Raw genomic sequence first — 144179 nt, forward strand, 5'->3', positions numbered from 1 at the left:
ACGTTTTACTTACTCGGAAATGACTACTTCTACCTTATTTTAAAGGATACCTCGTTCGAAGCGAAATTTATGTGGTTTTGGATAATATCCAAGATGTAGGCTCACTTTGAAGGGTACTTCCTAAAACTCAAATATTGCGCAAAAGTACAAAAGTAACTAATATAGATGGTTATTTTTGTAGAATACTTACCCTCTACTCAAGAGGTTTTTCAGGTGGAACTACCTACTTTTAGGACTGTGTATGTCAAAGTAGTTTGAGCTTACGTTTATATCACCTGGACAAGTGACATTATCACACATGAAAATGATATTATCGCGTAATACCAGAAGTTAACACACGTTAATGTGTTTCGGAATTCACTAGAAATTGGTTACTAAGAGAAGTATATCCTTGTGTACACAATAGCGGAGAGAATATTTAAAACGTAGTAAGCAGGCCGATGGGTATTCATTGAGTTGTATAAGCATAAAAAACATTCCCGCGCGCGTCTTAGGATTAGGTGGTAGGGTTAGGCAGGGTTGGGTTTAGGAGCGCGCGGGAATGTTTTTTATGCTTATACAACTCAATGAATACCCATCGGCCTGCTTACTACGTTTTAAATATTCTCTCCGCTATTGTGTACACAAGGATATACTTCTCTTAGTAACCAATTTCTAGTGAATTCCGAAACACATTAACGTGTGTTAACTTCTGGTATTACGCGATAATATCATTTTCATGTGTGATAATGTCACTTGTCCAGGTGATATAAACGTAAGCTCAAACTACTTTGACATACACAGTCCTAAAAGTAGGTAGTTCCACCTGAAAAACCTCTTGAGTAGAGGGTAAGTATTCTACAAAAATAACCATCTATATTAGTTACTTTTGTACTTTTGCGCAATATTTGAGTTTTAGGAAGTACCCTTCAAAGTGAGCCTACATCTTGGATATTATCCAAAACCACATAAATTTCGCTTCGAACGAGGTATCCTTTAAAATAAGGTAGAAGTAGTCATTTCCGAGTAAGTAAAACGTTAGTACTCTAGGTCTATTTCTGTTCAATACTCTAGCTATCATGAAGTTGATGTACTCCAATATCATAAGGACTTGAGAGTATTTGGTGCATGTAGGCAAAAAAGCTACTTGGGTATTCTCACAAAGTGCGAGTACTATACTTAACAATTCTGAAAGTTAGCGCAGTGGTATGTTCCATTGCCATAATGTCCTACACCTGTGAACCAATCTTCAAGTTGCGCATTCAATGTTAAGCTCGGTAATTCCGTTATTAAAGTTGAGTATGCATAGGTACGTGCTACGCCCCCCGCAAAAGTCGGCATGGAACTGCATGGATTAGTTTTAAAGCTGTTCAATCATGAAATGCGTAACAAAATTTGACATGGTGCATTGTCATAATGTCTTACAACGCTGTAGCGAGTTTCAAGGTTGGAAGTCGAATATTAACATGGTAATTCCGTTAATAAAGTTGACTATGCATAGGTACGTGCTACGCTACGGAAAAACAGACTTAGCCAAAAGTCTGTATAGAACTGCATTGGTTTTAAAGGTGTTACATCATGAAATGTCTGACGAAATTTGGTATGGTGCATTCTTATTATGTCCTACAACTGCGTACCAACGTTCAAGGTGAGAATTTAATGTTTAGCATACTAATTCTGGTATTAAAATTGACTATGTATTGGTATAGGCTGTGTTCACGAAAAACAGATATGCGTAAAAGTCGGTATTCGACTGCGATAGTTTCAAAGGTGTTCCATCCTTAGATGTGTGATGAAATCTAGCATGGTGCATTGCCATAATGTCCTACAACTACGTATCAAGTTTAGAGTTGGGATTCAATGTTAAGCATGGTAATTCCGTTATTAAAGTTGGTTATGTATGGGTACGTACTATACGCCCCCACAAAACAGATGTACGCAAAATGTCGATGTAGAGCCGCGTTAGTTTTAAAGTTGTTCCATTATGAAACGCGTAAGAAAATTTCGTATGCTGCATAATCACAATGTCCTACAACTACGTACCAAGTTTAAAGGGGAGGAGTCACATATTAGCATGGTAATTCTGTTATTAAAGCTGACTATGTATATGTACATGTACACGCTACCGAAAACAGATGTAGGCAAAAGTTGCTATAGAACTGGGTTAGTTTTACAGTTATTCCATCATGAAGTGTAAATGTGTGATGCAATTTGGTATGCTGCATAATCACAATGCCCTGGAGCTCATTTAGATACGTTTTTAATGTAGTTACACATTCTAGTTGTTTTGATGTAAGGAAAAAATCATTCGATAACTCGACACAACTAGTTAACACGCGTTGATGTAACTTTCCTCATTTGTATGCATAGCCTACGCGAAATTGGTTACCGAATTTTTCGATTAGTTTATATTCTGTATTTTATTTAAAACTGAAACTGTTAAGTACTACTTAAAGTGTTATAAAATGTGAAAAAGTATACCAGTAGAATTATTATTATGTCATGAATAAGTAGTTTACAAATTCATACGATTTTTTCTTGTTGCGTTCCGGGGATTTGCATAAGTTTCATCTATATCGTACAATGTGTTTACGCGGTCCAGAATGACTTATGGCGATGAAAAATAGCAAAAATGGTCTATTAAGCATTGAGCACGGTTCAAGAACTATGATATTCCTGTACTTGCACAAGTTACAAACGCGGTATCCTAAATTGGTATATACTACTAAAATACAAACTCGGACGAAATCATGAATGCGTAGGACTTACCTTAAACATGTATTGTGTACAAATAACTTTTTACAAGAACTATAAAATTCCACTCCAGGCGCTGCGGCCTAGCTCAAGCGAACAAGTATTTCGGACTTTGGGAGTCAATTTGTCTTTCTTATGGTAAATTAACATAGGGGAATTAATCAGAAAATTTTGTAGAGTACCGTAGGCATCGATACATTGAGTGAAATGGGCTTCCTTAAATTAAAACGAGCAGAATAAATCGAAACAATTTGCAGACTACCGTAGGCTTCAAGACATGGCTCAGGCTGAGATCATAGTCTAATAACGAGGGCTTCAAGTGGGATGTTATAGGAAGCAAGAAGAATCGTTGTAAAAGTGTTGAAACCAGGGGTATGCTCGTATAACCTTGACGAGTGCTATTCGGTATGGAACAATATCAAAATTAGCATACTGAAAAAGATCTGCTTGACAAAATTTTCATTTCGTTATGTCCATTAGAGTCGTGTTCATGCGACGAATTTGTCCGACTTACTTGCCTGAGTTACAAGCTACATAATAATGAATACTCCGCAATGTAAAATTAGTATACACCATACAAAATCCGGATTGTCAAAGTCTTTAATGTAGCGGAATGGTGTAGTTTTCTAACTACTTTACAAATTCATACGGTTTTTCTTGGTGCGTTCCAGGATAAACGCAATTTTTCGCGCTTTTTTATTTTTATTTTTTCATTAAAATTGGAGCTATACTGTATATTATTTATCGCCTATATTTAAATTCGGTGTGGTAATGCGTTGAGGTTGAAGCTAAAACATCCTATTTCATGCGGCCAAGAAGACTAGCACCGCGTAGCCGAATTTAGCATACCGAAAAATATCTACTTTACAAAATTTTCATTTCTTTATGTCCATTAGAGTCGTTTTCAAGCGACGAATTTGTTCGACTTACTTGCATGAATTACAAGCTACATAATACAAGTAGTTAACACGCGTTGATGTAACGTTCCTCATTTGTATGCATAGCCTACGCGAAATTGATTACCGAATTTTTCGATTAGTTTATATTCTGAATTTTATTTAAAACTGAAACTCTTAAGTACTACTAAAAGTGTTATAAAATGTGAAAAAGTGTACAAGTAGAATTAATATTATGTCATGAATAAGTAGTTTACAAATTCATACGATTTTTCTTGTTGTGTTCCGGAATAAAATGTAATTTTTCGCTCTTTTTTTCTTATTTTTTATTAAAATTAGTATTCATTTTACAGTAATTCCGTTATTAAAGTTTGCTATGTATGGGTACGTACTATACGCCCCCGCAAAACAAGCTCCCACAAAACAGATGTACGCAAAAAGTCGATGTAGAGCCGCGTTAGTTTTAAAGTTGTTCCATCATGAAATGTGTGATGGGATTTGGTATGGCGCATTGTTATAGTCTCCTATAACCGCGTACCAACTTTCACGATGAGAATTCAATGTTTAACACGGCAATTCTGCTATTAAAATTGACTATGTTTAGGTATATGCTATGTTCACGCAAAACAGATATGCGTAAAAGTCGGTATTCGACTGCGTTAGTTTTAAAGGTGTTCCATCATTGGATATGTGATGAAATTTAGCATGGTGCATTGCCATAATGTCCCACAACTACGTATCAAGTTTAGAGTTGGGATTCAATGTTAAGCACGGTAATTCCGTTATTAAAGTTGACTATGTATAGGTACGTGCTATACGCCCCCCGCAAAACAGCTGTAGGCAAAAAGTCGATGTAGAGCCGCGTTAGTTTTAAAGTTGTTCCATTATGAAATGCGTGAGGAAATTTGGTATGCCGCATCATCACAATGTCCTACAACTACGTATCAAGTTTCAAGGTGGGGAGTCACATATTAGCATGGTAATTCTGTTATTAAAGCTGACTATGTATATTTACACTCTACCGAAGACAGATTTAGGTAAAAGTTGCTATAGAACTGCGTTAATACTTTAAAAACTTCTACTTGATAAGTAGTTATGTTTCTAGACTACTTTTAGTTCTATTTAACGAGTTCTCATACAAACCTGCTTACTTCATTAACTTTATATTTTTTGAAGTAAAGAGTAGTTTAGGGTTATGCTTGTATAACCTTGACGAGTGCTATTCGGTATGGAACAACATCAAATTTAGCATACCGAAAACGATCTACTTGACAAAATTTTCATTTCGTTATGTCCATTAGAGTCGTGTTCATGCGACGAAGCGTTTTCGCGATTGAGAATGACTTATGGCAATGAAAAATAGCAAATTTGCTCTCTCAAGCATTGACCATCGTTTTGTTTTTGAAAGATGTCGCGATGTGGGTATAATATTTTCTAAAACTCAAACTAGGACGAAATCATGAATGTGTGGGACTTATGATAAACATATATTGTGCGCATACAAATTTGTTACAAGAACTATGATATTACTGTATTTGCACGAATTACAAATGCGCTATCGTAAATTAGTATATGCTACACAATTTCGCGGTCCAGAATGACTTATGGCCATGAAAAAATAGCGAAAAATTTGAATCCAAAAAATCCTGATCCCCATAAGACGTACTGAGTGTGGGGTTCGAACCCACGTGAACACCCGTTCATTGAAGCTTAAGTTCAACGCCTTAACCACTCGGCCAACCCAGTTCCATTGTAACGATATCTGAGAAACGTTTTAAATTAGGGTAGAAGTAACTATTTCAAAGTAAGTTTCATGAAGTCTCGATACGCTATACTTGACTCTAAAAATATTAATCCCCATGAAAAGTACTGAGTGTGGGGTTCGTTTTTATTTTTTATTTTTTAATAAAATTACAACTCTAAACTTGATACGTAGTTGTAGAGCCTTATGGCAATGCACCATATTAAATTTCATCACACATCTAATGATGGAACACCTTTGAAACTATCGCAGTCGATTACCGACTTTTACGCATATCTGATTTTCGTGAACATAGCATATACCCATACATAGTCAATTTCAATAACAGAATTAGCATGCTAAACATTAAATTCTCACCTTGAACGTTAGTACACAGTTGTAGGACATAATAACAATGCACCATACCGAATTTCGTCAGACATTTCATGATGTAACACCTTTAAAACCAAAGCAGTTCGATACAGACTTTTGTTGCACCATGCTAAATTTCATCACACATCTAATGAAGGAACACCTTTGAAACTAACGCAGTCGAATACCGACTTTTACGCATATCTGTTTTGCGTGAACATAGCATATACCTATACATAGTCAATTTCAATAGCAGAATTATCGTGTTAAACATTTAGTTTTTTCGTTTCTATATGCTTTAAAAGACTCATTTAGACCTCGAACCTACGTGAACACTTGTTCATTTGAACTTAAGTCCAACGCCAAAAGCTCTACTTTACAAAATTTTCGGAGTACCGACTTTTTTGGGTAAATTCTGTGATGCGCTTAATTACTAACTATGAAAGCAAGCAGTGTTTGGGGTATTTGATCAACATGGAAATTCGTCCACTTTGCTTTTAGGTTATGCTGAAAACATGAGTTACTTAACAACATTTCGACTCATAAGTGTGGATAATTTAAAGTACATAGTATTAAAGTCATTAATGCATCGATCGCATACCGAAAAACAGATTTACGCAAAAGTCTGTAGAGAACTGCGTTAGTTTTAAAGGTGTTACATCATGAAATGTCTGATGAAGTTTGGTATGGTGTATTTTCATAATGTCCTACGACTGCGTACCAAGTTTCAGACTGGGGATTTGATTATTAGCATGGTAATTCCGTTATTAAAATTGACTATGTTTAGGTATACGCTATGTTCATGCAAAACAGATATGCGTAAAAGTCGGTATTCGACTGCGTTAGTTTTGAAGGTGCTCCATCATTAGATGTGTGATGAAATTTCTTTAAATCAGGGCTATCTCAATGCTGTTGAGTAAATTTACGGCTTCAGAACGCGCAAATTGTCGCTTGCGTGAGCTGGACTAACTTTTTACGTAGTTCGAAATCGCTACTTTTATACATTAATTCAAAGTATTTGTCAGTCATCGCAGCACCGCTCATATTGCGCACCATCTATTTATTTCACGGATAACAAATATACTCCTGCTTTTATCAGAGGATACTTTCCTAGGGTTTGCCTACTAACAGTAACTTAGTTTATATTAATGAAAAATATAGTGATTGAAAATCGATCACTGGATTATAGTTTACAGAAAACTCCACAATTCTATGTGACGCCCTTGCATGCCAAAAACCTTCGAACTATTCGCCACCTCATAAACACTTGAGTAGGCCTACATTTGATGCGTGTGGGGAAAACCTAGGTAAATTTTCATATGCATTTAGTTTCCAGCTCTGAAAGCAAGCTTGGTCTATGATCAATAGCAACTTCTGCGTAAACTCCGTTCTATTTCACTTCATACCTACACAATGTAGATAGTCTATTCGAATAATTCGATGTATAATTGAACTTTCTCTGCATGATCATTAGGGCTTCTATTTTTTGTTGCAGGGCAACTTTGTTGTAGTCGAAAGCGGTATTATCTAGCAACAAGGTTTAAATGACTCGCCTCCGGCAATTATTGACCGTATTACCCGTATTCTCGTCATGCAAAAATTATGCATGTATTAGTATGAAGCTCGGATGCAGCAAAGTGTCTGAGACTACCTGTAAAATGGTGCGAAGCAGCGACTCTAATTTCCCGGCTTATAGCAAACAACGGGCTTCATAATTGTGCGGGGGATCCCATTGTTGAATTTGAATTGATCAGCGTGTCGCTGTACATGATGCACTATATCGAAAGCATTATTGCTGGTTGAATATTGTCGAATGGTTGTCTATAATGTTAGTTGCATACAAGAATCTCGGAGATCTAAGCTCAAGATTTACGTACTCATGCTTGATTTGTTTCCATAGCCTCGACCTTGGGAATCGCTTGTATGCGTCCAAAGAAAAATAAGTCGTGAAATGTGGAAACTGTAGAAACCGTTAGGAATCGCGTACCTGCCGCGAAAAGTTTGTTTAATTGTAACGCCGAGAATTGTGCGCCTACGGCTAGTCCGTTGGCGTTTAGCGCTGATTAAATTATCCTTATACTCGACATGCAAAGTAAATTTGCAGGTATTGGAATGAATTCAGTTGTAGTGTGCGTTCATATTAGGTCATGGTTCGAACCTAGAACCTAGAGCAAGATAGTTGGCTGATTCCTCTGTGATGACGTTATGAAATCTAGTTCAACGTTTAGTGTAGCGAGAATTCATATTCTCAAAAGCAGCTCAGTAAGCATAATCATGATGGTGTGGCAATGGGCGTTATATAGATGTGACGCTTGATGATGTGGCACTGATGACGTAGCAGATGATGTGCCAATGGATGCTGATGATGTGGCAATGGGTGTGCTATAGGTGCGGCAATGGGCGGATGATGTGGCAATGTAGGCGTGGCAATTAAGGCGACGTGGCCTTCTGGGATTGGCGGGCAATAAACGATTCCAACTATACTACTCGTGTCCAAACTATCAGTCTCGTTGTGCATCCTTTAAGCTCTTTTAAATGCATATCGAGCTGAAAAACGTATTAGGCATTGGTTTCATTTCTCCGTTTTTTTAAAGAATCCTACCAATTCCTTGAACAAGCGCAATCCGACAACTTCTCGCACATTCTGTACAGCAGGGGTTCTCAACTTCCCTCAACTTCCCTGAGAACCCCTGCTGTACAGTGTACATCCTATGCCAATTCTATATTGTACAATCAATTCAAACTTGAACTTGTTGTAGTGCTTACTCAAGAATTCATTGATGTCATGCGCTGGTTTCATCAGAAAAGAGCTTTAGTCTATGCGTTGGTTATACACAGTATATTGGTTGGCTGTGTTGTATGCGTCTTCCATCAGTACCGAAGTAGTTATGCAGTTCCTTAATGATTAAGCATGAGCTGAAAGAACTACTTCTGCAGTGTACTTTGGTTCTCCTCGCGTTTGGTGAAATTGGGCAGAGAAACGGGCTTTGTTCGAGTTCATCAATTGTACCCTTCAATAGTCGTGGGTAAGGGCACACAACGTATCCAAAATGTGATACTGTTCCGTAAAAAATTAATTGCAGCTGCGCTGTACTGCACTGCGGTAATCAGCACAGATCGCATAAAACGCACATTATAGTCTTACCTTCAGGTTATTTCTATTGTACACTATTTTTGATACTAAACCATTCAATTAATGCTGTATACTGTATTACTGTGTAACACACGCACATGTAGTCCAAATAGTATTTTTTGATATCCCCCAACGCAACTAAATGCCGAACAGTCGAGGAAGGGTCTTTACATTTTTCGCATACTTTAGTAAGAAGATTCACTTTTTCCGCAAAACTTTTCTGCACCAATCGGTCCTACAAGATAGGCTGTTGTACCCAATTTAAAGCGACGATGAAGCCGGCACGAATTTGTATGAGTTCATTGTAATTGTTACTGCACGGATACTCAGAGGGATATACTGCTGAGCCGGCTATCAAAGCAGCAGAATTGCTACTCCTGTTACTGGAAATCGGACCTCTTAATCGAGAGCTAGTTTCACATTGATTCCGAAAATATAATTTGAAATCTGATCAGGCAATGGAACCACTCCGAAAGAGCCGTGAAAACCGATTGTGGACCGCCGCAACATGATGACCACAACGATGGACAATTGCGTCAAGCGATTTTTCGGAACAATGCTGATTTGCAGACTTTCACGGTTATTTCAGGGTGGTTCCATTGCTCTGACTAGATTGTAAATTATATTTACGGAATCAGTGCGACACTAGCTTTCCATTACGACGGACATTATCAAATTTAGGCTCCCAGGTCGACAGCTAGAGGACTACCAATTATGCTGCTTTTAACCGATTCAGCAGTATACATCTCTGGGTATTCAAGTGTGACGACTGAGTTGCGCGTCAGTAGGTTCATAATAAACTATAGCAGGGGTGAGTAAACTGCGACTCGCGAGCCGCATGCATCTCCTTAATGCAGGGGTGAGCAATCTTTTTAGCTCGCTGGCTGCACTACATAAAATTTGGATACTAAGCCTATTTCAATATTGGTATTTGATTCTATATTGACTGACAACATGAACATGGACATGTATTTGTATATTTAAAACAAACCAAACATTGATTTGATGATAACGTACACGCGTCAGAAACATTGACGAGAATATATAAGCTGGTCGTCCTCATTGTCAAAATAAGGGATGAAAGTCGGCGTACCGATTCTTAGAACTGGATGTCCATTTCTAATAAAGTTTGTGAGAAGCGATCTAGCTTGGCTGATGGTATCGGAGGAGTTAGGAATATAACTTATAACTCAATATAACTTATCATTATCATGATGAAACATACTAAGCACAGTACGCACAGTGATTAGATTTTTAGTACGCATTTTATTAATATTTTTACGTTTCTTGAGGCTTGCGCGGGCCGCACAACACGGCGTTGCGGCCCGCATGCGGCCGTGGGCCGTAGTTTGCCCACCCCTGCCTTAATGACTGCACAATGCACATGCATTTCACCATTTTGTCAGAGATGTGTAACCTGATTATAAATGGATGTATTTTATCGCGTATCGTGTTGTTTCTTTCCTTACGGTTTGCGTAAAACTCGTAAAATTTAGGAGAGGTGACACTAAACGCTTAGAAATTGTCAATTAAACTCTCGAATCTAGTTCACATAAACGTTTAGCCCGTACCAATGGATGCATGATCATCAATCAATGATGAGTCATTCTGTTCAACGATGAACTTGATAATAATTACGCCAACGCGGGTCACAATTATTTCCGGATGGTGAAATTTACTCTTCCATTTGTATTGTAAAGGTAGCAATAAGCGGTGATTTAAAGCCCTGCAGCGCAGGTTGAGACTCAACTTATCACCACACAATGATAAACGTCATTCGACAGCCTTCATTTCATTGTGACGTCATAGAATCGTAGTTTTGCATTTTTGTGTTGTGGCTCTTTTAAAGTTATAATAATTCCGATATGCGACTAGTGCATGAAGCAGGTCTGCCCACCCCTGATCTATATTGAGAATGACCGATATTCCAATATATAAACTCTAATAATTATAAATCATTTCGGCATGATTAAAGTTTAAATTGATTGTTTATGAAATCCATATTCGATCCAAAGTTGGAAACAATCTTCACATTTGTTTATTTCTAATCGCAGTACATCCCAATCTAAGGTATCTATACATAGCCTACAGCTTAACAACAGAATCTTCGATAAATAATCGTCGTGAGTTGGCCAGACAAATCAACTGCACCAACTGCAAGTAGTGGTACCGCCACAGAGAGTATACGCGTATCAAGGAATATCCTCAAGCGCGCAGTACTCCGGCGCGCAATATGTACCGCATGTTTAGGTGATCAAGTGTCCACAGCAACTATTCTTACAGAGTACCCACCTGCACGACCACGGACAAATCGAGTCCGGTAGCAAACAATTGCCTGAGATGCAGGTATCATTTACCATCTGACAAATGCGCATCTTGCAGATCTCGAATCCAGCACAATCGATTGACCCAAAAATGTTTGGGACGGCCTGACTCAATCTAATGTTGCGAATTTAACTTACTCATTTAATGTTCCAAATAAATCGTCCCGAAAAGACACGTTTGCAGCAGTGATGAGCATCGGACGGACTCGGATAGCATTCGGACCGGATATTAGACAATTTTTTGGCAGTCGGATAGGATTCGGATATTGTCGCAGATTTTTTTCCGGATATTGTCGGATAGCTGTAACTTTTGATACGGATATTTCCGGATAGTTGTAACCAGATGTGAGATTTGATTACAGGCCCATAGAAAGAAGTCATCGATTCAATAACCAAATACAGACAGCTGACACCTTGCGATATTAATGGTAGCAGTCTAAAAATGTCTGTCAAGAGTCCAAGAAAATACAAATAAATTATCGCCACTACCATTCTTACCATTCAAGAGTAGACCATACTATAAGATCAGCCATGTTATCACATTTATTTGCTAAAATACATCAAGTATACCATACTTGCCAGTCTAACGGATATATAGGCTAATATAAGAACTGATAAAAGATGGTATGATTAGACATGAGCTCTCCTGACATAGTTATCATCAGTACAGTATTCTCGCATAGCAGTTTCTGAAGTTCACAAAATTGAAGGTTTTGTTTCAACATCGGTCGCAGAACTGCATTTGCTTTTCACCTTGACATGTAGTTTTTGAACCCATAGCTGACGAATGTCACAATAGGGCATACAATATCCAGAATTCTCAAAGTAGTTGTTGCGGCAGTCTTCTGTAGATAAATATAAGACTAATCCCTCTTTGCGTACTTTGTTGCATGACTGATTTTCATGCTACCACAGTAGTTGTATGATACCCTTTCAATCAGCACTATACAGCGGTGCTTGTGCTATGGCACAATCTTTAGCTACCATGAGTCTGCCGGCAGTTCATGATCATAACGGAATATATCCCAATGATGTTCAACAATGTAATAACTCCATTTTGTGAGAAGGTATTCCCAGTGTGGACTTGGACTTTGCGTCAGCTTGCACGTCGAGTTGACAGCTACCGTACCCACACACTTGTAGCCCGACCAATCAAATAAGAATATGCATACAAACATATACAAGTAACTTTCTGCAGTCAGAAAATTATATAGAAAGTTATATAAAAAGATATGAACAGAGATAAAATGTATGATAATTATTATAACGATGCCTCGACTATACAGTAGCCTATCGTCCTCTTTGAAATCATACAAGATACATGCATGCCTTACTAAGGTAAACTAATAACATATAACAAGGCTATGAAATCCAGAATTCCTATATACAGTTACAACGAAACCAAAACCTTTTCAACTCCTGCTTAAATTTCCCTTCCTTCAGCAGCTATATTTTCTCCAATATGATTGACGGAATCAATCATCTAGAACCACTGAGCCATATAAACAAAAGCTGTTAGTTTTTTTTTCAACCAATGGTCTGTTCATGTAGATTTGATTTCAGTTTAAGAATTGTGAAAAAAACTTTGGCGTTATTATGGTGCTTTTCTATATGATTTAAACGAGAGACCATGTAAACAGTTTGAAAGTCAACACCAAGGAGTGGTGATCAGTGCGTTAGGGATGCGTCATTTCTCTTGAGTGGAGCTCCATCAACTGTTCGAAGTGTACTCCGTACCGTACAGTTTACATTGCATTATTTGAAGACCTCGAATGTTGTCAAGCTGCTCGTGCTGTCTGAGTTTCGTTTCTCCGTAATAATGGATCAATGAGGAAAGTTGACGTCTTGAGAGATAGCACAGCAAGAGTGAAGTATGGAGAGATTGCATCCTGATTTATGGGACACTGCCTGTATGCAATAATTGCTATGTTCATGTGAAACACCACAACTTTTCAAGTGGTCCAATGCACCTTACAAATCATATCCGAAAGGCCAAGGATACAGCACAGTTGGAGATAAGTTTCTTCTCTTCCAATATACAAGTCGGCAAGACAACTACTGACCTGCTATTGGTCAATGGAGAGGAAATTTGGACAGCTACTGAGGGACATTCAGGATGGTGCTATTATTGACATTTTGTGTGACTCGACTATAAGCGTCGTGCTCAAAAGTTTGAACTGATTGACCAAAGGTATTATAAGCATCAGCAAGTTTCTACTGAACAGGCCTTCACACATTCCAGCATTTGTGGGCAAAATGCGGATTATCTGCATCCAATATTGACCATCTGAGATCGTAAAATTCCATGGTTACAACTTGGTACTATCACTTCTTGATATTGGGTAATATGTTTAAATGCCTGATTGTTATATATGGCCATGGCCTAATAATCTGTCATTTTCAATTTTTTTTTTGATCCGAGATACCACTTTCATTTGCACACTTACTTTAAATTAGTAGCGTTGTTTCTTCGCGTTAACGTTCCTATAATTAAAATTCCAATTTTTGTTCTGTTTGTTTTTGTTCATTCCATAGATACAATTTGTGATCTTTTAGTGCAGAACTGTATCTAAGCTCAGCTGTAGCCTACAATTGATATTCTGCGATATCATTATTCGATAAGGATTTTTCGGATTCTTGTACGAGATTTTCGGATAAAGTCGGATAGTTGGATGAGATTCTTCGGAGTCGGACGGATAGTTGCGCAGACACAAAAACTGTCGGATGGATTCGGATTCTCAAAAATCAACATCCGCTCATCACTGGTTTGCAGCTGCAAAATTTGCAATCGATATGCCTGCAAGATGTTCCACTGTTCATACTAAAGTGCCGCATGCTCAAATGTCTGGCAACGGTAATTTATACGGAAAGTCGTGGTCACAACTCCGTAGAAAATACTGATCAGGCTCACTCAGCTAATTAAATAATGCGAGACGCTTTGTGTTAGAAAGTCATCCTCCGGTGGTAATTAATGTAGGTTAGAAATCAATAATTTAGCAGACAACGCGACACATCGATTAGCTTACGCATCAAATATCTTTCACCAGTTAAACTAGGCTACTGTATAGGCCCTATGTATACCTTTTTGCGTAAGACTGTACAAACAAGGTACAGAGATTTACATTATATAGATTTGATGCAATTGTCAGGATTGAAGCTCAAACATATTGGAGATTAATAAAGGATAAAAACCGGGCAAGTGCTATAATGGTTTTACAACAGGGTGGCCAACCTGTGGCCTGCGGGTCAAATATGGCCCGCGAGAGTGTTCTGAGTGAAGTAATTCTCGAAATTAGTTATAATATCAAGAAAATAAATTTCCCAGGTAATTTATTGTGAGCATGAAAGACCAGCCTAAAATTTCATGATCCTGACCTCATATTTTAGGGATGTTGATGTCTAAAATATCAGTTCCGACGCATTGGCGTAGTCAGGGGCCATCCATAATTTTCGTAGATCTTCCTATATGACTATGAAGTAGAATATTTCGTGGCAGATTTATTTGACTTGATACTTTTTCTTAGCATTTCTTAGCATTTCTATGCACAAAATGATACACGAATGTGCAATTAAATCTTCGATATTGAAATGTCTAAGCGTTGATTGATAATGTCCTGGCAAAATGAACCCAGCGTTATACAGAGGCGACCCACACAATATAAGCAACTAACAATAATATTGAACGAATTCATTCATTACCTATCGAAAAATTTCGCGCCTAGCGCCGCTAGCGCATGTACCTGTACACAGACTTTTCAATTTGTTAGCGATTTTGGTGCGTGGTAACATAAGTACCATTTTTACCGTTACCTTAGCCGGTTCACTCCTATCGCGCGACTTAAAAAGGGACATCAACATACAAGTGGCACGCGCAATGTTTCTTAAGTCGCATGTGGCCCTTTGGCCGAAAAGGTTGGCCCCCCTGCTTTACAATCAGTGTAGTAAAATAATCTATCCAATGGAGATATTCCGCACCGATGACGAATTTTTGTTACTGTTTTCTACCATTCGTTGTGGTTCGCTACTGTAAATACTCCACCCAAAACATCAATGATCCAATATATATTTCCAGCTCCATTCTAAAGTGAATGGATAGTATTCTCGTCTGCGAAAGTGCATCGGTATAGAAGTGCACACAAAAAGTGTTTTCCTGTCAAATGGCGTCATGTTATATTATCGCTTGGCATTTCTGGATGTCCTGGACAAGCGGTTCTCAACCTTTTTGACCTAGCGGACCGGTAAAACATATAAACAAATCTTGCGGACCGGTGAACCTTCAAAAATCAAAATTCACCCCAAATTTAATTGTGACAGATGTATGCAATATTGGAATCTTCATTTATTACTGTTTTTATATCAGATATTTATACTTGGTTCTATTGAAGGTTTGCAAGGCGAAGATTACTAAGGTAGCTGTTAAACAGCACTAACTTGATTGTGATTATTCGGTATCCTTTGAAAGAAACGCTGCTTTGCGTAGCAATGTTGAATGTCATTCCGTGGTCAGGGGTCATCATTTGATAGGGTGAACATGAACATGGCCAATGCATATCACAGTACTAAACTTATTCCATCTTCGGCTTGATTTGCCATGGCTCTCGATAGAGAGGAAATCTATAGTAGTAAGTATTTCCTACATCGCAATTTATCACATTCGAGAATGGTGACATTATTTCCTATTGTCGATAACAACTGTCGCCATGTGTGCAAAAATGAAAGAAAGCTACTAGACACCTGCGTTTGACAGGGATGTATGCAGTTGCAGATACACACATCGGATGAGTATGTATGTGATGTATTTGACACGTCTAACGTACCACGCTCGGAACTAACCGATCTATTTCGCGTTTAATGTCACCGAAGAAGTGCCACTGTTTTTGGAATTATGACAGATGGCGGGTTTCATGTTTGCTGGTCCAATTCCTACCGGAATTAAAATTCATTCACAGAAATAAGTCCAATTGTAATCGCAATTACAAGATAAGAGATAAGAGTCGGTTTTAGGCCGTTTGGATGCTATTGGGCAAATTCAAAATTCTCAAACTATACGAAACCCGCGAATATTGGTTGGAATGAATTCAAATTTGGTGTGCGTCGTTTTTTAAGGCAGCCTAACGATTTAATCACGTAGCCAGCAAGATTCAGGAAAAAGGGTTATTTTTGAACAGCCCTATTCTTCATATAAGCATGATGTCAACTTTAGCCTGCCAAAAAGGAAATGTACAATGTACATGTACATACAACTGATACAAGTATACATACATTGTACAAACAAGTATACGCTGCATGTATACTGCATTTATGAAAGCATTGTAGATGTAGAGTATATAAGGCCTACAGCCCTATACCCTGCCTACACTTTCCTGCAGCAAGATCGGATGCATACCTTGCGTACATTTTGAATACATATATTTATATTTCATACTGTTCACAAAAGTTGCAATCTTATTGGTTCGAAACAACCATAATTTACTAAAATAAATCAACGTCTCCGTTCAAGTTTGCCGCTGGCTAATATCATCCGGTTTCTGTCTACGAAGGCCTACGTCGCCACGTCTGTTCTATGATGCCGGGCTCAAATTTACCAGATCATCATCATGGTCACCGATATCAGTGATGTGATGGGAAATAGGCTGTCGGACCAGACACCAGTTCTGGAATAAGGATTTGCATCTGTGGGAGTGTGATTGATAATATTATAATGTACTTGAAATTAATTACTGCCTCGCAAAGACAGGCGGCTTCAGAACCTGATAGAACAGGAACAAGACATGCTAAATCGTGTTTTACCTCACATCGAACGAACGGATATGTGTAACAGCTACGTGGTACTTGGAACAATGTACAGTAGAGCAGCAATATGTAAAAAAAGCTGATAATATGAATATCTCTAGTAGCTCACACTCTATCCGCGTAATATGTTCGAGTATGTTGAAAATTGTTAACCCTGCATATCACGATCATTGTCTTGCCTAGATGCTCGAATTCAAGACTGTGTGACGCAACATTGCTCAACTATCGATCAGTAGTTGGCGTTACGAGCCAACGCAGAGGTATATTTAATATTTATGTTGGTGATCGAGATGTTTTGGTCGCTTGGCCTAATCATATTAGTGTAATTTCAGGCCGCATTGTTATTACTACTTACTACTGATAGATTACGAGCGGGTGCTCGTACAGTTCCTTCAGTTTTATGCCGATAGATTGTTTGCAAGTGCTCGCGCACAACGTTCGGTTTGGTATGAGTTCTTTTCATTGATACTAGCAACTAGCAAGTTTAATGAAGGCTATGCTCTATGCGTCTATCACCATAACTGTTGCAGTGTTGGTATGTCAATCAATTATTTACCATCTCCTTGGCTCCTGCGCGTATTATGTTATTTGTACGCGACATGCAAATTTGTTGAAGCCAACGGGCGAGGTTAAATCTAACTTTGATTGACCTCTTCTATTTCTGTCTCCACGAAATTTTACTGCAGTGAACATTTTTACATTCGGCTGTGCAGGACCAATCACTTCTGACGTCATGAATATAATGAATTCATATGGCCACAGTACAATATTACTGATAATACTATGATTATAACTCAGCGCGATATTTTAGTTTAGTGTGTACTATTATCTTCAGAAGGTTGGTTGTGTACTACTGTTGTATAATACGCTGCGTATTTAGTGAGTATTGATCATTGATCATCATACATATACATAGATAGCAATTCCACACTCATTTTATTGCTTAACGTCGCCACGAAATATTGCGTTCATTAAACGATCATGAGGTTACTAGAATTGATATTCCGATGGGCCGGAAATTGTTCGACAATTGTGGAACAGTGCTGTACCTTATGTCAGAAATCGGACTTGGAAGTACCTGCCCAGCACTAAATGTACAAGATGGAGGACCATGCGGCCCGCGGGCCAAATGTGATCGGCTTTATATTTTGATGTAGCCCGCGACGTCGTTGTTATTTGGGCAATGGACCGGACATTCATGGCGTTTCGACTACTATGATCAGTATGATCATTTTATCCAAGACCGATATTTCTTATTATGATTAAATATTAGCTGCCGACTTCAGCAGACTAGACCACACAAATTTGAAATTCGGTAAAATTCATGTGGCCCGCCGATATATATTATACAATTCATGTGTCCCACGATACTCAAAAGGCCCCCCACTATGAGACAGTGTTGGGATCAAGTCACTACCTTCGAGTCACGAGTCATCTCGAGTCATTGCAGATTTTGACTCGAGTCAAGTCAAGTCAATCGATTTTCAAAGGTGACTCGAGTCAAGTCAAGTCACTCGTTTTTTGGAGGTGACTCGAATCAAGTCGATTCAAGTCAAGTCAAGTCACGAGTCAAGTCACAATTCAAGTCAAATTGAGTTTTTGAAGTAGGAGTGATGATTCAAAGTCATTACATTTTGCTAGCTGTATGAAAGACAGAGTAATTGATCATTTATCTAGAACAGGGGTTCTCAACTTCTCTTGTGTAACGGGCCGCATTTTAACAGCAAAAGACGCTGCGGGCCGCAGAACAATATCACCGTGTATTTGTGGGCTACAATTAAATTTAGGCTAATGTAGCCTGTTTACCACTCGTATACGGGCATTTAGTACATTTTTATGCATTATAAAGCATCAATGGACAGCGTTCGTAAGTTTGCAGCTGCTGCTTATTGTGAGAATGTGTATCTTCTAGCGGCGCAATTAAATCCCTTCATGCAGCGTGCATTGCATTCATTGCCAAGTCGGTATATGTAACTTAAAACCCTTCCACCAGAGAACCGAACTCTCTGTTTCAATGCTTGAGTGAGCAATTATAAAATTACGGTAACTTTTGCGTTACAGAGGTCATTATCACACTGAGCTCTGAGTGATGTGAGAGGAAGTCTGGCGTTCGGGGCCATTTCTGAGCAAACCAATCAACCATTCTCTTTTCCTTCCATGCCTGGGGCCCTACATCAACACTACAGTTACAGAGTTAACTTTGGCAAGTTAATATTTTTGGCTGGCCCCCTCACCACGTTTGCCCAGCCAGCATTTCCTCTGCATATATGTCCACTCTGATAAAATTCAACCAGAGAATTAGTTATGCAATGTCGGTGGATTTGTCCGAGGTTGGGTTAAAGCAGTCTACGCGGCAACGTGTTTCAGAACATGCGACCGACTGACATTGACGTAACTCGTCAGGACACGATTGAATCAGACGACTGTATCTTCGAAATTTGTGAGGTGATATTGTCTTTGCTGCTAAGTTCCGGAAACAGCAAATATTCGCACAGTATGTTAAGGTCTTATTGAAATCGCACCTTCTGTAGCAGATTTCTAGGATTTAGCGATATTCCAAGTAATTTTGAACGATGCGTCTGTAACGTTGTCGGCAATCTCAACAACCGTTCGCAGTGAGTCAAACACTCTTTAAAATTGCAGGCCAACTACGAAGCGGGATTCTCTTGAACCAGAGTCCAGCAGAATTCCGATTCAAAACAATAACAATCTGAAGTCGAGCATATACAAGAAACGAGAGCACATTAAAGCAGTGGTTCTCAAACTTTTTCAGACACGCCCCCTTTTTGATAGAGAATAATTTCGTGCCCGCTTATCGTCATATAACAAAATGCAACCAGAATGCTACAAACGGCTAGTTTGATGGCATGGCTAAGGGGAGCGCCTCCCAGTTTGAGAACCACTGCGTTCAAAAATTAGTAATCAAAGGGAACAGGGACGGTGCGATAATAAAGCAAAGTATCTAAATTAATTTTTTACAATACCGTGTCAGCAATAATTGTGTTTATAATGAAAGATGTCGCGGGCCGCAAAATAATCGTCTGCGGGCCGCATACGGCCCGCGGGCCGCGGGTTGAGAACCCCTGATCTAGAATCAAATAACGAATATCTAGCTAAATACACATGCAAAAAGACGCTGCATCCCTCACGCACACGTAGAACTGCTAATAAAATACGGGAGTAACTGTACAGCTGCATGATACAGTCAGTTATTATCATCCAAAATATAGGACCTAATGCGAAGCTTCGGGAAGTTGAAACAAATTGATATGGTACAATAGCCTACACTACCCGTCTACATATCCGTGAGAATATAAACGCACAAACTATATTTTTTCGATTTAAATCATACAAGAGGGTTGGTAAATATGAGCACTGCGCAACGTAACCATTGAGTCGTCTAAGAAACAAGGCACACTTCTATTTAGATTAATCTTCTTCTACTACTACTTCGACAACGTAAGCTGTGATCGTTTAGTTTGCGGTCAATTTATTTGTGATGTAACAATGGAGGATCAGTGTAACATAGAATCAGTAAATGACTGGTTACTCTCACAAGTGACACCGGCGTATCTCGAACAATCCGAATATACACAAGATACAGTGATTTATTTGACAGCATTTACTTGATGACTTGAAATTGACTCGTAAATTTTACTCCGAGTCACGAGTCAATGCCCATTTTTGAAGCTCCGAGTCAAGTCAAGTCAAGTCATTTTCCCAAAGTGACTCGAGTCAAGTCAAGTCATACGAAAAAGTTGACTCGAGTCATCCCAACACTGCTATGAGACAAGGTTTCGGGTTCAGCAAAATAATCGAGCGTTGTTTCAGATTAGAAGTTGCGTGTAAAATTTAGTGCCTCCGCTAGTTATAGCTATATCGGTTCTGTTTTACATCACAAAACTTTGCGAAATATCCGAGAGAAAGGACAGTGCTCAAAACTTACCCGACATGTATTCCCCAATTCAAGTCCTGCAAACAGGAACCACGTCATCGAGGGACGTGCACAAAACGACGTTATACGGACTGGGAATCGCCGAATGCGTCCTTGGAGGAGTAGCCCTTATTCTTGGTATCGCGACTGTTTCCTATTTTCCTCAAAGTTACGCAACTGAACGATATATATTCGCTATATTGTTTACATTTACCTCGCAGGGAATATGGGCCGGCGGACTTATCGTCATATCTGGTATCTTGGGTGTAATTGCCAAGTTTAATTCATCAGTATGCATCTACAATTCCAATATGACTTTGAGTATTGTTTCAGCCGTGATCTGCGCTCCTGGTATGGTCCTGTCGGCTTTCGCGACTACTTTTACGTTCAGTTTGTATATCCTTTTCGCAATGCATGTCATAATCACATTGTGCCTACTCGCTGGTTTTGTAATCTGCATTGTCCATTCGGCGTACTGCTGCTGCGGCGTGTGTAGCAAGCAGAATACGCAGGGAGGAACTGTTCTGTACATTCAACCCTAACATACTTGCGGATAGTTGAAGGATTACGCCTTTTCCACGCGATAATACTTCATTGGATCGCTGTATGTGACCATTACTCTCCAACATCGCTCTTTTAACTTTGCAGGGGGTTCGAATTCTGACTTCGAATACCGTCGATGCAAAACTCTGAATTTGGTATATGTGGGTGATTCGTATCCAAACCACCAGTTTTTTCGGGCATTCTTCAAAGTCTTGTATATACATATCACGCGACTAGACGTATTATGCATTGATTTCATTTCGCCGTGTTTTTGAAGAATCTTTACGGTTTTGTTGAATGAGTTAATCCGATATTTTCAAACATATTCAGTACGCCCTTATATACCAATTCGATATTGTACAATAAATTAAAACTTGAACGCGTTGTTATGCTTACTCCAGTGCATTTAATTATTGTAACGGCGTTGTTGAAATTTCCCCCTCCAAATTCTTCTCCTGGCTACGCTTATAAATATTCAATGATCAGTGAGTTTGTGCTGTAATTGCGGTGTCTTAAGCACCAGGTTATCTATGAAGAATTGGCTGTTTAGTGAATGGTTATATTCGGATATGAAATTTAAGAAAATCGTTTATGCAAGAAAATTCGATGGCTTACCCAAGATGTCCGATTTTGAAATCGTTGAAGACGACGTACCTGACGACCTAGAAGACGACGAGTTTTTATATAAAGCCTTATATATCAGCTGTGATCCGTACCTGAGAGTACGCGCGCACATATATGTACGGGGAAACTTTATCGAAGGATATCAACTTTCGAAGGTTATCAAGAGCAACAATGAGAAGTACCCAGTCGGATCCATTTTGGTTATGAATGCCGGCTGGAGAAGTGGAGGAGTCAGCAATGGAATTGGAGTTTTGCATAGACGAGATGATCTGTCAAGCAAACTACCCGTGTCTGCTGGAATTAGAATATTTGGAATAACCGGGTTTGGCTGCCTACTATGGGGTAAAACGTATCCTAAAGCCTAAGGCTGGAGATACCATTCTCGTCAGCGGCACAGCTGGGGGGGTCGATACTGTTGTGGGACAGATTGGAAAAATTCTGCAATGCCGCGTCATTGGCTCGTGCGGTTCAGAAGAAAAGATCAAGTTTGTAAAGTCAGTTGGGTATGACGACGCTTTTAACTACAAAACGGAAACAGTAAATCAAGCGCTGCAACGACTTGCACCGGATTGTGTTGATGGCTACTTTGACAATGTTGGAGGCGATTTTTCATCCAAGTACTATCGCACATGAAGAGAAGGGTAAAGTAGCGGTTTGCGGTGCTATTTCGTCGTATAATGCTACGTAGCCTGTCATAGCTTTGATCATGCAGCCGGTGCTGTATTCAAAGTCAATCATCATGGTAGGGTTCAACATGGTTGATTGCACTATTTCCCCGAGCGATGATGAGATATTTGCGATGCTCAGGAAATGGGTAGACGAAGGCAAATTGAAGCAATATGAGTACCTGACAGATGGGTTTGAGTCACTGCCTTCAGCATTCATTGGCATGCTGCAGGGAAAAAATCTTGGGAAAACTGTCGTGAAGATTTGAATGTTTGCATGCTATATGCAGTTTCAGTTTTCAGTCATGCTGAAAATATCCTTTACTAACATTCTCCGACGCGAAATAATGTTGAGACACTCACGTAAATTTGATCGGTTGCCGGGAACCCCGATTTTCACGGATTTACGTACCTGCGTGAGTTGAAATATGATCGTTACAATAAATGAGTGTACTGCGGTGGAATGCAAGGTTACTAGGTCTGGCTGAAGTGATTAGGTACCCAACCAATATTGTCGGTTGGGGCATTGAGCTGTTCGTTCTAGTTCTGCTTTCCTCTGATTGAATTGAATCAATCCAAAGATTGCCCTGTACCGATATGAAGTCGACTCCGCTTAATACGAACGGTTTGGTTCCACTCACGTTCGGTCGAATCAGGCCAAGAAACGGCTTTGTCTGAATTAGCGGAAAAGCAATTGTTCCCTTGATGGTGTGCGTAAAGGCACACAACGCATTCAAAATGCGGTACTCTGACGTATAAATTAATTACAGCTGCGGTATATCGCAAAACGAACATTAGTCATACCTCCAGGTTGTAGTTCTGTGGTATTTGACTTTCGATAACGAACCATTCAACATATGCTGTTTACTGTATTACTGTGTAGTTCAAATAGCACCTTTCTATATCGTAACCAACGCAACTAACTGCCGAACGGTCAAGGAAGCGTCTTCACTTTTCTCGCATACTTTAGTGAGCAAGTTCACTTTTTCTGCTAAACCGTTATGTACCAATCTGTCCAACACGATATGCAATTGCACCCAATTAAAACCGACGATAAAGCTGGCACGACTTTGTATGAGTTCATTGTCGATTGTTACTGTACGGATCGTCACTGTTCCACCAATCACTTATCTTGTGTTAAAACCACCGAAGTATTGTTTGTTGCGCCATAACCTACCGTATTTGAGTTGCGGGCCTGTGTCCGAATTATGCGGAGCGTTCTACGTGCTATTTTTATATTTGTTCAGTTCCCTAGCATTCTGGACGAACGAAGCGATTTGACCGGGTTATCCGGTGTCCGAATTTCCTGGAGTCGACTGTATTTCGGATATACGTACGTCAGTAGGTTTGCGTTGAATAAGTATCTGAAACCATGACGAGATAGAACGTTTATATAGCCAAGCGATACTAAAGGGATATTTTAATAATTGTGCGAATATTATTTGCTTACTATGATATGATATAATATGCAGAAAACACTGCATAATGACCAATAAAATCTGTACTGTATACTTTTTATATACAACGGTCTTACCTAGATGGCCAGTAGGTATAGTAACAGAGGTACATGCAGTATACATAGTGCATGCTAGTTAGTGTGTTGTTGTGTGTTCACCGAACATTGCCATTAATTCTCAGTTATAAAATTGGCAGACACGACCTATGCTTTTTTCTAGTTGCTGTGGGTCATGACTCGTGATATTATCGACATAATTAGGCTACGCATTTTAGTGGGGTGACGACGTATATGAAGTGCGAGTTAGCCGACAACGCCATATATCGATTAGCTTGCGGAACACATATCATTTAATCAGTTACATTATGCTAACGTAGTTTCTTTTTGGCGTAAAACTGCAAGGCCTTTTAGTGGAAGGCAACATGGGGGCCTCGGCCCCAAGTAGCCTCGCCTTAATGTTTTCTGGGTTCGTCACAGGCATATATTCAATTTATTATTGTGTCAATTTATTAGCTATCTGTGTCTATGTTTTGGAGTAGAGTAGAGTAGAGCTTGCTGCAGTGTAGCAATTAAACCATTGTTGTGCGACAATCAAAAGTCGATTAGCCGTGACGAGGCGCAATACTTTACTGTCGCAATTTACAGCGTAGCTACGTTGCGGCACTGCATCACTTGTCTTTCGGTCCCTGATTCAAGGATTCTAAGATCATTTTGTCCTGCTTGAATTTTGAGCAGTGTTGTCAGTTTAGGCTCATTTCTGAAGTGGCTTACTATGAGAATACATTGTCGACAGGCATGTGTCTATGTAATATACCATGAATGGACAGTATGGACAGTTTGGACACCTTTAATAGCTTAGCAAAAAGTTTTACCACTAAAATTGAGACATCTTGTCGCCAACAAGGAAATAAGACTGGATTATTGATATTTGTAAGTTACATACTTGTAGGAATAGGAACTGCCACTCCGTGTTGCTGAAGAATTTACATAAAATTTACATAACGAAAGCCGCATGCCGCAAACCGCATTTCTTTGAACTTGTTCAAAACAAAACACCTGAAAGACATCAGAAAACATTTACTGATGTGCAAATCAAATGGTGAAACAAATTCATAATTTATGTTCGTAAAATCAACTTCATCTGTTATTGAAGCTTATTACGAACAATCATCTTGGAATTCATCTGTGTGGCCACGTTTCCCTGTGATTGTGAATACTACTAGACTTTAGTTTCAGCATTACTGGAAACATTTTCTCCGTATACCAGAATGCAATATGGTGTCACGAGTGAATGCTGATTGAGTTTTGCTCTTATTTGGAATCGATTTTCAAAAAGGTCACCGAACACTGGTAGGGATGTACACAGAGGTAGTCAAGGAAGATACTCAAATACAGAAGTCATATTTTGTGATACGATTGTTGATATACAATGTTCTTTCCAATTCTCTACTAGTTGCTGACGATTACCCCTGACGAGTGTCAGCCGAAAATATTCGGGTTCATTTCAATATGAATATACTATTTAATTGTATATTGAAGTTCTGTACCTCCAAGAAGCTCTTCAAATACAGAAGTAGCGACGCAGAATTCTATTCACAAGACGAGAATGACTAATATTCCAATATATATATATTCTAATTTCGGCATAAATTGCCATGACTAGCGATACGGGAGAATGAACACTGAACAGTTGTAAGTATGGGCTATTACCTTCGTCATTATTTACGGTAATCCAGAACGGTGGCATCATTTCATATTATGTCATCATGAGCTCGATTAAACCTGTCGTCGTATGCGCAAAAATAAGAAAGCTGCTGTGCGCCTGCGTTTGACAGAAATGTATGCAGATACACACGTCAGAGAAGAATATGTTCGTGACATGTCTTACGTTCCAAGGTCGTAAATAACCGATTCATGTCGCGGCTAATGTCACCGGAGAAGCGCCATTGCCTTTGTATTATCAATGAGAGAAAAGGATCAGGTTTGCTGTTTTCGAATCGAAATCCATCGATGATTAAAGTTTATCTAAAAGACGCACGAAAATTGATTTTTTACGAATTCCATATCCGATCCAAAGTAGGCCAAGACATCCGTTTATTTCAAATCCGTAACCATCCTGATTTCTGGTATCTATATATAGCCTACAGCAGGGGTAGGCAAACTACGGCCCGCGGGCCGCATGCGGCCGTCCACACCGTTCTGTGCGGCCCGCGAGAGTCTGAAGAAACTTATTAAAAATTTTGATAAAATGTGTACTAAAAATTGAATTAATGCTGGGACTTGATTAGACTTTTTCTTAGTATATTTCACCATGATAATTCCAAGTCAGTGGTTCTCAGACTGGGGACGCATCCCCCTTGGGGGCGTGAAATCATCTGAAAGGGGGCGCAAAGCTGAGCTCAACTGAAAAAATTATTCGCGCTTCGCGCGATATATATCACATTCGTACTTATTGCTCCGTATTTAGTCTGAATTTTAAGAGTCTTAACCTCCCATGCCATCTAAATATCCGTTAGGTCTGCTAGCATCCTTGTTGCGTTTTGTGATATGACGATAAGGGGGGACTCCTACCATCAAGAGGGGGGTGTGTCTAAAAAGTTTGAGAACCACTGTTCTAGGGTAAATACTTCCTACATTATTTTCTATGTGGCATTTCTGGCGTAACAGCCCGATCTCAAGGCCCATGCAGTTTGAAAAGTTTTAACTGCTAAACATCACAGGAATCCTAAAGGAGATTGACATAATTCGGATCACGAGTGTGATTTCAGATTGGCCGCAGTTTTAATTATTACGGTGATGTGCTTATAAAAAACGATTCGTGCGTGTCTTAGGTAGATTCTTTCTCTGTATGCGTAGAATTAGGGTACTTACATTTTATCTACACCCAGTAGAAGCGTGTTTGAAAAGCTAACATGGTTATGATGCTGTCAGCATTGTGTGTCCTGGAACTGATCCTAAAGTGAAATTCGTAAACCTATGAACAGATCGCTGCTCACATATTTAAATTTCAATCCTATTCTAAGAATTGGGACAACAGACTTTCATCTCTATAGTTTTGACAAATTGGTTATTGAGGTCGACTTGCCTATTAAATCTCGCCACTGTTTCTGACGCGTGTAGCCTACGATATCATCAAAGCGATGTTCGGATTGTTTTAAATACGCATACCTATTATATCCATGTCCTCACTATATAATCAAACATCAATATTGCGTTTGGGTTTATAATCCCAATGTTTTATAGTGCGGCCCGCGAATGGATTCAGACGTTGGATGCGGCCCGCGAGCTCAAAAGTTTGCACACCCCTGGCCTACAGCCTCGCGACAGAATTTTCGATAAATTGGCACACAATAATTTACATATGTTGGATTGATCTGTGATTGTGTGAAAGAGCAGAAGTATAGTCGTATCATTCACGATCACGAGGTTGGCCAGACAACTCAACAATTTGGTCACGTTTATGCGGATATCACATGTCGTCTCAGTAGTAGCTTCTAGCTTTGTATTTCTTTTCTATGGAGAGCAATAAATGTCGATTACTGTGGTAAAGGGGAGTTTATCAGATTGGGCAGTGCAGTAATGAGAATTATGGTCGAGAGGGTGAGGGGAGAAGTCATCTCACATCGTAAGGTTGAGCCGTATTCAGTCATTGTGCCAGTTAAATCTAACAAATTCGCATCGAAGTAGGAAGGTTTGCTTGTACACCATCCTATATTGACATCTCAGACTGGATTGTCTACTGATGTCGGGTGCTCCTCATTTTGCACCAACTACTGTGAGACAATAATTGTTATTGAAAGTATCATACAGAAAAGTCCCTATTTCGTATATCAACATTGCCCAACGAAGAGTATCTCCTACAATGCGATGTTTCGTAGCAGTATCGTCATTTCTAGCTAGCTGTCGCTATAAGTATCAGGGAATACCCATATTATTCGATGTAACCGTGGCGTAAAGAATGACTGACGGCATTTTTAGTCATCACAGCAGTGGTTACCTTCCACGGGATGGGAATACCTCACTACAGAGAATCTATTATTTTCTTTAGTAGAGGGCGGTGCAGCTGATCTCACTCAATTTTGCATTGCTTTATCTCATACCTGTTAAGTATGAACAAGTTCTATCCAGACGTGCATTTCTCTTGCCTGATTTATAGTCCTCTTGCCTGATTTATAGTAAGAAGTACGTGCAATTGATATTCGATATCTTCCTTTTTCGCACTACCCCTTGTAGTGAAACTTTAGCCGATACCTTTTGTTCAGGCCAACATTTGCCCGATCGTGAAAAAACCTCCTACCTAATTCGTCAATTTACCTAGAAGTCGTCTAAGGCAAATGTGATGATGCATTTTTAGTCAACAGAAACATGCCGAATTTACCGCAATTTTGTCGCAACCGAACGTGACAGCGTATTTTCTTCTGATTCATATATTTACTTAGCAATAGTACAGAGCGTATTAAATAATTGAGGAAAAAGTGGCCAGCGGTACCTTACCAAAATCTAATTGAATTAGTTAGAGCATCTCTGCTCTAGACCTTTATAGCCTGGACACAGGGTTTATGTTTTTAGTCAACAAGTGCTAATGTCACAGGTTTTCGTTTTCATATGGGGAATTTCGGCTCAAATATCAACCGACGGGGTTCACGAGATGTTTGTTTGTTTTATTAGCACAATTGGCGCTTATCAACACTTGGGTCACTTGTGCCCGTACAGTAATTTCATAGTTCGTGTCTTTTAAGGTCGTTTTCCGCTTCCTCACGAACCTTTTTCTGGTATCTGCTGCCATCTTTCTTGAGTTCGGCTCTCTCTTCCTTCTTGGCTTTTGAAGGCGCCGTATTTACAGCGGGATCGGCGATGAGTAGCCCACATTAACCTCCGACACATTGAAACATTGCAAAGCCGAGACTCGAACCAGAAACCATTGGTGTCGTGACGGTGTCGCTTAGCACACTGTGCCACTCGCTTCCACGTTCACGAGATGTAAAAGGTTGGGAACCACTGCACTAGAGCATACTACTGGCCCCATAAAGAGGGCCTACTTTTATATAAGATAACGTGTATTGCAGGGGAAGAAAGTGAGGCAGTGCCTCGTCTGTCGCCAGGGTCTGTAAAGGAACATTCTGAAAACCTCGAACGGTTATTATTGATATTTACCGTCGATGCTCATGAATAACTAAATTTGAACCTTTTTTTCATCCAACGTCACCAAATTTCATATCTTTTGTTGAATCATACTGCACGAAAAGAGACGTGAGGCACGGGTGAGGCACAGGCGGGTCTTGCCTCACCTGCGACAACATAATTCATCACAAACCGCTCAGAATGCATCATAACTGGTATCAATCAAATACTATTGTCGCATCGATTCCGAAAATCCAAATATTAACAATCTCAGAGCACTGGAATACCCTCAAAAGCGTCTAAGAATGTGAAATTCGGCTCTATTATACGTACGATGACAGCTCAGAGAAACAGTAGTGGCCAGGTGAGGCACAGATGAATCTACTGCACTCACTATTCGCTAGCAATCGGTCAATCGCAGCACAGTGAAACGCACTATCGGTTTCTGTGTTGTATGGATCGTGGACTTGATATGGCTAGTACGTAATGCAGAGCAAATACGTTCCCTTACTGATGTAGCTTTTATGTATTTTTCATCCATACCTACTTTTCATTGCGGTATAAAAGCTACTTACTTGGCCTACGTTGTTGTTGTTGTTTCAATTTTAGCATTTCAAAATGCTTTACTTCACGTTCTTCCGAAATCACAAATCAGATCGCCGGGCGCCTGTGGCCCGCATCTTTGGTGACCCCTGGTGAGTGCGAAACGAGCCAAGCCTGGGGTACAGAAGTTATACCCGTTCTCATGCTTATGGGAACGCACTGGAATTTGATATGAACTGAACTTGATTTTTGCTGTATTTATTTCTCAATAACAATTTCATTCAATTTCCAAGTTTTTGACGAATCATTAATTCTAATTCTAATATAATTTGGAAAAAACCGTGTAGCTCTAATTCCGATTCTAATCTAATTTGGAAAAAGCTAGGTAGCACTGATTTTAACCTAATTTGAAAAAACAAAACAAATAAATGCTGTATACCTATATTTTATGTTAATTGGGCCAATTTCTGACTTGACCGCAGAACTTAAGTGGGGTGGGGTGCGGCTGTCACGGCCCTGCTCTAAGTATCACCGTTACTGCTGCGACAATAAACTCACTGGAAAGTGAGACGAAACTGTTCGCCGAGGCTGGAGTGTTAGAAGTATCGCCGGTATTCCGTTAGACATGCCTCGACAGTGCTTTGACTGACGAGAGGTACTTCTTTATCATGTTATTAAAGTGTAGGCTATGTTCTGTTCCGAAGACGTTTTATATATGTAGGCTATTTAAATATATATGTTTTATATTATGTATTTAAATCGTTGTTCTACTTAATTCCTCGTCATCCCCGTCACCACGACCGTTCGAATCGTGTAATATTGTCATAACCCTATGAACTATTCTACAGGTGTTTCCAATGTATTCGCGCTTTAGTTCTCCTCTCATTACAGAGACTATACAGACTCTGATGACCGGGGTTGTAACCAAGTCACAAGGCTCCGAGTCACAAGTCAAGCTCAGTTTCATAGTTTTGACTCGAGTCAAGTCGAGTCATTTTCAATTCACCACCGAGTGAAGTCCGAGTCCAAGTCATCGAGTAGAGGATCGAGTTCGAGTCATGGTAATATGACTCTAGTCCGGGTCCAAGTCATTGTGTTGACTGCTCAGCTCCCAGTTAAAATCTTGTTAAATCCACTTTTTATACTCTGTTTGGTGATGTTGAATGGTTTGAATTTGTAATATACTAATTTTCCTCACCTTTAGCAGTTTTTTGGTCGCATTTTCAAGTACCAGGACTAATAGACAAAATCCCAATAGTGTGATTACTTTACTATTCTCCGAAATTATGTCGGTCTTCGACATCTGACTCTCGAGTCATATGACTTGGTTCGAGTCATGCGCAATCACTTGAGTCCAAGCCGAGTCAATACACAGATTGACTCGAGTCGAGTCAATTGCGTATTTTGAGAAAATGACTCGAGTCAAGTCGAGTCAACTGCAGAAAATCATGATTCGAGTCATTACAACCCTGCTGATGACATTGACTCCTTGGCATGCATGTTCTATAGTTGTGGTACATACCAGAATCATCCCATGCTTTTAATAAATGCAATCATTCTCTAGGTAGTTTGTATTGCAAATATATAAATTGGTAATGTCAGAAAATCAGAAACAATACCAAAAGCTAAGTACCGACTCACCCGCAGAAGAGCGTACTGCCCCAGAGTCAACGACCACACCCGTGCTACCGTCGGCACCGGCGATCAAGGCACGTGACAAACACAAGAACGTTCTGTTCTGCCTGGGAATTACCGAGTGCGTCATGGGCGGACTTTCAATTGTGTTTGCAATAGCGACACTCTCCAACGAGATATCACCAAGGATCACTCTTAGTTCGCTGTTCACGTACACGTCGCAAGGATTATGGTCTGGGATTTACATACTCGTCACCGGAATTCTAGGAATATGTGTTAAGAAGAATCCTTCCGTTTGCATGTACAAGGCCAACATGGTACTAAGCATACTCACAGCTATATTCACCCCTATTGGCGTTGTGGTATCGGGATTCGCAGCCTATTTCTCGTATTGGTTACCTTATCTGGCCGCTCTTCACGCATTGATAACTCTGATGCTATTTGGCGGTTTTATAATATCGATCATTCACTCGGCGTTTTGCTGCGCCGGTCTTAACGGGCAGAGAAACCATCCGGGTACCGTTGTGTACATTCCACAGGCTCCTAACTCGCAGCAAATCGGTGGAATTCCAAACGTTCAATACGTTGTGCCCGGAGGCTCCCCTACAATACAGCAACATCACAACGCTCAGTTGATGCAACCAGTGGTGCATCACCAGGTCCAAGCAGCGGTTCCGCCGCGGCCAGTATTCACGAATCACGGAATATCTCCGAACCCGCAGTACTCCGGCGCGTCATATGTACCGCATATTTAGGCGATGAGGTGGACACATCAACTATTCGAACAGATGACCCATTGCATGGACCTGAAATTTTGACAAATCGAATCCGGTAGCAAGAAATTGCCTGAGATGCACGTATCATTTATCATCCAAAGAAGGTGAATCTTGCATTCCTCGAATCCAGCACAATCGATTGACCAACAAAATCCTGGGACGGCTTGACTCGATCTATTACTGCAAACTATTATACTTACTCCAGTAATGTGACAAATAAATCGTCCCGAAAAGACACGCTTACTGCTGCAGAATTTTCAATCGATATTTCTCTAAGATGCTTCAGTGTCGCATGCTCAAATGTCGGGCTATGGTCATTTATTTGAAAGGTTCATCATACGCCAAGTCGTGGTCATAACTCCGTAGAAAATACTGGGCAGACTCACTCAGCTAATAAAATCATACGAGACCCTTTCTCTCAGAAATTAATCATCTGGCGGTAATTAATGTAGCTTAGTAATCAATAATTTGGCAGACAACGCGACACTCGATTAGCTTACGCATCACATATCTTTCACCATATAAATGAGGATACAGTATTTAGCGTCAGACTGTAGAACAGGGGTCGCCAACTCAAAACGGGTCGCGGGCCACTTTTCAAATTTCGTAGAGGCCGCGGGCCGCATGAATCAATATGGATGAAAAATAGGCAACAATGTTCTAAAACTCTACGTCAGTACAATGGTGAGCTACCTAACATAGGCGATGGGCATATTGACCACAAAAGAAATAATATTTAATTAAAGGAATACAAATACAACAAAAATCATTATCATCAACATTATTTTATTTTGAACTGTGAGCTGTGCACGATACCTGGAAACGATTTTCAGCGACAAAGGAATCGATATTGGGACTAGCGAGATACGTGACTAGCTGAAAGGTAATCTCCACGTAAAGCTTGTTCTTATGGCGAAGCCAGTGGCTCGCAAACATATTTAGACACGGCCCCCTTTATGATACTGAAAAATCGTCATATCACGAAATACAACCAGAATGCTAGCAATCCAAATGGCTAGTTTGATGGCATGGAAGGTTATGACTGAGAATTCTATAAGATGAATTCCGGACTATACACAGAGCAATAACTATGAATTGAAGGTAAATCGCACGGAGCGCGAAGAATTTTTCAGTTGAGCGCATCCCCGCCTCCCCATCAGATGCTTTCGCGCCCCCATACGGGGCGCGCGCTCCCTAGTTTGGGAACCACTGCCCCGAGCTGTTTTCTAAGCGTCTCGGTCTTGGCAGTGTTTGGGCCAGCATTGCAAGTCAAGACAATATGCCCATTCATATCAGTTGATTCTCCCTCGATGGAATGTTGTTGCCATGTTTTAGCTAGTTACGAATAGTGATATTGGGCACATGAGAATAGCTTATTTTGAAACAACAACAACGACATGTTGAAACTGTACTCAATTTCAGCATTTCAAATTGGATTTCTTAGCTTTCCTCCGAAATCTCAAATCAGGTCGCGGGCCGCAGAACAAGACTTGGCGGGCCGCATGCGGCCCGCGTGTTGGTGACCCCTGCTGTAGAAGGTACAGAGATTTACATTATAGAGATTTAAAGTGATTGTCAGGTTTGGTGCACAAGCACAACCATATTAGAGATTAATGAAGGATGAAAACCGGGCAGGTTCTGTCATGGTTTTACAATCAGTGCAGTAAAATTTATATGATATCGTAATCTATCCAATGGATATATTCAGCGCCGATAACGTATTTTTGTTGCTGTTTTCCACCATTCGTCGTGGTTCCCTACTGTAAATACTCCACCCAGAATATCAATAATCCAATATAGCCTATATTTCCAGCTCCATTCTAAAATGAATGGATAGTAGACTCGTTTGCTAAAATGCACTGGGGTAGAAACGCACACAAAAAGTATTTTAAGGTCAAATGGCGTCATGTTATGATATCACTTGGCATTTCCTGATGTCCTATAAGTCTATACTTCTTCGATACTTCAATATCTGCGCCGAAACATTGTATCTCTTGGTCTCCGCCTCAAAGACAAAGCTCCTCTATAACCCGTACCTCCGAAACAGTGCCCCATATTCATATCCCTCAAATCTTACCAGATGATCCGATGCGCATCTAATGCGGTCACGGGGAGCAGTGTTAAATGGCATGTCGCGGTCGTAGAGTCATCATCTGATAGGGTGAAAATGGCTAACATGTATCACAGTACTAAACATATTGCATCTTCGGCTTGATTTGCCATGGCTCTCGATAGAGACGAATTAACAGTAGTATTTCCTTCGCAATTTATCATAATCCAGAATAATGGCATTATTTCCTATTGTCATGAGCTCGATCAAAACTTTCGCCGTGTGTGCAAAAATGAAAGAAAGTTACAAGGCGTCTGCGTTTGACAGGGATGTAAGCAGATTCATCGGATGAGTGGAGTATGTTAGTGACATGCCTAACGTACCAAGCTAGGAAATAACCGATCCATTTCGCGTTTAATGTCATCGAAGAAGTACCATTGTTTTCGGAACTATAACAGATGGTGGGTTCGATGCTTGCTGGTCCAACTCCTGTCGGAATCAAAATTTATTGATAAGTCGATTAAAAATGGGTTAAGCTTATGAAATTCATATCAGAATCCAAATCCAGGTTAAAAAAAATCGCAAGCCCATATACGATCAAAAGCCATAACATCTACATCCGTTTATTCAAAATCGAATCCATCCTGATCTCCACTATCTGATCATAGCAGGATTGTTCACTGACCGAGGATTCGCTGATTAAATTGTCAGGTTACCCTAAAATCGCTGCACACCAAATTGATTATAAAAATTTGGAAAATAAAATTTCAAATTTTACCGTCAACCCGATGAAGTTGTTGAGTTGTCTACAAAAGCGATGCGAAACAAATTCCAAGCAATTCGAACCTATAGAAGGGAAGGTATTTGAGTTTTTCAATAATAATTGTTGAAAATCCAAAACTTTCAACTCCAATAATTCGCTTCTTCCGGTTGGAATCAAGCATAAATTATTATTCATTCTTTTGGGCAAGTTAACAATCTGTTGAGGTTGAGATTAATACTTTAATTTTTTTTATGACAAAATCATAAATTTCAATTTGCTCAGCGTCGGCTTCTACCGGTTTGAATTTAGCCAGATTTGGTGTAGAGCGTTTTCTGTAGGAAACCTAACAATTTGATCAATGACAGGGTTACCATATCTTGGAAATCTGAAGAGGACACTCTTTAAAAATTTTCAGACCTACAATACCGGAGAAAAATCAAGAAAAATTGGTGAATTTACTCCGAGTTCGTAGTTAAAAAAAGGTCATCTTTCCTGTTCGACTCCTGAAATACCCACTTTCAATGAGGTTTTACGTTGGTTGACTAAAAAAACGTCGGCATTCTGGCTCAACTCCCGAAAGGCCGCCACAAACATTCAACCAAAATTTTCAAAAAAAGAGGACAGCTTCCTAAAATGAGGACATTTGGGCGTCCTCCGAGGACACTTTCAAAAAGTAAAAAAAAGAGGACGTATGGTAACCCTAATCCGTGAATCCCCAGAATCCGAAAAAAGTTATTTTGGAACAACCGTGATGCATGGCCTATATCTTTGCGACAGAAGAATCATTAAATTGGCACACAAAACTGTACATTCGATGGATTGATTCTTAATGGCGCGAAAGAGCAGAAGTTGGCAAATCATGTATACGCAGGCTGGTTGGAGAAATCAACAATTCTCTCGCGTAACGTGGAAATATAATAATCAAGAATAATGAATAATCGTCAAGACATACACAATGTACAATGCGAGGTAATGAACAGATGGAGAGAGAGATCGCGATGCTTTGACGATGGAGATGCGATACGACGGCAAAGTCACGTTGTCCGCACCCCCGTTTTTCTCATCCATGCTATCCGTGGATGCTAAGCATAAGCACCTGGCAGTATAGCTGCGGATACCGGTTTTCGAGTCTGACCCGGCCGAGGATCGAACCCGCGAATTACCGGTCAACAAGTCTGACGGATCACCATTGAATCTCGCTCGGTATAGGAGGATGCCGAACGACCAGTTGCAGTTGCAGTTACGGTCTCTTAAACTGACATCCACCTCGTCCTATAGTGCCCGATGTCACAGTTCCTTTTTCGAAATTAGCTGGTATTCCGCGCCTCTTTCTTGCTCTTTTCATTCATTGTGAGTACGCTCTTTCACCGGGTATTTTTCTGGGCCTTCTGTCGCCGTAACAACAGCGACGAGAGGAAGAGGAGCCCAGAATAACCTCCGACGCGGAATCGAACCCAGGCCGCCCGGGCGGAAGGCGCTGTCGTCACTACGACGCGATCTCACCCGCAGAGCGTAGTTTCAGCGGTAACATCCTAGCCGGGATTTCTAGAATCCCCGGCATTCGGATTTTTGATTTGAAACAGTAGGCAGAAGTCAGACGCTGTTCTTTTCCAATGATCGCGTTGCCCATGGTGTCGACAGTGGATTGTTTGTAGTCGTATCAATATGGATAATAGTTTTTTAATAAATATTGCAAGTCGTCTAAAACAGTGGTTCTCAACCGACCGTGCCGCGACGACATTCCTGCCGGTCCGCGAGGAATATTACAATTTTATACTTTAATTTTAAGATGCAATGTTGAAGGCTTGTCCTTTGATAAAATAAATAAAACATCTAATTTTAAACTGAATCAAAACTTCGTGAGGTAACATTAGGGCTAGAAACATGTTCGATTTGACTTAAAGTACAAGACGTTTCATTTGAGGACATGCGAGCGACAAATACAGAACAGATACGAGCTCACTCATCGCTAAGCAGCGCAGTTTGATCATTGGATTTCGATTCATTTATTTTGTGCAGGACCGTAACTGGGGCACCCCAAACCGCCCAATTGGAGAGGGGCCGAGCTTGAAAACGGCCCCAAATTATTTCACAAATGAATATAAATGATAGCGTTTTATTTGAAACTTTTCCCAACATTTTTCAATTTCTTTTCTGGCTTTGCACGATTTACTGTCCCTAAATGTCTTGCTTATTAGGTGCCCTTCTCCGAGAAATACGCATGATTTATAGGCATTTCGGCGTCAGTCATTGCCGCACCACGACGTATCCACACATAATGAAGTTTAGGTTGACATATAGGACTCCAAAATTTAGGCCTAAAATTCGACCGCGAGAAAAGCGCTTTAGTCGTGAATGATCGAAAATTGTCGCCATTGTCGCGATAAGCTACGTAAACTATCTGCTTACGCTGAGTAGAATGGATGTGATCACAAGTACAGGTGAAAACATCCACCCAAGTGTAGGGTCTTGGGGCGAAGCCTCCGGAAGTTTGGCTTATCGCCCTGTGGGGGCCCCAAGACCAACGTTTTTTGGGGTGGGCTGACGAAGTGCTTTTTCGGCCTGGATTTGTGGATGGCCGGTATAGCTGCTGTAATGTGTTTTCTTGCGACACGCACTGTAGTCGCAGTTGCCGAAGTAGCCTGAGTCTGGTGGCAGTGGGCAATGAGCAAGGTAGCACGACAAGGTGCTTGGTTCGACTCCGATACGCTTCTATTCTTGATATTGTCGGTCGGTATTGAGTTGGCATGGCCGTTTAAACCCACGACCTTTGGCGCGAAAGAATGTAAACGACTCTCAGCGGTAGCACGTTTACCTGGACAAGGCAATTTTACCTCGACTTGGCAGACTCACTACCATAAAATCACATAGATGTCATCATCAATATCATTAAATACGATCAAAACCCTCCAAATGTCACTATCTAGCATCATATAATTGCCAAAAACGGTTGCATACTTTACATTTTGGCTTCATTTCAATTTTGACAGTTCACCGGTCCGCCAGACATTTTTTGAAATTTTACCGGTCCGCGAGGCGAAAAAGGTTGAGAACCACTGGTCTAAACGTCGGGAAAATAAAAAGTGTCTCGTGGTACGGAGCAAAATTTAGGAATAAATTTCAAGTAATCACGCAAGTAATAATGATCGGTGTCGACAAAATCGCCGTATCTTGCATATGTTCGGATTGTTCTCGATGCGCGAGTGTGACCAGTGATAGAGACCAATTTCATTCATTCAATGATTTTGCGGTTTGCTGAACGTCCATCGTTCTATCACAAATAGATTGAACGCAAACGAAGTGATTGGAGCTCACAGCGTATGTTGTCGTTAGTAAAGTAAATGGAAAAGTAGGCCTGTTATATAGAATGGTTGTTGTTGTTGTTAGTATTGTACATATGGTGTTCGGCTACTATGGCCTTTTACACCAGGTCTCAAGAGTCTGAAGGATCCATAAGCGTCACAACTGTCTGCCGGTGAGGATAACGAATTCAGCCACTGGTAGTAAAATCCGTGGATCTGATAACAGTTTTGTGAGCTGAAACGGTATGCCTAAATTCGCCGCTGTCGTCTTCAAGTGATCGCGGTGGTTCGAGTAGCGTTCGCAATGAATTAAAAAGTGGTCGACCGTCTCGTCGATATCGCACGTATCGCATAAACCCGTGTTGTGACATCCGATTCTGCGAAGATGCCAGTGGAGTCTGCAGTGGCCCGTTTGCAATCTTATCAGAATTGATGAGATTTTTCGTGAGGATATGCTGCTTGTTTGCGAAGCAAATATTTCGCGATATTGCGAATAATCATCTGATTCCTCGAATTCATCATTCCATCTTTCCTGACAGTGTTTGGCGATTTGCGATCGTACTTCCTTGATTGACAGCGAGATTTGTTCGATCTCACGAGCTGGGGTTCGGCACGCAGCGCTTCTGGCTAGCTGATCAGCCTGCTCGTTTTGTCCCACTCCTCTGTGCCCAGGAATCCATATAATATGCGTCATTATGTTGCTCCGCGACAGATTTCTGCAAGACAGAATAATTTGAGTAATTAAAAAATTCTCATACTGACGATTGGCTATGGTCCAAATGGCACTCAAACTGTCTGAAAAAATAGCTAATTCACACTGTGGGCGAAGATTGTTTTAAGCCCATAAAAGACCCTTTAATATCCCGACAAGCTCCGCAGTAAATACGGACACTTGTGGGAGAGCGTCATTAAAAGAATACTTAACACTCTAGACCAGTGGTTCCCAACGTGGGCGATATCGCCCCCCAGGGGGCGATTTGGCGATCTAGGGGGGCGAAAATTACGAAGGGGGCGATAGGGGGGCGAAAATGGACAAAGGGGGCGACGGGGGGCGAAAATAGCGAAGGGGGCGATAGGGGGGCGATGACGCGTCAAAACGGCTGACCTTTTTTTTTTAGTCATCCACCTAGCAATACGGAGAGAAAAAACGTTATTTGCAGCCCTGAGCGGAGAAAGATGACCTTTTTTTTTTTTTTTTTTTTTAGTCAACCCGCCGGTGATTACAGTCTGTATGCCCAATTATCGGTGCACAAAATTTTGGGGGGCGATGATTGGTGTTGACCTTGAAAAGGGGGCGATGGGTCGAAAAAGGTTGGGAACCACTGCTCTAGACGAAGAATCCTGCGCCACATCCGTGGTCGTTTTTGAAGCCGTCACTGCAGATCCTTGAGTGGTTCCTATATTTTTCATTAATGTACTTGCTACAAGTTAGTTCAATGACAGTAGGGTGGTGTAAATTGACAATGTTGGAATACAAACTGTCGTCCACACATATATAAATATCATCCCACGGGGGATTAGGCGGGGATTGTATGCGATGAGCATGTAGCTCATCCAGCCACCGAAGTCTACTCAACATGTTGAATGTAATGAATCGTTGAGAGTCCGGAAAAATTTCATGCCATGATTGTATTATCAAGTTACGGCAGGGGTGATTGTCTCTTGCTCTAATGTTACACCGATATTTTAGGCAGGAATACAAGTGTCTAATTTTACGGGTGGTTCCCTGCAGGAGTGCTGAAGCGCATAGATAGGGGTACTACGCATAGCACCGCTGCAAATCCTTAGCGCAGCATTCTGGATCGTTTGTATAGACTCCATTACGTAATTTGGCGAGAACAAATAAGCTTCCTGTCCGTATTCAATAACTGATCTAATCAAGGACCTGTAAAGAGCTAACAGGCACTGTTTTGAAGCACCCCAGGACGTACCTGCTAAGGAACGAAGAAGGTTTAGACGCTTAGTGCATTTTTCAACCACAATTCGGGAATGGCTTCGGTAATTATGTTTGGAGTCAAAGATTACCCCCAAGTATTTATATTCCACTTTAACTTGTACGGGAGAGTCGCATAGCCGTACATTTATTTCAGGGGTTTTTCTCCGCCGGGTGAAAAGGACTGCCGCTGATTTCTTAATGGTGACTGGTGCTTGGTGCTCACTTGAACCAAACCTCTTGTATGATTTAAATTGAATTCGAATATAGTTTATATTACTCGATAACCATTTGTGCAGGCCTAAATTGTATCCCATGGATGTTTAATTGGGTAGTGCATCATATCAATTCTTTTGAACTATCTGAGTGAGGTTTCGTATTATATTCTCTATTGTGGCGTATAATAAATATAGACTGAGGGTATATAGGGCCTTATTACATTTATATTCACCAAGGGTTACCATATACGTCCTCTTTCAAGAGGATCTGTTCTTTTTTCGATGAATTGATAGTGTCGTCGGAGGACGCCTAGATGTCTTTTTTTATGATTTTGTCGTCTTTTTCTCCAAAATTTATTAAAATGCGATCAAAAAGCCGACTCCGACGAACCTATCGTCAGAGTTCCGTAACAAATCGTAGAGACCGGGAGCCGAGACAAAGTGATGACCTTTTTTAGTCAATATGGTAACCCTGATTTATTCGTTTCTCGATTTAAAATAAGTGGCGACTCAATCTTTCAAACAGCTATCAATCAATCAAGGTTTATTAATATTTTCATCGTTTCAAAACATCTCAAGACTGCGATGCAATGAAAAGATAGGAAGGTGTCGAAACAACTTGCAGTAGCCTTCAAGATCATACACCCAAGTTAGCCTAGGCGAAGTAAAGAAGAGGCATGCACAATGAATGAAAAGTAATGCAGAGAATATATAATACGCAAGCGACAAAATGAGGTGGCATGTGGCGGAAGGCGAGGTCTATTTTAGGTCGTGGTCCGGTAATCCTGAAGACTGGCTAGTATTCATTTAGAAGAAATTGCTTGTATTTCGACTTGAATGCTGTCATGCTCGACGACTGTCGGATAGCCGGCGAGATGCTGTTCCACAATTAGGGTCCGGCATACTTGATAGAGCAATGCGTTTTCTTGTATTCAGTCCTGATCATCTGGCAGTTGTTCGTCGTTTACGCGCGTGTGCTGTACTTGTGCGCTTTTGTCTCCGCGGTGAAGTAGTCGTTGAAATTTGAGGGACATTGACCGAAATGGAACTGATACAGCTAACAGAATGCAATGACTTAATCATGCCCCGTGCTTGGAATTGTGACTCGACTAGTGACTTGACTTGACTTGAGTCAGAAAGTGCAATGACTCGAGATGACTTTTGAATCGAAGGTAAAGTGAATTGTTCCCAACACTGCAGAAACGGTGGTAAGTAATTGAAAAGTTACTTCTTGTGACGCTTCGATTTCGATTTCAACTTGGATAAGGGTTGAGGATTTCGTGAAATAAGACAACATTGAAATTAGGCCAGGGCCTGCAATTGAATAGAAGCTCTAACTGCAATACGAGGCAAGAAATTAAAAGATACATCAGTACCCGTATTATACATTAGCGTCCAGTCCGAAACATACAATGTGCCAATTGATTGTCATTCGTTTGTGGCGTGTCGAGTTATTTTACTGCGTGTGCCTATCTTCAGCCTGATGTTGTGGAATTGTATTCTTACGAGTTTCAAGTTCCGGAAACCATCACAATATACAACGTTATAGTATACGCCGCCGTAGAGCCGATTGACTGCAATGGGTCGAATAACTAACAAAACTATGACAAGCTTTAGGCCGAAGAGCGCGTGGTGTGCAGACATGCCACTACTGGGTTTTTCCACCCAGATCTGGGTTTCTCGAGCATCACCTGGGTTTCTGGGTTTTTTTCCTTGAAATCTGGGTTTTCTCAACATCATGTTCGCCAAGTTAATTTTATGTTCGAAAATCAATTATATTGGATTAGCAAGATCATAATGTCGAAAAATGCACGAGCTTCAGTTGTCGATTGACTGCTTGATTGCTGCATTTTCGAGGAATTTTGTTATATTGTAACGGCAGAGTCTTGAGGAACGGTTTCACTACTAAAATGAAAGGCCGTGATGTGATAGAGCTTTATTGTATACCAGCTTCCAGCTCGCAGAAAGTCATGTTCATAGGGCAGCTCCTTCGAATTCGGAACCGTTTTCTTACAATTTATGTCGATTCAAGACTTGACTGCTAGTATCAATAAATAAAATAAGATCTTGGTTGCTTTCACAGCTTATTTAACGTCCACTTGCAAAGTAATAATTTTATTTATCACACGAGCTTTCGGAGCAATGCGTCAAAAGGAAAACAACATATATTTTTATATTTGCATTGTTAACCGACCAAAATGTATAGTATGAACTGATGCAGTTTAAATATCAAGGGCTAAAACTTGGTTCTGTGTCAGGGGTCGCCAACTCAAAATTGGTCGCGGGCCACTTTTCAAAATTCCTAGAGGCCACGGGTCGCATGACTTCAATATCGAGATTAACATAACCAATGCAGCTTACCAATCACGTGTGATAACTCTACGTAAGTACAATGCTGTGCTCTCTTACATGGGCGATGGGCATAGTCACTTCAAAATGAATAATATTTTATTGAAGAAACACAAATAATAAAAATATCATGCTCATCAATTTCATTATATTTTGAACTATGAGCTGCGCACGATACCTGACAACACTCTGTAGCAACCAAAACAGGGGTGGCCATCCTTTTTGCTATTCACGGTCGCATTTCGATTACTCATGTAGCCCGCGGCCGCATTCCGGTGCATAGTAGTAATAAACGAGCTGGGGCCAAATATCTACGTTAAAATCACCATGTCCATTGCTGGTACACTCCGGACAAATCTATTTACTCATATCGGCTTGCTTACGAATCCCTGTTGCTCATCTTCACAACATGACTATATTCACGATCTCGGTGCACTCTAAGTTTTGAAGTGTTGCTCAACACGGAAAATTGAACACGAAACGTGATCCAAAAATTGAACGCCTAGAAGTGTTGCGAAGTGTTTAAATTAAAAGTGTTTACCTAAAAAGTGTTCAGTCTCAAAGTGGCTGGTTGACTAGTCACCAGAACGCAGGGCTCAAAATAAAATCAGATTTTATTGATTCATAAATAAATGACGCTTATAATACCCAACCTGGGTGATTAAATACGTGCAAACATTGAAATTTCCAATAGCTGCTGTGACAGGGTTTCATAAATTCAGATCAGCAGTTGAAACCGTTTCCGGAATAGTCCATGAAATCACGAAAATCACAAATGATTAAGAGCAAACTCACTACAAATATCATGCAACTCGCTCAATCATGAAAATGAATGCATAGGGACAGTGATAACAAAATATCATTTAGTATCTTAAACTTTCGTGACAGGGGCATGGAATCAAATTCATTGGCTACGTCCATTAGCGGAAAACATGATCAACACAATTCATTACAACTTATTTAAAACTGATCAAATTATGGCTTGTAAATTTCTAATTTTATTATAAACAAACAAACAATGTATGTATCAGTATCACTACCACGATAAACAACCATAAGTATTTTTTTACTCTAAATAAAATTTGGCCTGCTAACCAGGTATCAAAAATATTCTAGGGCTTGCATTACAAGTATTTATATCAGGTTAATGCCAATCACTTTTGTTTAAATAACAAAGAAATCGTTTCTTTCAGTCCATACAAATTTTGCAGATTTACAGAAAAGATTTTGTTGTTATTTACCGGTCTGCTGCAAAATATGAAATCTGGAAGTCATTAGGGCAGTGGTTCTTAAACATTTTTGGACACTAACCCTTATGATAGCAAAAAATTTCACACACTCATCGTGGTATCATAAAATTGAAAAAAGCAACCAGAACGCTAGAAATCCCATCGGATAGTTGGATGGCAGTGAGGGTAATGGTTGTTGATGAGAGAATATTCAAATATTAAATTCTGACCATACACAGAGAAATAACTACAAGCTGCCATGTGCGAAAAAGAGATTAGTTGACAGCGGCTTCACACCCATTCAAATGCTTTCTCCTTTAGGGTATGACAATCCAATGCATAGCAGCTCAAAACGTCAACAATGTTTCTGAATACTCCATTTTCACTGAAGCAATTTTATATTCTTGCCATCAGCTGCAATCCAGGCTCGGTCAATCTCTGATTCGTGGCGTGCCATGGCGTTTGCTTCTTTTCTACTGGTCGACTCCAAGTTGCGCTCCTTGAAAATGTGATTAAATTTCAAAGTTTTGAATATGTCAATGAAAATTCAAAATATTATGCAGAAATAAATATAAATATTTCACACATGCAGGTTACACAAGCGCAGGAAAGGCGCTCGGATACATGTGAAATCCTATCACTGAGAAGGACTAAAATTAGCATAACGACTAATAAAAATATCTTGAATCAGGTCTGCGTTTTTTTCAATTCGGCCATTTTGACATTTACGTTGACGTTAAGACGCACAGGCAAGAGTGAGAATGCAGAACTGCAACTCAGAATGAAATTTATAGCAGAACGTCGCAGGTCTATGTAAATTTGTATGATCCACAAAACAGAAAGATCACGGTACCTGTTTCAATAAGACATGCGCTTGGGTCTTGGATTATATTCGTTTGTCTCTCAATTTGGCTTGGAGAAGAAGACAGTTGACTTCATCAACCTCGTTTTGCTGAAAATGTAATTGATTGCAAACAAGATCCGACAATAAATATAGTAGAATCGTTATTCCTATAGGTTCGGATTTCCATTATAATAATTGACATACGGTAGGCTTTACATATAACTTTGATTCCAAGATTTTATAGCTGCTTTGAATTGAGACGAGAAAATATATCAGACAAAGGACACATTGATTGTCTTTAGTACAAAAACTTTGTGACATCTTATCGAAGGTGTTGAATACTTTTCCTTCATTGCAGTAATTGTAACTGTTCTCAATCTTTCAAAATCCTTCCTTCCTGATTAAATTTAATTAACGAAATTAATTGGAATTAGCACAACATGGGAAATGATCTCAATTTGATGTTCACCTAGTCCAAGTATAGTTCAGTAAGCAATAGTTTAAATACAAGTCACACCAGCTCTTTACATTCAACAACACCTCTGTTCAATGTACACAGATCACGCCTTTCTTCAGCTCATATCACATATATGTATAGTTTATGAGAAAATTAGGACTGCAAAAACCAGCACATTACATAATCAATGGTGATATATGGACTGAATAAATAGACTTACATAATCACATCTTTCCATGGGTTCTTGAGGGAAAAGTATGTATCGTAAAAGATGACTACACCAGCACAAAATCCGTTCAGATGACTCCTCACGTCACTATTAACATTGTCTGTTAGCACAGGCACGGTAGAACCAGCGGGTCTTTTCGAAGAGTCGACATCAGTTGGATGACTTTGAGGATCAATCCAAGACTGTTGAAAAAAAAATACTTGTTTTAAAAATTTGCAATACAAGGGAACTATTTAATATTCGAACAGCTTCTTCGAGGTAAAAAACTTCAATATAAAAGTGAATAGTATATGCATATTGAAATGAGCCCGAATATTTTCGGCTGAGACTCGTCAGGGGTAATTGTCATTCGTCAGCAACTAGTAGAGTACTCAGAAGAACGTTGTACATCAACAATCGTATCACAAAATATGACGTCACCAGCATTCAGTATTCACGCAGATATCAGACTGGATACAATTGTATGTGACAAAAGAACTTCTTTCATAGAACAATTATTTATTGTAATGGAAAGTTGCATGTAACCTTACCACCAATTTTACTCCAGCACGAGTAACATACTTTCCTGGATTGGTAATCATTTTAGTGACATTTTACCAGCAAACATTCACAAAAATAACCGAATGCAGCAGAATCGAATTCATTATCTAAGGATATACCAGTTTACTTACGAAACACTGCGATGCTTACCAGTATTTTAAACAACAAATGCATTTCAAAAAGGTGCCAATCGCAGTACATACTACCTGCACATTAGGGCATTTTTCATATTCATTACATCAGCCACGACCCAAGCTTGATGAGTCCCTGATTCGTGGCGTGCCATGGCGGCTCTTTTTTTTAAAGGTCAAATCCAAATGCTGCTCCTATAAAATTCAATAAATACCAAAGAAAAATTGCAAATTTTATGCAGAAGTAAATATAAATATTTCACACAGGTAGGTTACAGAAACGCAGGAGAGGTGCTCAGCCCCCAGGTTGAGAACCAGTGACCTAGCCCATTATAGTTCAGTGAGCAATAGTTAAAGTACAAGTTACACGAGCTCATTACGTTCAACTACATCTCTGTTCAGTGTTCAGTGTACACAGTTGAGTGTACACTGTATAGTGTACACAGATGAAGCCTTTTTCAGCTCATATCGAATAGTCCGTAAGCTACTCTGCGAGATAGTTCGTGTCAAAAGTAGGACTGCAAAAACCAGCAAATTACATAATAAATGGTGATATATAAAATCAATGAATAGGCTTACATAATCACAAGTATCCATGGGTTCTTGAGACAAAGGTCTGTATCGCATAAGATGACTGTGCCGGCACAAAACCCGTTATGAACGACTCTTCACGTCACTGTCAACATTATCTATTAGCGCAGGCACGATAGACCCAGGGGGATCTTTTCAAATAGTCGACATCAGTTGGATGAATTTAAGGATCAATCCAAGACTATTGAAAAGAAAATATTTGCTGCAAAAATTTGCAAAACAAATGAACTACTCAGTCATCACGCAGATATCATACTGGATACAGTTGTTGTTTTCTGCAATAAGTTGTGCATGACAGAAGGGTGTCTTTCATAGAATATTTGGGTAATGGAATGGAAAGTTGCACATGACGTTAACACCAATTTTACTCTGGCACAGGTAGTATACTTCCTGGATTGTTTACAATTTTAGTGAAATTTTATCAGCAAACATTCATAAAAATCTTTATCACAAAGATAACCGAATGCAACAGAATCAAATTCATTCTCTAAGGATATACCAGTTCACTTACAAAACACGGTGATGCTTACCAGTATTCCATACAGCAAATGCATTTCAAAAAGGTGCCAATTTCAATACATACTACCTGCAAAATAGAGTTTAGTTCAGTTACCATATCATAATAAACTCAGAAAAGTCAAATTTGGGGATTGGGCAAAACAAATACTAGGCCTACTCCTTGTAATCGATGGTTTGTTGAAAAGATTGTTTGTTTGGCTGTGCTATTATTAGGGCGATTTTATGAACCTAAAAAGGGAAGATTTTGACTAAAAAATCCAAATTCACACATATTTTGACCATGAAAAACTTAATTTTGACCCCGTGTACTTAAATTAGGTGTTTCTCACATAATGTTAGAATTGTACTACCGGTACTTATCTTTATTTCTGGCTCGATCTGTCTGTACTTCGGAAGTAGTTTGACCTGAAAAAATCTTTAAGCATGAAAACTGACATATTTTTACATGAAAAAACGTTATTTTATCGGAATCTGGACCCGTGAAGAATTCCAGTATTAGTTACATCTCGTATTATGGTAGAAATAATTAAAACGTTGTTGTAGTACAACGAAAGATACTTTCCTACATTTTCGGGTAGAAAGTGTCTGTCCTAACTAAGTAGCTTGGCAAGAATGAAGAAAGAACGTTAACCAGCGGCAGTTGTTGGCCGGCAACACTGAAGTTGTGCGTACACTGCACTCTCTCTCTCTCTCATCATGACAAAGTTGTCTACATCGCAATTTTTCATCATACAGTTTCTAATAGAAGAACCAATGCCCACGCAGTCTTGCTTCAGTTAGGCTAGTGCAGTAGGCTACGTTGAGCATTTGTTTCATTTGACAGTTTATGATTCACAATGAGCAGACGATGGTCCGTCTACAACGGTAGGACTATAAAGTAGGCTACAAGATGTAAATTGTAAAATGATAAGTTCACCGACAGTGCAATCATCTATGATACAAACGAAATGCAAGTTGCCAAAATTTTTTTAATTTTGTAAACAATTTTGGCAATTTTTGACCTAACGGTACAATTTTGACAAAATTTTGACCTATTTTGACATGTCAAAAAATCGCTTTAGTTAACAACTTACCCTTGGAATAAACAGTATAGTGTAAAATGTGTTGCAGTTGAAAAACAATCAAAACCGTTGCATGACTGTCATACCGGCATTCAATTGCTGACATTGCAGTACTTGTCCACAATGGACCCCAATATCGCCTACATGGGGATATTTCAGTGTGGATAGAGAGAACATCCCTTTATCTATATATGTCAAAAAAGTTAGTTCGATAGCAGCTTCCCATCAGTACCGTAGTACTGGACCTGGTATATTATCAGATTCGAAGCTCGATCATCCAGCAATAAGATCAGACGAATCATATACTACAAAACATCTAAAGAACATTCATATGAATAAGGGATATCAGTAGCCTACTAAAACATCTAAAACAGGGGTTCTCAACCTGGGGGGCGCGCCCCCCTTGGGGGGCGTGGGAGGCTCTCAGGGGGGGCGCGAAAAATTGACGAAGTCAGTATAGGGGGGCGCGAGAAATTGACAAAGTCAGTATAAATTGTACTTGTCTGAACATGTGTTTCACATCCATTATGAGAAGACGATTAATGAAGATGAAATTTATTCCATATTCAAGAAAGTTTGCAAAATACAAACTCTAGCAACCGCACTCAACGGAGTATAGTCTGATTTCAACTTCATTTGAGCAAATTTTTAAAATTCTTTGGAGATACAGAGAGCAATTCCCACGTGTAAGTCATTCATTGCTTCATAGCTTTGACAGTAGCCTAAAGCTTTTCGCGCCGGGCAGCTCTTGTTAGTAGCTTGCGAACTGCACTGCCTAAGACAGACTTAGATGCAACATATAGGTTGCCCGGTTTCGCCCTCAATTAGGCTACTCTGATTCAATACAATTTAATTAATTTCCATAACTGATCAAATTTAGCCTGGCAGGACAGAACGACGCCTTGCTTTCTGTACTCACTACCAGCATCAGGATTAGTCTCAGGGTGACCTACCTTGAAATTAATTAATGGATGTCTTGTTCAATGTTTTTTTGTTATTTTCAAACAAGTTTGGAGAAATTTGTCAGCAATGTAAAAGACTCAACAACTGGAATGCAGATTCAAAATTGGCGTAAGACATACCTTATGTATACTATTAGATCAGGGGTGGGCAGCCTGCGGCCGTAGAAGGGAATTGGAGCGGCCGTCGACGCCTATTTCAATTAGTATGTGTTGGCGGCCGTAGACATGCAAATTGCAATTACGAATTCACTCCCGCATTTTCGAGAGATTTTAATTAATCTTGAAATTTTCGTTGCCCTCTGTGCAATTCAACAAGACTTCATTTTTCGATTTTAATGCAGTAGCACCCTTCTTAATCTGAGCCGGAATGGGGATTGGCAAGAAATAACAATTCGTTCGCGGCCTTGAAAAATTTTCGCGCTCCGCGCGACAATATGCACATCCCGGCAACTATTCATAACATTGCCACTCGCGATTTCGGTGCGTACAATAGGCCATTGTGAAAAGTAGAAGTCCGGAGTTCACCGGGAATGGATATGGACAGTTTACCATAGGTATTTTGCGTCCAGATCGCTCATTGCGGCTATGCCCTGGAATGCGGCCTTACGCTACATAAGCAATCGAAATGCGGCCATGATTATCAAAAACGTTGCCCACCTCTGTATTAGATGATGTGCTCTTTTGGACATGACGATAAATGCAAGGGGGGTCAGGGGGGCGCGATTTTTTTGACCATCTCCAAGGGGGGCGCGTGTCAAAAAAGGTTGAGAACCACTGATCTAAAACAACCGACCTAACTGCAATGTCAAAACGAGCTCATTTTATGACTATTCTCACATTACATATATTCAATAACATTTACCGCATTTCCATACCTTACAGTACATGGATGTTATGATCCTTTACGCCATCAGGTAGCAGAAACTGCTTCAATATATCCATTCTGCCAAGTCTTTTCGTGTACCCTACTCTCTGCCTGAAGCCTGACGAACCATCTATTCAAATTCCAAACTGAAATCGAGCGCGCTCTACCGTAACGAAGGTGGTGACCCCTCTGCGTTACAGGGAAATATGTATATTTTATTCAAATATTACCCTTAAACTTAGTGTCGGGTCAGTTGAGTAATATTATTTTACATATACCAAGATTTATGTGATCTCCAAACGCACCGATAGTTTATGAATGCGAAATTGATGATAAATTACCAAGTACAAATTTTCTTGAAAATAAGCCGCAGTGGCGAAGTGTTACATGTAAACGGAGAAATACGCAGAAGCGTTGCGACGATAATGGCCCAATGCGTTTATATGCCCAAAAAGTGTGTCTGTACGCAGAAAAAAGTGTTATGAAGTGTTCAATACGACCTTGCGAATTTAGAGTGTATACTATAGTCGCGCTTTTTTTTCATGTTCATGAGTGGATTTCGTCAATGTATTATAAGTATTGTTTCACATATTACTATCAAAAATTCATCCTTTCTCGGCCCATGTGAACAGATTCACCGGTAGAGTTTATGCAGGGGGTGTCTTCAAAAACTTAGAGAAGTTATTATTGCTGTGGCGCATCTTTGAGTGGGCCAATTCTCATTAGTCTCCTATTTTGCATGCAGGTATTTCTTGACCTCCCATTAGAATTGCCGTTATAGTGGAAATATATTGGATTCGCCCAAACGCAGGCCTACCAGAACAAATAAATTTATTTGGGATGAGGAGAACACGATCAAAAATTGGTATTTCTTTATGGGGCGGATAATTTTTCTCTGCTGTTGGCATCTATACGGGGGGGCTCAGATTACAATGGACACTGCTATATTAATATCAAAAATGAACTCGCATTGACGCGCGCGGAAGCGCGAAGAAAATTTCAAGAATAATTCAAATCTTTCATTAATTAGGAAGTCAATTCGTAAATTAAATTTGCATAATATTGACAGCCGCCAACACCTCCTAATTGAATTGAGTGTCGACTACCGCATAATTTTTCTTCTACTGCCGCAGATTGACCGCCCCAGGATTAAAGAATCGATATTGGGGTTAGTTATAGGCAAGGTAGCCTATTTGCTGGAAAACTATCAGCTCGTAAAGCATGGTCTCTTGTAGAGCCCGAAGTCGTTTATCAAGCCTCCCGGTCTTGACAGTGGTTGGCCATTGCACGCCAAGGCAATATGCGCATTGATATCAGCAAAATATTCCTTCAGCATAGAATGATATTACCATGCCGAACCGAAGGAATAGTGATATTGGGCACAGTAGAATGGCTTACATTGAACAACAACAACAATATGTTTAAACTGAAATCAATTTCGGCATTTCGAAATGTTTCGCTCAGGGATATCTAGAAGTTCTAGATATCCCTGGTTTCGCTGAGCGTTCTTCAAAAATTTCTCCAAATCGGGCCGCGGGCCGCAAAATATGACCTCGCGGGCCGCGTGTTGGTGACCCCTGTTCTATGTCAATATGATTTTAGTTAATGACAGTCAGTTTCCATATTTTCAGCTTCCGCATAGGAATCTGAGGGAAATATAGGATCTGGGTTTTTCAGGGTTTATTTAGCGTCCACATCGGGGTTTTCCCGAAATATCCCAGTGGCATCTCTGGTGGTGTGGTGTTGTTCGCGAACACCACTCTTCTCTGTAGCTTCTTCATATAAACACAATGCGTAATGCGTATACAATACATATATTTATATGTTATACTAGGCTTACCATACGTCCTCTTTTAAGAGGATTTGTCCTCTTTTTTGACTTTTTTGAAAGTGTCCTCGGAGGACGCCCTTTTGTCCTCTTTTTTGAGATTTTGTCCTCTTTTTTGAAAATTTAGGTCAGATTTAGAGGAAATTGCGAGTGATATGCCGCAAATTAGCGCGGAAGTGAAGCTCCGGCGGGTATTTCGGAGGGAAAAGTGGTGATTTCAGCTCTGAGCGAAAAGAAGACCTTTTTTTTTAGTCAACCGATCATGAAGCGGGTGAAATTTACCTGTTTTTGAGAATTCTTCTCCAGTTTTGCTTGTCTGAAATTTCTGAAAAAGTGTCCTCTTTTTTCATTTCCGAAATATGGTAAGCCTATGTTATACAGTTCACTAAAGTTTCAATATTATTGGTCTGAAATGGTTAAAAATAACCGTACTTTGGTATTATATATCCTTGTCTCCGTTCAAGTTTGCCGCAGGCTAATATCATCAGATTTCTATCGGCGAACGCTCACTTCGCCGCGTCTTATTGCCTGTTGTAGGCCTATGATGCCGGGCTCGAGTTTACTCGATCATCATCATGAACACCGATTTCAGCGATATGTTAAGACAGTGACAGACACTAGTTTTGCAATGAGGTTGTGCATTTGCGAGAGTGCCATTGATAATGTACTTGAAATTATTCACTGCCTCGCAAAGACAGGCGGCTTCAGAGCCTGGTAGAACAGGCAAGGGGCATGCTAAAACGTGTGTTACCTCACACCGAACGAAGGGATATGTAGTATGTAAAATAGTTAGGTGGTATTTGGGATAGTGTGCAGTCGAGCAACATTATGTAAACACTTGGTTGCATATCTCTAATACAGCGGTTCTCAACCGGGGTTCCGCGGACCCCTGGTGGTCCGCGTAGCAATTTCAGGGGTCTGCGAGACCTCTAAATTTTCAAAATGGTTGATAACCTAATTTTTATTTTATTTTTTGATTTGAGAAGGCATGAGGCAGTTTCGCACTACAAGTGCTAAAACCTCATGACTCATATCATCAAAATAATCGTCTGACATGGCATATCGTAGTGTGGAAACTCATTTTCATTGCCAATTTTCCAATAACCTGCTGATACAAACAAATTCCTGTTTAGAGATGTTTTGTTGGGGTTTGTGGAAAAAATAAAAATATGGAGATAGTAACGTCAATCAGGGTGACTTCGTAATGTCTGCGAAACCTTTTCGATTTGAAGTTAGCAGTCTCATCAAATTAGTGAACAGTCGTTTGAAATAAAAATGTCCGAAGTATTTCCATAATTTTTCCCAATGCAGGAACAGCTTCTTGGAGGTACAGAACTTTAATATACAATTGAATAGTATATTCATATTGAAATGAACCCGAATATTTTCGGCTGACACTCATCATAAATCGGACAATGATATACCTGCTCTTAAAGCTCGGCTATCAGATTTTGAGCATTCTTATTGCGGATGCCCTATCGACAAGGCTGAGTTTTTGATGAACAAGGAGTGTTTCGTTGCTATCGGAGCATTACGCTCCAACCCTGAAATTCATATCACCAGTTATATTGGTATGCAGCCTTGTCTTGTTAATGTTCAATTGTTCATGGTCGAAAATGACAGTCTTTCTCTGGTTGGAAAACTTGGATCCATTCTTTGGAGCATAAAATTTGTCTATACTTTTAGATTAGGATTTCACTTTGACGGTAGAAACTCTCTGCGGGCCGATCAAAATGCCGTTGCAGGCCGAATCCGGCCAGCGGTCCGTATGTTGCCCGTCCCTGCGCTAGATGCTGGACGTGATATGTTCATAAAAGATGTGTTTTTTCATTCATTTTAAATGTTGCGATCACACCAAAAGTATCATCGCAAGCGTTATGCGTTAATATTGCATTAGCCTCCATCTATCTTTGCGTAAATGATTTTCAGCACTCCTCGTTCATATCAAAACGAAGACACGGATTTTCAAGACACTACCACGTTTTTCAAGAAATACAGCAGCAAAATTATCTTTGAAATAATAAAAGGCCACCAATTTCTACATAAATGGTATGATGTTATCTTCAAGAAAAATCAATATTTTGCTGTTTATCACAAGCCTACGGTTCATATTTGCACAAGGCAGATGAAGGTTGCACCATAATGGAGCTAAAATTGTACTAAAACTTGAAGGGGTCCGCAAGGGTCCGTGACGGTCAAAAGGGGTCCGCGAAGCCAAAAAGGTTGAGAACCACTGCTCTAATAGCTTACACTGTATCGGCGTAATGAATTCGAGTTTATTGAAAATTCTGAACACTGCATTCTACGTCATTTGTCTTCCTTTTGCTCGAATTCAACACTGTGTGACGCAACACTGGCCAAGTATCGAGCACTAGCTTGTGTTACAGGCCAACGCTGTGGTATATTTATGTTCGTAAATGTTCTGATCGCATGGACTAATCCAGAGGTCTCAAACACGCGGCCCGCGAGATAGTTTTATGCGGCCCGCGTCGTCAATTTGGATTTTAAAGTACTCGACAATTTTCAACTTCCATATATATTTTTTTAGATTTGAGAACCTAAAATTCGCTTTAAAACTACTCCAAAAACCTGGCACTACTCATCAAATTTCACTACCACATCACTTTCAAAGTTACCATGCGGGAGAACATCAGTTACTACGACACATTACCTGTTAATGATGGTAAAACATGATCCGTTGATGGTTCGTGAATGAAAATTGTGATTTGGACTTGGCCGCGACAATTTTTAGAATTACTCGAACTCGGACTGAATGGGTGATAAAATAAAAATGAATCGACTTTAGTCTGGTCAAACTTTACGATCAGAGAATGACTTGTGATTCATATCGCCGTCACTTAGTGCAACCACGAACTATTATCAGACTGTTATGGGGAATATTAATATATCAAAAGGTCGTAGCTTGCGTTGCGTAGCGTGTTTAAATATCTAAGCAGGTCGGAATGATAATGGCAACCATTGGCATTCTGTTGCCTCTTGATGTATAGTTAGTTACATCCTGCGTCATCTTGGGTCTGTTTATCCATGCTATTATCGCCAATTAAAGGTGACAAGTGACGTAGCGGTGCGCTCCCCCGCTGTAACAACAACGGATTACTCGGCCATTGGACTGTTTTATTACTATGGCACATTAATCAGTATATTCAAGTTGTTGTTGATCAGTTCCTATATTCGAAGGTAAATCTAACTCATATGCATGCACGTCATGATACATTTTGACGCTAGCATGGTGTCTATAACTAATTATTTCGACAAACTACGCCAAGTACAACAAAAATTCAATTTAAATAATTGAAAATGTGATTTTTTCGTGCAAGGCTTGAATTCACAATAGTCAGTCACATTTCAACGATTCTTGTGGAATGCCAGTCTGTAAGGTCACTTCAAATAAGGCCTACTTGGAAATACATTGAATACCCCTGTTATTGGTGCTGCCAATGTTTGATGCTGCCAGCCCCCTGTATTGAGTGACCCGCAGTTGAAATGCAAAGAATTTCAACCAAAGACGTTATAATGGCATGGAAAATTGTATCATTTGAAAAAGGTTCACAGTGCAGAACCTACCAAGGTTCGTTTGTGAACGTGAACCTCTAATGTTTCCGAGCTTCACACACAGAACGCGTACGTGAACCTCACGTTCACACCATCCCTACTGCAAGGCTTTTCAGTGGAAGGCAGCCTGTGGTTCACGACCAGAAAATGAGACTGGATGGTTAATCTTTTCTATGTTTCATAATTGTAGAAACTACCACTCCGAGTTGCTGAAGAATTAACATAAAAGAAAGCCGCATGCTGCGAAACACATTTGTTTAAACTTGTTTAAAGCAAAACACCTGAAAGGTATCAGAAAATATTTACTTTTGGGTGTTAATGCACTCAACGTACCAGACTGTGTCAAATTTGTTGTTCAACGACTCACCCCGTTTCTAACAACAAGCCTGTGAAAAGCCGAATTCAGGGCAATGACGATGAGAAACGAAACATCGCAATCGATACAAAGTAGAGCATTCATGATACGCTGCTTATGTAAAGTCGGGCTATATACAGACCGAACATTACATCAACAGTGCAAATTATATGGTGAAACCCAGCGGCGGCTCGTGACAATATCGGGTGGTGGGGCAAGGGGTGTACGACTGTACGCGGTGTTTGTTGTCCAGATGACGTCGCAATGGTGTATTCTAAGGATGGTGTGAGCCTCTGAAAGGTTCAGGCTCGTGTGAACGCGAACCTTTTTGAATGGTTCTGTGTGATCGCGAACGTGAACCTCATGACATCACGTGGCGTCATATTGCTAATTCCAACCCTACATTTCAGTGAAGTCATAGCCTAAATTATTTACACGATGCCTGGCGACGACTCGGCCACATAATGCCACAATGCTGAAGTACACATTGTCGTTTTAGACGTCACCAAATGAATCAACTGGGGAAATCAAATGATATACTAATTTACGGTGGGCACCACTATAATAAATAATTAAAGAATTGGTCACCGTAAATACTATTTTCTTCATAATCCAAATTTTTCGACGACAATATCTCCGCTCCCACTGGTTGGAATTGAACCAAACTCGTTGAGCATCGTTTCTATAGACGACCCTACAATTTCATGGGGTGAACAGAAAATTTTCAAATTTTTTGTTATTTAATTTTATGTAATAAATGGAAACTTTCTTCTCCTGTAGCAATGCGGCTACTGGCTGGAATTGAACCAAATTTGGTGTGTAGGCTTAAATTAGGTAACCTAACAATTTTATTAAGTAGCCAGTGCGATTTGAGAAAAAGGTCATTTTTGAAGAGCCCTATTGTTGTTATTGTACTATTGAGCATCAATGTTTATTTTGCCATTAACGCCATTGCCATCCGCTTATATACCTTGTTAGCGAGGGTTGTAGCTACAATGAAAATAGCAAGGGAAAGAAATCGTCTGCGATGAAGTTAGGCAACTGATGTATTGAGACGTAGCAAGCAGGTGACGTCACATGAAAATGGAAATTATTCTCTCATGAGGCCTTCTCGTCGCAACAGTTATATTGTCTTCCAATGTGTTGAAGGCTAAAATTCCAAGTAACAAAGTGAAAGTAATCGTGAATACTTTTCCATCGTAATCGTAATTGACTACTTCCAGATTAAGCTGTAATCGTGATCGTAATCGCGACATTCAGAAATAATCGTAATCGCAATCGATTAGATAGATGAAGTAATCACCCCATGCCTGCTTGGCACAGCGTTCGATACTAACATTGATACATACCGTGCCAAATCTCATGACCGATATCGGTATGGAACATCCTCAAAATCAATGGAGACCTATACCGGCTTTTGAGCAAAATCTGTGTGCGATACATCGCGGATCAGCACACACTCAACTTCGGGAACGAAATGAGTACCACCTACCTGGAGTAGCAACCCTGAAACTTGGAGCAGTGTTGAATACTACAATCACGACATAACATACCAAATTTCAAGAATCATCATGGTGCCAAACACCTTCAGAATCGACCTATACCAGCAAAGGTCGACTCAACGCATAGGACGGTAACGGAGTTCACATATAGATACCATTGTTACCTCACGCTGCTGGGGCAACTACCAATGTTGCCCCGCTTGCTCGGTAATGTCATGAGTAGAGAGAGTAAATCACCGTTTCTTCACTGTGAACGGCTTTGAGAGAACGGACAAGGAAAACTTGTAATGAGCACTACCGGGGCTTGCCAACGCTAGGCATCCACAAAGCGAAAACAGAAGATAATTCTATTTTCGCAGAGACTTCGCTATATATAGGCATTTACAATCGAACGCACAAGAATATTGCGATTTTCGTCGTGATTTCGGTATATATTGATTGCTGTCCGTCTATAAATGGTAAATCACTGTTATAGAACAGAATTTTAGGTGGAGCAATGTCGCAGTTGCCCTATAGGACGAGCCGCCACTGGTGAAACCAATTAATAATTGTGTGTTCGTAAAATCAAGTTCATTTGGTATTAAAGCTTGTTACGAGCAGTCGTCTTGGAGTACTTTTGTGTAGCCACGTTTCTCTGTGATTGTACATATTACATGACTTTCGTTTCAGCACTACTTGAAACATTTTCTCCGTACCAAAATACAGTATGGTATTGTCATGAGCTCGATTAACACTGTCGTCGTATGCGCAAAAAAAGAAAGCTGCTGTACGTCTGGTTTTTACAGATTTGTATGCAGATGCAGACGTCAGAGAAGAATATGTTCTTGACATGTCCAACGTTCCAAGCTCGTAAATAAGCGATTGATGTCGCAGGTAATGTCATCCAAGAAGTACCATTGCTTTTGGAATCAGTGAGAGAAGAAAAGTCAGGTTTCCAAGCCAAAATCCGTCAATTATTAAAGTTCATTTAAAATTCGCGTGAAAATTGATTTTTTACGAATTCCATATCCGATCCAAAGTCGGCCAAGATCTTCACATCCGTTTATTTCAAATCCGTATTCACCCTGATCTCTAGTATCTATACATAGCCTAAAGCTTCGCGACAGAATGTTCGTTAAATTGGCTCATCATAATTTACGTATGTTGGATAGATCCGTGATTGCGTGAAAGAGCAGAAGTAGGTTTATCATAGCACGATCACGAAATTGGCCAGACACATCAACAATTCGTTCACGTATGCGAATATCGCCTGTCATCTCAGCAGTTAGATTCTAGTTTAGTATACTTTTTACCCTGGAGAGCAATAAATTTACACTACATTGGTAAAGAAGGGTTTTATCAGTTTGAGTAGTGCAGCAATGAAGTTATGGCGGAGAGAGTACAAGTAGAAAAGTCGTCTCACATCGCAAAGTTGGGCCGTATTCAGTATTTGCACCAGTTAAATCAGTGGTGGGCAAACTAAGGCCCGCGGGCCGCATGCGGCCCGCAACACCGTTCTGTGCGGCCCGCGAGAGTCTAAAGAAACTTATTAAAATAATACTAAATTGCGTACTAAAAATCGAATTAATGCAGGGACTTGATTTAACTTTTTCTTAGTGGATTTCACCATGATAATTCTAAGACAGTCGTTTTCAAACTGGGGGCACGCCCCCCTTGGAGGCGTGAAAGCATATGTAGGGGTACGCGAAGCTGAGCTCAACTGATTTTTTTTCGCGCTCGGCGCGACTTACATCCACTTCATCATTATTGCCCTGTATTTAGTCTGAATTTCATAATCTCTTATAGACAGTCGTAACTTTCCATGCCATCAAACTATCCGTTACACTGTAAAAAATCTGGTACATTTACTGGGAAATCTCTGTAAATTTTACCACGAATTACCGGTCGCAGCCAATTACTGTGCGTAGCTTGTCGTTTTACATTTTGATATGTAATATTACCTCACTATAGCTGTAATGTAAGTTACCAGAATTTCTTTGCAAAATTACTGACAGTTACTCGTTACTGCAGTTTACCGGGCTATTGGCAAAATTGATTAGCTTCAAAATCGCTGCAGCCAATGTATACGTAGAACTGAATGTTACTGATATATCATTCTAGAGGTGATTTGACCTGATTGAACCTCGTTTGCGAGACTGGGGTCTGTCATACCAAAATTGTTGGCCCTAGTATCAATTTAAGCTTAGTAGGGTACAAGAAATAACTGACAATCGTAGCTAATGTGGTACACCGTAGCCATATTATATTATAAGGCAATGGCTGTACGGCCAGTCTCGCTGGTTACATTCGTTGTCACGGATAAGGCTGATAAGTTAGAAAATTAGTTCAGGATGTATAATACTGCTCGGGGAAACTAGAAATATCAGCACCGCATGCTCAGCTTACCATTTGTTAATGGCGGACAAGGCGACCTGTAATAGGTTACATTAGGTGACTGCTTTTTCTGAGATTCGTAGTAAACAACCAACGCACAACTGTGACATCACAAGCAGCGTCTGGTTAGGTAAGTACAGTAAGTAGTGAACAACACATGGAATATATATCAATTTATACGAAATTAGATGAAAAAAGGGACTATATGCAATGATAAATGTTTCTGTATGAAAAAAAAAGACCCAGATCAATCATTATAACGTGGCCAGTAAATATTATTGGTGTCATGTGTCAGCGGATGAATACCATTTATTTCGAAATCGTCCGAGTGTCGTCTGGCCAGTGGCCATTAGTGAGATTTGGGCAAAGGGTGGAGCGAAGCTTGTTGTGCTTGAAGAAAGTGGACACGATCGTTGAAGATTCCTAGGAATGCTGAATGGAATACGCATCTTAAAAGGTAATACAGTACTACATATTATTTGTTACCGTGAATATCTGACTCTGCACACCAGCCCTCGATGACTTAGATTTCATGATTGATATATTTCATTCGCCGCATTCTCTGTTCTATTTTGGGCTATTTGTCGACTTCTATAGTGACCACATACTCCGCTGCGGAGGAGTTGAAACTATTGGCTTGGTAATGTCATTTTCGGGCCATAGCATAGATATGTTTTCATCCACTGCTGGATTTGTTTGCCACACATGCCACCTTAAATTAGGAACCTTTTGCTTCAATACAGAGATAAAGTCATGAATCTTTGCTATGTCATGTAAAAGGCGGAGCCGTCATCACACAATGTGCCAGTACCGGTACTACAAAACATGTTATATTTTTGTTAGCCTATTTGTCTTAGTCTTTATAATGTCATGTCCACTGTCCAGGTTAGGAACTTTGCTTTACATAGCGACTTACGCATGAATTCTTTTTAGTGGAACTGCAAGATACTACTTACACAGAAGGAATGAGAACGAGAAAAAGAAACAATTGGAAGTTTGGCCGGTGGTGGAATTAATTCACGTTTTCTCGAGACCACTCGTGTTACTGCATGTCTCCTAAAGAAGAATTAGACCTACAGCAGCAATATTTTTCCATCGATAACCACTTCATCGTGATATCATGAATGAATATACAGTTTGTTCCAATGTCGTTTTGGGGATGTGAAGAAAATGTTGCGATATTTTTGCATCGGGTTGCTTTGCGATAGGTATGGATGTACGTGAATTTACAAGCTGGTATGTAATCCTGATTTACAGGGACAGCATGTAGGTAGGTAGGCGGTAAAATGACAGTCTCGATCGCAAATGTACAGGAGAACATGTAAATTAGATATACCGGAGGTGACTGTAACATTACAGTCTGGCGTGTAAAGTGAGATTACCGGACGAGTGTGAGTTAAATTTACATTGACTAACGGTAATGTTAGATTACCACGAAATGTCTGGCTACCGTGCTTCCAAACATTTCGCGGTAAATCGAGGTTTTTATTTTTTACAGTGTAGGTTTGCTAGCATCCTGGTTGCATTTGTGATTTGACGATAAGGGGGCGAAGTCTTTCACCATCATAAGGGGGGAGCGTATCGTAAAAAGTTTGATAACCACTGTTCTAAGGTAAATACTTACTATGTTATATTTTATGTTTAATTTCTGGCGCGACAGCCCGATCTCAAGTCCCACGTAGTTTGATAGGTTTCAATTGCTAAACATTGCAGAAATCCTAAATGAGATTGATATAATTCGGATCACGAGTGTGATTTCAGATTGGCCTCTCCATTAATAATTATATCATTGATGAGCTTATAAAAAACGATTCGCGCGTGTCTTAGGTATAGATTCGTTCTCTGTATGAGTAGAAGTAGGGTATTTATATTTGATCTACACATAATAGATGCGTGTTTGAAGCTAACATGATTATGATGCTGTCAGTATTGTGTGTCCTGGAATTGAACCAAAAGTGGATTTAGTAATTCTATGAACAGATGGCTGCTCACAGATTCAAATTTCAATCCTGTTCTAAGAATTGGGACAACCGATTTTCATCTCTATAATTTTGAAAAATTGGTTATTTAGGTCGACCAGCCTATAGAATCTCGCCACTGTTTTTGACGCGTGCACGATATCATCAAATCAGTGTTTGGTTGGTTTAAATAAGCATATATATTATCTCTATGTCGTCATGTCGTCACTATATAATCAAATACCAATATTGCGTTTGGTTTATAATCAAAATTTTTATATAGTGCGGCCCGCGAATGGATTCAGATGTTGAATGCGGCCCGCGAGCTCAAAAGTTTGCCCACCCCTGTGTTAAATGGAAGAAATTTGCATCGAAGGTAGAAGGTATGCTTACGCACCACCTACATCAGGGGTTCTCAACCTGGGGGGCGCGGGAGGCTCTCAGGGGGGCGCGAGAAATTGACGAAGTCAGTATAGGGGGGGCGCGAGAAATTGACAAAGTCAGTATAAATTGTACGTGTCGGAACATGTGTTTCACGTCCATTATGAGAAGACGAATAATGAAGATGAAATTTATTCCATATTCAAGAAAGCTTGCAAAATACAAACTCTAGCAACCGCGCTCAACGGAGTATAGTCTGACTTCAACTTCATATGAGCAAATTTTTGAAATTCTTTGGAGATATAGAGAGCAATTCCCACGTGTAAGTCATTCATTGCTTCATAGCTTTGACAGTAGCCTAAAGCTTGTCGCGCTGGGCAGCTCTTGTTAGTAGCTTGCGAACTGTACTGCCTAAAACAGACTTAGATGTAACATAGGTTGCCCGGTTTCGCCCTCAATTAGTCTATAAATCAACTCAATTTAATTCATTTCCAAAACTGATCAAATTTAGCCTGACAGGACAGAACGACGCCTTGCTCTCTGTACTCACTACCAGCATCAGGATTAGTCTCAGGGTGACCTACCTTGAAATTAATTAATGGATGTCTTGTTCAATGTTTTTTGTTATTTTCAAACAAGTTTGGAGAAATTTGTCAGCAATGTAAAAGACTCAACAACTGGAATGCAGATTCAAAATTGGCGTAAGATATACCTTATGTATACTATTAGATCAGGGGTGGGCAGCCTGCGGCCGTAGAAGGGAATTTGAGCGGCCGTCGACGCCTAATTCAATTAGTATGTGTTGGCAGCCGCAGACATGCAAATTGCAATTACGAATTCACTCCCGCATTTTCGAGAGATTTTAATTAATCTTGAAATTTTCTTCGCCCTCCGCGCAATTCAACAAGACTTCATTTTTCGATTTTAATGCAGTAGCGCCCTTCTCAATCTGAACCGGAATGAGAATTGGCAAGAAATATCAATTCGTTCGCGGCCCTGAAAAATTTTCGCGCTCCGCGCGACAATATGCACCTCCCGGCAACTATTCATAACATTGCCACTCGCGATTTCGGTGCGTACAATAGGCCATTGTGAAAAGTAGAATAGTCCGGAGTTCACCGGGAATGGATATGGACAGTTTGCCATAGGAATATTGCGTCCAGATCGTTCATTGCGGCTATGCCCTGGATTGCAGCCTTACGCTACATAAGCAATCGAAATGCGGCCATGATTATCAAAAACGTTGCCCACCTCTGTATTACATGATGTGTTCTTTTTGACATGACGATAAATGCAAGGGGGGTCAGGGGGGGCGCAATTTGTTTGACCATCTCCAACGGGGGCGCGTGTCAAAAAAGATTGAGAACCACTGACCTACATTGACATTTCAGACCAATAAACAGTCCGCTGGGGTCGAGTGCTGATTATTGTTTTTGCATCACCACTTCTCCGTGTTACTCTTCCACGAAACTACGGCCTTGTAATATGGGAGAGTGCTTCATACCATGCTATTTTCTAAATAGGGATGTTCGAGTAAGTCAGTGGTTCCCAACCGGGGGGGAATCCCCCCTTGGGGGGAATTTTGAAATTTTTAGGGGGGAATCTGGCTTAATTTTTTTAGGCGAAATCTGGCTTTGGCATTGTATCGGAAGACCTACACCGGATTCACAAGGTTTTTAGATTTTTATGGTATAGAACTGTTAAGTAGTAATTAGTTCATCACAATTGTATGTTTCTCTACATCAATGAAAACTTGACCAAGTTCAGAAGAGTGCTCCACTCAAAGACTCGCAAGCTGGGTAAATCTCTAGGATACAAGCACTGTTGGGTGGTCAATGGTAAAATCTTTCTCAGACTTCTCGACAACACAAAATCTATTTTCATTGATTCTTACGAAACCCTAGAAAAGCTGCGCAACGACGCTTGAATCATTACTTTCTTGTCGAGCATTTATCTTTATGTCTTCTCCAAACGAAATCAATGCTGACGGTTCCCCCAATTTCCAGGATATGCAATACCCAAATATTAGTGACTGTATTGTGACAACGCGTGACCATTTATTGCCTATTTTAAGTCAAATCCAAGAATATGAACAGTTTACAATGATTCACCTTAACATAAGGTCCTTGCCTTGTCATTTGGATGAGCTGAGTGATTTGATTGCTAGCTTAAATAGTATACCTTGCTTGATTGCCATATCGGAAACTAAGCTAAAAGGTGAACCGAATACCTCAATTGATATCAACGGCTACTACTACCTAAATTCTCCTACACAGGGAATGGCTGGTGGTGTAGGACTTTACCTAAAGTCCTATATCAACTCCGAACAGGTTCATGAATATGACTTGAAATGCAGTGGTGTTGAACAATTATGGGTGGAAATTTCTAATCCTAGAATTAGAAATAAGCATACTGTTGTTGGTGTCATCTATCGTCACCCTAACTTCAATATTTCAGAATTCACAAGGGAACTCAGTAGTACTCTCAACAAACTGCAGCAAAGAAACATCCAATTTTTCATAATGGGAGACATCAATATTGATCACCTATCAGATTTAGGGCCGCACCAGGACTATCTCCTTATGCTACGATCTAAAGGAGTTGCATCCGTTATTTCAAAACCCACTAGAGTCACAGCTACCTCTTCCACCATTATTGATCACATATACACCAATCTTTCCATTATCAATATTAGACCTATGGTGTTAGACTATGTTATGACTGATCACTACCCTGTGCTAGCTCAGGTTAAGTTGTCAAAAAAACGTCAAAAAGATAATATGCAACCGATATACCGGCGCAGTATGCATTCTGAAGCATGTGAACTTCTGACAGATGATGTAGAGGAATTCTTCTCATCCAATGAACTTCCCACTCTTTGCCATGGCAACTTCAATCAGTCATTCGAACATTTCTTGTCAGTAGTGAAGATACTAATTGATCGACATATGCCTCTACAAAAACTGAGTAGAAAAAAAAGAAAATTGCTGTTGAAACCTTGGATAACTGCCAGTATTCTTAGGGCCATTAAAAAACGAAATAGTCTTCATAGAAAATGGATATCACTAGGCTCAGACGAATCCAAAATTGAATACCAAGAGTATGCCAAAGCACTTTCCAGGATCAAAGCTAAAGCAAAACGGATGTATTATTAGCCTATCAGCTGTTTCACAGAAATAAAACCAATCCTAAGCAAACCTGGAAAACGATCAATAGCATAATAAATCGTCCTTCGGCTAAAGGTACACTGCCAACGACCATTACAGATGAGCAGGGAGTACCGACTTCTAATTCTCACGACATAGCCTCCTTATTCAATAAACATTTCTGTTCTATCGGTAATAACCTAGCATCCAAAGTGCCGCCAAGCAATGATTCCCCTACAGCAGCTATCCGCAGTGTTCCCAACTCGATACTTCTCTCCCCGACCACAGAAGAGGAAATGATTATCTTAGCGTACTCACTCAAGAATGACAAAGCAGAAGGATGTGATCGAATTCCTATTAAACTACTAAAATTGATTTTTCCTTTGGTCTCTAGACACCTGGTCCATTTTTTCAACAGTTCTATTTCATTAGGGATATTTCCAGATGCATTGAAGGTTGCCAAGGTTGTCACTATTTTCAAGTCAGGTGATAAAAACAATGTCAACAACTACCGCCCCATATCTATCCTACCATCCTTGTCAACAATTTTTGAAAAGCTACTGCATCGACGACTTACCAGCTTCCTCGATGCTCACTCTGTCATACTAGACAACCAGTTTGGCTTCCGACAAAATCTTGACACTAATCAAGCAATTCTTGCCCTTACTTCCAAAATTTATCAGAGACACAACTCTGGTATGATTTCATGTGTTGTTTTTCTTGATATTAAAAAAGCTTTCGACACTGTCAATCATTCAATACTTATAAGTAAACTCTCGTGTTGTGGAATCAGAGGTGTAGCCTTGGATTTGATTACAAGCTATCTTACCAATCGATGTCAATATGTTTACAGTAAGGATCACCTACCTTCTGAAAAGGGTGACATATTGTGTGGTGTACCACAGGGCTCCGTTTTAGGACCCCTATTATTCAGTCTTTATATCAATGATGTTGCTGCATGTATCTCGGAGACCTCGGTCCTATTTGCTGATGATACTTGTGTACTTATATCTGCTACAGACTTGACCTCTCTACAAACCAAAGCTAATTCCGAGATTTGTAAGATGACTGCTTGGATGAAAACCAACCGACTAACCATTAATCCAATTAAGACTCAGGTACTGGTCTTCAATTGTAAAGCTACCTCAACTTTTTCACTAAGGGTATCTGATGTCATTATTGCACCCTCAACCCATACAAGATATCTGGGAATTATCATTGACTCCAATCTTAAATGGAAGACCCACATTTTCAATCTATGTAAAAAGCTATCTGCTACGGCCGGAATTCTAGCGAGACTGAGACATTCTCTCCCTAGACAGACCTTGAGAACCATATATTTCTCATTATTTCACCCTCATCTGCTTTATGGATTATGTGTATGGGGGAAGGCCAATCAGACGGATTTAAACAGAATCTGTGTCATCCAAAATCGAGCCATAAGAAATATATGTGGAATAGATTCTAGGTCATCTGCTAGTCCCGGTTATTTAGCTCTCAGGATACTTAAGCTACCCGATTTGTATAATTATGAAATAGCCAACCTGATGCATAAATTCGCAAACGGTAATATCTCCCCTTACTTTAATAGCTTGTTTGAGCAATCTTCCACTGTGCATGGGTATTCTACTAGATCATCGGAATCTGGTCATCTTTATGTTCACCGTATGAACTCCAGACTGACCCAACAGTCCATTGAATATATGGGCCCAAATATTTGGAATGACGTGCCCGACAGTATCAAAGAGCTACCTCAGCATGAATTTAAAACCCAATACCAGGATTACCTTTTTTCAAATTATAATCAGAAATGAGAGTATCTACTATCTAGTACCCGTTGATTTATAAATTATACATCTATTTATTGACTACATATTGCTTTACCTAGTATGTTGCCATGGCTACTGTCTTTGTTATATATTTGTGTGTATTATTGTCTTCTATTTGTGATTATTATTCTCTTTCATGTTGCAGACTGTCCACTGTTATATTTATTGGGATGAGTGCACTTGATTATTTCACTGCCATGGAGGTGACGAGTAACAAGGCCTTTATAGGCCATATCGTCACCTCCAGTCAACTTTTTTTGTTTGACGAAGCAATAAATGTCTGTCTGTCTGTCTGTCTGTCTTTGGCGGATTTGAAGCTAGGTGTATGTTTAATGCCTTCCGTAGATATTACACCCCCTGATGAAGTGAGGCTCACGCGCCGATTTCGTTGCGTCCGCGACAGCCTTTCGACCAAATTGCTGCTAATCAGGAAAACGTCAAGCCGAATTCAGCGCAAGGCTACTAGTGAAATTGTTTAACTTTTTAGGCCAACATATGAGCTAACGTGAAAAACATACCGTACCAAATTCATCGATTCAACTCAAGTTTATAGCTAGCGGACATGGTGATTTATTTTTCGTCAGCGGCCACCCGACCGGTCAAAAACAGGTCAAATTTGACTTTACAAGTTTAGTGCGGTCCGCATTCGCCATATATAGTTCAGACATATCTGAATATGTTTGGCCATAAATTGCTCAGTCAACAAATGGTTGCGCGTTAAAAAGCGCATTTTTTAGTCATAGGCAACTTTTTCATAGGGGGGGAATTTTAGATCAAATATCGGCAAAGGGGGGCACGAGACGTAAAAGGTTGGGAACCACTGGAGTAAGTAGAGGATTAGCATCGCATTCAAATATCAATGCTATCATTTTCAGCCCATGATGCGGACGAATGCTTACGCTGTCGAAAATTTATACCGGTACTTCCTGGGATGGATCAATATGAATCAAGCTCTGCACCTTTCGCATAGCTCCATTTGCAGCTTTTGACAGTCTATGCGAACGAATTACGATCGTTTGCACAACTACTTACTTACTTGAGTAGATTTAAAGTCAGTAAATTCTACTTCTACTTCAAGTAGTTTAGGCTGCTTTAAAAGGACTACTTCTATACTGGCACATGAGTAGATTTTTGAGTCGTTACTTCTATTTCTACTTCACTAGCTTTCTTCACTACTTTGACCATCTCTGGATTCATAACCTATGAAATATTCCACAGGTCATATGTCATATGTCATCAGAGTCTATAGTTTCTGTGATCACAACAAAAGCAAAGGCGGAATGCCTGAATACAGCAAACGTGCTAGGCGACAGTGGAAACGTCGCTGTCACTGTAGCCTAGCACGTATGCTGTATTCAGCCTTTGCTTATGCTCTGATCACAGAGGCTATAGACTCAGATGATATTGGCTCCTTTGCATTCATGTTGTACACCATCGACTTCCGTGTACATACCAGATTGATCCGATGCTTTTAATAAATACATTCATTCTTTAGGTATTTTAAATTGAATATATATAGACTGAGATATTAGTGATGTCAGAAAATCAGGAACAATACCAAAAGCTAAGTAACGACTCAACCGCAGAAGAGTGCACTGCTCCAGAGTATACGACTACACCCGTGCTACCCTCGGCACCGACGATCAAGGCACGTGATAAACACAAGAACGTTCTGTTCTGCCTGGGAATTACCGAGTGCGTAATGGGCGGACTGTCAATTGTGTTTGCAATAGCGACACTCGTCACCGACGGATCATTGAGGTTCGGTTATTATTCCCTACTCACGTACACGTCGCAAGGATTATGGTGTGGGATTTTGTTAGTCGTCACCGGAAATCTAGGACGGCGTGCTAAGAAGAATTCGTCCGTTGGCATGTACAAGACCAACATGGTGTTAAGCATACTCACAGCTATATTCACCCCGATTGGCTTTGTGTTATCGGGATTCGCAGCTGATTTATCGTATCGGTTACCTGTGTTCCCTCTGCACGCGTTGATTACTCTATTGCTAATTGGCGGTTTTATAATATCGATCATTCACTCCGCATTTTGTTGCGCCGGTCTGTTCGGGCAGAGAAACCATCCGGTTAACGTTGTGTACATTCCACAGGCTCCTAACTCGCAGCAAATCGGTGGAATTCCAAACGTCCAATACGTTATGCCCGCTGGAGCACCGTCAATACAACAGCATTACAACGCCCAGTTGATGCAACCAGTAGTAGTGCATCACCAGGTCCAAGTAGCGGCACCGCCGCAGACGGTATACACGAATCAAGGACTATCCCCAAGCGCGCAGTACTCCGGCGCGCAATATGTACCGCATGTTTAGATGATAAAGTGTCCACACCAACTAATCGAACATTTTACCTACCTGCACGGACCTGAAATTTTGACAAATCGAGTCAGATAGCAAACAATTGCCTGAGATTCACTGTTCATTTAGCACCCCGAACAAGAATCATCTTCCATTTATTAAATCCGCCACAATCGACTGACCCACCAAACTCAGGGACTGCTAGACTCAATCTATTGCTGCAAACTATCCTGACCCCAGAACTGCAAGATCAATGAGTTGCGAGTTCGAATCCGAGCAAGGTCGACTCCCCGATTCTTACCTAAGTGTTGGAGTACGCATCTGCCACTTCGCACGCCTTGATAACCCTGTTATAATTTGGCGCTTCCGTAATATCCATAGGTAACTCGGCGTTTTGTTGCGCCGGCATCGGCGGAGAGAGAAACCATCTGGGTACCGTTGTGTACATTCCACAGTTTCCCAACTCGCAACAGATCGGCGGGATTCCAAGCGTCCAAAACAGGAGGGGAACAGTCAGAGCAGCATCATTACAACGCGCCATACATGCAACCAGGAGCGTATTTGCCGGTCCCATTTGCGGTACCGCCGGGGACACTATACTCACAAATCAAGGAATATCTCCACACGCGCAGTAGTCAGGCACACATTATGTGCAGTATGTGTAGATGTAGCCTACTGCAAGAATGGACCTGAAACTTTTACAAATCGATCCCAATCGAAAGAAATTGCCTGAGAAGTAAACGTATCATTATCTTGACGAAGCGAACACATCTTGCAATTTTCGAATCTGCCACCGGCGATAGACTCAAGTCTGCGGCAGCCTGTTCAATTCATTCCTAAGAAACATACCTTGTCCAGTATTTTGCAAATAAATCAGCCCGAAAAGCATGATTGCGCTGCATGGATGTGCATTCCGACAGACCTCCTTCATAAATCCTTATACTTTACACCTTTATAATACATTTTGTCAGTAATTTTACTGTAAGCATTTAGAATAGTATATTCATATTGGAATGAACCCGAATATTTTCAGCTGACACTCGTCAGGGGCAATCGTCAGCAACTAGTAGAGGATAAGAAAGAACATTGTATATCAACAATCGTATCACAAAATATGAGGTCACCAGCATGAAACTTCGAATGAGAGAGCGTTATAAACCAGCGTCTGCATCGAATGAATAATGGACATACGCAACCATGTTGCGTAAATGTAGCGCGAGAGATTTACATTTAGTCGATATTTAGAATAATAAATATCTTATAAACATGTGCGGTAGTAATTTATGTTACAAGCGATAGACATGTGCGATAGTAATTGATGTTACAAGCGCCAGTGTATTATTACTGATCAAACTTCCCGCTGCGCATTGTTAATATAAATACACACCATTGAAGAGACTCCAAATCAGGGGTGTCAAACATACAGGTCGCTTCCGGCCTGTCAGATGATTTCATCCAACCCGCGAAACAATTAGCCTATGATTAGATCAAAAAATTCAAGGCTAACGCCATAAATTACTACTAAAACAAAGGAAGAATAGCCACTGTTTCAGCAGTTTATAAGCAATCACCGTGTTTCAGCCAATTCCGTTGTTTGCGAATAACGGAGTTGTTAAAATAGGACCTCTATGGTCGGTATATAATGCTTGAAAATAGAGTATTCAAATGAAATATAAGCTCGTGGATTTCCGGTAGTCATTCATATCAAATCGACGGCGTGGATTTTCAAGACACGACCGCGTATGTCAAGAATTGCAGCTACAGAATTTGCTTTGAAATATTAAAAGTCTTTCCAATTTCCATATAAATATTATGTTATTTTCAATAAAATTATTTTGTTGCTGTTTATCACGAGCCTACAGGTTTGGTCTGTTTGTTTTATTAACATTACAGTGGCACTTGTCGCGTGTTAAGGTCATGCGCGCCATGAATGTATCATGTGTAATGGTCATTGACTTGGCTTTACGTAATCTTGCGGGCGACTTTTCACGCCTACACTCTTTCGACGTCGGTGACTCTCGTTTTTCATGCGCCCGTATCTTCGTTTCTGCTTCCGACTTCTTGGCTTGGCTCAATGTCACTCTAATGCTGCTGATGGCAATGAGGTTGTCGATGAGGAGCCCAGATAAACCTCCGACATATAAAAGATAGGCAAAGCTGCGATTCGAAGTTCGAACACACTTCCATTGGTGTCGTGGCGATGGTGGCTTAACCAACTGTGTCACTCAATTCCCCCGCAGGTAATATTTGCACAAGGCAGATGACGATTGAACATAATATATTTCAACTAAATTTGAACTTAAACTTAGGCGGTCCGCGTGGTCCGTGACGGTGCAAAGGGGTCCACAAAGACAAAAAGTCTAAGAACCATGACTGTAATATGGTGTCGCGTATGAATGCTGATTGCATTATCCTTTAATTTGGGATATATTCTCCAAAAACCACCGAACACTGGTATAGATGTATAAAGTATATACGTATACTGCCATACCAATGGGATTGCGGGTTCGAGTCTGACCGAGGTCGAATCCAGGATTTCTACTTAAGTGTTGGAGGTTTATATAGGCTACTCCTCGCCATCTTATCCGAGTAAGCGTTGTCTTATAAAAGCCTAGAAGTGGGTCGTGCAGCACGACTCGTGCTACAAGTCGGCAGCTACGGAAAAAAATGAAGAAATTGGCCCGGTGTAAATGACCGTCGACAAACACCATGAATACATCAAACAAAAAGAATACAGGCATAATTATACATTGTATAGTGTATACAGAGGTGGTTAAGGTAGTCATGATAGCTACTCATATATGGAAGTAGCGACGCAGAATTATATTCACAGGGCGAGAATTAATATTATTCCAACATATTATGTATATTACAACATCGGCATGAAGATAGGGACGATGAGCAGTAGTAAATATTACCTTCGTCAAGATTTAGGGCCATGGTTCTCAAACTCGGGGCGTGCCTCCCTTAGCAGCGTGAAAGCATTTCAAGGGTGGCGCGAAGCTGTAGTGAACTGAGCCATTTTCGCGCCCCGCGCGATTACTACCCATTCATAGATATTGCTTTGTGTATAGTCCGAATTTCGTATTTGACAATTCTCTCATGAACAGTCATAACCTTCCATGCCATGAAACTATCAGTTGGGATTGCTATCATTGTGGTTGTCTTTTATGATATGACGATAAGGTTGGCGCGAAATTTTTCACCATCATACAGGGCGGGGGGCGTGTCCATAATATTTTGAGAACAACTGATTTAGGGTAATCCAGAACTGTGACATTATTTCATATTGTCATGAGCTCGGTTAAAACTGTCGTGGTATGCGCAAAAAAATAAAGAAAGCTGCCGTGTGTCTGCGTTCGACAGAAATGTATGCGGATACACAGTACACACGTCAGGGAAGATATGTTCGTGACATGTCTAACATTCAAAGCTCGTAAATTACCGATTCATGTCGCGTTTAATGTCATCAACGAGAGAAAAGGTTAGGGTTTGCTGTTTTCAAGCCGAAATCCGTCAATAATTAAAGTTTATTTAAAAGACGCATGAAAATTTATTTTTTACGAATTCCATATCCGATCCAAAGTCGGCTAAAAGCTTCACGTCCGTTTATGTCAAATCCATATCCATCCCGATATTTGATATCTATACATAGCCTACAGTCTCACGACAGATTCTTCGATAAATTGGCACACAATAAATTATATGTGATGGATAGATGATCAATAGATTCATGGTTGCGTGAAAGAGCAGAAGTAAGCTTATCATGCACGATCACGATGTTGGCCAGACAATTCCACAATTTGGTCGCTTATGCGGATTCCGCATGTCGTCTCAGCAGTAGCTTCTAGCTTTGTATTTGTTTTCCCAGGAGAGTTATTAATTAATCGCAATTAATGATTTATATCTGATTCAAGAACAATGGATATAGATATTAGATTAATTTTAAGATTAGTATATGTAGAAATGAACTTGAAATGTCTCATAACTTTACATTTCAATGTGTTATTTGGATCAAATGCCTACCTTTTTCTGATTTGGACTTGGATTAGAATCTCGAATTCGGAACAGGATTTGGATTTTACAATATTGTAGCTGCGCGAATGGCGAACCAGGAACCACCCACTTTTGCGGCGGTGCACGTTTCTTCCGTTTTGGTAAATAACTGATCAATCTTTGTGATTTGACGTATTTCAGGTTATTAAAATAGTCTTGGTTGCTACGGATAACGTTCAGGCACAGTTGAAGATTGAAGGTGACCTATGGTGACCGTTCAAAAGTGTTGGCAGTAAACTCTGTATCAGAATTGAAAACTGCTGTATTACACAAATTCCCTGAAGTTCCTGCTGGCTGACAATGCCAACATTGAGACAAAGATTTTGGCTGGGCTGAAATTGATTGTGAAGTTGAACTACGCAGTGGCGATATGTTGGAATTTATTGAAAAGAAAAATTCAGGTACTATGGCGCGCAATATGTACCGCATGTTTAGGTGATAAAGTGTCGACAGCAACTAGCCGGACAGATGACCAACCTGCATGGACCTGAAATTTTGACAAATCGAGTCCGGCAACAAACAATTGCCTGAGACTCACGTATCGTTTATCAGCCGAAATAGGAGCATCTTGCATTTCTCGCGTTCACCACAATCGACTGACCAACAAAATTCTGGGACGGCTTGACTCGATCTATTACTGCAAACTGAACTTACTATAATAACACATGGCCATCACAATTCTTCTTGACTTTCATATATACATTTAGATGCAGCATGTAGAAATGTATTGTAGTTGTAAAGGAGTATAGGCCTATGTAAGGCAGAAATGAGCAGATTTGAACTTTCTATGTCCTAATCGAATCCAAATACGAAACTTCAAATCCTAATCCCAGTACCTATAGTATATGCCAATTCTTATCCTAATCCGATATAAAATCCCCATTCCTTTTAGAAAGCCAACATCCTATGCCTATAATTATGTACTAGAAAGCCAACATCCTATGCCTATAATTTTGTACCAGAAAGCCAACATCCTATGCCTATAATTCGGTACAAAGAAATTAAACACATAATGAGTGTCAAAGTACATGATGTAACTTAGGTAGAACGAAAAACTTCGTTGACATTCGCCACTGAAGATCAATCACCCAGAAAATCGGTAAATCCCAATCCTAACTCTAATCAATTAAAAAAAATCTGAAATCCTAATTCACTACAAATCCGAAAAAATTCACAAATACGTTTTTTTTTTAATTCTACCTCAGGCTATACAGCAGTAGCCAACACCCCAATCGCACGGATTTTGTTTTTATGACACAATAAACATATGATGTCAAGATTGACCCCGTACGCCTGCTAGATCTGACAGCGATATCAATTTCATAGATTGATGGAATAAAAGCATAATTCGCATATTACATGTAGTGTATTTCGCTCTTGGTGTTGTGTCATTGCGGGCCAAGGTCACAGCAGAGAGTCACTAAAAATTCACAATCGGAAAGCTGGATATTTCGAGCAAACTTTTGTATGTAAGCAAGTAAAATATACAGATTGGCAAGGTGCATGCTGCTTTAGTGATGATTTTTTATGCTGTCAGCGCCATGCATGGAGTGTCCGGCAGTTGAAATGCAATACATTTCATCAAAAGATATTATACAAAAGAAGTGAAAATTCTAATGTATGAAAAAGGTTCACAGTACAGAACCCACCCACTTCTGAGGTTTACACACAAAAGGCGAACGTCAACCTCACGTTCACACCATCCCCAGCTTTTATCCCACACTTTCCTGCCGGATTAATGTAGGCCTTGCGTTGCGAATATTTTGGATACATATGTTTATATTTTGTACGTACAAATGTTGCAATGTTATCAACATGTTGTATTTTAAGATTCTCGAAATCCTTTCATGGTTTGAAATAACCATAACTTGCTTAAGTAAATCCATATACCCGAGTAAGTTTGCCGCAGGCTGATGTCATCTGATTTCTATCTACGAACGCCTACGTTGTTTGCTGTATGATGCCTAGCTAAAATTTACACGATCAGCGTAACGAACTCCGATTTCAGTGATATGTGATGGGAAATAGGTTCTGGAACCAGATAGCAGTTCCGCAATGAGGTTGTGCATTTGTGAGTGTCATTGATAATGTACTTAAAATTAATTACTGCCTTGCGAAGACAGGCGGTTTCAGAAGTTGGTAGAACAGGCGCGGGGTACACTGTAAAAAATAAAAACCTCGATTTACCGCGAAATGTTTGGAAGCACGGTAGCCAGACATTTCGTGGTAATCTAACATTACCGTTGGTCAATGCAAATCCAACTTACACTCGTCCGGTAATCTCACTTTACACGACAGACTGTAATGTTACAGTCCCCTCCGGGTATATCCAATCTACATGTTCTCCTGTACATTTGAGACCGAGACCGCCTACCCACCTACCTACCTACCTACTTACATGCTGTCCCTGCAAATCAGGATACATACCAGCTTGTAAATTCACGTACACCCATACCTATCGCAAAGCAACCCGATGCTAAAATATCGCAAAATTTTCTTCACACTCCCAAAACGACATTGGAACAAACTGTATATTCATTCTTGATATCACGATGAAGTGGTAATCGATGGAAAAGAATTGCTGCTGGAGGAATTCTTCTTTAGGAGACATGCAGTAACACGAGCGGTCGCAAGAAAAGGTGAATTAATTCCACCACCGGCGAAACTTCCAATTGTTTCTTTTTATCTTCCTCATTCCTTCTGTGTAACTAGTATCTTGCAGTTCCACTAAAAAGAATTCATGAGTAAGTCGCTATATAAAGCAAAGTTCCTAACCTAGACATGACATTATAAAGACTACCAAGACAAATAGGCAAACAAAAATATACGGTAACATGTTTTGAAGTACCGGTACTGGTACATTGTGTGATGAAGGCTCCGCCTTGTACATGATATAGCAGAGATTCATGACTTACTTTATCAATGTATTGAAGCAAAAGGTTCCTCATCCTCACCAATTCCACTCTGGATATGAGGTGGCATGTGTGCCAAACAAATCCAGCAGTGGATGAAAACATCTCTATGCTATGGCCCGAAAATGACATAAACAAGCCAACAGTTTCAACTCCTCCGCGGCGGAGTATGTGGTGTCACAGGTCACTACCCAGCAAACACATAATTGCCGAGGGCTATCCAAGCAGTGTCCGAGTGTCCCAGTGTCCGGTTGGATAGACGTGGGCTAATACTTGGCTATCCACGTTCGAAAATGTCCGGTTCGGATATCCTCGGACATACATACAGAAATACATTCTGGATAGTCCACTAAAATTCCCAATTCAATTTCCACTGGATATCATAATCTGACAGTGTGCGGATATTTCCATGTTGGTTCAGCTAAAAAGTCAACCTCTCAAGCTCTTGCTGATAAATGCACATATTTCATCCTTTCAAGATATTTCAAGAGTACAGTTCGAACGAAAATCGCACATTTACACACTGATATTCGGGATAGTCCACTGAAAGTGCGAATCAGAATTCTAAAGGATATCATATTCGGACAGTGTGAGGATAGTTCCATTTTGTTTCAGCTATAAAGTCAATCTCTCATTAACTCCTGAAACTGATATGCACAGATTGCACATATTTCAGGATTATTTCAAGAGAATTTGAAAGAAAATCGTCACTGGATGTGATTCTTCACCGACGTCACGTAACCGGATTATGTTATGCTGGCATTGAATGGTCGATATTCCGTGTTGGGCCTACATTTCAAGCTTTTAAACTTTGCTATTTCTGTGCCCTTCTGGCTGTTTTGTTGATTACTGTTTGTTCCAGCGGCGAACATTCGCCGTTCCGAAAGATGTTACAGACTTTTTGCGTGCGTCGATCATGCCGTGAGATGTTTAGCGTTTTTCACTTGAATGCGCTCAGTGGGTCGGCAGAAATGGTGACTGCGCACAGTGAATCTGTATTTCGTTATGGCTTGATCGCCATATGGATTATATGCTGGTATTGAATAGTTGATGGTATTATCGACTTCGATAATGGTATATTCTCTTTCGTACTTTTATTTCGAGCATGTAATAAACTTTACAATTTTTGTGCCGCAAAATGTTTTACCGATGTTCCTGCGGTGAATACCACTCATCGATTGACGAGCTTTCCTCGTGCGTCTCGTAGCGCTATGCGTGAAGCCTGAAGTGAATGAGATCGTTAGCTTTTTTCCCTTACATGCGCAGTGGCGCATTGCGCAGCGAGCACAGTTCACGTGATTCAAATTTTCGTCTGGGAAGTTTGAACCGTAATGATTCTGTGAAGTGAATTGTTGTCAGCGGCCAGACGCGTTTTCGACATCGGCTGTGTGCCACTTACGTCGGTGATTACTTAATCATAACCGCTGGTTGTAGTTAGTGTAGTCAGTCAATGATGCGGTTATAGTCAGAAGTGGCGTCTGTGCACAACGAAATTGCGCTTGGTTATTGAATCACTTTATAGTAAAGAGCAATGATGGATGTTCGGTAGGCCTATTATTGTTTAGCGTTGACACTGATATAGTACGTCCTTTTATTGTAACCAAACCTGATTTTTTGATCAACATAAGGTAAGAGTTACTGTTTTGCGATTTATAACTAGAAATGGATTGGAAGGTAGCTTTTGACTAATAATGACAAAGGGCTAGGCCTATATCAGAATTTTTGAATTCGACCCCAGCCCAAATTGAGTCATGGTTGCTGGTTTTGCAATCATGATATGATATTATTGCTTGGCTTCGAAATTGTATTATTGAAGCACCGATATTCAATTCTACCCAGCCCTATATATAGCGGAAGAGCACTATATTGCAATACTAACTTATGGATAGCTCGGCATCGGATGCGGGGAAAAGACAACATATAAGAAGATCTACCAAATATGATTCCGATTCAAGGTCTGATTCGGGTGATCACGAGAAGATTAGAAGAAAACGCACATGTTCCACTGATACGGATCTTGCTGAAGCTCAGGCGAAGCAGTTCGAAAAGGAATCTCAGCATCTTGAAGAAAGTGAAAAAGGAAATCTGCCAGTAATGTCATGATTATACTGACAGTGCATCAATAATTCACCAAATGCAGGTTAGAGCTTAATTCCTCGATGTGGTATCAAAACAGCAAGAAATCCGCAGTTATGACCGTTTGATTTCTGAAAAGATTATTTAACTCTTTAAGTATAGTGAAAAAGCAGAGCTGAGTATATATATAGAGTAAAACTGCATATGTAAGTTATGAATTACTTGAAATTTTTTATGCACATGCAATGATGACTGTAGAAACTTCCAATTTGATAACTCAACGATAATCTTATAGCTCATGGCGACCAGAACGCACAATTTAATTACACTTACACAGGTCTCAATCGAAATCTACTTTCGCACTGATTCCTGACTGAATTTGAAGGCAATTTTCGGGGGGTTTCAGTGCCCGGACTAGATTTTAATTGATATTTTCTGAATCATTTGCAAAAGTAGCTTTCAATTGAGTCCTGTTTTGTTGAATTTTGCGCTCAGTTCGCCAGCTATAAGATTATACCTACTTAACTGCGTTTAATCATCCCATGCCGGTTATTATGTGTGTTTGAGGTGCCACTGACTGTTATTCATCTGTTCAGATACGTTGTCTCAGCAAGTAGCCCTTCATGGAGAGTTGTCTAGGTTCATTCTGCTGGGAATTTCCTACTGGAAATGGTGAGTATATAGTATATTTATTAGATTTGTGCTGAGTTTCCCAATAGAGTGGCAACTGATAAAGTTGGGCAGAACTGAGAAGAAAGCTTTGTGTGCACTGAGTTGATGCAATATTGTATATCATCGGTTAAACTAGTTTGGCGTCTCAATTTGTTTAATATAATCTTCCTGTTTAGGTGCTTGTTGCAATATTCCTACGACTGTTCCGGAAAAAGACGGCAAAATTGCAGTCAGATCTGCGTTGCGCCATGCACCGTCCAAAAAACAGAAATCAGCAATACGAGGTAGATGCAATATTGATTGGCTAAATGTATGCGGAGAGCGCATAATGGTTATATTGTGTAACCATACTTCTGGGCGCCGAATTTTATGTCTACATAGGGTGGCCAGATGAAACAAGGGAGGGGTTTGAAATTGTTAAAAATTTACCAAGTTAGCATCGTTTATTACGGTTAAGTAAATGCATCTTCTGATGTTTTAGTAGGCCTATTAGCGCTAATCAATTATGTCCGTTCGCGTCTGTTCGTGGCCAATTGCGCTGATTTAAAGTTATTCAATTTGACGCTGTCAGTCTTAAGCCAGTATAACATAACAATCGAATAAATAGAGATAGCAGGCAAATCATACGATGCCTGTAGCAGACGCTATAGTTAAGGCCATGCAGCAATGTTATCACATGCGCCAGTCCTGCTGTAGACTCTAACTCGATAGTTCAGGCTGGTAACGATATCAGGCGTAGCCCGGTGCACATTATAATTCATGCCAACGATTATAGCGTGCAGGCTTTAAAAATGACTATTTTTCTCAAATCATACTGGCTACTTGATAAAATTGTTAGGTTACCTAATTTAAGCCTACAAAACAAATTTGGTTGAATTCCAACCAGTGGAAGCAGAGTTATTGTCCTCAAAAAATTTTGATTTGAATAAAATAGTATTTACAGTGAGCATAACTATAGTAAATAAACAAAGAAACGGTCACCGTAAAGACTCAAATCCGAAATTTTTATATTTTTTTATTATTTATTTTTATATAATAAATCAAAACTTTCTTCTCCTGTAGCAATGCGGCTACTGGCTGGAATTGAACCAAATTTGGTGTGTCGAGTCCATTGAAGTTTATTGTATTGGAACGTAGAAGGTTCCCGTTCAAACTAATCGAATAAATTCAGAATTTGCGCCAAAGAGAATCTCGTGTTGCATCAAATTTGAGAACGTAATCCAACGCTGTGCACTGCGCAATGCGCAATGCGCATTATTAATAACAGATCCAACACCGACAAGTGACACTGAAGGAATACGAGTGTATAAAGCAGACGCGAATCAGTAGCTTACCGATGATTGCAAACGAGAAAGCACGCATCCGAGGCCTACGATGCGAATATTGTAGGCCCCGGCGCATCTAATCAGTAATTCCTTAACTTGACTACAGCACAATGGGTTGGAACCTAGTTGGAACCTAGTCTGACATCGCGACAATGTCATGTCGAAATCCAGGATTACAATTTACTGGGGCCTTTCAAGCATTAGTTTGTCGCCGCCTACGAAGCTGCGTATTCAATTATTGCGCGTGTATCGGTTGATGGTTAATAAGTTAGCATTTACGCGATATCACGGACTCGCTCATCGACAGCGCTGATTTCGTATCGAAATGACCAGACAATGGAAATATACGAAAATTTGGCGTTTTAGCATTTTGTAGGGGGTTTTTACCTGCGTGTCAGTTATTTTTCGTGTTCGTTAATTTTAGTGTGAAAAGTAGTTTATTTGCAAAGTATATCACCAATTCACCATCATTTGAATGTATCTACTGGCTATTTCAATGAAATCTACTAATTTCCAGCTAATTCGTGTCATATCTTTTATTCGTCAACTGGCAATGTCTTCATCCAAACTTTACCATAGGCCATTGAAAAGATGGAAACGGGTGGAAAAAAGCATCCCTGCATCATAGGCATTTTTGATCATCTCGGAGTGGTGAAATTTTCCACCGTAAATACTATTATTTGAAAAATGATTGAAATTTAGAATTGGATGACCTTGGCATCTACTGGTTGAAATTTAGTCAAATTTGTTGTGCAAGGTATCTTTAGGTACCCTAATGATTTGCCAACTAATCCAATGAAATTGGAAAAAAGTTTCTTTGGACACCCCTACCCCTAGTGTCCTGTCCACTGTTCAATAATGGTCATAAATTTTAATATTCATGATTTGTGTGTTTATGCATAGTATGCTGTACTTTGTCAGTATTTGAATATATTTTGCAAGGCGTTCGGAATTGGTAGCATTTTGAAGGATTGTTTCATGTTCGCTTGTAACGATTTTGCTAATTATTTTAGGACAAGCATGCAGAACAGTCCATATCCTGTCTCAGCCTTACCCAGACGATGACGAGGAAGAGGATGCTGTGTAAAGTCATTTCTTCCCATCATACCAACTTTTCACCTCGTTGCAAGTTAAACCTGTATCGAGATTGAAGATATTTCCAGCTAGAGAAATTGTTGATCGCAAGTGTGCAATGCTTGCTCTGGAATTTTTTACAAGTTACAGTTGAATCTGCTGATCATTATTTTCATCCGCTCTAGACATGGTATATACGATCAAAAAGAGGTGAAAGCGAGTCATCCTTGCTGCTCTAGTAAAGGTGGATCTGAATCTGACTACCTGAGTACTTTCCAAAAGTAGAACAAGTCGCACACTTGTAGGTTACTGCAGTAGGTAGGGGCCGCTTTCTAAATTGCAGGATATACCACCGCGACAAATATAGAATGGCACTTAATTATAGTGTGATTTCTAAATTGCACTCACTATAACTACATTATAGGGGCTATCTAACTGGTTATGTCTGAAAAACCCAAGTAGAAGTGTTTTATTATTTGTCACACTACACCAGGGGTGGGCAAACTTTTGAGCTCGCGGGCCGCATTCAACATCTGAATCCATTCGCGGGCCGCACTATATAAAATTGGGATTATAAACCCAAACGCAATATTGATATTTGATTATATAGTGACGACATGGAGATAATATACGTAAGTGCTTATTTAAAACAAGCCAAACATTGCTTTGATGATATCGTGCACGCGTCAGAAACATATAGTGGCGAGATTTCATAGGCTGGCGGACCTCAATAACCAATTGTCAAAACTATAGAGATGAAAGTCGGTTGGCCCGATTCTTAAAACAGGATTGAAATTTAAATCTGTGAGCAGCGATCTGTTCATAGATTTACTAATTCCACTTTTGGTTCAGTTCCAGGACACACAATGCTGACAGCATCATAACCATGTCAGCTTCAAACATGCTTCTACTATGTGTAGATAAAATATAAATACCTCAATTCTACGCATACAAACGAATCTACCTAAGACACGCCCGAATCGTTTTTTATAAGCACAACACTGAAATAATTAAAAATGGAGTGGCCAATCTGAAATCCCACTCGTGATCCAAATTATGTCAATCTCGTTGCAGCAATCCCGCGGTGATATCAAGTATTTACCTTAGATCAGTGATTCTCAAACTTTTTTAAAGACCGCCCCCCCCCCTCACTTATGATGGTGAAAGATTTCGCGCCCCCTTATCGTCATATCACAAAACGCAACCAGGATGCTAGCCGACCTAACGGGTAGTTTGATGGCATGGAAGGTTACGACTGTGGATGAGAGATTTTTAAATATGTAATTCAGACTAAATACAGAGCAATAACTTTGAATTTGATGTAAATCGCGCAGAGCTCGAAATTTTTTTTCAGTTGCGCCTCAGCTTCGCCCCCCCCCCTTCAGATGCTTTCACGCCCCCAAGAGGGGCGTGCTCACCAGTTTGAGAACCACTGTCTTAGAATTATCATGGTGAAATATACTAAGAAATAGTTAATCAAGTCCCTGCATTAATTCGATTTTTATTACGCCTCTTATCAATATTTTAAAAAAATTCTTTAGACTCTCGCGGGCCGCACAGAACGGTATTGCGGGCCGCATGCGGCCCGCGGGCCGTAGTTTGCCCACCCCTGCACTACACCTTGCACAATGTGGGACAGATCTGCACATAGAGGATGTCGGAACGACCAATTGACCAGACTGATACATCCTATTTTTTTGTATCTCTATTTGTATTACGTCTTCACCTCAATACTTGCCATCTTGAATGTCAACGACAGGTAGTTCCCTGTGCATGTATTTTTGCTGTCATTGAAGAACTTACCCTGCCACTTATCGAATTTTTGTTACCGTCCCATTTCTATGGTATTATCAATTATCATATTGTGAACGTACTTTTTCAACTTGATTTGACGGTTGTTGCTTTGACTCGATGCTGTGCTTTTTCTACTTCACTGCAATTTGTAATGTAGGCCTATCGCTTTGTCTTGTTGCATAATGATTTTCAAAACTTGCCAACCTCTGTATTTCTGATACATTTGTATACGTGTAATGCGGTGCGTGTGTCTTGTTTTTATATTCTCATTGGCAGAATTTTAGGTAATTGCTTCGACCTATCTTCATTTTTCAACACTTGCCCATGTGTCTGTATTCTGAAATTCTCCCAGTGTGCATGCTTCTTCACCTTGATTGTTTGACAGTTGTTGCTTTTTGCTGCAATTTTTACTATTGCCTATAATGCGTGCGTGTCTTGTTTTTATTCTCATTGACGAAATTGAAGGTGATTGCTTCGAACTTTCTTTTTATTTTTCAACACTAGCCCATGTGTGGTATTCTTCCCAGTGTACATACTTCCTCGTCATCTTATTCTTGCCCGATTGATTAATTGATCAATCGACTGCTTGTGATATTTTTGAGTCCACCTGCTGCTTTATTGTATCTCTTCAACTTGAGTGAGTGATTGATTTTGAAGTGATTTACAGCCGTTGTCGATTTTACTCTTTGCTGCTTCATTTTTATTGTTGACAATTTGATAATATAAGCTTTTTGCCTGAAAATCAATCTTGTTTAAGTGTATTTGTGCGTCGCCTAACCTGTGGTAAGGAAATATGCAGGTCCAGGAGCTAGCTAGTATTCAGAGGGTTGATCAGTGGATAGTCTATGGATATCGGTCCCTACCGGACTTTGTCCCTACAGTGGCCAGGAAGTGACTCAGAAATGACTTGATGGATGGTCAGTGGTCACCCATTGGATAACACCAGGAGTCGACACGCTCGGTTCAACCGGATGGCACTAGGTTGAATCTGGGCCAAATGACAAGTTATCCGACGGATATCCGCTTGCCGTAATGTGTTTGCTGGGTATATAAGTCGACTAGTATCCCAAAATAGAACAGAGAATGCGGAGAATGAAATATTTCAATCATGAAATCAAAGTGGTGTGCACATTGCACAGTCGCAGATATTCACGGTAACAAGTACTATGTAGTACTGTACCTTTTACGATGCGTATCCCATTCAGCGTTCCTAGGAATCTTCCACGATCGTGTCCACTTTCTTCAAGCACAACAAGCTTCGCATCACCCTTTGCTCAAATCTCAATAATGGCCAGATAACGATACGACACTCGAACGATTTCGAAATAAGTCGTATTCATCCGCTGACATGCCACCAATAATATTTGCTGGCCACGTTATAATGTTTGACTTAGGTTATTTCTCTTTCATACAGAAACATTTATCAGTACATATAGTTCCTTTCTTTTCCGTCTAATTTCGTATAAATTGAAATTTATCCCAAGTGTTGTTCACTACTTTCTGTACTTACTAAACGAGACTCTCCTTGTGATGTCACAGTTGTGCGTTGGCTGTTTACTACAAATCTCAGAAAACCAGTAACGCGTAACGGTAACCTATTGTAACCTATTACAGGTCGCCTTGTCCGCCATTAGCAAATGGTCAACTGAGCATGCGGTGCTGATATTTCTAGTTTCCCGAACAATATTATACATCCTAAACTGATTTTCTAACTTATCAGCCGTATCCGTAACAACGAATGTAACCAGCGAGAACGGCCGTATAGCCATATAGCCTTATAATATATTATAATGGCTATAGTGTAACTACATTAGCTACGATTGTCAGTTGTTTCTTGTACCCTACTTACTATGTACTATACTGAAATTGGTACTAGGGCCAACAATTTCCGTACGACAGACCCCAGTTTCGCGAACGAGGTTGAATCAAGTCAAATCACCACGAGAATGATATATCAGTAACATTCATTTCCACGTATATATTGGCTGCAGCGATTATGAAGCTAATCAATCTTCCCAATAGCCTTGTAAACTGCAGTTACGAGTAACTGTCAGTAATTTTGCGAGGAAATTCTGGCAACTTGACTTCACAGCTAAACTAAGGTAATATCACATATCAAAATGTAAAATTACAAGCTACGCACAGTTATTGGCTGCGACCGGTAATTCGTTGTAAAATTTACAGAGATTTCCCAGTAAATCTACCAGATTTTTTACAGTGTATGTTTGAACGTGTGTTACCTCACACCGAACGAGATACGTATAATAGCTAGAGAGTACTTGGCATAGTGTGCAGTTGAATCGCAGTATGTAAAATGCCAGTAATATGAATATCTCTGTGTAGTAGCTTACAGAGATGAGCGGGTTTTGAATTTCTATGTCCTAATCCAATCCAAATCCAAATCGTAATCCATAACTTCCGCATATTCAAATCTGAGTCCAATCCTAATCCAATTCTAACTTGAAAAAATACTAATTTATGCAAGGGAGGAATTGGAAATTTTTCTTTCACAACCAGATATTCTCTTGATTTAAGATAACTTAGCATAGGGCTGCACCTCTCATGTTCATTGGCACCAGTTATGAGCATGGATTAGGATTAGGATTTGAAAAAACAGGATTTATGAAATTTTGCCGGATTTGGATTGGATTAGGATTTAAGATTATTTTCAGAACGGATTAGGATTTGGATTGGATTCACCGATTTTATGGGAGATTGATAAGTCATGTGACGAATGGCGACAAACTTCATTCATATTAGTTGTCAATGTACTTATGGTACATTACAAAGATGAGAGCTGCGATTCGAAGTTCGAACCCACCTTCATTGGTGTCGTGGCGATGGAGGCTTAACAAATGTGTCACAGACGTCCCCCGCAGGTAATATTTGCACAAGACAGCCGACGATTGAACATGATATATTTCAACTAAATTTGAACTTAAACTTGAGCGAATTGCGTGGTCCGTGACGGTGCATAGGAGTAGCGTTGGGACCCCGGGAAATCCCGATCCCGGGATCCCGGGATTTGAAGCAATCCCGATCCCGGGATTGGTCCCGATGAAAACCCGGGATTTGTGAACAGCATCTACCAAGGCTTATGTAGCGCCATATCTCTTATTTTGGTAGTAAAGCAATGTCACAAACTCTGCTGATTGTCTAAAACAATTCACAATTATTTGATATTAAAGCCAGCTATGGCATAACAATGTACTACACAATTACTTCCGTCGTAGTCTACGAATCGTAGCAGTGTAACTGAGTATCGGAAAGTCACAAGGACGGTGCTGTGGAGGTGAAATACAGGTCGAATAATGGCGAATTTCGAAGATGTCAATGCAAAGAGAAAATAAATGTTTAGCGAAACTGTTTGTTTTATAAATCTACATAAAAAGCCAAATGCAACTTGTGTCAAGACGTTTTGAAAGCTTCAGTGTCTAGCACAAAGGGACTAATAAAGGGATACGTCAAAGAAAGATCAGCTAAAAATGAAGACGAGGAAGATCGATTCCTATAAAATAAATCGCATAAGCCTCGCCTCAATGAACTTCTTAACCAGTTAACTGCTGTGGAAGGGTTAACATTTATTTAATTACCCAAAGTGAGTGAATTCGTCGGGCCTTCAAGGCTTATGGCTATGACTTGTCAAGATGTCGCAAACGGGTTCATGACTTGGTGATCACGCACAGCAAATAAATCCGTAAGTGTGCGGATGAAGAGCTTCCGGCAATGAAACGCAGCATTGGACGTTTTTCGATCACGTTTGACGAATCAACTTCTACACGAAACAGGCGGTACATGAATTTAAACGCTCATTATCCGGGTGGCCTTCAGTCGCTGGGTTTCATTCGTATTCACGGGAGCATGTTTTTTCGTCAATACTACAAGGAATAAATGTTGTGTGAGTAGCTTGTATGGGTATTTTACTACTTTGCTAATCCCGGGAAATCCCGGGATTGAGAAGCGCAAATCCCGGGAAAATCCCGATCCCGGGATTTCAAATTTGATCCCGAAGTCCCAACCCTACATAGGAGTCCGCAAAGACAAAAGGGTTGAAAACCACTGTAGTGTGGTGTCGCGTGTGAATGCAGATTGTTGCATTATCCTCTAATTTGGGATCAATTCTTTAAAAAAAGCCACCGAACACCGGTATAGATGTAGGCTATAAGATATTATACACGTATATTGCAACACCAATGGGTTGCTGGCTCGAGTCCGGCCGAGGTCGAATCCATAATTTCTACCCAAGTGTTGGAGGTTTATCTAGGCTCCTCCTATTCGCCATTTTATCCATGTAAGTGTAAGCATTGTCTTATAAATGCCTATAGAAGTGGGCCGTGGTACAAATCGGCAGCTACGGGAAAAATGAAGAAATTGGCAAGGTGTAGGTGACCATAGTAGTCAACCATCACCATGAGTAAATCAAACAAAAACAATACAGGTATACTTATACATTGTATACAGAGGTGGTTAAGGTAAGGAAAGCTACTCAAATATGGTAGGTTTGCCATACACTGTTAAAAATATTCTATGCCAAATTACTGGTCTGGTCCTGGCAGCAGTTTTACGACTCTGAGACCGGTAAATTTGAAAAATATTTTCCCGTAAATATTATTGACTGTAATTTATTTTTACAAAGACTGACTGTTGAATTTTTTACGGAAAATTCCCGTTACCTGATGTAACGGAAAACGGCTGTAATACCAAGTTACTGGTCTGGTCCAGTGCAGCAGTTTTACGCTGATGAGACCAGTAAATTCGAAATAACTCTCCCCGTAATATGATTTTACATATGCAGACCGTAGGAAATTTTACGGAAAATTTCCGTAACTAAAGGTAACAGAAATCTGCTGTAATATCAATATACTCGTCTGGTCCCTTGCAGCAGTTTTACGTTCCTGAGACCAGTAAATTTGAATCAGGTTTATTTGGTGCGGGAACACGTAAAAAAAAGTAAGTGTGGATAATGACGAAAATCCAGTCTTTCTTGTGGAGATCATCAGTCAGCAACTGCCTGAATGAAGAGCGCTTCATCAAAACTTCAGCAGCAGTTGAAGGACTGTACTTTGGGCCATGCTCTTTTGTAGGTTCTTCTATAATCTGAACAAAGATTATGCTGTCATCAACACAGTTACAATTTGGAAACTTTGAGACGCTATAGTATGACATACTGCGACTTTTCATATTCTTGTCAATTTCTCGAATAATGATGGCCTAGGATAGCGGTGTCGAACATAAGGCCAGCGGGCCGCATGCGGCCTACGAAGCAATTCTGAGTAGTTTGAAAAACCCCTGTATTACCCAGCACATTTTCTAACAAATGTTGAGATATTATTGTAAGAAATACTTCCCGCAAGGCCACAAATGTCAAGATCATAGACCGTGATATAATTATCCGACAGTGGTGTTATAGTTTTACTCTAGTCATCATCGGGAACAAGTTGGTGATACTGACATCCAATTCCCAAAACTCTAAAAAGTGCACACTGAGTTCATATTTTTATGAAGAAATGTGCCAAAAAGTAGTTATTCGTGAAGTGAAAAAAAAACTGTTATATGCAGGTCGCATGGAGAATATATATAATAGTTATAAAAAATACAATTCAAATATATTTGGTCGCACTGCTGTATCACTTCTACTCAAAGGCCCCAGACAGACAGAGAAACCCGAATGACGATTAATAATGAGCCAAATTCTAACGTCTGCGTTTACAATTAAATCACTTGTGTTCCTCAAAGCGCATACGATGAGTTAACGGCAGATTACGAATAAAACAAAGGAAGCATACAAATATGTCAGCTTATTCCGTCGTTAGAGTGAGTGTTTTAGCGGTTGAATTCAAACGATCAATCTTTGAATTTGTTCCAAAATTCCGTTGTTTGCGAGTAAAGGCGCTGCTAGAATATATCCATATGATATGATCGTGAATGTTATGTAATATAGCAAAATGTATACAGGATTGATAATAAACTATTCAAGCGAAAAGTAAGGTCGGGTGTTTTGATGTACCGTAACATTTTCGAATGATTTGACTGATCCGGCCCGCGAACGGTTTGAAAGTTTGAATCCGGCCAGCGACGCAAGTTGAGTTTAATACGGATACCCATGGCCTGGGACTTCGTACCTGAATCATCTTTTCCAGCGTGATTGCAAACTTTTCTGGCAATATTCCTTTGCATCGCACGTCCAATGTATTTCGCACGGCATCGTGCTAGAAGCGAGAGGCGAAATGATCCCTTTCTATCACATAAGCATTCGACGTCATGATTCATAATGCCATAACGCTTCCATTTTCGTGTAGTTCAATGTCAGAAAATGTAATAGATTCTTATAAGCCATAGCTTCTGTTCACCATTAAACTGTAACGAAAATACATACGTCTTCAGAAACAGGACTCTGAATAACTTGCCAGATTTGAGCTCGGATACTGCTATACCTACAATATCTGCTATCAACATCTGCAATATTCTAAAGCTAGAGTTAAGCTGTGGCTTCGAAACCCTCAATATCTTACAGCAACGCATCTTGTTATTATCCAATACGAAAACATCGCGTCGATATAATATCTATCTCGGAACATTCAGCCGCACGTGCTAAGGCTGAGATATGTCTGACGTCTGACGCCACTATGTCTGGAATATGTATCACGTCACAATGTACTGTTCGCTCGAGCAGCTACGAATTCATGATCAAACAATTCATAACACCATTCGCGGGAAAAAGGTAAAGGACGTCTACTACTCTCGTCGCAATGGCAAAGGTAATTACACAAAAGATCATACCTGCAGTAAAACTACATAACATACCGAATTCGCGTGGCATGCTACTATTGCTAGACCTTGATGTATCAAAGGATACTATTTATAAATCGATATAAACGATGGTATCTGCAATGCCCAAATGTTCGGATACGATTCACCGATTAGCATTCAGCACGGCCATCGATGTCGTAATTTGCTTGATGATTGAAACCTGATGTAATGACGAAAATCACAAATATATGTCCATAATAAGACCGTAAGCGTGTAAAATGATCGAATTGTAAGTACGATAGCAATGTTGCAAATAATGATTATCCAGTAAATCGCTTTTACGAATGCAAAAGTAAATCCGGAATACTGATTATCCAGTAAATTGCTTTTACAAATCAAAAAGTAAATCTGAAATACTGGTTATCCCGTAAATTGCTTCTACGAACTTAATGTGTAATTTTTTTAACATTTAAAAACAAGTAAATTTACTTTTGACGTGCCCGTATATTAATTTAACGGGCATTTACCGTTAATATAACTGACGGGACAAATTTACCGGTATAATTTGGGTAAATCTACGAATATTTCTAAGAGTGTACGTCTGGAATTTCCCGGACATATCCGGAATTTCACTGTTAAATCTGTGTCCGGGAGGAAATTCGAAAATATGCCTAAATGTTGGGAATTTTGAAGGCTTGAAGCGGGCTCATAATTCTTTCGTAACTTAACACAAATAACATTATTTTTGGGCAGATTTAAGCTATACTTGAAGTTTTTCTTCGCGCAATGAGCGAGTAAGTATCACATATATTGGTTCTAGTATGAGAAATACCACCCGCTCGCAGAAACTGCATTCAAAAATAAATAAAAATGACCTTAATTAGCTGAAATAAGTATAATTGTGATCGCAATTATAGGAGAACGTTGTATTACCAGAGTCGGTTAAGCTCGTTTAAGCTTTATTCAGAGATAGTAGTTCTAAACCTGGGGGTCGTTTGCCCATATTGTATGGCTCACGAAGATGTTGGACGTAATCAGCTTCCAAAATAGGCCGTGAGTAATTCCGGGAAAAGCTGCTAGCCTTTTTTTAGTAATAATCTTATCAAATTTTGAGCTGCGCCACCGATCATTTTCAAATTGGAAAAGGTGTCGGGACCATAAAAGTTGGAAACCACCGGGTGTGTGGTTTTTATATAAGCTCAGTGGTGTGCACCGGCATTAGGCTGATAAAACATCTAATCGGTCTGTCTTGAAAATAACGATGTACAATTACGTTTCCTGCATTTTCGAAGTCATCATACTCCACCTTATCTACCGCGAACTATGATCATGTGTGCGGAGGGAGGACCAAAACTATATCGTAATATATGAAAGAAACAATATTATTGACAGAATTAATTCAAAAAATTTAATGGATAGACGCATGTAGCAAGCCCCCTAGAAGCTGCATCAATTACCCCAACATCGCCAAGATCAGTGTTGATTAAAAATGGGGTCGGTCCTCGTTAGTGGTGACAACTTACACCACACAACCACATACTCCTGAACGGGATCGTGGCCACCTCTGGTCGACATGCAAATCTTTGCTAGTGTGACGTCATATTGACAGACAATGGCGTGGTCATAGCTCGTTTTGGAATCCGCTAGTGGGCGCTAACGAATGTCCGGAACTAGAGTCACAAAAATATGGTTGCCCCAAAATATGGAAGTAGCGACGCAGAATTCTATTCACAGGGCGATAATTAATGAAATTTCAACATATTATTTATATTCCAACTTCGGCATGACTTGCTTTAACTACCTATAGGGACGAATGAACAATAATACATATCATCTTCGTCAAAATTTAGGTCCATGGTTCTCAAAGGGGGGGGGGCGCCTTCCTTGAGGGTGTTGAAGCATCTGAAGGGTGGCGCGAAGCGGTGGTGAACTGAGCCTTTCTCGCGATTTACAACCCATTCATAGTTATTGCTTTGGGTATAGGCCGAATTTCGTATTTGACAATTCTCTCATGAACAGTCATAAACGACCATGCCACTAACTGTTAGGATTGCTATCATTCTGGTTACCTTTGCCTTTTGTGATATGGCGATAAGCGTGGGGGGGGGGGGGGGGTTGGCGTGTCAATAAAAGTTTTAAAACAACTGATTTAGGGTAATACAGAATTGCGGCATTATTTCATATTGTCATGAGCTCGATTACAACCATCGTCGTATGCGCAAATAAAGAATGAAAGCTCTTGTATGTCTGCGGTAAACAGAAATACATGCGGATACACACGCCAGGAAATGATATGTTTGTAACATTTCTAACCTTCCAAGCTCGTAAATAGCCGATTCATGTCACGGCTAATGTCATCGATAAGAGAAAAGGTTAGGTTTGCTGTTTTTAGGCCGAAATCTGTCAATGAATAAAGTTTATTTGAAAGACGCGTGGAAATGGAATTTTTGCGAATTCCATATCCGATCCAAAGTTGGTCAAGATTTCAACATCTGTTTGTTTCAAATCCAAATCCATAATGATCTCTGGTATCTAAACATAGCCTTAAGTTTCACGACAGAATCTTCGATACATTGCCTCACAATAGACTACATGTGATGGTAGATGATCAATAGATCCATGATTGCGTGAACGAGCAGAAGTATAGGCTTATCATGCACGATCACGGCGTTGGCCAGACAATTCAACAATTTGGTCGCGTATGTGGATATCGCATGTAGTAACAGCAGTAGCTTCCAGCTTTGTATTTCTATCTTAGGAGAGCAATAAATTTAGATTATATTAGTGAAGGAGGCTTTATCAGTTTGGGTAGTGTAGCAATGGGAGTCATGGCGGAAAGAGTTAGTATAGAAGTCATCTCACGTCGCAAGATTGAGCCGTCATTGCGCCAGTGAAATAGAAGGAATTTGTATAGAAGATTGTAGGTTTGGCACCTACATTGCCATTTCAGACCGATTATTCCCTGGGGTGGAGTGTTCCTTTTTTTGCAGCAACGTGTGTGACAATAATTGTTACCGTGGATATCCCCATAGAAAATTCGTTATTATGCATATTATCATCACCGTACAGAGAATACCTTCTACACTGTTTTCGTAAAAGTATATTCATAATTATCCAGGATACCCAAATCATTTGATGTAACCATAAATAATGACACAGCACGGATATTTTAGTCATCACAGCAGAGGTTCACGACCGGGGAATTACCCCACAACAGAGGGAGGACATCTCGCTTACTATTGTAGAGGAAGGTGCAGATGGTCTCATAAAATAACTGTATTTGTATATCATAACTGCTAAGTATGGCAATAGTTCCTTTCAAACTTGTATTTCTTTTACCTGATTTGTTGCTATAGAAACATATTTGATTGGTATTTAAATCTAACACTCTCCAGTGATATATTTATCTTTCGTTCGAGTTAAAATGTGTCAAATCGCGAAATAAACTTGTTAAATTCATCTGTTTGCCTCAAAGTCGTGTCTGGCAAATGTGTTGATTTAATTTTAGTCAGTAATTACCCAAAGGCGAAGAAACATACCAAATCTATAGCGGATTTTTCATAACCGAAAGTGACAACTTATTTCCTTTTGATTCATGCATATTCTCAGCAACCGTGTATTAAATATTCGAGACGAAAGTGACCAGCGCTACCTTACCAAAATGTAATTCGAAATAGTTAGATCAGTTATGTCCTAGACATTTAAATCCGAGGCACAGGCTTAATTCTTTTAGTCATGGTGCTTATTTAACCGGTCTGCGTTTCTTTTGATGAGGAATTTTTGCTCAAATATCGACCGAAGAGGTAAATAAATAAATAAATAAATAAAAGGTTTGGCACCACAGCACTAGAACATGCCACTGGTCACATAAGGTCTGTGTTGGGACCGAGGTAATACATTTGAGTCACGAGTCATTTCGAGTCCTTGCACATTTTGACTCGAGTCAAGTCAAGTCAATCGATTTTCGAAAGTGAGTCGAGTCATGTCAAGTCACCCGATTTTTGGAGGTGACTCGAGTCATTTCAAGTCAAGTCACGAGTCAAGTTGCCTTTTCGAAGTATGGGGCATGATTACGTCATTGCATTTTGCTAGCTGTATGAAGTACAGATTGAGTGGTCATTGATTCTGAACCGATGAATGATATAGAGTTAAATGTACACGCAAGATGGCGCTGTATCGCTCACATATACGTAGGACTGTAAGTAATTGCATAGCCTCAGTTTGTATTTACCAGCCAAAATAGAGAAGCGAATTGATAAGATGCAATACATAAACCATTTACATATAGATGTGGTACAATCCGAGCCTGGGCCAATAATTGACAGATATATAAACTATATTCGTATAATTCACTTTCAATAAAACAAGAGTTAGGCTAAGGTAAGTTCAGAGAACAGATACGAATATTTTGCGATTAAATGAATTTACTACTAGTTTACGACAGCGTAGGCTGTAAGCTTTGGTCGCGTCGTATGTGGTGAATTTATTTATGAGAAAACAATGGCGGCTCAGTAAAACACACGATCATTGAATGATTGGTCGCTGTCACGGGTTACACCATTGCTCCCGAACAATTCGAACATATGGAAGATACTGTGATATTTATCGACACCGAACACTTGATGATTTGAAATTAACTCGTGAATTGTGCTCCGAGTCTCGAGTCAATCCACAGTTCTGATACCTCCAGTCAAGTCAAGTCAAGTCATTTTAGCAACGTGACTTGAGTCAAGTCAGGTCAAACGAAAAGGTGACTCGAATCATGACTCGAGTCATCCCAACATTGCATGAAGATGGGTAGATATCTATTTCATGATAATTGCGTCAATTTCTGTCTTGACTGCAGAACTATGGTAGGGTGGATTGCAGCTGTCACGGCCTTACTGTCAGTATCACCCTTACTACTGCGACCATATTATATAACAAGGGTCGGGAACCTTTATAGGCCGAAGGGGCATATTGACCCAATATTTTCAAATGCAACTTCCGAAGAGCCATAAAATTTGTGACGTATTGGTATTTATTGTTTGAAAATAAAGCACGAACGGAGAGGTATAGGGCACAGCAAGCCTCGCCTATGATAGCGCAACTCATCTTAAATACCTTGGAATTTATGATCAATGATATTTATCGAATCGACTTGTGGCACTGATTCCGAATATCTAAATATTGATCGACTTCTGTAGTACTCGGCTAACTAAACGTTGTGCTACACACCTACATTTTAACTGCGGTATTAGAAAGCTACTTTACCAATCAATAACATGGACACTGGACAGCTATCACGTAATTTGTTAATTTCAATTTCTTTATGTGAAAGCCACTTCCATGGCAGCTCATTTCTCTGTGTAAATCAGGAATCAGAAATCTCGTGTATTTGAAAACCGCATCGTCATACAAGTGACGTAATGTCGGTTTTTCACTTTGATCAAACAAAGTATCGTGCGATTCAAAATTTCGAGGCGCGCGATGTCGGTTGGATCGAATTCACGAAGTGATGTCAGTCGTCGGCGTGACAGCCACTTAAAAAATTGAGGATTTTGAAAAGGGAGATATGATGTCCTAACCCTGGATACCCACCACTGTCTTGAGCTCTCAAGGACATGTTTAGGCTGCCACGAGAATAATTATTCTGGCCGTTATGCAATTTTACTAACAAGTTGCTGCAATATTGATAAATTTATTACATAATTTAAAGATTTGGCAGGGAGAAATATCGTATGCCCAAAAGAGCGATGTATGGTTCGCGAGCCATAGGTTACCGACCACTGTTATACAAGCTCATTGGAAAGCGATGCGAGACTACTCATCTAGGCTAGGCGTTTCGCTGGACTTGGAAATGCCTCGACGGGACAGTGCCTTGTCTGACAAGAGTGACATCTTTATCTATCATGTTATTATATGTACCGTATTTAAAATACCAGGCTAATTTGATGTTACGTCACCATGGTACAAATTATTCAATATTGTCATAACCACATGGAATATGGTAAAGATGTTTCCACTGCCACCTTGTACCTATGCTACATTCACCCTTTACTTTTATTGTCATTACAGAGACAATATATTCTGATGACATTCACCCCATAATATCCATGTATTATGCCCTATAGCAGGGGTTCTCAACTTTCCTTGTATAACGGGCCGCATTTTAACAGCAAAAGACGCTGCGGGCCGCAGAACTATGTTACCTTGCATTCATGGGCTACTATTAAATTTAGGCTATTGTAGCCGATTTACCAGTCGTATACCGGCATTTAGTACATTTCTATGCATTATAAAGTAATAATGAACAGCGTTCGTAAGTTTGCAGCTGCTGCTTGTGAGAATATGTATCTTCTAGCGGCGCATGTAAATCCCTTCATGGAGCGTGCATTACATTCGTTGACAAGTCGGTATATGCAACTTCATATCCTTCCACCAGAGAGCCGAACTCTTTGTTCCAATGCGTGGGCGAGCAAGTATAAAATTACTATAACTTTTGCGTTACAGAGACCATTATCACATTGAGCTCTGAGTGATATGAGAAGAAATCTGGTGTTTGGGGGCATTTCTGAGCAAAACAATCAACATTTCTCCTTTCCGTTCATGCCTAGGGCACTGTACCAATAGTTACAGAAGTCATCTTTGTCAAGTTGATATTTTTCGCTGGTCCCCTCCCCACGTTTGCCCAGCCAGTATTTCTCTGCATATATGTCCACTCTGATGAAATTCAACCAGATAATTAGTTATACAATGTCGGTAGATTCATCCAAGGCTGCGTAAAAGTAGTCTACGCGGCAACGTGTTTCAGAACAGGCGATAAAAGATTGACTGATATTAATGTTACTCGTCTGGTCAGGATTGAATCAGACGATTGCATCTTCGAAATTTGTCTGGTGATGTTGTCCTTGCTGCTAAGTTCCGGAAACAGCAAATTTTCGCAAAGTATGTTACGATTTTATTGAAATCACACCTTCTATATCAGATTTCTTGGGTTTAGCGATATTCGAAGCAATTTTAAACGATGCGTCTGTAACGTCGTCGGCAATCTCAACAACCGTTCGCAGTGAGTCAAACACTCTTTAAAAGTGTAGGCCTACTAAGTAGCGGGATTCTCTTGAACCAGAGTCCAGCCGAATAATGATTCAAAACAATAACAATCTGAAGTCGAGCATATATCAAGAAACGAGAGCACATTGAAGCAGTGGTTCTCAAACATTTTTTAGTCACGCCCCCCCTTTTTTGATAGGGAAAAATTTCGTGCCCCCTTATCGTCATATAACAAAATGCAACCAGAATGCTAGCAATACAAACGGCTAGTTTGATGGCATGGAAGGTTATAGCCGTTGATCAGAGAATTCTCAAATATGAAATTCGGACTATACACAGAGAAATAACAGTGAATTAGGGATAAATTGCGCGCAGCGCGAAATTTTTTTCAGTTGACCGCACCTTCGCGCCCCCTTCAGATGCTTCACGCACCAAAGAGGGCGCGTGCCCCCAGTTTGAGAACCACTGTCTTCAAGAATGAGTAATCAAACGAAACAGAGACGGTGCGATAAAAGAGCTAAGTATCTAAATTAATTTGTAACAATACCATGTCACTAGTAATTGCGTTTATAATGAAAGATGTCGCGGGCCACAAAATATACGTCTGCGGGCCGCATGCGGCCCGCGGGCCGCGGGTTGAGAACCCCTGCCCTATAGCATCAATTTGAGGTAGGCTACATACTAGGGATGGTGTGAACCTCTAAAAGGTTCAGGTTCGTGTGAACGCGAACCATTTTGAAAGGTTCTGTGTGAACGCGAACGTGAACCTCATGACGTCACGTGACGTCATATTGCTAATTCCAACCCTACATTTCAATTAAGTGATAGACTATATTAATGTACACGATACCTGGCGACGACTCGGGCCACATAATGACACAATGCTTAAATGCATATTGGCGTTTGAAACCTCGCTATATGTATCAACTGAGGCAGTCAAATGATATGATACTCCCATAAAATCAATATCATTCGTCACTTTGCCGACAATTTCGACGAGGAGTTGCCAATGAATATAAGCTTACGCCTTAACGGTCTTCGCCAGACCGGACAATGTATTTGGCGTCTGACTACTGCTACATTGATATTGGGCAGAGCGTAAAACATGTTTCGATATTTGGTACCGATATTAGGCTACCCCACAAGTGATACAACTGTAGCCAACGCCTCAATCGCACGGATTTTGTTTTAATGATACAGTAAACATGAAGTCAAGATTGACTGCTAGATTTATTACAACAAAAAGCGATATCAATCTCATTGATTGGTTGAATAAGCATCATTCGCTGATTACAGGTATTGCATGTCACTCGCGATGTTGCGTGATTGCGGGTCAAGCTCACAGCAGAGAGTCACTAAATATTCATAAACGGGAAGCTGGATATTTCGTGCAAACATTTGTAACAAAGCAAGTAAAATCTTTGAGATTGTCAAGGTGCATGCTCGTTTTGTGATGATTTTCTATGCTGCCAGCGTCATGCATAGAGTGGCCCGCAGTTGAAATGCAATAAATTCGAACCATAAATATCATATTGAAGTGAAAATTGTAATATATGAAAAAGGTTCACAGTGCAGAACCTATCAAGGTTCTGTTGTGAACGCGAACCTCTAAATTTCCGAGGTTCACACACAGAACGCGAACGCGAACCTGAAGTTCACACCATCCCTACTACATACCAGATTGACCCGACCCGACACTTTTAGTAAATGCATTCATTCACTAGGTATTTTGTATTGAAAATAAGTAGTTTACTTATGTCAGAAAATCAGGAACAATACCAAAAGCTACGGAACGACTCACCCGCAGATGAGGGTACAGCTCCGCAGTTAACGACCACACCCGTGCTACCCTCCGCACCGACCATCAAGGCACGTGACAAACACAAGAATGTCATATTCTGCCTAGGTATTACCGTGTGCATCATGCGCGGGCTGTCAGTTGTATTTGCAATATCTGCTACATCATTCTCCATCCCACGCGGGTACACGTTGCAAGGATTGTTGTCTGGGATTTTTTTACTCGTCACCGGAATTCTAGGAATATGTGCCAAGAAGAATCCTTCCGTTTGCATGTACAAGGCCAACATGGTGCTCAGCATACTCACAGCTATATCCACCCCGATTTGCGTTATGTCATCTGAATTCGCAGCGGCTCATTCATTTCCATCAACTTCTTTGGTCGTCCTGCGCGCATTGATAACTTTGATAGTATTTGGCGGTTTCATAATATCGATCGTTCACTCGGCGTTTTGTTGCGCCGGTCTTCGCGGGAAGAGCAACCCTCCCGGCACGATTGTGTACCTTCCACAGCAGTCTCCTAACCCGCAACATATCAGTGGGATTCCGAACGTCCAATACCTTACGATCGGAGGGGCACAGGCAGTGCAGCATCATACCGCGCAGCACAAGCCAGCAGGAGTGTATTACCCGGTCGAAGTAGCAGTACCGCCGCAGACAGTACACTCAAATCGAGGAATATCTCCACACGCGAAGTACTTAGGCACACAATATGTGCCGCATGTGTAGAGGACCTACAAGCATGGACCTGAAAAATCGATTCGAATCGAAAGAAATTGTCTGAGAAATATACGTATCAGTATCTTCACGAAGAAAACACATTTTGCAATTTTCATATCAGCCAACGGCGATAGATTCAAGTCTATGGCGGTATGTTCAATTCATTTATATGACACATACCTTGTCCAGTATTCTGCAACTAAATCATCCCGATATGCATGGTTGCGCTGCAGGAATATGCCTTCCGGCAGACCTTCTTCATAAATCAATATACTTCATACCTTACAAATACATTTCGTCAGTAATTTTACGGTATACATTTTCTGAAAACCGACACTGTAATTATGATTTGTTCAGGGTATGAATCGGCGATCGCAGCAAATGAACAATGGGCATATGACACGCGCACCCATGTTGCGTCAATGTATCGCGGGAGATCGAAATTTAGTCGAAAATAAGCATGATAAATATCTTAAACACGTGCTGTAGTAATTTATGTTACACTGGACGCACCGGTGTCTCACTGATAAAATTTCACCGTTGCGTATTTTTAAAAAAAATAAGATACACATCATTAAAAAGATGCTAAATCAGGGGTGTAAAAGATATGGCCCGTCAGACGATTTCATCGGGCCTGCGAAATAATTCTCGGTAACTTCAAAAATGCTAGTATTATCCTGCACTATTCTAACAAACTGAGAGATTTTTAGTAGCAAATATTTTCATTAAATAATTTCTCAAGACAGAAAATGTCGATTATGTTTAAATATTCATAGGCCATATTATTAACCTACCATTCCAAAGTGGTATTATAGGTTGCATCTACGCACAATTAGGAATAAGTCAGGGATATTGGCAATCCATTTTACACACCAAATTCGTAGTTTTATGGTAATCAAATGACGTAGAAGTACGACAGTGCAAAACTGTTATATGCAGGTTACATGAATAACAATCAATCAATCAATCAGTTTATTAACATTTTCATCATTTGAAAACATCACAAGACTGCGATACAATGAATAGATAGGAGGGAGTCGAAACAACTTGGAGTAGCCTTTAAGATCAGATATCCACCTTAGCCTAGGCGAAGTAAAAAAGAGGCATGCACACTGAATGAAAAGTAATGCAGAGACTACAAGACGCAAGCGACGAAATGAGGTGGCATGTCGCGGAGGGCGAGGTCGATGTTTGGTCGTGGTCCAGTAGTCCTGAAGGCTGGCTAGTATTCATTTAGAAGAAACACTGTACAACAGAATGATTTTTTTTGGCACAGCATCTGAGAGCCGTTTCTGGGGTTTTCGAGAATGCTGATTACGAATATCCCATAGTTTTGTCAGATTGGCTTTTGTTCGGAAGATATTTATACCCTCAAAAAGCCCAAAACTGCTGTATTTACCCTTGAATATTTGACTTGATGAGAAAAAAATCGTAGTTGTTTTTATAAATTTATACTGCGCATAAATAGATAATTGACTATCAAGAACCTTTGTGTCGTTCTCAGTCGTTCTATCAATTTAACAGGCCTTGTGCGAAATATTTGTTAGACAAAAAAGAAGTTTGTAAAGCCTAAAATTGGACTTTTTCACACCGGAAATACATATTCTCCTGTATCAATTGGTCATTCTACCGAGAATAAAGAGGAGTATAAAGCTATAAAGTTTGTCGTTGAAAGACATAACTAGAATACTCATGTCTCATTTCTTTTGACTTGCAAATGAATAGTTTTCCGCTGTATCAACGAAGTGGGTGTGTATACCTATAGTATCCTTATAAAACTAGAAGATTAAGTCGGGTATCTTTGATAGATTTCAGATTTGAATGCGGATGAAAGATTCTGATTTCATATTAAGGAGTTCACTGCATGGTATCTATCATAAGATGTAGTAAATAAAACTTTTTAGATGATCAAAGCACCCAACTACAAACAGTTGGTCCAAAAATCGGTATCCGTATATGAAAAACGTGGAAAAACATGAGCATAAAAGTTCCCTTCCTGTTCAGTCATCTTGATATACTTCCTGATGAAAACATCTAAACAACAAAATAAGAAGACATAAACACATTATTGCAGACCATTGCTGGAGCCTTTCGGGAAACTGCACTAAATTGCTTACTGGCGAAAATCGTACAAAAACAATTGTACTTTAAAGGCAATGAATAGGGTTATATATTTCAACTGATTATTTCGAATTTACAGTAGAATAGGTGGTCGACGTGAAATTGATTGAATCAATGCCACGTTATTGTAGTATCTATAGGTAAATACTTATATGATAGGCGCCGAGTTACGGGTGGCGGGGTGGTGCAGCCACCCCATGACATAATTATGAGGTGGCGGCCGCCCCATACAAAATGCTTAAACGCCCGCCGTCTGTGCTGTCAATTAGCGAGTCTGTGATTATCGCGTAAATGCCAACTATTTACTATTAACCGATACGCGCGCGACTAATTGTATACGCAGCTTAAACTAGTGATTAACGGCCAAATAAATTGTAATCCGTGATTAGTAATCAAATCATACAATCGACGCGACCTCGTTTACGACGTCGATTTGGACACGCGTGCTCTGAGAAACACCAGCTCTCTCTACCGGGTGAGCGAATTCACGTTATACTTCTCTCAATTAAATTGTGTTTGCACGCATATTCGTTTACAAAATAATTCTTGAGTTAGTTTCGTGATAGCCTTTTCAATTGGACCGCGAAATAGCACAGTGTGTTTGTGTATGCCTGCGAATTAAAAGTCATTCCTGCGCTAAGTGCGATGTCAGACTCGGAACTCCATTGTGCCATACGCAAGTTGAGGAAATACTGATTAGATGCGCGCTTTCTCGTTTGCTATCATTTCTAGGCTACTAACTCTTGTCTGCTTTACACACTCGTATTCCCTCGAAGACACTTATCAGTGTTTGATCTGTTATTAACACTGTGCATTGTGCAGTGCACGGCGTTGAATTATGTTCTCAAATATTGATGCAACAAGAGATTCTCGGTGGCGGAAATTATGAATTTATGCGATTATTTCGAGCTATAACCTTTTAAGTTCCAATAAGCTTCATTGCTGGACGGACTCTATCGGGCACATCTATGTCGCGGATCGAATTTCAAACCATCGGGATTTGTATTTCTATGGAGGAGGTTGCGGCATGTGCAGCCAAAATGCTCTTGCAGCAATAACACCTGCATAATTAAAATCGCAATATTTCACGATCAAATTCGACTGGCTGATCGGGACTTGCGTCTGCCGTAGGTCCCGGGCTGAATAACCAGGCCGTTGCCGATATTAAAACCCTAGGTGCGTAGCCAGTGAGTTTCTCATTTAAAACTAGAAATCCAGTCCTTTTGAATTGCCAATTCACTAATTCGTATTATCGATGCTGCGTACTGAAAATTAGCGAGAATCATTTGTATGCGAAATGGGTCATCGATGTCTCATTGGTCGGCGGTGGTATGATTTAGCGCCCCGCATGTGGTCCTACTACCGTCTGCAGAATCACTTTCGCCAAACAGTAACAATCTCTGAGTGTAATATTGTTAGTGTTTATGTGTCTTTTTCATTAAAACTTATGCCCGCGTCTGAACAAATTGTGATCGTTGTCATTGCCGAATCTGGGTATTTAGGTATGACCAGCGCACCCTGTAATTGTAATTATTGAAGGTTTGCGGCATGTCTGCAATTTCGTTATCAGCGCAACCTTGCCGGCCGATTGTACAGTCCGATAAAATTGATCACTGCTATGTATTTCGCACAGCGTAGTGATACTGATTTCAGCAAACTGACGATCCTATTAGATGTACAAATTCGACCTCATTGCTAGAAACGTAGATTTCATCGCGCGCACTGGGAAACACCATCTCCTATCGCGATTTGACAACCAAATATACGTTCACCTTCTACAAATTAAATTGGATTATTTGCATCGTTGAGGGCCGCAAGCCGCGTTTAAAATATTTTGTGAATCATTTTTGTGATAAATATTCTCGGAGCGCAAAGTTGAACAGTGTTTTATTGTGTGTGCCTACTAGTTAGAATTTATTCCAGTGCCCATAATTATCAAGTAAAAACCCATTGCGTTGGCGGTAACGGAAAATTACTGATTGGCCGCGCGCGTTTGTAATCATCATTCTTGCCTATGTTTCGTGTTCCAGAATTGTCGCTACGTGTTACTGCTCAGTCCAGCGACGAATGCCGAGTGCGCGACAATCAATCACCTACTTCCCCAATCATCTCAGCGGGAGATCGCGTCGCGTTACACTGTATGATGCGATATGCGTGCACAGAATAATCTCGCTAATTGGCCCCGCGTAACACTGATAACACAGCTTGTTGAATTGCAACTGAATATTAGCGTCAGAATGGTCATTTCAAAAGGAAGCGGTTTTGCGTTAAAAGGTGGGGGTTTCAGCACCCCCTGGCTACGCATCTGTCGCCACCCCATGCAAAAATAAAAGTCGGCGCCTATGCTTATATACATGACTGGAGTTTATTTATGTACATGATATCCGAGAGAGTCTATAGCTATGGTAAATTTAATACCCCTAAATATAGTGCTGTTGATTTTAAAGAGTCTTCTGTGTGTAAAAATACCAAGTAAATTGAATTTAAAAACTTCATAGTACAACTGAGCCGATTTTCTATCTCGCCATTACAGCGAGAATTGGAGATTTCGGTCAAAATAGCGCCATTGGTTAGCTCCAAAACAAGAGCCTATTTGATTAAAACTAAGGTCATATTACGAATCAGTGCCCGTCAGAAATCCCAAATCCACTCCTACTTTGTCTGCCTAAAAATGTGTGTTGACCAGTGTAATAGAATAGTGACGCAAAACATAATTGAAATATGCGCCATCTCAGTGCTCTAGCACTTATGACCCAAAAGTTCCCGGTTCCCTGCCCCCTGAGAAACACGCATCGTGATTTCATGATAATGAATCAAACTACCAACTACCTTTATAACAACGACCATGTCGTTTTGTGAGGGGATCGATGATCTTCAAAGAAATGCAAGTTCTCGAGATATTAACTCGCATATAACGCGAAGAAAGCAATTCTAACTGAATAAATACAGTATAACTCAATCTCATGTTCATTGGGCCAATTGTGGTCTTGACCGCAAAACTACGGCGAGGTAGGCTGAGGTTGCCACGGCCCAGCTCTGCAAAGCGATGCGAAACCGTTGGTCTTGGTTTGGTGACAAACAAAACTTCTGGTGGGCATCTACACCCAGACCCCCTCAGGTTAGTTGTGTTTGCCGCGACTTATCACCGACATTTTCTGTACTGTTTAGTGAGACGCAGTATACTTTGCCTTATTAACAATTATTGAATAAATAAGTCAATATTATCGGGAATTACATGTATGTTGCTATCATTTGTTTCTCCCTGCGCACGTAATCAGATTTCCCGGTAGAGCTGAATAAGTTGTCAGGGCCCGTAAATGAAAATTCAACATATTTGGGCGGTATAATAACTTCATTACATGATGTTGTTTCGTGACCTGGTCTGTTATGTCAAAATATATTGAAATCAGCCAAACGTACTAGACTAAAAGACGCACACGATTTCAACTTGGTATTTCTTCACTTGCAATTGAATTTTTCTCGCGAATAGGCATTTGTCTTGTGGGCTTAAAATTGCCTGGGCAGGAACATTCGGCGCCAGCCATTTAGGTGCCTATGGACTATTAAACATATAAGTATATATATATCGAAGCTTTCGGTCAGCATGACTGGCAGTCCTTTTCGGGACGATGAACGTGTTGGCCGTATTCTTGGAGTCGCAAGTTACATGGTATAGAACTCTATATGTCTTCGTGCGTCGTGGCGCTGTAATGGCCAACGCCGAAATGCTCAATTGTATAAATCATGCGTATTTTTGTTGAGGGGGAGGGTATACTCAATAGCCAAAGTTGCATAGTTGCAATTGCATAATTCATACTAATTACGAAATAATTTGGAGGCCCCCTTCGAGCTCGCCTAATTGGGGGGTTGGGGTGCGATATAACGGTCCTGTAAAATTCACTCTTTATACTTCTGTTGTTATTACAGAGACTATCGATTCTGATTACATTGACCCCTTAATGATACATGTAATAGGCCTATATAGCATAGACTTGCGGTACATAGGCTACCAGATTGACCCGACCGGCCGATTGGAGAAGTTGCCCGCCCCTGTTCTGTTTGATTCCTCATCCTCCTCGTCGCCCTGACCGCTCGAATTGTGTAATATTATGCTGATCCTATACTGTCACCGTGCACGTATGTTTTATTCACCCTTTACTGCTGCTCACATTACAAATACCATAGATTATGATGACATTGACCCCTTGACAGGCATGTTGTATACTTGTGGTACATAGCAGAATGACTCACCGCTTTTAATAAATGTATTCATTCTGTAGGTATTTTATATTGAAAATAAATAGATTAGTAATGTCAGAAAATCGGAAACAATACCAAAAGCTAAGAAACGACTCACCCGCGCAAGAGGGTGCTGTTCCTCAGTCAACGACTACGCCCGTGTCACCCTCGGCACCGGCGGTCAAGGCACGTGACAAGCACAAGATCTCTCTAGTATGCCTGGGTATTGTCGAGTGCATCATGGGCGGACTGTCAATTGTGTTTGCAATAGTGGCACTATCCACAAGTCGATCCCTGCTCACGGAAACGTCGCAAGGATTATGGTCTGGAATTTTCTTAGTCGTCACTGGAATTCTAGGGACGTGTGCTATGAAGAATCCTTCCGTTATCATGTACAAGGCCAACATGGTGCTAAGCATACTTACTATTGTAATCACAATGATTGGTGCTGGGGCATCGGGAATAGCAGCCATAGACACGGATGGGCGCCTGCCCCACACTCTGCACGTGATGATAACTGCAATGCTATTCTTCGGTTTTATAATATCGATCATTCACTCAGCGTATTGTTGCGCCGGTCTTTGCGGGCAGAGAAACCATCCGGGTATTGTTGTGTATATTCCACAAGTTCCAACCTCTCAGCAAATCGGTGGAATTCTTAACGTCCAATACGTTGCGCCCGGAGGCGTTCCGTCAATACAGCAACATTGCAACGCCCAGTTGACGCAACCGGTAGTGCATCACCAGGTGCAAGCAGCGGTACCACCACGGCCAGAATACGGGAATCAAGGAATGCCGACAAACGTGCAGTATTCCGGCGCGCAATTTGCACCGCATGTCTAGGTGATAAAGTGTCCACATCAACTCATCAACTCTTCGCAACATATGACTTATATCTGCACGGACTTGAAATTTTGACAAATCGAGTCCCATAGCAAACGATTGCCTGAGTTCACGGTTCATCTATCACCAGGAAGAAGATTGATCTTGTATTTCTTAACTCCGCCACGATCAATTCACCCACAACACTCCGGGACTGCTTGATTCAATCTATAATTGCAAACTACACTTACTCCACAGCTGCAACATTACTGGGGTACGAGCTCGAGTCCGACTGAGGTTGACTCCAGCATTGGAGAACGCATCTGGCCACTTTGCACGCCGTGATAACGCTGATATTATATGGATCTTCCAAAGTATCGGTAGTTGTTCGGAGTTTTGTGGTGACGGTATCGGCGGGCAGAGAAACCATCCGGGTACCGTTGTGTACATTCCACAGTCTCCTAACTCGCAACAGATCGCCGGGATTTCAAACGTCACAGCATCATCATCATCAGGAGACAGGAGCGTATTCCCCGGTCCCAGTATCGGTACCACCGGGGAAAGTATTTACAAGTCAGGGAATATCTCCACACGCGCCGTACCCATAGGCACACATTATGTGCCGCTTGTGTAGAAGAACTACAAGACTGGACCTGAAACTTTAACAAATCGATTCCAATCGAAAGAAATCGTCTGATAAGTGTAGGTCCACGTATCATTATCTTCACGAAGAGGACACGTCTTACAATTTTTAAACTTGCCATCGGCGATAGACTCAAGTCTGCATGATTGCGCCTCGGTGTGTGACAGACCGCCCAGATAAATTCGTAGCATGATTTGACGGAAATAAACCAAATTCTAACATCTGCGTTTACGGTTAAATATCTTGTATACCTCTCAACGAAAGCTATCGCCAAATTACGACTAAAAGAAGGGAGAATATATCTGCGCCAACTTCTATCGTCGTTAGAGCCATTGTTTCAACATTTTATAACCAATCATCGTATTTTCGCCCATACCCTTGTTTGCGCATAACGGAGTTGCTAAAATAGAACCTCTATGGTCCGTAAATATAAAATGCTTGATAATAAAGTATTCAAATGAAATACAAGCTTGTGGATTTTCGGCAATCTTTTATATGAAATCGACGGCGTGGATTTTCAAGACGCGACCGCGTATGTCAGGAAATGCAGCCACAGAATTTGCTTTGAAATAATATGCTTTGACATTACAGTGGCGCTTGTCTTCTACATGTGCGCCACGACCGTAACTTGTGTAATAATGGCCATTGCCTTCGCTCTACGTAATCTTTCCGGCGACTTTTCACGCTTACATTCGTTTACTCTCGATTTTCATGCGCCCTTATCTTCATCTCTGCTGCCGTCTTCTTGACTCGGCTCAGTGTTGGGATGACTCGAATCACCTTTTTCGCATGACTTGACGTGACTCGAGTCACTTTGCTAAAATGACTTGACTTGCCTTGACTCGGCACATCAGAAATGCGTATTGACTCGTGACTCGGAGCAAAATTCACGAGTCAATTTCAAGTCATCAAGTAATTGGTGTCGATAAAAATGTTCGGATTGGTCGCGAAAAGCTTGTGTAACCGTGATAGCGACCAATCATTCAATGTCCGTGCGTTTCACTGAGCCTCGATTGTTCTCTCAGAAATAAATTGACCGCAAACGAAGTAATCGAAACTTACAGCTTACGTTGCCGTAACTCTAGTAGTAAAGTAATATAATTCCAAAATGTCTATTTCTGTTCTCTGTTCTTACCTTGACCAAACCTCTTGTTTTATTGAAACTGAAGTCGAATATAGTTTATATAGTCCTCAACCATTGGCGCAGGCTCGAATGGTATCATATAAATTTGAAAATGGGTAATGTATTGCATCTTATCAATTCGTTTCTCTATTCTCTATTTTGACTTGTAACTATAAACTCAGGCTATGCAATTACGTAGTTTTAACAGTTCTACGTATATGTGAGCAATAACGCGCCTTCTTGCGTGTATATTTCATTCTATATTCGTTTATGGGTTGGCAATCAATGACCATGACCACTCAAACTGTATTCCAGACAGCTAGCAAATTGCAATGACGTAATCATGCCTCAAACATACTTCGAAATGGTGTAACTTTACTTGAAATGTGACTTACTAATAAACCAATGATGATGATGATGATGACTCGTGACTTGACTTGACTTGACTTGACTCGACTTGACTCGAGTCACCTCCGAAAATCGAGTGACTTGACTTGACTCGAGTCACCTTTGAAAATCGATTGACTTGACTTGCCTCGAGTCAAAATGTGCCATGACTCGAAATGAGTTGTGACTCGAAGGTAGTGACTTGATCCCAACACTGACTCGGCTTACTGACACTCTGGGCTTTGGCACACAGCAAATGACAGTGAGGTTGGCGATGACGAGCCCGACACATAGAAGATAGGCACATCTGGCGTTAGAGCCCACTTCCATTGGTGTCGTGACGATGGCGGCTTAACCAACCGTGCCACACACATCCTCTACAGGCAATATTTGCAAAAGACAGCTGACGGTTGAACGATAATATAATTGAACTATATATCTGATCTTGAACTTGGGGTCCGCGTGGTCCTTGACGGCCCAATGAGGTCCGCGAAGACACAAAGGTTGAGAACCAGCAGTAATAAGTAATACCTTCGTCACAACTTAATGTAATCATGAACCGTAAAGTTATTTCGTATTGTCATGAGCTTGATTAACACTGCCATCGTATGCGCAAAATAGAAAGAGAGCTGATGTACGTCTGCGTGTGACAGAAATGTATCCAGATACACTCGTCAGAGAAGAATATGTTCGTAACATGACTAACGTTCCAACCTCGTAAATAATCGATTCATGTCGCCGAAGAAGTACCATGGCTTTCGTATTATCAATGAGCGAAAGGGGTCAGGTTTGCTGTTGCCAAGTCGAAATCCATCAAATATTAAAGTTTATTTGAAAGACGCGGGAAATTGATTATTTACGAACTTCATATCCGATCCAAAGTCGGTGTTATGTTCTAGATCTTGTTCGAACAATAACTCAATGCGACGAGTTTGCAATAGGAAATCAGTATAATATCAGCAGTATAACTTAAGACAGGCGACACGATCCAGAGTGCAGTTAAATGAAAGACGCCGAGACAACAGAACACAGGGTAGAAATACAAGCATGACACACGAGGAAATAATGATTGGCTGAAATTACTAATCCTATAGAAAGAAAGAGTTCAACGACACCGAACGTAAATGCACGAACATAACAGTCCTCCCTTGTAAGTTAGAGGGTTGCCCACATTTACGGTCTATAGAAATCGGTGGGTTTCCTATTTCTCAGAGGATAACGTCTGCCCGACGATCGAGCAGGGCTAGCTGCAGGACGTTGTGCCCTATTCCTGACCAATTGTTGCTCAGCTTGGGACTGTTGAGGCTGAGCAACTTCCTGTGTGGCTGTATCATGACCAGTGGAAATCAAGCGTGGTTGGAGTTGGTTTTTGTGCCTCCTCCAATACCCATGATCTGTTTTTATGATGTACACAACACGCCCCAGCATTTCCGTCACCACGCCAGCAACCCACTTGGGTCCGCTTCGGTAACTGCGAGCGTAAACCGAGGAACCAATCTCAAAATGAGTGACTGATTGTCTAGGCGTAACGGGTTTCGATTTGTCGAAGGGCGAGCACAAACTTAACAAATTGCGCGGCTGCCGACCATGTAAAATCTCGGCAGGCGTCTTCCAGTCTATGCCCGGGTGCGGTGCACATCGGTACGTAGCGAGAAGTGTTTGGAGCGCAAAGTTGAGATCTTTTCCCCCGTCGCAATTTTTTATCAATCCAGCTTTTAGAGTCTGGACGAAACGCTCCGCTTCCCCGTTAGAGGCTGGGTGAAAAGACGGTGATACGACATGGCTGATTGCCAAATTAGAGCAAAACGTATCGAATTCATTCGATGTGAATTGCGGCCCGCCATCCGTGACAATTGTTATGGGCAAGCCTTCGATAGAGAAGACTTCCCTCAAAGCGTTGACCACACACAAGGTTGTGGTAGAACCGACATTCATTACTTTAACGAAAGGATATTTCGAATGCGCATCGACGATGACAAGAAACATTTTATTGTTTATTGGACCTGCGAAATCCAAATGAATTCGTTCAAAGCTTTCAGAAGTTTTTGGCCATTCGCGATACTGACGATCAGGCGCTTTCATTACCTTACGGCAAGCGTCGCAACTCTTAACGAGATTTTCAATGTCGCGATTAATGGAAGGCCATGCGATGTAACGTCGAGCCATCTGCTTCATTTTCGCGATACCCCAATGTCCTTCGTGCAACAATGATAACACTCGCGAGCGAAGTGACTGCGGAATTACTACGCGCTGAAAACCATCAATATTGAGCATGACTATGTCTTCGTGCAGAGAAAGCGAATGTTTGCGAGTCGAAAACCAAGAAAAATCATCAATGTGCGTCTTTGGATTCCAATGACCATGAGTGACAGTTAATTTTACTAGTTTCATGGTTTTGTCCTTCAGCGTCGCGTCGCGAATTTCATTGCGAGTTAACGGTAAGCCATCGAATGCCATATTAATAGCGTGAACGATCTCCGCGTTTTCACGAATTTCCATTTCGTCAAACTCGGGGTCTGGACCCTTTGGTAGGCGAGATAAACCGTCGGCGTTTCCGTGCTGATTTGTCGGTTTATAGCGAATATCGTATTGGTAAGCCATGAGCGTTAGTGCCCATCGCTGTAAGCGTTGCGCTGTAATCACGGGAATTTTCTTGTCGGGCGAAAAAATAGCTAAAAGCGGTTTGTGGTCCGTTACGAGCGTAAATTTTCTACCATACAAGAATTGACGAAGTTTAGTGACTCCGTAAATGATTGACAGAGCTTCCTTCTCGATTTGAGAGTAGGATTTTTGCGAATCTGAAAGTGTTTTCGATGCGTGCGCGATCGGTCTCTCTTCGCCATTGTGCTCGATTGAGAGGACAGCGCCGATTCCGAATTGAGAAGCATCAGTTGACAAAATGAGCTGCTTGTTTACATCATAATGAGCTAACTGCGTAGCGTCGATTACGTCGTTTTTGAGAATGCGAAAAGCTGCGTCACAGTCCGTATTCCAAATGAATTTCGCGTCTTTTTGAAGAAGACGGTACAAGGCAGCGGCTTTATTCGTGAAATTAGGAATAAACGCGCGATAATAATTGACTTTGCCCAGGAATGCCTGTAGCTGGCGAACATCCTGAGGTTTAGGCAACTGTTTGATTGATTCAACGGATTTGTTAGACGGGCGTTTGCCGTCCTTGTCGATTATGTGACCAAGATACTCGATACTGCTTTTGAAAAATTCACATTTAGCGAAGTTGACGGTGAAACCGTATTCGGTGAGGCGCTCAAAGAGTAGCGATAAGTTGCGAAAATGATCGCGTTCTTCAATGCCAGTAACGATTATGTCATCGATAAAACTAGCAACACCGGGTAAGCCGGCGATCATGGCATCAATACAGCGTTGAAAATTTGCGGGACTAGATGCGACTCCGAAACACATGCGTCGATAACGGAATAGACCGAATTGCGTGTTGATGACACACAAATTCTTCGCATCATCATCTAATTCTAGCTGAAAATAAGCATCGGCAAGATCAATTTTCGTAAAAATGCAACCACCCTGTAACTTGTAAATTTCATCCAAGGAGGGCAGGGGATGTTGATCTATCTGAATTTGTTGATTCAATGCTTTGAAGTCACCACAAATGCGTACTGATCCATTTGATTTAGTGACGGCAACAATTGGTGCTGCCCAATCACTGTAATTAATTGGTTCGAGAATACCTTGATTGACTAATCTATCCAATTCGGTTTGAACAGCGATTTGCCTTGCAAACGGCAAAGGACGTGGCTTGTTAAATACGGGCTTGGCATTAGGTTTCAAGTGAATTGTCACCTTTGTCTTGGTGCATCGTCCTAATACATTAGAGAAAACGGAAGGAAATTTGGACTGAAAAGATACCAATTTGTCGTTCGAATCAGAAATGTCAATAGTATTACATGATTGCGATTTGACCATCTGCGAAGAAATTGCATCCAAAGCAGACGTTCCCTTAGCGGCCATGGAGAAAGCATCGCTCCAATCGAGACCAAAAATGTTTTGCCCACGGTGTTCGTCGAGAACCACCAATTTTAAGCCAACTCGAACTTCAGAACCCACCTGCACGGTTACAGTGCAAATACCTTTCACTTTCAATGGCTTGTCGCCATACGCTACGAAAGAGCAATGGTATGCTGAGAGTTTCGGAGAGCCCAAAGTTTTGTACCCAGTCAATCCCACCATGGCGGAGGATGCACCAGTGTCCCACTGTGTCGGCAACGGAATGCCGTTGATGCTGGAGTTGATCCAGAGCTGGTTTCCTACGTGTCGATATAGTTGATCGATGTCGAAGGAAAGGAGTGGTACTGAGCAGAAATTGACGGATGTGACCTGTTGCGTGATACTAGGTTTGGTAGACATGCAAACAGGTTTGATATGACCTTTACGACCACATTTCTGACATACTGAATGTCGATATTGACAGTCTTTTCTCTGGTGATCGATGAAACAGCGGCTGCAGGATTTCAGTCTTTCTAGGAAGTTGCCTTGGTTGGATTTGGAAGGTTTTTTCCCCTTCTGATAACTTCCCGTCATTTTGTTCACGATGGAAGTATCTTTACTACCGTTACTCTCGCCCTGGAAAACCCTATCAGTTTCCAGCGTTCTCACGTATGTTGCGGCTACTTTGAGAACGTCGTCGAGGGATGGATTGGTTTGTTGTAGACAATGCCGTCTCACATCCGCGTGCGGCGTTTCTTTAATGATGAGATCGCGCATTAGCTCATCAACGTAGCTCTGATCACAGCCATCTCTTGAGCATGTGAAGTTGCAATCCTTGGAGATTCCGCGTAGAGTAGCGATCCAATCGGCGTACGATTGTCCCGGCTGCATTTTGCAATTGTAAAATTCGTACCTGGCAGCTTGCACATGAATTGAGTCCTTGAAGTGTGTAGACAACTTCTCAGTCAACGCGTCGAAGGTTTGCGCACTGACATCAGCAGCAACAAACAAATTACGCAAGAGCGAATACGTTTCAGGCCGACCCATGACAGTAGACACGCTCTCTTTTTCTCCATGTTTGAAATGCCGTAAATTGCTAGGTGATGGTTGAATCGTTGCAGATACTGGTCCCATTTCTCCTTTGATTTTACGAATGAATCAAACTTGGGAGCGGTAGCTTCAGATGTTGACGCACCGGGACGCAACCTCTGCACTAATTGCGATATGGCTTCCTCATGCTGTAGCTTTTGCTGTGCCATATCTTCTTTGTGCTGTGCGCGTTGTTCCGCCATCATTTCCTGCTGCTTCTCGGGCAGCTTCAATATACCTGAATCCATGCTTAATTCGTCGCAGAAATTACTATGAATCCGACTTCTGACACCAATTGTTATGTTCTAGATCTTGTTCGAACAATAACTCAATGCGACGAGTTTACAATAGGAAATCAGTATAACTTAAGACAGGCGACACGATCCAGAGTGCAGTTAAATGAAAGACGCCGAGACAACAGAACACAGGGTAGAAATACAAGCATGACACACGAGGAAATAATGATTGGCTGAAATTACTAATCCTATAGAAAGAAAGAGTTCTACGACACCGAACGTAAATGCACGAACATAACAGTCGGCCAAAATTTTCACATCCATTTATTTCAAATCCACATCCATCCTGATCTTTGGTACATAGCCTACAGTTTCACGACCGAATCTTCGATGAATTGGCAGAACATAATTTACATGTGATTGGTAGATCAATGATTCCGTGAAAGAGCAGAAGTCGGCTTATCAATTTATCATGCACGATCACGACGTTGGCCAGACAAATTTACAATTTGGTCGCGTATGCGGAAATCGCATGCAGTGTCAGTAGCTTCTAGCTTCGTATTTGTTTTCTCTGGAGAGCCATGAATTTAGATTATATTGGTAAAGGAGGGTTTATCAGTTTGGGTAGTGAAGCGATGAGAGAGTCATCCCGGAGAGCGTAAGTGGAGAAGTCATCTCATATCGCAAGATTGAGCCGTATTCAGTCATTGTACCAGTTAAATCGAAGATATTTGTATCGAACACCGGAGGTTTGCTTATACACCACCTACATTCACATTTCAGGCCGATAGTCTAATGGAGTCGAGTCCTCCTTGTTGTTTTTTCACCAACAACTTTGAGACAATAATTGCTATTGTAGATATCCCCATAGAAAATTTCCTATTATGTACACCAGGGGTTCTCAAATTCCGATGTAGGCTATAAAGGGTCGCATTTTAACAGCAAAAGACGCTGCGGGCCGCAGAACATTAACATTTATTTGTGGGCTACTATTAGATTTAGGCTACTGTAGCCTATTTATACCTTGTCGTATTTTTATGCATTATGAAGCATTAACGTACAGCGTTCGTATGTTTGCAATTGCTGTTTTTGTGACAATATTTATCTTCCAGCGGTGCGAGGAAAGTACTTCATAGAGCGTGCACTGCATTCATTGCCAAGTCAGTATATGTTCATTCAAACCCTTTCACCAGAGAACGGAACTCTCCGTTCCAATGCGTGAGCGAGCAAGTATAAATTACGGTAAATTTTTCGTATAGAGACCACTATCATTTTGAGCTCTCAGTGATATGAGAAGAAGTCTGGCGCTTTGGGGTCATTTCTGAGCAAACCAAATACCGCTTCCAATTTCCTTCCATGGCTGGAGCGCAGCACAAATAGGTACAGAAGTCAGATATGTCAAGTTTATGTTTTACGCTGGTTCCCTCCCCGCGTTTGCCTTCCCAGGATTTCTCCTGCAAATATGTCCACTCTGATAAAACGTGCCCGGAAAATTAGCTATGCAATGTCTGTGGAGTCGTTGGATTCGTCCAATGCTAGGCTAAATTAGGGTTGCCATACGTCCGGAATCTCCCGGACATGTCCGGAATTTCACTGTTCAAACTAGCGTCCGGGAGGAATTTCTAAATATGTCAAATGTCCGGAATTTTGACGACTTGACGTAGGCTCACAACTTTTTCGTAAATCAGCATAAAAACAATATTTTGGGGGGAATATTTATGCTGATGCATGATATTTTTCTTCAAATTGCGCGCGATTTAATATCACATTTATTGATTTTAATATGGAGACTACCACCCTCGCAAGAACTACAATGAAATTAAAATAAAAACAACCTTCATTTACTGGAATAAGCCTAATCGTAATCGCAATTATAGGAGAACGGTATACGGTACATTCTTAGAGATCGTTAAGGATGCTTAAATGCTTTATTCAAAGATAGTGGTTCCAAGCGGGGGGGGGGGGGTCGTTTGCATTTATTCTAGGGTTTACGAATATGTTGAACGTAATCAGCTTCCAAAATAGCCCGTGCATGAGTAAGTCTGGGCAAAGGTGCTGACTTTTATTATGAGTAATCAGCTCGTCAAATTTTGATCTGGGTCATGGAAAATTTTCAAATTGGAGATGGAGTAGCGACCATAAAAGGTTAGAAACCACTGGATTTTGAAATCCACTAGTGGGCGGTAAAGAGTGTCCGGAATTTGGGTTGCTGAAATATAATAACATTGGTAACCCTAGGCTAAAGTAGTCTACGCGGTAACGTGTTTCAGAACATGAGGTGAAATATCAACTGGCATCGCTGCTGATACTCTTCTGGTCATGGTTGAATCAGACATCTGTATCTTCGACCTTTGTCAGGTGATGTTGTCCTTGCTGCCATGTTCTGGAAACAGTGAAACAGTGAATTCGCACAGAATGTTAAAACATTAATGAAAATCACACCCTCTCTAGCAAATTTCTTGGGTTTAGCGATATTCTAATGCAGGGGTATCAAACTCAAATCGCTCACGGGCCGGACTAGTCAACCGATTCCAAAATGTTAATTTGTGCTCCTCCTTTTCACTGGAATACCTTAAAACCATATATAGATAATACACGGAACACAGGCTTTTTAAAGTAGCAAGTAGCGACACCTTTATTCGCGTACAATGGATTTGGCGAAAATACGATGATTGTCCGGTTGAATACAGTTGAGATTCCAGAAGAGCTTCTTGGAGGTACAGAACTTCAATATACCATTAAACAGTATATTCATATTGAAATGAAGATTCCGCTAAAACAGTCGAGCTAACGACGATATATGTTGGCATGTCAAGGAGTCTATCGAGTCGAAAGTGACAGAGCAGTGCGACCATACATATTTCAATTATATATATGTGCAACTAAGATATTTTCCACGTAAATTGCCAATAACGGTTCCGCATTGGCGTTTTTGCTTCCGTAAATAACTACTTTTCGATCCATTTCTCCATAAAACTTTAAACTTGGTGTGCACTTTTAGCTTTCTAGATATTGAGTGTCAATTTCACCGACTTGTTACTAGTGGTAACCGGAGTGAAACCACATCGCCGTAGTCGGGTGGTTACAATGGGGCCTATAAACAAGGGAGTATTCCCTGCCAAAAATCTCAGCATTTCTTACAAATGTGCTGCAAAATATAACAATTTTTCTATCTACTCAAAATTGCTTCGCGGGCCGGATGAAATCGTCTTGCGGGCTGGATGCGGCCCGCGGGCCGTATGTTTGACACCCCTGTCTAATGCGTCTGTGACGTCGTCGGCAATTTTAACAATGCCTCGAAATATGGACCGTTGGGCTTGACACCCAGCTAGCAACGTTTTTTTACAAAATCAGGCGATATGTAACTCCAGAAGAGGCTTTCGCGGTATCATTTTAATCTTCTACGCTTCGTCACGACAACTGTTCTTCAACAAATATGGCAGATCGGTTTTCCATGGATATCTGAGATTATAATTTCATTGTTCCGCGCAGAGTTACAAACCCAGTTTCCTCCGTTTAATTTCACTTCAATTGTTCTTGTTTCTGTTCATACGATTCGCGGTGAGAGTACTACGCTGCGGGACTTTCTTAAACCAGAGTCCTGGTGAACACCGACAAAACAATAACAATCTAAACTTTAGCATATATCAAAAGACCAGAGCACATCAAAGAATGAGTGACCAAACGAAACAGAGACGTAGCGATAAGAGAGCTGTGTAGCTAAATTTACATGTAACAATACCGTGCCAGTAGTAATTGCGTTCATAATGAAAGATGTCAGAGACCGCCAAATAAACGTCTGCGAACCGCGGGGTGAGAACGCCTGGTGTATACTAAATACTATCATCACCGTACATAGAGTATACCTCCTACAATGGACCGTTTTCGTAAACGTATCGTCATAACTAGCTATCGCTATCACTATCCGGGATACCCATATTATTTGATGGATAGCCGTATAAATAATGACACAGGGCGTCTTTATTCATCACAGCAGTGGTTCCATACCGGAGGAATATCTCACTATAGGGGAAATCTGGCTTAATATTGTAGAGGAAGGTGTAACTGTTCTCACCAATTTGTTGTATCTGTATGTCATAACCAATGTTCCCTCTAATTTTCGACGAGTCTGCGCACACTCACCAACTCACTGCGCAGTGCCTTGGACAACAGTGCGTAACGAATAAAATAAAGGTCATCACTTCGGATTTTTTGTGCGCAGCTTCGATTTTCTGTGCGCAGAGACCGTGTCAGCACTGCGCATTTGCGCACGTGCGCAGCTTAGAGCAGTGGTTCCCAACCTTTTTATCCTAATTCCCCACTTCCGATATATTCCGAGCCTTTTATTCCCCACCTAAAATCTCTATATCCATATCTACCCTTTAAAGTGCTACCTCCAATAAAATTCTGCGAGCCTGTGCTTACGTGCTATTGGTGATCGTTAACATCCCCGGAATTGATCAGCACACAATAAAATTAATGCAGTCGTGAACTGGTAACCGTAAACGCGCCTCCGTTAATATATATGTATCTTCCCCCGGCGCGAAGCCAAAGTTTCCAAATGTTGCGGGGTAGCATCAATTTTCATAAGTAAATGCCGAATAATACATGGGTCAGATAAACTTCCTGATGTTGACGAACTCATGCGTGCTATATATATATATATATAACCGCCGTTAACTACACTTTCGCACAATACTAAAATAACTTGAAATAACGTAAATATGTAATTTCATTTGTAACGAGTCCGAATGTGCTATCAATTAGCGAGTTCACGATCTCCCGTCAATACATATTCAATATTCATTGTTCAGCAATATGAGCTCTTATTACAACGAATCAGAATTTTTCTATCACTACGTTTCGTGACCGATGATGGTGTACAAATGAATAAAACTATTCTGGAGATCGCGTGTTGCTATCCAGGCGATTCTCGCTAATTGGAGGCACTGATAATATGAATCGCCGAATTGCAAATAAGCTATGAAATATTCGGTCGGCATTTCAAAACGACATTTAACAAAGGAGAATATTATTGTAAATTTTTTTTCAAAAGTGATTCTATTCCCCACCAGAAATACCGAAATTCCCCACCAGTGGGGAATTCCCCACCGTTTGGGAACCACTGGCTCAGAGGGATCATTGGTCATAACTGCTAGGTAAGATCATAGTTCTTTCCAAACGTGTATTCCTTTTACCTGATTTGCAGCTATAGAATTATATTCAATTGGTATTTACAATCTAACCCTAAACCTAAAATCAGTGAAAATGTTTTCCTTTTGTTCGAGTCAAAATGTGTCCGATCGTGAAAAAACGTGCTAAATCCACCTATTTACCCCAAAGTCGTATCAAGAAAATGTGTTGATTTATTTTTAGTCAGTAGTTACCCGACGTTGAAGAAACATGGCAATTCTATCGCGAACTTGTCACAGCCGAAAACGACAACTTATTTTCTATTGATTCATCCATATTCTAGGCAACGGTCACCGTGTATTAAATAATTGTGACGAAATTAGCCAACGTTACCTTACCGAAATGCAATCCTGTCCTATACCATTAAATCCGAGGTCTGCGTATTTTATAGGGATTTCGGCTCAAATATCGACCGAAGGGGTTCACGAGAAGTAAAAGGTTGGGCACCACTGCACAAGAGCATGACACTGGTCACATGACGACGCCGGGCCTACCTCTATAACAGCGAACTTGTCGTTTTGTGAGGGAGCGATGATGTTCCAAGGAATGAAAATTCTCGAGACATTAACTCGCATCCAGCGCCATGAAAATATTTCAAACTGAATAAACACAGTTTGTTTGTTGATATACAATGTTCTTTCAAATTCTCTACTAGTTTCTGACGATTGCCCCTGACGAGTTTCAGCCGAAAATATTCGGGTTTATTTCAATATGAATATACTATTCAATTGAATAAATACCGTATACCTCTATTTCATGATAATTGGGTCAGTTTTTGCCTTGTCCGCAGCACTACGGTCGGTGGGTTGGGTTACGGCTGCCATGACCTTTCTCTCGGTATCACCCTTACTACTGCGATTGAAAGGTGATGGTAAACCGCTCGCCAAGGCTAGGCGTCTCGCTGAAATTGCGTAGGAAATGCCGCGACAGTGCCTTGACTGACGAGAGTTTCTTCTTTATCATAGTGTATGTTGTGTACTGTAGACGTTTGATATATGTATTTAAATCTACCAGGCGAATTTGATGTTACGTTGCTGTTTTTGATTCATCATACGTAACGCTCTCTTATCCTCGTCAGTGGTCACCATGGCTCAAATTATTCAATATTGTCTAAACCGCTTGGAATATTATAAAGATGTCCCAGTGTCACCGTGTACGTATGCTACATTCAACCTTCCACTTCTGTCGTCATCACAGAGACTACAGATTCTGGTGACATCGACCGCTTACCCATGCATGTAATAGGCCCTATAGCAGACCTGGCAAAGTGCGGTTCGCGACGCGATTCTGACTGGCCCGCGAAATTTAGCATGCAATTTGAAGAAAAAAAATACTTTTGAATACTAAAGTGTAAAATAAAACCATAGGCTGTGTAAACTGAACAGGGGATGAATCTAATTTTAAATCTGCTTGCTCGTCTGTGTAAACTGTAGAGCAGCGTTTCTCAACCTTTTTGGACATGTGCCCGTTGGCGATGGTCAAAAAAATTGCGCCCCCCTTAACCCCTGTGTTAATATGTCCATATCCATTCCCGGTGAACTCCGGACTATTCTACTTTTCATAACGGCCTATTGTACGCACCGAAATCACGAGTGTCAATGTTATGAATAGCTGCCGGGGTAGCTATCCTCCCTGCTCACGTAATCAGATTTCCCGGTAGAGCTGAATGAGGTGTCTTGGAAACTGTAGGGCCCGTAAATAATAATTTAACATGTTCTGGCGGTATAATAACTTCCTTACATGCTGGTGTTTTCTGACCTCCTGTTTGTTATGTCAAAAAGATATTGAAATCGCCCAAACTTACTAAACTAAATGACGCACGTGATTTCAAGTTGGTATTTCCTCACTGCAAACGAATTTACCTTGCGGGTAGACATTTATCTTGTGGGCTTCAGATTGCCAGGACAATTAAACATATAGGCCTACGTACATTTATCGAAGTCTTCGGTCAGCATAAAGGGCAGTCCTTTTCGCGCCGGACGAATTATGTAATATTGTCATGCCCTATGAAATATTCTGCAGGTGTTCCTACTGTCACACTGCACGTATGTTGTATTCACCCTTTACTGCTGCTCACATTACAGAGACTATAGATTCTGAAGATATTAACCCCTTTACATGCATGTTGTATACATGTGGTACATACCAGAATGACCCGACGCTTTTAATAAATGTATTCATTCTCTAGGTATTTTGTATTGCAAATAAATACATTAGTAATGTCAGAAAATCGGGAACAATACCTGAAACTAACAAACGACTCATCCGCACAAGAGACTCCAGCTCCGCAGTCAACGACTACACCCGTGCTACCCTCGGCACCGGCGATCAAGGCACGTGACAAGCACAAGATCTCGCTATTTTGCTTCGGTATTGCCGAGTGCATCATGGGAGGACTGTCAATTGCGTTTGCAATAGCGACACTCTCCCAAAACCGATATCTGCTCACGGGCACGTCGCAAGGATTATGGTCTGGGATTTTCATACTCGTCACCGGAATTCTAGGAATATGTGCTATGAAGAATCCTTCCGTTAACATGTACAAGGCCAACATGGTGCTAAGCATATTAACAGCTATAATCACCCCGATTGGCGCTGTGATATCGGGGTTCGCTGTGGTTTTCGAGTGGCGTCTGGTCACTCTGCACGCGTTGATAACTCTGATGCTTATTGGGGGTTTTATAATATCGATCATTCACTCAGCGTTTTGTTGCGCCGGTCTTAACGGGAAGAGAAACCATCCGGGTACCGTTGTGTATATTTCGCAGGCTCCTACCTCGCAACAAATCGGTGGAATTCCAAACGTCCAATACGTTGTTCCTGGAGGCGCCCCGTGAATACAGCAATATTACAACGCCTAGTTGATACAAACAGTAGTGCTTCACAATGTCCAAGCAGCGGCACCACCGCGGCCAGTATACGCGAATCAAGGACTATCCCTAAACAGGTAGTATCCCGGCGCGCAGTTTGTACCGCATGGTTAGGTGATAAAGTGTCAACAGCAACTCTTTGGAACAGATGACCTATATCTGCACGGACCTGAAACTGTGACGGATCGAGCCCGATAGCAAACAATTGCCCGAGATTAGCGGTCATTTATCACCTCCAACGAAATGGGTTGCATCTCTCAACTCCTACATAATCAATTCACCCACATAATTCAGAGACTACTCGACTCAAATCTATAACTGCAAACTATACTTATTCCACGGGTTCAACGTCAATGGGTTGCGAGTTCGAGTCCGAACGCGGTCGACACCAGGATTCTTTCCTAACTGTTGCAGAACGCATCTACGCACTTTGCACGCCTTGATAACCCTGATATTATTTGGCTGTTCCATAATATAGATACTTAACTCGGCGTTTTGTTGCGCTGGTATCGGCGGGCTGAGGAAACCTCCGGGTATACTGTTTGGTACATTCCGAAGTATCCAAACTCACAACAGATCAGCGGGATTCCAAACGAGCTTAAGCCAGGAGGTACACAGTCAGTGCGGCATCATTACAACGCGCAGTACATGCATCCACGAGGAGCGTTTTACCCGGTTCTAGCAGCGGTACCAACGGTGACAGTATGCCTATACACAAATCAAGGATTATCTCCACACGTGCAGTGCTCCGGCACACAATATGTGCCGCATGTGTAGAGGAACTGCAAACATGGACCCGAAACTTTTACACATCGATTCCACTCGAAAGAAATTGTCTGAGTAGTATTCTTATCATTATGTTCACGAAGAGGACGCATCTTGCAATTTTCGAATCTGCCACCGGCGATAGACTCAAGTCTGCGGCGTCCTGTTCAATTCATTTCTACGAAACATACCTTGCCCAGTATTTTGCAAATAAATCATCCCGAAAAGCATGATTCCGACACACCTCTTACATAAATCATTATTCCTCATACCTTCGAACTACATTTTCCCAGTAATTTTACTGTATGCATTTTCTAAAAACCAGCACAGTAATTAGGATCTATGCAGAGCATGAGCCGGCGTGTTTGCCACGAATGAACGATGAACATACGCACCAATGTTGCGTCAATGTAGCGAGAGAGATTCAAATGTAGTCAGAATTTAGCATGTTAATAAACAAGTCCGGTAGTAATTGATGTTACACTGGCCACATCAGTGTATTAGAGGTCAAACGTCACTGTTGCGTATTTTTGTTATAAAATACTGCATTGAAGAGACGCTAAATCGTCTTTTCTATGACTATGACACGGCGCAGTAGCAGTATCAAGTATTTCATCGGTTTCAACTTGAATGTGACAGCATTTGATATTGCAATGGGCTCGATCAAATCTGTCAGCATGACTGCTAACAAAATATCAATTTAGCTCCCGTAAGTTTACGATTAACAGAATTGAATGTAGAAGTAGATATACATTTTGTCGCACCAAGCTCGTCATATTACGAGCCGACGCTTGTCGCGTTTAATGCCATCGAATAAGCAGTAATAGTACCTATATTTCCACCTTCTCGACGTAAGCTTCAACAAATTGACTCGCCTCATGTGAGGAATTTCGCTGTTGCACGAAACCGCATGCATGATGCAATATGATGCATGCAAGTCGGTTGCTTCGATTGACGTCATGCGAATCACGTGGCTTGCCATTCACATCAACAATTTTGTCACGTATGTGAATATCACTCGTTTCAGCAGTATCGTTCTCGCTTTGTATTTGTCTTCACGGGCGAGGAATGAATGTCATTGACGGTGGTAAAGTTGGTTTTATCTGTTCTGGTAGTGCGGCAGTGAGTGTCATGGCGGAGAGCATAATCAGGGAAGCCATCTGAAAACGTAAAGTTGAGCCGTGGTAAATATATTCAGACATTGTTGCAGCCGAAAGAATATGCTATGCATAGTAGGTTGGAGGTAAGCATAGATGGTACACCTACAGTGCTGTGGTTGCGGTTCGTAACCGGTATACTAACCCGGGTAACACTTACGCTAACCTGTGAGCCCTCGGAATCCTAACATTTTCGCCGGGTCATAAAAACGAAAATCCATTGCAACACATATTTAATAAATTACTGTGGATCACTGGTGTTTAAATTGAGCTATTTAAAGACCTTCATGGAGGTGCAGAACTTCAATATACAATTGAATTGTATTTTCGCGTTGCAATGAACCCGAATATTTTCGGCTTGTCAACAAGAGGAGTTCGTGTGTACCATCGTAAACTAGCATATTGAACGCTCTCTTATTTGAGATCTCATTTCTTGCCTGTGACGTCATATTTCGAGATACGATTGTTGATATACAATGTTCTTTCCAATTCTCCACTAGTTGCTGACGATTACCCCTGACGAGTGTCATCCAAAAATATTTGGGTTCATTTCGATGCGAATATACTATTCAATTGTAAATTGAGCTATGCATAAACAAAGCTGTAAAAGGATACATCCATTCATATATGATTTCCACATAAACCCCAAATCTTGAGATGAATATCTATTGCAAATTAGAGTGACTTCTGCTATTTCCTCCCTGAAGGAAGTTCAGAAGTACGAGACTGCACCGTGGAAAGTGGCGTCGTATTTTTCTGCCGCGACGCATAGGCGTGAACCCAATTGCTTTCCAAATGAGCTTATAATTATTGGCGCAACTGTGACAATTCGACTACTGATCGCTCCTGATGGCATGTAACGGTAATCAATGATGCACGAGATGGCCGCATCATCACAAATCGTATGTATGAGTTCCGTGTGGGCTTCCAGGGAACCCCCCGATATTGAATCAGTGGTACCACTTCGGTACTCAGGAACACCAGTTAAGAATCATCGCTACAGTGACATTTGAGGCCGAGACAAGAATAGTGATATTGACAGCTGCTCACGATTTTTCGGGAACCCGGCGATGAAAGTGATGTGATCAATGGTGCCGCGCGATCGCATAAGACCCATCCAGAAAAAAGGGCGGATGTGTGAGCCTAAGCCTATTGTTTCTATATTAATTCTATCTCGCTGTAAGTGTAAAACAATGTATCTAACACTTGTCATTTTCCTTTTCACTGGTGACATAGCGCCGAAGTTGTAACGGCATGTTATGGGTTTCATTACAGGATCAAGTTTCAGGAAAGAAAGGCCATGGCTATTGCAACAGTGTAATCATAAAATTATAGCCACTACATAGCTATTTATCATTGCGCTCATTCGGGAATTAGTAATCCGACCGAATGCTCATACGCCAACTTGCGGTATAGCCCCTACGGCTGCGACTGTATGCTCATCGCAAAATGAAGTGAAACTGCTCACCGAGGTCAATCGACTCACCAGACTTTCATTATATACATGCTGCCACTGCGACCATTCATTCGCTAACGGTTGTTACTTCTCTATTATGCCATGAAACTGTTATGTAGTGTACTGTGTATATTAGGGATGGTGCGAACGTGAGGTTCGCGATCTGTGTATGAAATGAACCTCCGAAATCTAGAGGTTCACGTTCAATTCAATTACAATTTTACATACCATTATAACATCTGTGGCTGAAATTCTTTGCATTTCAACTTCGGACCACTTTATTATATGCATGGCGCTGGTGGTATAGGGAAAAATAAACACGAAACGGGCATGCACCTTCCCAATCTCAAAAATTGTACTAGCTTTATTACAAAAGTTTGCTCAAAACGTTCAGCTTTCCGTTTGTGAATATTCAGCGACTCTCCGCTGTGAGCTTAGCCAGCAATCGCACATCGTCGAGAACGAAATACACTATATGAAGGTAGCCTAGTCGGCGAATGATGATATTCAATAAAATAGATATATAGAATATGTATCCTTGTCTGATGTAAAAATCTAGCAGCCGTACGGGATCCATATTGAGTTGATATGTTTATGGTATAAAAAAATCCGTGCGATTGGGGTGTTGGCTACTATATAGGCCTAACTTGTTCGGGGGATATCAGTAGCAAGTATAGAAACCCGTTTTACACTCTGCTCAATATCAATGTAGCAATTGTCAGACGCCGAATACATTGACCGGTCTGGCCTAGTTCGTTGAGGCGTAAGCTTATATTCCCCTCTGACTCCTCGTCGAAATTGCTGGCAAAGCGACGGTAAATTTTATGGGATTATTAGATCATTTCGTTGCTCCAGTTGATAAATTTGGTGACGTTTGAAAAGTCAGCATGTACTTCATCATTGTGGCATAATGTTGTCGCTGGGTATAGTGTACAATAATATATAAGTTTAATGAAATATAGAGTCGGAATTAGCAATATGACGTCACATGGTCACATATGACGTCACAGGCGTTCACACGAACCTGAACCTTTTATGGGTTCGCACCATCTCTAGAATATACCTTGTATATATGTAGGCCTATTTAAATGTACACAGTAACTTATATGAATATTTGTTGCATTTGGTTATAATAAATGCATTCGCATTCTCTACGCAGATTGTTTGAAAATAAATAAAAAATGTCACAAAATCAGGAAAAATACCAAAAGCTTGAAACCAACTCATCCGCTGAAGAGCATCATGTTACACAGTCAACGGCTACACCCGTGCTACCGTCGGCACCGACCGTGAAGGCACGTGACAAACACAAGAACGTTCTATTCTGTCTTGGAATTACCGAGTGCCTCATGGGCGGACTCTCCCTGGTGTTTGCAATCGCAACACTTTTCATAGACAAGGGTACATATTCGCGCGGCAATGTGCATCACGCCCTCACGTATACGTCGCAAGGATTATGGGCTGGCATTTTCATACTCGTGACCGGAATTCTGGGAGTATGTGTTAAGAAGAATCCCTCTGTTAGCATGTACCGTGCCAACATGGTGCTAAGCATACTCACAGCGATTTTCGCCCCGATTGGTGTTGTGGTGTCGGGATTTGCAACTGCGGTATCTTTCCCGTTAACTTCCCTGGTCACCCTTCACATATTGATAACTTTGATGTTGTTTGGTGGTTTCATAATTTCGATTGTTCATTCGGCGTTCTGTTGCGCCGGTCTTTGCGGGCAGAGAAACTATCCAAGCACCGTTGTGTACATCCCACAGGTTCCTACCTCACAACAAATTGGCGGGATTCCAAACGTTCAACACGTTGTGCCAGCGGGTGCGCCGTCCATGCAGCATCATTATAACGCTCAGTCTATGCAACCAGGAGTGTATCACCAGGTTCAAGTCGCGGTACCACCGCAGACAGTATACACAAATCAAGGAATATCTCCGAACGCGCAACACTCGGATGCACAATCTGTGCCGCATGTGTAGATAAACAAGTGTCTGTACCCCTGCAAGAACAGATGATATACCTGTCATAATGCCATGTAACTGAAATTTTGGCAAAACGACTTTAACCTAAAACATTTGCGCGCGAAGTCTGGACCATGTCTGTCCGAGAAGATGAATCTCGCATTGTTAAAATATAGCATGGTAAATAACGCCTAAACTTCTGGTACTGCATTCCGCTATGCATTTGAGCAAAATATGCTTCCTTCCGAAATTTTGCAAATATATCGTCCCGAAAAGTCATGTTTGTGATGTAGAATTTGCAATGGGTATGCTTCCGGAAATATACTGCCTTCATAAATCACATTATTTGATACCTTTAGAATCGACCTCTAGATTAACTATGTAAATTAACTTACTGTATGTATTATTTCCTGCAAACTGAGGGCACAATACGAACATTTGATTTGGCGTGACAGGTGACGCAATGCTACTACGGTTTATTACATATCAAACAGATCATTTGGTAGTGCCGATTTAGCGTCGTAACATTCGTCAAGTTCAGGATGAAATTGGACGTGGCACAGCATCGTATCGAGAAAGACCAGGGGGCTACGATGCCGAGAAACGGAAAACGTTCACACGGGAAAACATTCGCCAGAGTTGCAGATATCTTCCGTCTCTATTTATTCTGGTGTCGGAAAATCAATTGTCGAATTAACAGGGCCCAATAGTATTGTATCCTAGGAATATATCACGGCTCGCATATTCCACGCTGCCCATCCCAATTTTCCTTCACGAAATTAGTTGTTAGTGTCAAGGGCAGCTTGCTATGTAATGGAGACTGCGGTGACAGATGTTATGCATCGATATTGCTGCTAGACATTGCGCATGTGTAATATGCATAATATATTGTAGAACGTACATTAATTTTTCATCAACGATGTCCGTATCTGACCCGTGGATCGTATGTTCGACACGCCTGCACCAGAGTGTAGAAGAGGATTGTCAAATTCCTCGATCGCGATGGTATTGATTGCTGAACGCAGGTATAGATCAAGAGGGTGATGTGATATAAGTGACAATTTTTCACGTTTACCTACTGGTTCTTACTTATTACCCTTGGATAGCCGACGACATAATAAAATTTGTGATTGTTTCCTATGTAACACGCGAGGCCGGACTCAACATCATGTAACATTGAAGAGTGCCGCGGGTGCAGTGAGCACATTGTGTTCAAAAATAATTTTTTTTCCTGATTCCAGCCATTCACTGATTAAATTGTCAGGTTGCCACAACAAAGGCTGCACACCAAATTTGGTTCAATTCTAACAAGTATAGGGCTCCGCGGATCCAATTAAAATTTTTAATTTATACGGGAAAATTGAAAATTAATTTTTTTTAAATTTTTCTGTCAACCCCATGAAATTGTTGAGCTGTCTTCAGAGACGATGCAAAAAAAATTTGACTCAATTCGGACTAGTAGAAGTGGAGTTATTGGAGTTTTTCGTTGATAATTCTCCAATTATCCTTGATTGGGGGTTAATCCGAGAATTATCAACGAAAAACTCGAATAACTCCGTTTCTACTGGTTGGAATTGACTCAAATTTCATTTGCATGGTCTTTGAAGACATCTCAACATTTCCATGGGGTTGAGAAAAAAATTTGAAAAAATTAATTTTTCAATTTTCCTGTATAAATTAAAAATTTTAATTGGATCCGCGGAGCCCTATACTTGTTAGAATTGAACCAAATTTGGTGTGCAGCCTTTGTTGTGGCAACCTGACAATTTAATCAGTGAATGGCTGGAATCAGAAAAAAAAAGTTATTTTTGAACAGCCCTAGAGCACAATCTTCCGAGTATACTCGAATCTAGCACTAGTTCTAATCGCTCGTGTCGAGCAATGACAGATGATTTTTCGTGTACCAAAATGATACGATCCTTGCCACTAAGAGCTATCAATTTGTCATTGAAATATATAAGCTCGATACTACTTCCCACTGCGGTAGTCTTGAGATCTTGATAGGTCATATAGCAAAGAGAGACAGGGGTCATATAGCAAAGAGAGAGAGAGAGAGAGAGTCTTTATTTTCAACCAAAATACATAGAAAAAACAGACGGCAACGATAGCGGTACAGAAAAAACGCATACACAGTATTCGGTATCAGATAGGAATGATCGATATGACCGTGGAGGTCAACTAGTCTGATCACACCAGCATCAAACAGGCACATACTTGACTCTATACAGTCAGGCTGTAACAAATGTTGGTTTAAAAACGAGAAGAAAAAAGAAAAAGTAAACGATGGTAGCAATCAATCAATCAATCAGGTTTAATAATAATTTCGTCGTTTCAAAACATCACAAGACTGCGACACAATGAAAAGATAGGAAGGTGTCGAAACAACTTGGAGTAACCTTTAAGATCAGACACCCGCCTTAGCCTAGGCGAAGTAAAGAAGAGGCATGCACAGTGAATGAAAAGTAATGCACAGAATATAAGACGCAAGCGACAAAGGGAGGGGCCATCTTTATCGAGGTCGATAAAGCAATGAAGCAATGTCTGAGCAGGGTAGGAAAACAGTGCTAATATAACGACAGAAGGTATCTCGTGGTAATTCATTCCAGATGATAGGTCCTGAGTAGTCGATAGATATCTTAGTTATGTTGCTATTGGGTGGGGGGAGGTATATATTTCCCTTTGATGAGGATTTCGTGTAATAGGAGTGGACATTTTTCGCAGGTATGAAAAAGTCATCAAACACAGGAGGCAAACTATTGGACAAATATTTGTGTATAACTTTTGATAATTCGAAGCGATATAGTTCGTCAACTTGCAAAATAGAAAACACGTAGTATCAAGCTGCGCATATTATTGGAAATGACATATAGCCTGAATACCTCGTGATCAGTTCACACCATTGTCACAATGTGCAATGTAAGATGTCGTAAACATAAAAGATATGCGTAAACTAGGAATTGCCAAGTTTTATGTATCAGTTCTACTGCGGCCACTGCCCAGAAAACTTCATAACTTCTTTACCGCATAAGTACGACTCACGTGCGTCCACGTCTTCCAACTACCACATGGCCTGACAAACAAGATCATCTCTCTATCAATTATCCCGGATCTGAAATGTGAAACAATATCTCGCCGGCTATATCCGACAGTCATCGAGCCTGTCCACATTCAAGTCGATATACAAACGATTTCTACAGAATCAATACTAGTTAGCCCGGTGGTTCTCAACCGGGGGTCCGCGAAGCATTTTCAGGGGTCCGCAAAGCCCCAAAATAGTCGATAACCTAATTTGTATTTTTTTAATTCGAAGATTACGAGGCCGTTTCGCTTCATTACTAGTAAAACTATAGAGCTCACATCAACAGAATGGCCATCTGAGATGAAATATCTTATCTTGCAGCCTCATTTTAACTGTTAAATTGCCAATAGCCTGCTGACACAAACATTCTGCTGTTTAAAGTTGTTTTGTTGGGGATTGTGGTAAAAAGTTGGATGAGTAAGGTCAATCACGGTGACTTCGAAATGTTTACAAAAATTCATTTTCTACTGTGATATACACACCCACGCGAGATAGTGTAATGGTTATGCGTCCGGCTTCTCGAGCGGTAGGTCGTGGGTTCGATCCCCGGCCGGGTCATACCAAAGACTCGAAAAATGGTATCCGCAGCTATCCTGCTAGGCGCTCAGCAATCACGGATAGCATGGAGGCGGGGGCGCAGACTAGATGACCTCATATGGCCGTATCGCAACTCCGTCGCCAAAGCATCTCGATGGTGCAGGCGAGAAAGAATATCATATCTCTCTCTCCATAATAACTTCAAGATAAGCTGCTAGTAGCTACATAGAATGACCAGGCTTGACGTATGTTCATTAAAGAAATTTGTTTGTCAATTTTGGTGCCATATTTGTTGCGATCATACCAAATGTGTCGTCGAAAGCGTTACGCGTTGTTATTACTTTCGCCACCTCCTGTATTTGTGGAAATGGATTTTTAGCACTCGTTCATATAAAATTGAAGGGGTGGATTTTCAAGACACGATCACGTATTTCAAGAATAGAAATGCAGTTGCAGAATTCACTTTGAAATAGTAGTCAACACAATTTCTAGATGAATAGTATATTATCTTATTTTCAAGAAAATTCATTTTGTTGCTGTTTCTCACTAAGTCTACAGTTATCATTTGCCAAAGTCAGGTGACGATTGCACGATAATTGAGCGAAATTTGAACTAAAACTTCGTGGGGGTCCGCGGGGTCAATGACGGTCCGAAAGGGGTCCGCGAAGACAAAAAGTTTGAGAACCACTGAGATAGCCCTTTAGTTTACCGGACCACGACTTGACCTATCGATCTCGCCATGCCACATGCCATCCTTTTTGTTACCTGTCCTTTTATATTATCTTCTTTTACTTTTTATTCAGTGTGCATGCATTATTCCTATTATTTTTTACATTGCCTAGGCCAGGTAGATGTCTGATTTCGAAGGCTACTCCAAGTCGTTTCGACACCTTCCTATCTTTCATTGTATAGCAGTCTTGTGGTGTATTTATATGATGAATTTTTTAAGCCATTAATTGAATTGAAATAGGCATCGCCTAAAAATGCTAAATTGTCTTCAATGTGTTGTAGAACCTGTAGAACATATTTTTGTGGTAGTATAAAAAGTACACCAGAACTTGCCAACCTTCCATACTCTTGAGACATCATATTGAGTGCTACCCGAATACGCGATTCGACACGAATCCTAATATTGGATTCAGAATCGAATCACTCTGGAACTCGATGTCGACCAGCCCAAGAAGTCTCAAGCCATAACAATTGCGTACACAAGAACGGGTGAATATGGTTTCCTAGTGGCCGCTCCCCATTTCTGAATAAACATTGTCGATATATAGATATAGTCGTATTCGCATATACCAGATGAATGCATCAATTCACAATCAAGTTAAACCTCTCTAGCAATATGGCGAAACGTAGGGGAGATGTGGTACCGATGGATCAAAAATTGCAAAATGATCTCTGGCCCTCAAATCTTCAGCCGAGAATAGCAGATCTTTTGCTGTCTCAACACTTCGATACAAGCTCTACCTATCGCAGACATTTACATGAATATCCGCCTTTTCAAAAAATATTTATAAACGTTTAAAATTTGTTGCTCGAACGTGTCATCAGTCCCCACCCGGTGGGTCCAAAGGCACATGACCATGGGACCTATGAAACATACGCTCAAAAACTCAAATTTGTTCACTTGTTTTGCTGTGTACTATAAGCTAAGCTACCGCAAGTCGATGAAGAATGTTTCGTTGCGACCTTCGAGAATAAAATAGATTATATCAACTCAAATGTTGGCATAAAATCTTGTTTTGATTTACGCTAAAATTTACAAAATTAATGCCACATACAAATTACCTGCAAATCTACATTTTCACTTTCAAATACCTCGTAATAGCGATAAAACACCACAGGTAACTATGATTTACAGCCTATATATATGTAGGCGTGTTTCTGTTGTTAAGTGATTAGTTGGTACATCTATTTTGCTTGATTTGGCCCTGGTACCATAGGTCCCCCACCCCATAAATATTGTAATTGACTTGAAAATTGTCCACTCGAGGATGGTTTTGATTAAAAAAATATGTGCCATTATATAGCCTGATACAAGCTCTATACTTCACATCAAAAATTATGGCGGGCTTGTTAGTCTGAAAGGTGATATAGAAAAATGCAAATGTCGATCCAAATTTACTTTACACCCCCTAAAACGTAAATCATTCGTCACAGACCCCATAACTCGCGCAGGTCGAATTTTTGTGCATGTGAGGAAAGATTCTGCCAGCATGCAATTGTTGACAAATTCACGGAGTGTAATCATGGAATTATCATGGAAAATTTTTCAAGTATTTTCGGTCCCAGTGATCCATCGGTACCACATCTCCCCTATGTGCATTGCGCAATCATTAAAGGGCTGCAATCGAAGGCCGAAAAGGCCGCATATGGCTCGCGAGCCACACTTTGCCGACCCCGGGGCTGTGGTATATACGTTTGGTAAAATATGCATTGGTTTTGAATCATGGTATTGTAAATAAATTTAAATGCAATATATATGTAGCTCGAGCTTTGCTGTAGTCATGTAATCCATAAAGAAAATATATTAAAAGGGTCGACTAAATTCCACGCACGGCGCGTCGGCGTGAATTCGTAACTGCCACGGTGTTGTTCTCATAGATTACCACGTGCACGAAGCGGCGTATCAACTACGTCAGCAACATTCGAAGCGCCAGAACTACGGATGAATGATCCACCAACGCTTGTAAGCTGATGATTCCTTGCCATGACCTAGTTTCATTCGAGCTATTAACCTAATTCCATGAGAGCCAGCTGTCGCACTGCGCCGCAGGGTATACTGATTTAGAAGGGTGTTGTAGTATTGGGAAATGTGCGGATAGCAGCTTGTATCTGAGTGGTTATAACGTTCTCGCGCCGCAGCGGCAGGTGAAAGAGTGCTAACAATACAGTACAGCGTAAGTACAGTGATAGCCGGACTACAGATGAGTCTCTCATCTGCAGCGTGGTGATCTGTGGTAGTTATGTGTGACTTGGAAGGCCAGATATATTTCGCACAGCAAGAGCCTAAGCTCATCTAAAGGCGCCAGGCGATGTGTGTTTCGTTATCGACAAAACATATCAAATCAAAGAGCGTGGGGCTGCACGAGATGTCAATCTTTTCGTATGGTACTGTACTGTAGGGGAGATGTGGTACCGATGGATCACTGGGACCGGAAATACTTTAAAAATTCTCTATGATAATCCAATGATTACACTCCGTGATCTTGTCTACAATTGCATGCTGGCAAAATCTTTCCTCACATACAAAAAATTTCGACGAGCGTGAGCTATGGGGTCTCTGGGTTTTCTGTTTTGGACGGTGTAAAGTAAATTTCGATCGACCCATACATTTTTCTTTGTAACCTTCAACAAGAACAAACCAACAATCATTTTTAATGTTAAGTGTGGGGCTTGTATCAGGCTATATAATGGCACCTAAAGCGAAACGTGATTTTATGGCAACATTTGAGTTATTCTATTTTTTGACGGTTGCGACCAAACATTCTTCTTTGGCTTGCTGTAGCTTAGATTATTATACTGAGCAAGAAAAGTTGTCACATCTGAGTTTTTGAGAGTATGACTCACACGCCCCAGGGTCGTGTGCCATTGGACCCACCAGGTGGGGACCGATGACACGTTCGAACAACAAAATTTGAACGTCCATAAATATTTCTTTTAAAAAACGGATATTCATGTATATGTGCGCGATAGGTAGAGCTTGTATCAAAGTGCTGAACCAGCAAAAGATCTGCTGTTTTCGGCTGAACATTTTGGGGCCAGCATTAATTTTCCAATTTTTGATCCATCGGTACCACATCTCCCCTACATCTATTGTGCCTCGAATGTTTGTTGCGACGTAAACGCAAACATTTAAGGAGAGGAATGAGGATAGCTCAAACCTATTGCGGGATCTGCTGGATGTAATCTGCTCACATTCACTAAGCTATTGGAAAGCTCTCAACTAGTGTGACCATACGTCCTCCTTTAGGAGGATTTGTTCTCCTTTTCGGGTTTTTGAAAATGCCCTCCGAGGACGCTTAAATGTGCTCCTTTTTGAGATTTTGTCCCCTTTTTAAAGAATCATGGGCATATGTATGGCAAAATTCGACTGAGATGCCGTACAACAGCACCGAAGTGACGCTCCGGCGGGTATTTCGGAAGTTGAGTGAAGGGAAAAACTGTATTTTGGGCACCAAGCGAGAAAGTTGACCTCTTTTTTTCTAGTACTACGAAGTGGAAAATATTTACCATTTTTACAGGATTTTCGACCGGTATCCTCCTTTCCCCAATTCCAAAATATGGTAACCCTATCTCAACCCAATCCACTTATTGAAACTACTTACTGGAATACTATAGAGACCTTCATTTCTAATTCCACATGAAGGACTTTTGAGATGTCCCCTAGAAATAACTATGTCTACATGTTATTATAACGTATAACTTTACGGCATGGCTAGAAATAACTATGTCTACATGTTATTATAAGGTAAAACTTTACGGCATTACTAGAAATAACTATGTCTACATGTTATTTTTACGTATAACTTTACGGCATTACTGATACTTTTGGGTTACCATATTATGGAAATCTGAAAAGAGGACACTTTTTCAAAATTTTCAGACTTGCAATACCGGAGGTTAGTTTTTCGCACTTCTTGGTCGGTTGACTAAAGAAAAGATCATTTCCGGATCACCTCCCAAAATAACCGCCGGAGCGTTACTACAGTGCTGATTTACTGTATCGCAGTCGAATGTTGCCCTATATTTGAACCGAATTCTCAAAATTCTCCGTGGACACTTTCAGAAAATTCAAAAAAGAGGACATATATCCTCTTTAAAGATGAAGTATGGTTCGTAACCAGACATGGGATGATTACTTCATGAATGTAATCGATTGCGATTACAAATAATTCTGAATCTCGCGATTACGATTACGATTACACTGAAAAAGTAATCACGATTACTGACGATTACATTTATTTTCCATCTTAGAATTTATCTTTGCACGCATATTGGAAGACAATATCACGATTGCGATGAAGGGTCTCATGTAGGGTTGGGACTTCGGGATCAAATTTGAAATCCCGGGATCGGGATTTCCCTGGATTAGAAAAGTAGTAAAATACACATACAAGCTCCACAAACAACATTTATTCCTTGTAATATTGACGCATAACCTGAAAGCATCAAGAGTATCATCGTTCAGACCAGGGTCTCAAACTTAAATTTGTTTGCAGGCCAATTTCGTAGTTTCTGATGACACAGTGGGCCGATGCGTCAAATAGGGTTATATATTCTGTAATTCCGATTAGGTCTTATTTGACGGACCTTGCAAACTGGCATTCCATACACATTGTGAAAATGTGATTCACTATTGGAATAATCACGTTTGCCAAGAAAAAGTCATATTTTTAAATATTTTATTAAAAATATTGTTGTGCTTGGCATAATTTGGCGAAAGAATGAGTTATAGACAGTTAGACATCATGCGACACGACAAATGCATCATGTCATCGTAAAAGCTGTCGCGTTATAACTTCACAGCTAGCGGGCATTTGACCTAGTGATTCAGGTTTTGGAGTGATTTACGATTGAATTTTAAGTTCTCAAATCCAAAATAAGATATTTTCCAGTTAAACATTGTCGAATACTTGAAAATTCAAAATGCCGACGCGGCCGCGTGTTTCAGACCACTGTTTTAGACAATCGGCAGAGTTTGTGACACTGCTTTATTACCAAAATCAATGATATGTCGTTTCGTAAGCCTTGGTTGATGCTGTTTACAAATCTCGGGATTTCCCAGAGTCTCAACGCTAGTCTCATGTGAGAACAACTTTCTTTTCAAATGAGACAGCATGACGTCACTTGCTGTTTACGTCATAATATACCCATTGCTCAACTATATATAGCTGACCATTTCACACACCCAACGATTTTCATTCTAGTCAGGGCCGTAACCAAAACTGCCAATAGGTTGAGGAGAGAGCTCGAAGAGGACACAAAGTTATTTCGTAAATGAACATATATAAAACTGGTCAACACATATTTTTAGACGGACAAAGTAAGAGTGGTTTTGGGGGTTCTGAAGGGCACTGATTCCGAATAGGACCTTGGTTTTTGAAAATTGGCTCTGGTTGTGGAGATAACCCATTGGGCTATTTAGACCAAAATTTCCCATGTTCGCGGTAATGACTAGATTATAAACTTGGCTCAGTCGCACTACAAAGTTTAGAAAATCAATCTACTTGCGTAGATATGTGAAATAGTCGATTATGATTACGGTTACTTTGGATTTTTTTCGAATGTAATCGATTGCGATTACGATTACTTGAAAATGCTGTATCCGTCGTAATCGATTACGATTACTAATCGCGATTACCCCATGTCTGATGGTAACCTTATTATACTTCCACTTGAGCAGCAATGCTGACTAATGTGACCAACTCTGCAAACAAGCAATTATGTAACTGTAACATGAGATTTATTGATTACAGTTTTTCATGCTAAACGTATAATCGCCCTGACCGGCAATATCGACTCGATCCGAGGGACTGGTCACTTGCTTCAATACTCATAAGACTTATCGACGTGAAGTTGGGCGCAATGACTGGTCAGAAAGATATCATCATGTCTAGTCAAGCAATGGCGCGCGGAGAAAAAGATCCAACCAAGGCGATACTCCTCTGGGCCGGTGTTGCAGAGATGATTTTTGGAACTGCGTCACTTGCTATGGCACTAGTCACACGGCCGCAATATCATCAAATGATCGTACAGGGAACAACGACCATTACTTTATTATCCGGAGTGTTTGCGGTTGCACTCCACAGAGCAACTTCCTCCGCCGCTCATCACATCAGTGCGTTTGCGGGCACCGTTTCAGCAATAGTCGGACTCGTTGGTCTGCTCATGGGAATGATATCCAATTGTTCTGCTGCCTTCGGTCTTTGCCTTGCTATTGCAGTGAACATGACATTCGGCATGTCGGCTAGCATAGTTCACATGTCGTACTCTATCGCTACGATTCTACAGCCGCATTTTCGTGTTCACGACCAAGTAAGAGCACCTCGGTCTGGCTTGGGGACTGTTGAGGTCGAACGTTTTCCAACGGGATGGCGTTGGATTGTCGGCTGGCTGCGAAGTTTCGCGGATGTCACCGGAACACTTAAAATAACGAAAATCCAGCCGCGCGATTATGAAAACAATATTGACGATAAGCCGGGAGCCAACGATTCGACGACCTCGAGCAATCTTATACCGGACTACAATGCTACTCAATGATCCTGACTCGCCTCGTTATGACGAAATTACGGAATACGTATCAGACGAAACATATGAATAAGTAATGTAGCCACAGTACAACGCTGATATGGCTCAGTAATGTCTAGTGAGGATCGTACTTTGATCTGACACTTCGTCTACCGACACTTGTGACTCATCACAACATTTTCCTTTCTTGTCCTTCTGTGAAATCTTTTGTTCTTTTCAACTAACTTGCATGCCCCTTATTTTCATGGTCCTTAGGACCAGGGATACTCGACTGTCAAACCGCGGTCCGAATGCGGACATTTTCAGAGTTGAATCCGGAACTTATCTGTCTTCTGCCTCTGGTTTTGTTGTCAAAAAAACCGAACTAGCTGTGACTGTTGGAGCAATAAAGACGTAGCGCTAATACCGCCCCAATTTTCCGGCTTTTGTATATAGTTATTACATTTCTATGACTGTTAATAATTGTTTGATAATAGCTACAACCGACCGAAGTACGTTTTGTCTTTTTGTAGAACCGACCGAAATACGTTTTCGTCTTTTTTTGTAAGTGTACCTTTGCTAAATACAGTTCAGTATCCCTGCTGTACGCCTAGGTTGGTGTCTGAATGGAAAAACTACGTGAAGTCGTTCGACGCCTTCCTATACTCAACTCTTATGAAATGATAATAAACAAAGCTGAACCAGCGCTGAGCCACGAGCGTTCTTTGTGTCTATACAGCAACTTGATGCGATATTTATTTAGGCTACGTTGACTTTGTCTGTAGCCTTGTGACGTCGTAATTTATAAGTATAGTAACGAATTGATTTTTAACAAAGTAGACTTGGTGCTTTCGTTACAAGATTCTCGACTGTGTCGTATGCGCTTCGTATCAATTTGGAAGTTTCTCAAAAGAAGACGATTATGGCATTGCCGATAGAGTAGGATAATACGATAACAAAAGGAAATATATAGCACTAGAACATGCATGGGTCACCATCTCAAAATTCAATGCTTTCAACTTGGTAGGCGCTGCCGGTCAAAAACATATCAATGTCGCAACTCGCAAGGTAATTGGTCTACAATACTGCTGCGTCACTTAATAATAGCAGAGGTGGTCAAAGTAGTCAAGATATCTACTCAAGTAGAAGTAGAAGTAGCAACGAAAAAATCTACTCAAGTAAGAGTAGAAGTAATTTTTCGATAAGCACCCGAAACTACTTGAAGTAGAATCTACTCAAGTAGGTAGTCTTGAAAGTCCTAATTCGTTCGCATGGACTGTCAAAAAAGAATAAGAGAGAGAGAGAGATGTTATTCTTTTTCGCCTGCACCATCGAGATGCTTTGACGACGGAGATGCGATGCGGCTTTTACAGTAAGGTCATCTAGTCCGGAACCCCGGTTTTTTTCACCTCCATGCTATCCGATTGCTAAGCGTCTAGTAGGATAGCGATTCTTCGAGTCTTTGGTCTGACCCACCCGGGGACCGAACCCACGACCTACCGATCGAGAAGCCGGACGCAGAACCATTACACTATCTCACTCGGCTGCATTGTTCAGGATCATGGGATGCAAAATATAGTGTTGATATGAAAATGCTGGTGTTCCCTCTGCTTGCTATAAGACCCCGTTAGAATGTCATGGCATGGCTCCCTACCCGATATTATAAGGCCCCAAGTTTAGGCGAAGAGCAATACGTAGAAGTTGCATCAGATACGGTTTCATCACTTTGCGCGATTAGTATACGTTAATAACAAATATTGTGGATCGTAAAAGTTATATTTCAAAAGTGAGGCTTCAGTTTCGGAAAATAGAGGCATTATACTACACTTGCTTTTATGCTTCGACATGTATGTTATGCGGACCAACGAACTGACAGTAATTAAAACTCTAAGTATGATACTCGCAATTGAAAGTGAAATACAAATACCACCTTTAAAAAGAAGAAAATATATTTCATGTTTTTTGTCCATAAAGCTTCAGAGGTGATTTGCTAAAACAGGTGTACCGTTATTACGATTATTATATTATATAATATTATATTATCACGATATGATAGGTAATTGCTATATTGCGAAACGGTAGGTTCAAGCATTATGGTGGGCCATGTTTACTGTGATGAAATATTTGATATGGGCGACAATGCGTTGTGAGAAGAGAGGAGCAATCCGGTATCTAAATGTTTATTCACTGATACTTTCGTAAAAACATAATTGTCACTTAATACCTACTTTGCGCTAAGGGCAACAAAATTTTTGAAAACACCCCGGAAATTCCTCAGGCTATCTTTCTTATTGGATGATTGAACTACTCCTACTTGACTAACTGAATATAGCGAGAAGTAAGTAAGTAGATCACAAAATATTACGAATTAGAAGTAGAGAAAAGCAGATATACTTGTGTAAGTACCAGAAGTAGTAGAGGCGAACTACTTGAGTAGGCCTACTTATAAAAAGTAGAAGTACTTCGTTACTGACCACCTCTGCTTAATAGACAGTTTCTATAACGTCACTCATAAAGAACGCGGGTGCACGCCGAAATTTCAAGAAAATATGGAGCACTAACTCAGGGGTCTCCAACACGCGGCCCGCGGGCCGCATGCGGCCCGCGAGGTCCTATTTTGCGGCCCGCGACCTGATTTGAAAAAAATTCAGAAAAACGCTTAGTATAAATCATGTTGAAACGCTAAAATTGATTTCAGTTGAAACATAATGTTGTTGTTTTTCAAAGTGAGCCATTCTATGTGCCCACTATCACTATTACTCACTAGTTGATACGGCTTCGGCATGGTAATATCATTCCATGGATGAAGAATTTGCTGGTACGAATAGGCATATTGCCTTGACATGCAATGGCCCACCACTGCCAAGACCGAGACGCCTGCAAAACGACTTCGGGCGCTCCAAAAGACCATGCTTTACGAGGAGATAGTTGTCTAGCAAGTAGGCCCACCGTGTATAAGCTAACCCCAATATTGATTCTTCAATCCATGGGTGGCCAATCTGCAGCAGTAGAAGGAAAATTATGCGGCTGTCGACACTTGTAATAACAACCCTAAGTTTTCGCAGATACCCCCTGCATCAGCTGTATCTGGGAATCTGATCACATTGGCCGAGAAAGGATAAATATTTTATAGTAATATGTGAAACTATACTAATATTTATTGACGAAATTCACTCATGAACATGAAAAATTTTTCGCGCTTCGCGCGACTACAGATTGGTTCTCTGTGGCTCTTTACAACATAACTACTAACGATTTGGTGCGCATAGTAAGCCGATATGTGCATATAGATTAGTTCGGAGTGTACCGGCAATGGACATGGACATGATAACGTGGGTATTTGGCCCCAGCTAGTTTATCACGACTAACCACCGGTATGCGGCCGCAGGCTACATGAGTACGCAAAATGCGGCCATGAATTAGGCTACATAAATGTTGGCCACACCTGTTTTAGCGGCTAAAGAGTGTTGTCATTGTCAGGTATCGTGTACAGCTCATAGTTTGAAATATATTGACATTGATGATCATGATACTTTTTGTTTTATTTGTGTTTGTTCAATAAAATATTAGTTCTTTTGTGGTGACTATAACCGTCGCCTATGTTAGAAAGCACAGCGTTGTAATAACGTAGAGTTATCAGACGTGGTTGTTGAACTGCGTTGCCTACTTTTATATCGATATTGATGTCATGCGGCCCGCGGCCTCCAGGAATTTGGAAAAGTGGCCCGCGACCTATTTTGAGTTGGCGACCCCTGCACTAACTGTTTTGTTTACTGCAATGAAGTCAGAGGCAAATCCACTATTTTCGCATATTGTGAGCAGGAAGAATGGTTTAGGGCAGGGGCGGGCAACTTCTCCAGTCGGCGGGCCCGATATAGGAAAATGAAGCACTTGGCGGGCAGGATTCCTAAAACGACACAGTAATCGTGTATTTATCCGCCATAGAAGTTCTACACCTATGCCTATCCGTGCTTTTCAACCTTTTGAGCTTCATTCTCACTTTTGTTGGAAAATAAATTTCATTCGCACAAGCCAACCGAATATTGTTATACAAAAAGAAGATGAAGATGCTCAAAAATATTCTGTTTCGATTTCCAACGACTTGACTGGAGAGGAACAATGCAGTCCTCATAGAGCTATCATATTTGCATCAATGCACAATTGCACATGCTCAACACATTGCAGTAATCTTCCACGTGAATGCTTGACGGCACATTCAAAGTATCACACTCGCAGTTCTACCAGTTATACACACTCGCAGTTCTATCAGTTATACACCTTTCATGCCGTACTTGTACAAATGTACACCAAGCGGTCGGAGACATACAGAAGACTATTCGCAATATTGAAATCAAATCAAAATGGTGTTCGACCGTAACACTGCGTGATCGATTTCGAAGTAGCCGCCAAGAATGCGCTTGAAGTTGAGTACCCCGGTATCGAAGTTACAGGCTGCTATTTCCACCTCAAAGGTGTGGCATATCTGAACAGTATTCCCGAAATGCCGACGTTCGCAAATATGTAAAAATGCTTTGTGCTCTGGTATGTCCTCCTCTTGAGGACGGGGTTGCTTGATACACTGTAAATTCTGAAGTGTTGCTCAACCCGGAAAATTGAACACGAAACGTGATCCAAAAATTGAACGCCTAGAAGTGTTGCGAAGTGTTTAAGATAAAAGTGTTTACCTAAAAAGTGTTCAGCCTCAAAGTAGCTGGTTGACTAGTCACCGGAACGCAGGGCTCTAAATAAAATCAGATTTTATTGATTCATGAATAGATGACGCTTATAATACCCAACCTGGGTGATTAAATAAGTGCAAACATTGAAATTTCCAATAGCTGCTGTGACAGGGTTTTATAAATTCAGATCAGCAGTTGAAACCGTTTCCGGAATAGTCCATGAAATCACGAACATCACAAATGATCAAGAGCAAACTCACTACAAATATCATGCAACTCGTTCAATCATGAAAATGAATGCATAGGGCATTAGGGATAGTGATAACAAAATATCATTTAGTATCTTCAACTTTTGTGACAATGGCATGGAATCAAATTCATTGGTTACGTCCGTTAACGAAAAACATGATCAACACAAATCATTAAAACATATTTATAATTGATCAAATTATGGCTTGTAAATTTCTAATTTTATTGTAAAAAAACAAACAATGAATACATCAGTTTCACTACCACTGCCACGATAAACAAGTAACAAAGTATATTTTTACTCTTAATGAAATTGGGCCCGCTAACCAGGCATCAAAAATATTCTTGGGCTTGCATTACAAGGATTTATATCAGGTTAATGCCAATCACTTTTGTTTAAATAACAAAGAAATCGTTTCTTTGAGTCCATACAAATTTTGCAGATTTACAGAATAGATTTTGTTGTTATTTGCCAGTCTGCTGCAAAATATGAAATCTGGAAGTCATTAGGGCACTGGTTCTTGAACATATTTGGACACGCCCCGTTATGATAGCAAAAAAATTTCACACACCCCTTA

The 144179-nt window shown here is 40.6% G+C and overlaps 4 protein-coding genes, 5 long non-coding RNA genes, 1 other non-coding gene and 1 pseudogene across 10 annotated transcripts; 7 read left to right on the forward strand and 4 right to left on the reverse strand.

Moving 5' to 3' along the window:
- Positions 1–5292: 5292 nt before the first annotated feature.
- Trnal-uaa (transfer RNA leucine (anticodon UAA)) lies at positions 5293–5375 on the reverse strand. Its single transcript has one exon. It is a non-coding gene; the product is annotated as a tRNA-Leu (tRNA).
- A 16095-nt stretch (positions 5376–21470) lies between these two features.
- Positions 21471–25777, forward strand: LOC145435041 (prostaglandin reductase 1 pseudogene; annotated as a pseudogene).
- Positions 25778–30811: 5034 nt separating this feature from the next.
- LOC145436303 (uncharacterized) lies at positions 30812–32532 on the forward strand. The gene has a single exon (XM_080313665.1). The coding sequence runs from the start codon at positions 31474–31476 to the stop codon at positions 32266–32268; it is 795 nt and encodes a 264-aa protein (XP_080169791.1). The 5' UTR covers positions 30812–31473; the 3' UTR covers positions 32269–32532.
- A 4715-nt stretch (positions 32533–37247) lies between these two features.
- On the forward strand, positions 37248–37954 carry LOC145436304 (uncharacterized). The gene is made up of 2 exons (XR_013914256.1): positions 37248–37348; positions 37419–37954. It is a non-coding gene; the product is annotated as an uncharacterized LOC145436304 (long non-coding RNA).
- Positions 37955–44449: 6495 nt separating this feature from the next.
- LOC145435081 (uncharacterized) lies at positions 44450–45862 on the reverse strand. The gene is made up of 3 exons (XR_013913699.1): positions 45655–45862; positions 44987–45085; positions 44450–44632 (listed from the first exon to the last, which is right to left on the reverse strand). It is a non-coding gene; the product is annotated as an uncharacterized LOC145435081 (long non-coding RNA).
- Positions 45863–60345: 14483 nt separating this feature from the next.
- Positions 60346–78194, reverse strand: LOC145435077 (uncharacterized). Its single transcript, XR_013913692.1, has 2 exons — positions 75794–78194; positions 60346–61471 (listed from the first exon to the last, which is right to left on the reverse strand). It is a non-coding gene; the product is annotated as an uncharacterized LOC145435077 (long non-coding RNA).
- On the forward strand, positions 68761–70482 carry LOC145435047 (uncharacterized). Its single transcript, XM_080312328.1, has one exon. The coding sequence runs from the start codon at positions 68812–68814 to the stop codon at positions 69604–69606; it is 795 nt and encodes a 264-aa protein (XP_080168454.1). The 5' UTR covers positions 68761–68811; the 3' UTR covers positions 69607–70482.
- Positions 78195–78383: 189 nt separating the features above from the next.
- Positions 78384–82191, forward strand: LOC145435066 (uncharacterized). Its single transcript, XR_013913681.1, has 4 exons — positions 78384–78699; positions 79232–79307; positions 79484–79591; positions 81646–82191. It is a non-coding gene; the product is annotated as an uncharacterized LOC145435066 (long non-coding RNA).
- Positions 82192–88405: 6214 nt separating this feature from the next.
- Positions 88406–90189, reverse strand: LOC145436305 (uncharacterized). Its single transcript, XR_013914257.1, has 2 exons — positions 89623–90189; positions 88406–88597 (listed from the first exon to the last, which is right to left on the reverse strand). It is a non-coding gene; the product is annotated as an uncharacterized LOC145436305 (long non-coding RNA).
- A 12453-nt stretch (positions 90190–102642) lies between these two features.
- Positions 102643–109165, forward strand: LOC145436306 (uncharacterized). Its single transcript, XM_080313666.1, has one exon. It carries the CDS (start codon positions 106184–106186, stop codon positions 107000–107002), a length of 819 nt encoding a protein of 272 aa, XP_080169792.1. The 5' UTR covers positions 102643–106183; the 3' UTR covers positions 107003–109165.
- Positions 109166–121794: 12629 nt separating this feature from the next.
- On the forward strand, positions 121795–128103 carry LOC145436532 (uncharacterized). The gene is made up of 2 exons (XM_080313895.1): positions 121795–122445; positions 127041–128103. Exons 1-2 carry the CDS (start codon positions 121832–121834, stop codon positions 127840–127842), a joined length of 1416 nt encoding a protein of 471 aa, XP_080170021.1. The 5' UTR covers positions 121795–121831; the 3' UTR covers positions 127843–128103.
- The last annotated feature ends 16076 nt before the right edge of the window (positions 128104–144179 follow it).

Source organism: Botryllus schlosseri, chromosome 3 (genome assembly GCF_051294905.1).
Source record: "Botryllus schlosseri isolate E-star chromosome 3, Bs_hap1, whole genome shotgun sequence".
In the NCBI taxonomy this organism is placed as follows: Eukaryota; Metazoa; Chordata; class Ascidiacea; order Stolidobranchia; family Styelidae; genus Botryllus; species Botryllus schlosseri.

Coding starts and splice junctions, on each gene's coding strand:
- LOC145436303 (XM_080313665.1), top strand. CDS start 31,474: ATGTCAGAAAATCAGAAACAATACCAAAAGCTAAGTACCGACTCACCC.
- LOC145435047 (XM_080312328.1), top strand. CDS start 68,812: ATGTCAGAAAATCAGGAACAATACCAAAAGCTAAGTAACGACTCAACC.
- LOC145436306 (XM_080313666.1), top strand. CDS start 106,184: ATGTATTCATTCTGTAGGTATTTTATATTGAAAATAAATAGATTAGTA.
- LOC145436532 (XM_080313895.1), top strand. CDS start 121,832: ATGTCAGAAAATCGGGAACAATACCTGAAACTAACAAACGACTCATCC. Junction 122,446..127,040: donor GTTGTTCCTGGAGGCGCCCC/GTGAATACAGCA, acceptor AAATAAATAAAA/AATGTCACAAAATCAGGAAA.